At 35.3% G+C, this 115,660-nt stretch overlaps 2 protein-coding genes across 4 annotated transcripts; one reads left to right on the top strand and one right to left on the bottom strand.

Moving 5' to 3' along the window:
• The first annotated feature begins 31,661 nt into the window (after nucleotides 1-31,661).
• On the top strand, nucleotides 31,662-40,321 carry LOC126829738 (glutamate receptor). Its single transcript, XM_050559851.2, has 9 exons — nucleotides 31,662-31,930; nucleotides 32,816-32,962; nucleotides 35,072-35,317; nucleotides 35,931-36,124; nucleotides 36,349-36,399; nucleotides 36,734-36,877; nucleotides 38,340-38,531; nucleotides 39,028-39,135; nucleotides 40,183-40,321. Exons 1-9 carry the CDS (start codon nucleotides 31,861-31,863, stop codon nucleotides 40,309-40,311), a joined length of 1,281 nt encoding a protein of 426 aa, XP_050415808.1. The 5' UTR covers nucleotides 31,662-31,860; the 3' UTR covers nucleotides 40,312-40,321.
• A 3,569-nt stretch (nucleotides 40,322-43,890) lies between these two features.
• On the bottom strand, nucleotides 43,891-111,091 carry LOC126829737 (glutamate receptor). 3 transcript variants are annotated; one of them, XM_050559849.2, is made up of 18 exons: nucleotides 110,642-111,080; nucleotides 98,374-98,529; nucleotides 74,412-74,657; nucleotides 68,313-68,422; nucleotides 66,329-66,415; nucleotides 62,954-63,007; nucleotides 61,790-61,951; nucleotides 60,397-60,585; nucleotides 56,353-56,460; nucleotides 55,467-55,577; nucleotides 54,041-54,253; nucleotides 50,988-51,334; nucleotides 50,469-50,667; nucleotides 49,911-50,158; nucleotides 48,020-48,131; nucleotides 47,581-47,711; nucleotides 46,381-46,485; nucleotides 43,891-44,107 (listed from the first exon to the last, which is right to left on the bottom strand). In XM_050559849.2, the coding sequence occupies exons 1-17, from the start codon at nucleotides 110,727-110,729 to the stop codon at nucleotides 46,398-46,400; spliced, it is 2,649 nt and encodes an 882-aa protein (XP_050415806.1). In that variant the 5' UTR covers nucleotides 110,730-111,080; the 3' UTR covers nucleotides 43,891-44,107; nucleotides 46,381-46,397. The 3 variants fall into 3 exon arrangements, with proteins under 3 accessions (XP_050415806.1, XP_050415805.1, XP_050415807.1); XM_050559848.2 differs by having other exon boundaries at nucleotides 47,574-47,711; nucleotides 110,642-111,078; XM_050559850.2 differs by lacking the exons at nucleotides 43,891-44,107; nucleotides 46,381-46,485; nucleotides 47,581-47,711; nucleotides 48,020-48,131 and having other exon boundaries at nucleotides 49,907-50,158; nucleotides 110,642-111,091.
• Between the last annotated feature and the right edge of the window lie 4,569 nt (nucleotides 111,092-115,660).

The following is a 115,660-nucleotide window of genomic DNA, read 5'->3' on the forward strand; positions in this document are numbered from 1 at the left end:
ATTTCAGGTAATATTGAATTTATACCCTTGGTCAAAAAGAGGCGGTAACACTTAATGTGACACCGTTGTTAGATTTGTCAATGGAAATAAAACTGGGAAGGATTTCAAATTAGATTTACTAGGTATATATAGACAAATATGATTGATTAACCATTTCAGCATACCGAAAATTCCATTAGGCTATAAAGATCTGTTGGGAACCATTTCACAGACTATGTGCTTCCTTAAGATTGACCACTACCGTTAAAACCATTAGGGAATATATAGTATGCTCACAGAATTATACTACAAAGTTTTCCTTTGGTTATTAAACAGTATTAACCAGTTCGAAAAACTGCCTTGGGTTTAATTATTGCGTAAGTTTTGATTTGAGATCTGCCCTTTTTTCCTGAAAGATTCTTAAACCAGGAAGCACCAAATGTACGCCAACACTAATGGATCTATATATCTCACCGAGACTTTAATTAGTGTCTTAGCTATTTGACAAATTTACATCACCAACTCTTCATGAGAAAAACGAATCAACTATGTTGGTTTTTCTTCAGTTCAATAAGTTATTCCACCTACCGAATCGAAGCAATGTTTTTAACAATATTGTTTCTTTTTGCTTTCACTAATAAGTTGTATGTCACAATACCAACACTTATAGATGATTCACTTTGTAAAGTTATCTGTACTCTTACTCATTTAGACACGTTCATTTAATATAAGTGATGCTCTCGGTGCATAAAGCCACATAATGCTTTCATTTGTTGTCTTCGGTGTATAACAGACGTAAACTTTCTATTTCAATAGAACGCCAAATCAATTCACTCTTATTGATTGTTCAACTTTTCCCTCATATATTGTGTTTACTACTTTTTTTATTACACCAGTATTCCATATTGACATATCCACAATACCCCGCCAGCCTCTAGGGGATTTCAAAGGCCAACTCTGGGTACGATTCGTGAAAAACGATTAAAATACAATGTTGTTTTCAAATAAAATGTCTATTCACTTTGATCAATTCACCAATGTACATTAATAAAATAAAGGGTATCCACAGAGAATCGGAAGTTTACTGGACTGTTTCCTCATTCTCCAAAAGACAAAACACTGATCCAAACTCTCCAGTTATGATGTGTCTGATAAGAGTGATCAATCTTATATCCTCGGAAATCCGACACCTCCCAGTGTTCTTATATAAACTGTATCCTATAGAATTTCTCTAGATATGGCACATTCGTTTCCCTTGAGAGTTAATACTGCAGGACACGACACCACATTATTTTGTAAGTGTGAGTCTAAATGTAGTTATGTCCCGTCTTCAGTAGCCATTTCTAACAATTACACTCGACCACCTTCTACACTAATACGTTTCAATAACACATGCTCGTCTTACCCGAGGAAAAAAGACCGTTTGCCGAGAAATTACATTCAATATAAAATCAGGCGAATAGCTTTTACCCATAATTAAATCAAATACTCTCCAATAATTTGCCTTTTTTATCCCGCTTGATAGGTTAACTCTTCCGTGGTAAAATCTCAAGAACGCTGTTAGTACGCGCCAATTGAGGAAACCAGTAATATACATTAAATTAGTTCTTTCCCGTTAACAGGTAAGGACACGTTTCCTTTGGCATCCGATGCCTGCCCCCGTCATATCATAAAGTTGATTTGCAATACCCCTATGCTTCCATCGATTGCTGTGATTCCAAAAATATAGTGGCAACCACGTTTTGAGTATGGACATAGGGTTAAACGTTTTAATAGACGAGGAGAGATCGATTAGCTAACTAATCACTGTTGATCTACAATCGCATGCTTTGCCTTTTTAAGCCTCCCGAGATTAAGCATTCCTATCATTAGAGTTACTCAAGCAATGACCCCCATCACCCTCTTAACACGTGTTATGGCAGCTATTTTAAACTAACAGAGATAACGTGAAAAGTGTATTTGATTATACATAATAACTAACTCTGCGGACAAATGATTGATTTTTTCTTCGCGTCCACTTACGACATTTATCCAAATTGGCTATTTGATCTTACATTTGGTTTTACACCAATTCGTTAACTGATATTATTCCCTATGTGGTTTTATTAAGACTTGTGTAGAAATATTATTTCTTACTTATGTTTCCCCGAGATGAAAAAAAAAAGATTAACGTACATGATTTAGATACTGGTTCTGTCAAGCAGTAGAAATATTAAATGCTATGTATATATAATATAATGCCTATATTTCATGGTTTGTATATCTAGCATTGATGCAAATAGATTCTATCCATGATTTGGCTTCTGCCGGAAATCTGTTTTTCAAATCTGAAAGAAGCTGTCAATTCTATTCAAGGATTTCAAATCAAATATTCTCCCATGAAATCAGCTAGTGAACTAAACAATCGATTTTGTAATCAAAGTGATGGCATTTTATCCAATATTCTGTCCAGCTTAATACGTGTGTTATATTTTATGATATAAATGATAAACATAAATGCCATACCAAGATATGATATTAACGCTTGTTCACATATCGTGTTCGATTCCGACGACACAAAATTCCAATCATCACGAAGCTTACTGATTGTTAGTTTAGTCATTGATATGATTTGTTTGATCAATTGTGATGTTAGTTTTTTGTGTCATTAAGACTACAGGATGCTAGACTAGATGGCGTGTTATCAATAAAATCTCTACACTGTGTAACTCGATATTTTTCTTGTTTTCACTTTACGATTATACTATCGATAAACCTAGGTTTTGTCACTTTTACAAATTTATCAATGTGGTCTGGTGTTATTATTCTCTTCTAATATTAAATTCGACGGACGTGATTAATAATCCGAGAGATATGATATACTCTGATATAGACAGTCTAATCTAGCTTTATCTCCAAACTTTTGGCACTTTGATAATATAAAAGATGAACTACACCATACCACTTTACGGGAGAACAAAATAAATAAAATGACAATAGAACAGATGAACTACATCAGAACACCTCGAGAAAGGTAAATTAAATATATACACAATACAAAGGATGAAATTGAATGGAAGAGAATTACTAATTGCAAATTATTACCTTATAGAAAATATACATCAGTGTTCAGAATTATAGCACAGGAAGCAACAATCTAATCTTGAAATGCACCATTTAACATCCTATAAAAACTCCTACAGTCAAATTCCATTACGCTTATTTGAACAAAAAACCTCTTCGCTTGATATATTGACGCATCGGTTAACCCAGAAACTTTTAAATAATAGAGGGAAAACAATAGAATGATGAACGATACTAACCGCGACAAGTTTCTAATATACAGGTTAGTTACCAGATCGACGCCGACACATCCATCTTATTGTAAGCGCTTGGAGATGCTTAATCTATGTTACCATTTCCACTACTTCTATACATTTATTGTCGGCTAGCTTAGTTTATACTGTTCACCCACTGGTTTAATGGATGTTGAGAAGACCTTTCGATTTTTTACATCTCAATATCATCTTGTTGAATCAAGTTTGGGACTGTATATTAAAAGAGTTCTTCAATCAGTATTGTCAGCTCTACAATAACGTCTATTTTCGGTCTAGACCGATTTCGGTAAGTCCGCGTCAATATTATACAGTGAAGATCAGTTAGTCGCCCATAAGATTTATTAGGCTTATTTATACTATTGAAATTATAAAATCGCCAAAAAAATAACTGCGAAATTTTTAATCAATCTGGCCTTCCTCTTAAGACAAATAAAGTTTGGTTTGCAACTTTGATATATTGACAAAATAATTGACACCTTTTGTAAATAGTTGATAAACGTCTTTAATTTCTAAAGGCTTCCATGCTCTTAAATAAAACTTTCATTTTTCCCATATAGAAAGTCGATACATTTTCGTTAGCCATACTAATTAGACTGTATTTTAAAGGGGAGGAGAGGGGGTTAAAGCGACAGTTATAATTCTTTAAGTCCTGTGTTTAAAATATGTTAAAATAAAGCATTAAAACATTGTGGAATCCATACACATCCCGCTCTTGTTAAAGAATAATCCTATTATTTACGAAGGCCAGCTGAGAAATTGGAAAATATATCATTATCAAATTGAAACATCAACGTTGAGGTTTGCTAATTCCATGAGCAGTGTTATTTTTAGAACAGTATGACGTGTGCAGGAAATCCTTATCCTTATCTGTTTGACCATAGACAAAGACAATCGAGACAATTCACGTACTTAGTTTCCCAGTGAAAATAAATGATAAAATTTCGAAATGCCAGCAGAAAATATTTTACATTTTTATGTGAATGTTTTTTAAGGTATGAAATGATTGGTATTATTGCGTGATAGTGATTTGACAGCCTATTAAGCAATAGATATAGAAATAATTATGTTTCGACTTTCTTAGAAAATATGTAACTATAGCTTTAATACAACGAATTTGATCGAGTTGTGTACATTCTGAAAATTCACGACGATATTCTTAAATTTATCTGATTCTAGTCATAGAATTTTAAAGATTAATCCGATACATTATATTTTGCGTAAAATATTATATAAGCTAAATCAAGGTATTATTTTTAAAAGCTTTTCGGGTAATATAATAGCTTGGTGAAGAATTGTGAGTGTCGTGAGACGAGGATTAATTCGAACACGGTATTGTAAGAAAGAAATCACTGTATGGCGTATGCCCAGTAGTTGCAGAAAAGAAGGACGTTAAAGGAGCTAACTCTATATTCTTTGGCACCTAGAAATGGATACAAATGGGTCGCTTTGGAGGAAGATCACAAAGCGCTGAATATCGACTGGGTTTGCTCTCTCTTGGCCCTAAATCCTCCACACCCAGTATGAAATAAATCTGTTAAAAACTGTACCCTCTATCCCTCTCACATTTAGAATGTTTTCGGCAAAGGCAGTGGGGACGAAAGGTTAAGGAATGCTGAATATCGATAGGGTTCGTCCTCTTATGAACCCATTCTTCACACTAAATTTGAAGAAAAAAAATCGATTGAAAACTGTGGCCTATATCGCATTCACAAAGTTTAGACTATGGGGCTGTAACTCGCGAAACGTTGATTATCGATAGGGTTTGTCCTCTCATCACCCCAATGCTTCAAACCAAATTTGAAATAAATCGTCTTCACAAGTTTTTCCGAAATGGGAGCATAAGTCTTAGCCTTACTCGAGTTCACAACGTTTTAGGAAAAGGGTCAATAACTACGGAATGTACATTTCGATACGCTCCAAAATTCGAACTCGAAGATGTCTGAATGGATTTTTTAAAATCGGATACGACTTGTGACCTCTAGAGGGTCTACAAGCTAAACACACGATTTTCATACAATCCGGGGACATAATCCACGAAGTTAGGGTCCGATATGAGACAAAGTCCATTGGGATATATATTCAAAGTTTCGTTGAAATCGAATAAAAACTGTGACTTGTAGAGGCTTCACAACCAAATGTGAACTGACACACGGGCGGTCAGGGACCACTACATAATACATCCACATGATGTATTAAAAAGAAATCTAGGTGCTAACCCTCGGTTGTTATTAGACGATTGTGACATTTATGACATTTTATATTCAAATTATTAGAATCCACGGAGTGTTAAAAAAAATGTCATAAGCCAACGGGGGTATGTCTGAACGGTTTTTAAGATAAGAATTGTAACCCCTAGAGAGTCTACAAGCTAAAACCACGCATTTCGTACAACCAGGTGTCATAATCCACGAAGTTACGGTCCGCTACGAGACGTAGTCCGTTGGTATATATATTTAAAGTTTCGTCAAAATAGAATATAAATTGTGACCTGTAGAGGCTCCACAAACAAATGTGAAAGGACACATGAAAGGTATAAAATGTGGGCGTATAAAAATAGAATCTAGGTGTTACCCCCGGTTTTTACCAGACGAGTGTGACGTTTATTGCATTTTATGTTTAAATATATTACCGAGTGTTCAAAATATGTCATAGCCCAATAAATAGCCTAATTTAACATTGGAGTCCGACAGATTGCAGTAGAATATTTCTAAGTAATTAAATGCTAATTATCGTGTAATTGTACGCGAGATACCTAAACGAGAATAGGTCAGAGAATATTTTCCCAGTTGAGAATTATGCATTCTACACCTGCAATTGAATTGACCAGTGTCTGTCTGACATACAGCCATCAAATCCCAGCACCTGAAAAGAACAATTAATGTAAGGCTGCTTCTGAAGGGCAAGTATCGGCACATAAGCGACAAATTTATTAGACACGATTTTATCGAGTAGTTTTTCGTGAAGATTTGGATTCTAGTGTGTGTGCGTGTGTGTGTGGGGGACATCTCCCACAAATTGGGGAGAAATGTAACATTGTCGAAATTAATTAGTTTTTTTTACCTTTTATAAAAGTAATGATTCTAAGCTTGGTAATTATGGTTCTGAATTGAAGCTAATCCACTATTTAGTGGTAAGCGCCCATGTTCACCTCATCTTCTAGGTATGTAAGGTGGGCAGGAGAATAACTGCACAAAAGCAGATTAAAATCCCTTGATTAAATTCATATTATCAAGTGGAAGACAGCAAAGACGATTATTACTATTCGTAGTAAAGAAACCATAAATGAAATGAAAACAACGAGTTTAAAGATCTATTTGGACGTCAGTAATATCTTCAAACTGTTTTAAATGAAGTGATAACGTCCTCTTTGCTTCCAATATTTAGCACTATTTGCTTTCGTTTAACTGCTAAAATTACCTCATTAACACGTCTTTTGAGTGGTTCGCTTATTATTTTGGAAGCAAATATTCGATTTTGAGTGGGTAAACGAGAAGATATTTAGCTAACAGACTGTTGCTTCACATAACAATAACACCAAAGTAAAACTTCAGATTAACCAAAGTTTGTCATCACTTACACTAATGTTCGCTTGTTTGCTGTGGGAAATTACCGGTCAAATTGTGATGCAGGTTCAATCGATGGAAGTTCAGGGCCTTATCATATAACAATGAGAAAATGTAACTTACTGAAGAGAGTAATTTAACATCTATCAGTTGAATGTTTACAGAAATTGTTTGTATTTGAGATTTTAATACTGTTTTCGCCGAGGGTTTATCTTACCCATAATTTATTACCTTGCTTCCCTGTTTCACACATGCTCTGTCTTCAACCAGAGTAGAATTCACTTTCAAATTTCTACATAAAAGCATAATCAATAGCATTGAACATAGGTCAAACAGTTAAATAAACTTTCATTTGAACCCCGGAACTTTTGATATGGGACAGTGTTATAAATATATATACTATTCAAAAAAAGTAGGGGATATTTGATTTTGGGGGCATAATACTAAAATATGCAAATGACTACGAAAAAGGTCACTATAGAACCTAACAGAAGAAACATTTCCAGTTACATGTGACGCCCAAACGCACCAATAGCTACCGCATGGAATGCAGGTGATGCTTGGGATCATCATGGGGGTCCAACCCAAGATTTGCACGACTCTGACTTTGAATGTTACAGTCATTGTGGCATTGAATTCCAGGGTGGAAACATCAGTTTAATTGTTTTAGTGACCAGAAAACAAATTTTGATATGCGTCGGCTTACCCAAAATGAAAGGTTACGTGCCCTTGGCATGCTACAGATCGGCACAACACAGGCGGTTGTGGCGCGGACGATGAATGTTTCTCAGTCTGTCATAAGCAGGCTATGGTCCAGATACCGTGATACACAATCTGTACGGGACAGACCACGCTCAGGTCGACCAAGGGCGACAACTCAAGCCCAGGATCGATTTATCCGTACCTTGGCCTTGAGAAATCGTGTCATCACAGCAAATCAGATCAGCGCTCGTCTTCAAACAGACACTGGTGTGAGAGTGAGTGGCCAGACGATTCGGAATCGACTGCATAGGGGTCACCTTCGCGCCCGACGTCCTCGCGTGATCCCTTGTTTGAGAGATCATCACATTCAGGCAAGACGTCGTTGGTGTAGGGATCGTCAACACTGGGATAATCGACGCTGGAGCAATGTGATGTTTTCAGATGAGTCAAGGTTCACTGTTGATTTTTTGGACAGACGTAGGAGGGTGTGGCGTCGTCGAAACGAGCGCTTCCAAGACGTTAACGTCATCAGACATGATCGATTTGGGGGTGGTTCTGTTATGGTGTGGGGAGGCATCACTGTTGCTGGAAGAACGGCTTTACATGTTGTTGCAGGGCGTGTTACAGGCCAGCACTACCGGGACAACATCTTGGCAGTCCATGTTGTGCCGTTCGCACGACGTCATGGCCGCCGTTTCATCTTCCAGGATGACAACGCAAGATGTCACAGGGCCAGGATCGTTACAGGTTACCTCCAACAACAGAACATCACCACATTACCTTGGCCAGCACTGAGTCCCGACCTCTCCCACATCGAGCATGTCTGGGACATGCTTGGACAGAGGTTACGTCAACGTCAACAACGTCCTGCCAATGTCCAAGAACTTGCTGCTGCGTTGCAACAGGAATGGGACAATCTGGACCAAAATGACCTTAGACGTCTCATTAGGAGTATGCTTGTTTGGCAAACAGAGGAGGATTTACCCGTTACTGACTTGGTTGTGATGCTGTGGTAACTTTGCTGTTTGACCCCGGGTATCATTTTACCCTTATAATGGTCAGTCTGTGCCTTACTTAGTCTAACGATCATTTGGAATAAATCGATGAATGTGAACTTCATTTCATTTTGTCATTTGTTTCTTCGTCAGTTTCATTAGGTGACTTTAATAACACTTAAAAATCAAATATCCCCTACCTTTTTTGAATAGTATAGTAAGGCTTTCTCACTGTCAACATCAGTGTGGACTTGTTTAATTTGTCTGTAATGTCTTTAATTTGGAAGTTGGTGGTAAATAATGCTATTTCATACCATGTAAGACATAGTTTCGTATATTTTTAAGATTCAATCGACAGAATATTGTGTTAAATTATTGATAGGGTAGTGGTACACCTTTAATTTATATACGAGCGTATTTTAGATATCAGACCACAATTTGGTTCTTTGTATTAGTTTATGGCAAAGAAGAATTTAGTAATTAACGATTGCTAAATATTGTTTCTAAATAGCATTTAGCAGCTCAAATGTTCCTAGTTTAGCGAAATGAAATAGATTGTAGCCAAATAGAAAAAGTCTGTTGCTATATCACCTTATGACCCTTTATATAAGCTCTTGCAGTAATTATGGACTGATCAAAATTATAAGTAGTCCTACTGCCAGGAAAGTCGCTGAATGCTGAATATAGATAGGGTTCGTCCCCTGATGACTCCGTTAAAAATTGTAGCCCCTATAGCGTTCACAAGCTAATTGGTGACGACATAATAAAATGTGGGTGTCAGAGAGGAAGAAGACGAGCAGCAGCCACACCAGAAACAACCCCAAACACAAAGGATAAGGAGATCTGCAGTCAGGCAGTTCTGGGCGTGACCATGGCCCATAGAGGAGAGGAGTTGGACCAGTTCTCCACCACCCTTCTAGACACACATTCGTGTTATGTAGCGTAGTGGTACCAGACAGATCGTGGTAGATAGCAGTTCACGGCTGAACCCGATCACCACGATTCGGAAGCATGATTAGATGCAATTTGTCGCGCTTTGTTACGATCTGATGCGCCGATCACGACTGATAATTAATCGTGTTGATCGTAGAAAGATTTTGAACCATCCAAAACTTTTCTACGATTAACACGATTGCAACGAATGACTTCGTGTCGTGATAGGATCACCACGATTATTCTACGACCAAGATCACAATTTCAATCGTGTGTATTTTTCAACCGTTGTCCATTTAGGAAATGAATTCATTAATCGTACACAAATTATTGGATGTTTGTTCACTAATAACGGTCGACCCAAGTTAATAAACAACTTCTATCTTCAAAAATTCAAGGCGAATACTTTGTATCCCACATTCCGGTAATTCAAGTGCAAGTTATTTCATGTGGAAAATAGTATTTCTAGATCACTGAAATTATTATGACTTTATAAGAAATGGAAATTTGTGTTGTTATAGTATGGTAGTTCAAGATCATTCTAAGTCAGTATATGCCCACTGGTGTATAGAAATGGTAATTTTTCTATTCATGACAAGTGGCCAGTATGATAACATGGTTCCATGTTTTCGTTCTTTTAATAGCATGGGACAGTAAATATTAAACGAAGCATAGTAATGGGCTGTAATAAATGGATTTAATCATGAATCTGGAGTACTCTGTACATAGTGTAACGACCAGTAATAAGAAAGGAATCACTTTTAACTCCATACATTACTGTGAATATTGATAATCTGTTGAGGGTTCTCGAACCAAACGATTAGTGTCCACACGGAAGTAAAATAGTCATATGGTAAAATAGTTCGATTGCAGGTTCGAAGTAATAAGGCTATCTGCATAGTTTCGAGAGTTTCCACGGGCTTTGCCTCCTCTGTAACAGAGCCCTATAGGTTACCCCACATCCATGAAAGCCGCTAATTCAGTTTGCCAGCTTAACCTGGTTGGACGCCACTCTATCGTATCCTATTATATAGGATAGAAAACTATTTATTGCCAAGTAGTGACAAAACGAAATTAAACCAGTTATGTACTACTTTTTTGATTGCAGATCGAGATTTGAACTAATTATTTTTAATGTCTTTATCTCATTTTACAAAGCTTTAGGATACATCTATTGAACATGTAAAGTTCCTATCTTGTTTAATATTTAGCTATATAATTCAGCAGATGTACTTTTATGGGGTAAACGACACAGCGGAGAGCTTTCCTGATTGTCGAAGTGTCATTGTGTGGGTTGTTTGTTCTGGACATATCTTCGACACTGCTGCATCGATTTTGATCAAACTTGTGTTGTATGTCAGATCTGATATCCAGTTATGCACCTGGTATTTCGGACGCTTTAGCAATTACCGTTGCCAAATGGCAACCCACAAAGAAAAGTAATTTTTAGTTTTTGTTCCACTAGAGTTTCGAACAGGTCAGGGGTGAACTAGTGCATGTTGTTTATTGTATATCCTGTCTCGCGTAAATTGTAATGTATCCTACATTTTGACTCTATTGCTATCAAGTTCTAGAAGTGGTTTTACAATCGAAAGGATGCCGATTTTTAAATTCCGCTTTATTTCCAAATGACATTCCTTTAAACTTGATAATTTTTTGGATGTTGTAGCTGGCATATTTTCTAAGTGCTACAACATTTGCCCGAAAAGCGCCGAAGAATAAGGTCATGATAATATGTCGAATTATTGTGATTTTCGCGAAAAATCCGAAATTCCCTTTACAAAGGAGTAAGTTTTTGCGGCGGGTGATGGAAGCTGCAACCTTTTAACCGTTTGCGCCTGTTGGCTGTTATGAAATAAAGCTGTAAAGCCAATGTTGCAAAAGTTTACATTCACTGCTCTAGACATGAGAAAGGATAAATTATTGAATGTTTTCAATGAGCCATTACGATTAATCACTTTATTCTTGGCTTTTGAATAAAATAGTTTATAACAGCCATACAAAATTAATGGACCTTTGAATTAAAGCAATCAAAATAAAATTGTTGCTTGTTTACATTAGGTACTGTTACGATTTATAAACTAACAAAGTCATTATCCGAACAATGATGGCCATATATGTCTGGAAGTGACGTCACTCTACCAGAACCATAAAAAAATTCAATTTGAAGTCATCGAAAAAGATATAAATTACTTGGTGTCTGTTGGGGAAATAAAACAAATAAAATTTGCTTTCTAACATATTACGTCTGGATCAAAATATTGGGCTTGATGTACTGAAATCATAGATGACAAATAGATTTATTGTGATTGAAAAGTGCAATAATATGTATTCATTATCGCTTAATGTTTGAGGCGTTTACTGAAATTATAATTCGGTTGACTGTGGTAATCTGCTGGTACTGAGTTTTTTTATGTTTACGATAAAATACATGTACCAGAATTGAGACCGATACTAATCGCTTTTAGTAAAGAGACAGCCGTTTCTATTGGATAAGCACGATAGGATACCTTATATCTATTGGGAGATCGACTAAAAGCTTTTATTTTAAACAAACATCTGTAAGTCCACCTCACAACAATGGTTGAGTCCACCCCATACCAATGGTCTTTTTTTATTCTAATAATTCGTTAAAATGGAGACCCTAATCCGTGACGGGACTTTTGCATTGATGTCAAGACATAATGATTATGCATTGAACAGTGCACCCCGCTACTCTGCGACCCAACATCTTGATAAGAAACATTAATCTGATCATGCGTATTGTAGTTATTCTAAGTAGAATGTCAAGAAATAATTGAAGACATTTTTGAAGACACGTCATTATCGATTGGGTGGGCCATTAGGTCAAATAACATTTATAATGATCTCTTATCTTAATGATTAATTAAACATGTAGACTCATGGGGCTTGAACTGGTCAACTAATATGTATATATGATAATATATCTTAATCGTCATTAACCCCATTCCTACCAGGTTATCAGCAGTTTGTATTATAAAACAATTTAGTATATTAATCAGAAAGTAATAGTAGACCAACATGTAGATACCAAGAAAGGTTATACTAATATACCCCTTTCCGTTTCCAAAAGGATGCATAGATTCTATCGGTACTGTTTATATTATGGTGCATCACAAGCTTTAGAAATCAGGTCTAATGATTGATAGTTTGCGGTTTGTTATTTGTCACATTTCCTCAAATTACATCAACGATGCCAAGATGCTTGTATCGATGTAGATCAGACTATCATCTAATTTGTCATTCATAAAATTGTGCAGCATTTATTGGCGCTATAACATAATAAGATTACGAGTGCAACATCCCCTGCAAAATCTAAGTCTTCCCGCTTTTGAGTTAATGTGCATCGAATTTCAGCAAGAACTTCCGTTGTTCTTTTCAAATCCAAATCTATTATCTTTAAATAGATTAGCAGTGGTAAGAGATGCCCTTGTTCAACTATAATCTCTATGGCAAACGGATGGGATAACTCTGTGCTGTGGATCACATGACTGGTTGTGGTATCATTATTGTATCGATATTAAAGCGAGAATTTCATATTTTAAGCTATATTTTTAAAATGTATTAAAATAAAGCCTTAAAATAGATGGTATCTATAAACAGCCCTACCTTGTTAAAGAATAATCCTATTAATCCTATAATTCACTATTGCCAGTTGAGAAATTGGCAAATTTGTTATTTTCAACTTCAAATTCAAACGTTTGAAGATAGCTATTCCATCGGGGGAATAGAAAAACAAGAGAGGTAATTGTGTTATTATTTCCGGTGTGAATGATTTTATAAGTATGATGATCGTATAATAGTGAGTTGACAACCTATTGAGCAAAAGACATAGAAATAATTATGTTTTGACTTTCTTAGAAAAAATATATAATTCTCGCTTTAAGCAGTCTATACACAATATCTACCCATCATTGAATTCAGAGAAGTGAACCTTCTGTCTCCAGTTGCAATAGGATATTTACCACCCAATTTCTACCCTTCTGCATCCCAACGTCTTCACATGTATCAATAAGAGTAAATACTGTGTTGTTATTCTCTGCTATTAAGTCATCACTGAGATCTTAGAGAGACTGGGATTTGTTGAAGATTGTCAGAATAAACCCTTTCCTTGCTCTTTTCCAGTTCTAAACTTTGTCACAAGAAATCTTTGGTACGTGTGAAAACAGTTGCACGTTTGGTTTAGTTAGCTACCTCTATTGCATGGCCGGATCTCACATTTGCACGTACACCCACTTTAGTTCTCAGTCTATGCTAATATGGTATATTTAGTCAGAGGTGACCTGTCCGGGAAATCCTTGTCATCTAAATACAATCGGAAAATATTGTTAAGTAACCCAAGTCAGCAAACGTTTCATTCATCTAGCAGATACATAAAATGGCTGCTCGACCAAAATTCTCCCAATTTTTCTTGTAAAACACAACAGTGAGACTCACTGCATGATTGGATAAAGTTATGTTCTCAAGATATAGTAGCTTTCCCTGATGATATAAATGTTTGATCAATCAACTTTATTATTTTCAATTCGTACCTTTAGCTGACTATCGGTTTCGTATACTGTTGTCACATTCTACGATCCGATCTTGAAAAAGAGACGGTTCATCTGTAAATATTAAGACCATTTCATTAAATATACTTTGGTATATTTGCCAGCCCCATAAACCTGCCTACTTATCTTATCAGAGTCATGTTGTCCGCTTCATGCTCCCACCTCCTACGACGAGACCATATATTTGGACTTTGGGTGATAGTAACAGTGCTGTTACATTTTGTATAACATTAAAGAGACATAGAAACTCGATAACGCTGTCTGTGTCAAATACATGTTGTGGGAGTGGCGGTGTGCGAACCTAACCAACTTAAAGCGGAAATTTCAAATTTTAAGTTATATTTTTAAAATTTATTAAAATAAAGCCTTAAAATAGATGGTATCAATAAATCGTCATACCTTGTTAAAGAATAATCCTATTAATCCTATAATTCACTATTGCCAGCTGAGAAATTGGCAAAAATATCATTTTCAACTTCAAATTCCAACGTTGAGGAAATGGCTGACCATTGTTTTCAATAGGAAAACAAGGGAGGTAAGTGTGTTGTTATTTCCTGTGTAAATGAGTTTTAAGTGTGAGAATGACACCTATGATCGTATAATAGTGAGTTGATAACCCATTGAGCAAAAGACATAGGAATAATTATGTTTTGACTTTCTTAGAAAATATGAAATTCTCGCTTTAAATAGATATTGTTTTGGGGGAAGAGTGTAACGTCAAATGAACTATGTAAATCCGTACGACAACTGGTGTTGCCCCAACTTCTCTACAAGTTGTGTAAGCCTTCTGTTTACTTTTATGGAGCGAAGTCTTGCTACACCAGATAATGATCCATTATTTTCATTGGTTCATATATCACCTAATCAAAACCAAAATACACCTTTTTAGAAGATTTACCATCAGTGGGTGCACAACTATATGTTTATAAATCTACTTGAATGACACGCGATGGTATAAATACGTGTTAAAAGCTTCACAATTCTGTCTCGAAACCTTCAGAAGAAAACACCACTTATGCCAGCCTAAAACATCAATTTATCTTATGGTGTTTTATTCTGTAAGATAAATACTATCTATTATCTGTTAAACCTATAACCTATAGCTGTTAAACATCATTTAAATGGACACCAATTAATCTTCATAGTTCATTCATATTTGCACGGAATTTTGATAGAGGTCCCATGGTGACGGTACCAAGAGAAAATAATTTATCCGAAAACTACACCACTTTTCGTGTATATTTTACATAGTTCCTCCCAGTAGTATGTCGATACATAAGACTACTATTAAAGATAAAATCTGAATACAGAATGGCCACCAAAATATGTCAGTTGATAAGATAGAGAGAGAGAGAGAGAGAGAGAGAGAGAGAGAGAGAGAGAAATGGGGTTTAACGTCCACTCAACACAAACTAGGTCATTTCGGGACTAACATATGGTTTAATTTAGCAGTGGGAGGAAACCGGAGGACCCGGAGAGAACCCACGAGGTTGGACAGGCGACCCTACTCCTTGTCACGTACAACCGGGGATTCGAAACCATTCGGCCATCCAACCCCCCATGTCAGTTGATAGCTGTGGACGATACAATGTCACGTTAGTTTCCTTGTCCGATATCTCAAGTTGTGGATTTATTTTCATAACATTGCAATTAAGAAGAAAATATTTTAGTACCGTGTTACACGCGGGTAGCTAATCTTGGATTAAAACGTAAGAAACAAATGTTTATGCGAGAAAATGGGAACTATATTCCACAATCTTCACTCTAGAGCTGTAATTGATTCGATGAAAATGATTCTTAGTAATGATAAAATTACAAAATTACACCTTTCGTAAAATTATACAGATCCGAACTTGTAGAGTTTGATTTGTGTCCTGAAGGATTTGATGATATGATTGGTGTCCTAGAAGAGTAGTCATTTTAAAGTTATTATACCGGAATTAGACAGATAACTATATTATACCTTCAATACCCAAGAGAAAAATATAGGTAGCTCCTGGCTGGGTAGCAGTATTTAATGTGTTTTTGCCTAACATCTTGGAACTGAACAGAAGTTCGAAGTACTTTAGTTCGGTTTTTAAATTAGGTCTCTACAAAGATACAAGGATTTTATTGTCCAAAAAAACCCTTAAATTATTGAACAATTTGCTAAATTAGCCTCTGGTTTGTGATTAACCACTAACATAAAGGGGCATTAGGTAAGATTAGATAAAGAGCTAAAAACAAAATAGATAACGAAAGCAGAATATGCTGGAAATTTCATACAAATTGCTTCACTGTAAACCGAGATATCAGCGATTCGTTTTTAGGCCAGCCTCGATCGTCATTACTACCGTTGGTACGATAATAAACAATGTCTCGATTATCCGTTTTTACGTTAAATCATCCATCATAAAACGTATTCACCTCCACGAAATATCGCAGGCTAAGGATAGGATCGAGAGATGAATATGATCTGGATAAAATTAATTAAGGTCAAATTAATAATTTAGATAACATTTAAGGTCTAAGACAGACCTGCAATAGGCAGATTTAGCTGTTGCATAATGCATGTTTAAGTCAGGTATGGATAAGAAGATGTGTAGAATTCTTGCAGGTCACATTAACAGCTACATCTAAGTTAATTGGAAGAAGAAGGCCCATTCTTCCTGAAGACGAATCATAGAAATTCTCCACGGACATTAGGTACAAGCTTGTAAGTATTAAAGTATTCGTGGTTGTTGTAAAAGAAGCAAAATACTCCTAAGCCGATAATATGACTAAAAAGGCTGTGAAACCACGGTAAAATTGATAAATGGATCACATCCCAGCAAAATAAAGATCATCGCCAAGGCGAATTCAGACTGAGTTAGTTGTCTTCTAGGGTCTACTGATACTAGTAAAACGTATGTTTAAAGTTAAAATAGTCAACCGTTATACTCGCTCTTGTTCATCTTTACAATTGTTAATGTCCTATAGTGATATGACATATGCAGCCATAACTGCTATCATCGTGGATCCAAACATATGTTGTGGCCGTAGTTGAAAACACCGAATGTGTCGAAGACGGCGTATTGCTATACTTTGTGGTTGTCGTGTCGATGACTATGATGATATACCACCACCCTATGTCCATTTAAAGAAGCTCATTGATGATTAATATGCGTATCCGGAATTTCTGTCGCCTTTCAAACCGTTATTCTTGGAATTATGATAGGCGAGGTATTAAAGGAAAAAATGATTTACACCTCACCAAACTTTGTCGTGTACGTCACTCATCCAAAGTGTCAATTATGGATGTTTTAACGGACTAGTGAAGACCGTTTTAAATTATGTATTAAAGTGTTGACAGATTGTGTAACGGGCGTGAAGTGTAATTTCATTAATCTATGTCTGTTGTCTGTTCACAATAAATCAATCATAATAAATCATATTACATGTGTTGATTTCAATCCCTATTTCTTGCGCCCATTTGATTGAAAGTGAGTAGACTATGTAATTACTTTGAAGCTTAATAATAATGTTTGAATTCAAAGTGCGGCTACTAAAGTGTATTTTAGTTATATTCCAGATATCTTACTGGGTAATACAAATAAAAATAAAATGACATCAATTTCCGATAAGGGTTTCATTTCACAAGAAACACCAAAGTTAATGAGGCCTAACAGAGATTGGAAATACTAACTCTTTTTCATTGATTATAGACCAAAACGCCAACAAAAATAGCCTATGGCGGACACTATTCGTACACAATTGAAGTAATTGTGGTCCAGTGCCCTGTGGAGTAAGGCTACTAATTAATTTTCCATTCACTGCAGTACTAGTTTCGTGCCATATCTGCCTATAAGTAATTCCTTTTGTTGATATTCCGTGGTGTCCCGGTCCTAAATATCCTATCAAAAGCACCCAGAGTTTGAAATATACAACACATTTTGCATTCACAAAATAAATTAGTTTAGATTGGTTTTATCTCTCGCTTAAAATATAAAAACAGTTCATGATCCCTTATTTTAGATCTTTTAGTCTGTTCAGTTTTGGAAACAATAATTTGTTCTGTGATTTTAAAGTTTAAATTGATTCATAATGTGTAAGCGCCCTTTAAATATAATGATAGTGTCTGATTCTGAAAGAAGAACCTGATGTGGTGTGTTATTAGTAGCCAATATTGACTACATAAGGATGGTGTGACGTGGTCGTCTTTATATATACCAATGATGAGTCGAACTGCTGCATTTTGGAAACATTGCGGTTTTCCATGAGGGTAATATACACAATAATGCTTTGCGTCGGTCAAATAGAAGATCATCATGAAAGCCTCCTGTGCAAACTGTAATCTCCTCCCTGCACGCTTTAATAAATAACAGAACAACTGCCCCAGTCATGGGTCCGCATCGGGTCATCCTACACATCACCCATCGGGTATAACCAACCTAGCAGAATGTACATTTTCTAAAATTCGACGATAGGGATTCTTAAGATGGATAGACTTGAGATGTTATATATTGTCGCGGACAGTATAAAACAAAACTTTGTGTTTTACTTGTAAATTACATGTGAGTCGACACATTGCTAAAGTTGGAAAATCCACAACTTTGTAATAATAAGAAAGCAATTGGAAAATGGGAATTTTATTGAAATGAAACGGCGATTAATCCACCGCGTGTCTGCATCAGCCGGGATAATAAAAACCGGCATGCGTCATGCAGTGTGCTATTAGCGAAATGTTACCTGGACAGCGACGTTTCCGCTTACTCTTCGTCGATTTCCAAATGCCAATGGTTCTTTTACGTAGTTGGTGGCCTTAGTATACGTCGTTATTTATTGGCAATGTGTGTTATAACAAATGTAATAACGCCAATTGGCAGCACATTATGTTGAATTTCGGGCGCTTAATAAATTCAGTATAAGTGTTTAGTCGATCACAGAACCAATGTTCTTTGCCTGATTAAATGCCGAATTACTTCGTCTGCTATAGATAAGACTGCTTTGTCTAAATTTGGAAAACCTCAAAGAATATAAAGTACTACCAAGAGGCTTGGCATTAAATTTACACTGGTTGCCTATTGCAACTAGAAATGATTTAAATGTCTAAATAATCTGTCTTCTATGTACTTATACTAGTGTTCACGCATTAGTTTTTTCTGAAACGGAGTGTTTTTAAATGATCCTCATATAATATTTCGTTTGTCATATTGATGTATCGACGAGAATCGCGTGAAGTATGAATATTATCCAAGTGAATAGAAATAGAGCAGGAGCCCAGGGGGTTAACCTAGCTGAAAAGTGTACCAATTTTCTCCTATATGGTATCAATGTATGTATATCTGGTATCATCAGAATGTAAGTCTGCCGGGTTTCTGGTGGTGGGTGGGGTATTCCACGCCCAAAATGCCATGCCCCCCAACTAGTCTAGATTAGCTCAAAAGTGTACCACATGAAAATCGCACAGCAATGTACCGTACATCTTCAGGTATTACAAAAACACTCTGACAGACATTTGTAGTGATGGAGTATCCCTGACAAGAGTTATCTAATTTCCAGACCAAAGCTAGGCTAGATTAGCTCAAATCTGTACCACCTAAAACAGCTTTGGAGTTGTTCAGTACCACCACAGGAATCCTGAATGACCACTGCCAGACAGTTTGTACGGTGGGTTGCCCCTAACAGACACGCCCAAAATAACACGACCCCCAACTAGGATAGATTAGTCGGCACTGTTCCTGTGGTCCAAAAAATTAAAAATTGTGCCAGGATGCGTAGAATACTAATACCTAGCACATATGGAAGAGGCGATAAACTGCGGTTGTAGGAACAATTTTATTTCTGAAAAACGCATTTTTCGCCCCATAAAATGTTTTTTGCCCAAAAATCAATTTCCTGCAATCGCAGTTTATCGCCTCTTCCATACGTGCTAGGTATTAATATCCTAAGCATCCTGGCAAAAAAATCTATTTTTTTAGAACACGGGAACAGTGCCTGCGAAGCTAGCCTAGTTGTGGGCGTGGCATTTTGGGGCGTGTCTGTTAGGGGTAACCCACCGCACAAACTGTCTGGCAGTGGTCATTCATGACTGCTGTGGTGGTACTGAACAACTCCAAAGCTGTTTTAGGTGGTACAGATTTCAGCTAATCTAGCCTAGCTTTGGTCTAAATATTAGATAACTCTTGTCAGGGATACTCCACCACTACAAATGTCTGGCAATTACATAGCTCTGTCAGGGGTACCCCGACACTACAAATGTCTGTCAAGAGTGTTTTTGCAATACCTGAAGATGTACGGTACACTGCAGTAAGATTTACGTGTGGTACACTTTTGAGCTAATCTAGCCTAGTTGGGGATCATGGCATTTAGGGCGTGGAATACCCCACCCACCACCAGAGACCCGGCAGACTTCCATTCTGATGATACCAGATATACATACATTGATACCATATAGGATAAAATTGGTACACTTTTCAGCTAGGTTGACCCCCTGGGCTCCCGGTCTAAAATATTAGTCGACGAAAAATTAACGATATATGAATGAACAAAAATGAATATTATGATATATAGTATTATTTGCGTCGGTGACGTTATTTGTTTGATTATCCAGTACGAGGTGCTCCTCGCAAATAAATAGATATAGTACGTTATTTTCCATAAATACAAATTCGCCTGGTATTCATAATGTTTGACACTTGGCAAGTAAGATGTTTTCGTCAATATTTACACACGAATTCGTCCCTTCCAACCTGCAGCTGGATAAACGACTTGTCAGCGTGCATTGTTAATGTTATGGCTACATTATTATTTTGATACGCTCACATATTATGCGTCGTCTCTGTCTGTGTGTGCATGAATGTATGTGTTGTTTTTGGGTGCATGCCATACCCCCAGGAGTAGAGCCATGACCATTTTTTGTATTTATCATCTACAGGACGCATTTCTTAACGGATCATCTTCGAACTTTGCATACGTATTCCTTATACCGTAAGGATTACGCCCATTGTTATTGGTGCATGCCATGCCCATGTTCCCTTTGTGTGTCGCCTACAGGCCTCAATTCTTAATGGATTGTCTTGAAAACTTGTCATACTTATTCCTTATATTTCGAGGATGACCTCTATTATTTTGGGTACATGCCCGACCCCATAGGACAGGGCCACGCACAATTTTAGTGTGTATCTTGTGTCGCTTCCAGGCCGCAATTTTTAATGGATTGTCCTGGAACTTGGTGTAAGTATTCCTTATAGCCTAAGGACGACAGCTATTAATTTTGGTGCATGTCCCGACTCCTAGGGGCAGAGCCACGCTCAATTTTTGTGTTTATTTTATACTGGTGGCAATTCTGAATGGATTATCTTCAAACATGGCATATGTATTCGTTATAGTCTAACGGCGGCAGATCCACGCCACATCCAATTTTTTGTTAATCTTTTTGTCTTTAAATATCCTACAGGTTGCACTTATTAACAGATTTTGTTCAAATTCAGCATATCATTCATTTCAGTAACTGGGTTGTACCTATTTATACTGTTCCATATCCAACCCCCAGGGGCAGAGCCACGCCAACTTTTTTGTGTTAATCGTCTACATGCTGCAATTCTGAATGAATCTTCTTTGAACTTTGCATATTTATTCCTTATACCGCAAAGACAGCAATTATTTATTTTGGTGTATGCCCCGACCACCGTCTAGATGCTGCAATTCTGAATGAATCCTATTTGAACTTTGCATATTTATTCCCAATACCGCAAAGACAGCAACTATTTATTTTTGTGCATGCCCCAACAACTTGGGGCGGTGTTACACCCAATTTTTGTTAATATTTAGCCTTCTTTGCCTCTTGTCATATCATAGTCATTACAGCCATTTCATATTTCATGCTCTTCATTTAAAAAAGTACCATATCAATCAAAGCAGGAATGTGGACGTATATTGCAGCGGTAGTGATGCTCTTGTTAATCTTGGCACTAACGATGTGGTCGTACACAGTTGTGCTCCAAATTTAGTACAAGACTCTCATTGCTTTTTGCTACGAACTGTTCAGCTTTTAAGGGGGTTTAAATGTATGGTTATATATGGCAGTTGCTCATGAACAAGAGGAACCGCTCTCGACTTCCTTTCATTGCAGCACTTTGGGCTTGCCTGCTACGCTAGATGGCTTTGGTCGGCATTATCTCTAGATCGTTGCATATTGATTTTAAAAAAATAACTTGCCTACATTGTATTTCGGCTTGCCTGCCACTCTCTGCATGATCTATAGACTTATTGCATATGATTTTTTTTAAATTGCCTATATTGCAGCCATTTGGGCTTGCCTGCTTTGCTCTATTGTATTGGTCGGCATATAATGCATGTTATAGCCATAAAAAAATTACCAACAGAATACACCAACACAAAATTTCTATTGTATGGTTCTATGGATATTTCCGTTGAACAAAATAAATTAATATTTGCTGAGGTGCAAAACTTTTTAGAATTAAGTAATAGATTTTAAGTACTGTAATCGTCATTTATCATTACCATCACTAGATTCTGTTTACATATTTGTACACTTTCAGGCCTTAAACCAAATTTAGTCATTATGTATATCAAATAACCTTTTTTATTTGAAAAAAAAATATTATTGTATACTTTCAGAATTTTTATAATTAATAAGACAATATGAATAGTTTCGACTATATACATGTATTTAAATAAACTAATTGTAATTATATTGTTTTGTTGAAAGGAGAGGGGTGATATAGGCCTAGCCTGTTCCCCAATCCTATTCTTATTGAATAAAATATAGTTTTAAAAAAATGTTATAGCCAGAGCCATTTAACACCTGTTCAACTGATACACTGCATGGTTTGCCCATGAAAACAGCTTGGCAATGTTATACTGCAGCCACCTTGCTATGCCCTGGATAAGTTAGAATATCAGATGATGTCCCTATCACAACAGCGGAGGATCGTTTGAAAGACAGTCTGATCAACAAATTGCTGCATCGTGGGCTGGCCCCTGACCATTTTCAACCTCCACCCTTACACCTGCCAAGGTTAGTTCAACAGCCACCATATTGCTCAAGAATATCTGATTCGCAACCCGTGCTGCTCAACCGCCTCAAGCTGCACCTTTACTGGACCAACAATCAGAACAACCAACAACAGCGGTATCAGTGCCATCACAATCTGAACCTAGCCAACCACTACCCAGACATCACCCTTTAGAATTACCAACACCATCCATTTGTGTTCCGTTCAGGCTAATCAATTATTTAACAATGCTCCAGGTAATATTACAATCACCAGTTCCTTGTCCGGCCACGTGTAAGATAAGACCAAGCTGGAAATCTGGTCTGATAAATACATTAATAATAATAATAATAATCGTTTTCTATAGCGTTGAACATTCAGTCGGTATGACTGCTCTGGGGCGCTTTACAATGTAGATATGATGTATATTCCTTTAATCTACAGGATGTCAATGACATAAAAAGTCTAAAACTTTCCCTTGACCGCTGGTAAAAAGCATTCGCAATATTCATAGACATTTACACACAAAAATGCCCACAAGCCACAAGTCTTTTACTTATAAATGTACAATAGCTTGGTCACAGATCTGGCTAATGTTTATGATTTTGCGGCTTTTAACTTTGCGGCCCAATTTCGTCTTTTATCTCAACCCAGCTCTCTCCCGATTGCACCAAGACCAAATACATCAAAGATTTGCTAAAATTCAATAGCTCCCTTGACTGCCAGCTACCCCTGTGTAGCTATATTTGGATCCAAGCAGTATTGTTTACATTGTAGCTATTTTGATAGCCTCGTTTGTGTTTCTTGCAATATTCTAAGCACTGGTTAACTTGGTGTAATAAATTTCGTGCGTCATGACATAACGTTATGTAAACAAATGTAACACAGTTGGGTATTGGTTGTTAATCGAACTATTGACCAGTCATAATTTGGAACAGAAATTTGCTTTCGTTACAGCAGTGTTTGGCAGGGATTAGGTCTAATCAAACGAAACACTGCGAGGAGTATGTGGGAACGGTTTTGTAATCTTTTATCGGGATACCAAGAAATAAGCCCGTCTGAATGCCAGCTAACCCTACTCACACATGTTCCCTGTGCAACTATAGTCACCCAGCTTACAAATGGGTTCTTCTCTTGCTTCCACATTCCCAAATTTAACATGCTTCCCTCTTGGTATTGTTCCAAAACATGAACCAGGCTCCTTCCTCATGATTCATGACCTCTCCGTTCCACGCACCACTCCATAAATTCTGGTATTGGCCCTATTGTCACTGCTGTTTCCTTTGACAACGATGTTAGTTTAATCAAACATTTTGGGCCAGGGGTTCTCATGGCCAAGGTTGACATAGAAAGTGTTTTCCGGTTGATTCCCGTCTACACTACAGGCTATCAGTATCTAGGGTCTTCTGTTTACCTTGGTGAGCAACACTATTATTTTGCAGACATGTGCCTATCCTTGCAAAACATTCGATCGATTCAGTACAGCTCTTTACTGTTACGGCGAGTTTTTGGCGTGAGGTGCACGAAACTGTGGGTAACATCAATGTTGATTGGTTAATCAAATATCTGACGTCATAGATTCAAATGCTACATCCAGTCAGATCTCCATGTAGTAGAGGCCATCGAAAGTATAAAAAACGAAACGAAATATAGATCTGTATTTTAATCAGATTGACGCACAAGCGAATTATTGAAATAAAATTGAACCATGAGTGGACGTTAAACCCCATCTCTGTCTCTCCCAAATTGGCTATATGTCAAAATCACAACTACTTTGAAATTACGACCATTATTCTTAATACAAAGAGAGAGAAATGGGGTTTAAAGTCCACTCGACGGAATCTAAGTCATTTCGGGATTAACGTATGGTTTAATTTTATTTCAATAATTCGCTAGCGCGTTGGGGTCTTTAGCAGTGGGAGGAAACCGGGGACATGGAGAAAACTTACGAGGTTGGAAAGGCGACACTTGACTCAATGACAGACCTTATAATCAAACGCACACGCGTTAACCATTCGCCCCCCCCCCCCCATATACTATATACAAGTACTATACTAACGTTCAAAGTGGATATTTATGGTCTTAAAGGCTCGATCTGTTATTTGAATTTTTGCTAAAATATCAAATTTCTTAAGCTTAAAGATGTATTATGTAAGATCTAAATCTTCCTATTGACTGTCTTTTTTGGCCACAAATGTTATCTAAATTATTAAGTAGACATTTATTCACATGACAAGCCCAACATCAACTCCCTCGACGATCGAATGGTCCCGAGATTATTATCATAACAATGGTTACAACGAGAATCGCTATTCTTATTAAAACTTCCAACGTTCATAACTTAGATAATTTAGTTAAAGAGCTGACAGTTCTCGCTATAATAGTTTGCAAATAAATAACGAACTAGAGCATAGCTAACGCTGCAATATACGTCAACATTCCTGCTTTCATTGATATGATACTGTTTAAAACGAAGAAAATAAAATATTAAATAGCTGCAATGGCTGTAATATGACAAAAGGCAAAGAAGGCTGGGCGTTGGGTTTGTTTTGCCAAATTTAGAGACCAAATATAAACATGCCCCCCAAAAAATAGTTATTATCTTTATGGTATAAGGAATAAATATGCAACGTTTCAAGATGATCCATTCGGAATTGCAGCCTGTAGATGATAAATACAAAAATTGGGCGTTGCTCTCTGCCGTTAGGGTTTGGATTTGGAACAATATAAATAGGTATATGAACAAAAAAGTGGTTGTGGTACCACACTCCTGTGGTTCAGGACATGTACATAAATAGTTGCTATCCTTACAGGAATAAATATACCAAGTTCCAAGATGATCCATTCAGAATTTCAGCCTGTAGACAAAAAACACAAAACCTGGGATCTGCCCCTGGGGGTTGGACATAAACCATTATAAATAGGTACAACCCTATGATGGATCATTCAGAATTGGATCCAAATCTGTTATAAATTTCAGCCTATATATCATTTACAGACAAAATATTAACAAGAAGCGGGTCTAGCACCGCCCAAAGGGGGGGGGGGCATGCAACAAAATCTATGGTTGCCGTCCTTAGGGTATAAGGAATCATTATACCAAGTTCCAAGATAATCCATTCATAATAATTATTGTGGGCTTCGGGCGCTAAACACATAAAATGAGCGTAGCTCTGCCTCTGTTGGGACATGCAACAAAATCAATAGTTGCCGTCCTTAGGGCATAAGGTATAAGTATGAAAAGTTTTCAAGACAATCGAATAAGAATTGCGACCTGTAGGCGAAACACAAGATATGTATATACGGAATGAGTATGCAAAGTTCCAAGATGATACGTTAAGAACTGCGGCCTGTAGACGGCAAACAAATAAATACAAGAAATGGGCGAGTCTCTGTCCCTGTGGGTCACGCATGCACCAAAAACAATACGGGTCATCCTTAGGGTATAAGGAATAAGTATGTAAAGTTTGAAGACGATCAGTTAAGAATTGCGGCGTTTGAAGAGTGGCGTAGTCTCGATTTTCATTGTTACCGCTGTTATCATAACAAACGATGTCTCGATTATCCATTCTTAAATTAAACTTATTAAATGACGATCGTGTGTTATGTTAATGTTAAAAGTTAACGATCTTAATACAAGTAATATATTAATGTTAAATGTGGGTTCAAATGTATGTTCTTAATACAGGTCCTATATTAATGTTAAAATGAACTAGAATTGTATTTGATATTTTTGTTCCAAAGGACTGGAATTTCAATATAACAATCTCAGTCTGTAATAATCCATTAAGAATGCCACGTTTAAGTTCAACACTAGGGGCACCTGCGACTGAAATGGTAACCGAATATGGTTATTCATATGCTTCATAGCAGTTTACTTTGCTTTTGAGTAACAGCTTTTTCTAGGACCTTTTACTCGCAATCAAAGCAAATATTTATAAATTCGCCCCCTTATCTACCATACAATGTCAGTGAAAGATTGAAAGCTACAACATAAAATAGCTATTAGGAAAACGCTTCAGTTTATTAAACGGGGGGCTGTATGAAATCAGGCCGTTTGATTTAGCGGATTTGAATCACAATCAAAGAAAAACAGACTAAAACCCAGAAATCGATACACGTGACAGGCAATACATGTTTTCTGTATATGAAAGTGCATGTGACGCAAATGTTCTTAATCATTAGACACAGATCTCTAATGACTATAGTTGCAGACAAAACGACGAAATTACGATAGAACCTCATAGTAATTGTGCTTTTATGTTGATAGATTGTAGGAACATGTAAAGTCTATTAAACAAGTTTTATTGTATAAACCTTGTAACTGGTGTTCTACTCGACCAGATTAAAGATCTACCATCTTTTTCATGTCAAATTGAAGCAATATCTTGTTTGCATTCTCTAGCTCTGGGCTCAATATTTAATTAAAATATATAGTATAACGTTATTTGTTGTCTGATAACTACTATGTGCTAAGGATTATCCCCCTTCCTAAGACAACCAGAGAGATTTCTTCTTTTTTTTTCTTTGATCATTGAATTGCGTTCATCTGATATTTGGATTAGGTGACAAGCTCTATACGATTGTAATTTGTTTCAAAAGATTAAAGATACATTAGTTAAGAGTTTTATATAAAAAAAAAACAATTGTGTCTGCACAGTCTATGAGAATTGGCGATCGTTTGATTGACAGACGATATCTCCACCCACATATTCATTCTCGATTATCAAGTAAAATGCCCAATGGCTATGGTAGCCTCGCTTGACAGGCCTTTCATCTCCAGTTTCCGTTAGTGACATCAGTAACTAACGATATAAACGTGAGCTTGGTCCGCCATTTATTGATTTAATTTTAAATGAACGACTGTTTAAATCCAAACAGTATTCAAGCCATCCGTAGGTCTACGGAGTTGATTTTGAGCTTGTAAATAAAGGATCTAATTAATAATTTCTATAACATCTGAAGCCTAAATAAAGACTGGCAATAGCAAGATTTAGCTCTTGCATAATGTATGTTTAAGTCGAAGTCGGCTAGTTTACTAATTTTAGTTTAAACTGTGGTGGACAGTGGAGAACAAAATCCAGAGACGTCAACTTTTCAATATGACAATCATAATTTTGACCCGTGACACTTTAAAGAGCGTGTGGTTCTAATCTTTGGAACTAAAAGCACACATTATTGTTCTACATTCAAATTTTAAAAACAATCATTGTAATTTCTAATTAATTAAGTTCGGTTAAATACGTGAACAGTCCAAATTGAACGGCACACGTTTGCGCCTGCTTAGTCCATTCTAGACGTTTTTTATCATTATAATTTTGCCGTTTATGAATCAGTCATTTCTAATTGTTTTATGGGATATGTGTGGGTTTTTTGTTTGTTTCTTTTTTTTTGGGGGGGGGGGGTTGTTGTCGATTACAAATGGGGCTAGAAACTATAAGGTAGACAAGTGTTCTGATTTCAAAATGTTCATTGTGTATTAATTATTGGATATGATCTCATATTTTCACGATGAGGTAACAACATCAATATTGATTGAAATAAATCAATATTGAATTCTAATTCCAATTTGTAATTTCAAATATTATGGATATACTATTGAGTTAAAGGTTTAGCTATTGAAATTTCTTTGCTTCTGAAAACGTCATAACAAATTCATATTCTATATTACAATTTCGAATATTATGGATATACTATTGAGTTATAGGTTTAGCTCATTTAAATTCCTTTGCTTCTTAAAACCTTATAGTAAATTCATATTCTATATCACATCAAATACATTACTGGTAGCCATTACATCAAGTATAACTTGTACGATTAGTCATGAATTCAAAATGAAACAAGAAAATGTAGCATTCTGTAAATTCAAAATTAATTTAATCTCGAATAAGAAAAGGCAACAAAACAGCTAGGATATAATAGCTCGAAATTATGTATTCCAGAACTAAACGATTAGGAATGCTGGGCGCTGTCAAAAAACAGTACTTAGATATGCGACTGAGCTGCTATAGAATCTGACAGGAAAACAACTTTTTCCTAAAAGTATATAACAATCGCAAAAAAAGTTAAATTCCATCAAAAAACTTCAAATATATAATACAAGTAGAATATGACCATTTTTATTAAATTGTACGAGAAAAGAAATAGAGAGGCAAATGAAAAAGATGTTTCTAGCCTTAAATTAAATCAAATAATTGCTAGCGTTAAAACACTTTGTGATTATATATCCCATGAAAAGTCCTACAGGGCAATTCTGGGATTCTGTAAATATATTATGAATAAAACTACATGTATTGAAAATAAGCAGTTGTTTCGAACAATGCGAAAAGTCATGATTATACTATATTATAAAGAAAAAACAAAGATGAAAATCAGACTTAAAGGACTGTTGTTCGATATGTTATTAAATGTTTTCTAGGGCTTTGGCAGTAAGATTAAAAGTTGAGATTGAATCAATTATTTCAGTTAACCATTTGAATTCCGAGAATGGGGGGTATTGTGGATAACAGTGTGTCAACCCGAAACATCACTGACAATCCAAGAAGGTTCTTCTGCTTACAGATTCAGGAGATGAACGCGTTCGATCTGTTGGGTCGTGATTTTTTAAATCAAAATGTTGAACAGGTTTGACTTCGGAGAAAGGTTTACTAATTGTTCTATTAAAATACTTCATTTTGTTCTGTATAGTTGTATAAAGTGGAATGCTCATATTTACATTTTTATATATATTATAAGCTACCCCCCCACCCCCCCCCACACACACACATAAAAATAAACCCTGTGTTTAGAGTTACTTTGCCCATCCAAAGTATCGTCGGCAGGTCAGAAAATCTGTTCTTTTTTCGTGGAATTTGCCGGGTAGGATCGGATAAAACTCCTGTGTTTAGGGTTACTTTGCCCATCCAAAGTATCGTCGACCGGTCAGAAAATCTGTTCTTTTTTCGTGGAGTTTGCGGGGTAAGATCGGATAAAAGTAACTGAACTAGTAAATTAAACTATATGTACATGGATCCTTGAATTGCATAACATAGCCTTTGTACGATCATTCTCTAAAGTCTCAATTGTCTTGGTAGCTTTGCATAAAAGTCATGTTCTTTCCAAAATATGCTCCGCGGCGTTGGAGGCAAACTTGCATACGTCTCGAAAAATTGTCAACTACTCGAACACATTCCTCTTTCGGGGTATCACAAGGGTAATGTGCACTAGAACCAAAGCCCAGCATAACTCGGGCTGGGCCCTGGGCCCGACTAGAATCGCGGAGCCCCTAACCGTAACGCGCCGAAAAGATTATTTCATATCCTTTCGAATGGCACGCATGTGTAACACACAATTAAACGGTCTGTAATACAAGAATAATTTCATAATGTCTGATCACATACGAAATATATTCGGTTCCGATCACCGAGTGGTACTTCACGGAGAAGGTTGGGGGATAGCCATGAACTGCGGGTCCACCTAAACCGCGGGGCCCTGGGTCGGGGCCCCTCAGCCCCATGCCTAGGCTGGGCTTTGACTAGAACAATCCTCAAACGATTTATGAACCGAAGGCAGCAATCACAGCAAAAATCAGGGAAATCAACAAATAGGAATGTGTGCGAGTAATTTTTCACGAAGTGTGCGAGTTTGCCCCAACGCCTGCGGCATATTTTGGAAAGAACATAATCATGATAACTGAAACTTTGAGGAATGATCGTACACAGATTGATGTTTAAGTCCAATTTGCTGGATCTTTGAAGGATCTTTAAATGAGATTTTTGGGGGGTGGGGGGGGCAGTCATCCTACGCTTGTCATCCCTGTCGTGTTCTTATTGTTGCTATAGGACAGATAACACATATACGTTGTAAGCAAAAACAGTATTACCACATCAAGTCTATTCATAATTTGCTGAAAATGAAACAATCCACAACTGTAACGCTTTAAACAAGGGAAGTAATTCACCTGGATTAAACACAGTATAAGAGAGAGAGAGAGAGAAATGGGGTTTAACGTCCACTCGACACAAACTAGGTCATTTCGGGACTAACATATGGTTTAATTTTATTTACATAATTCGCTTGCGCGTAGGGGTCTTTAGCAGTGGGAGGAAACCGGAGGACCCGGAGAAAACCCACGAGGTTGGACAGGCGACCCTACTCCTTGCCACGTACAACCAGGGATTCGAAACCACGCCAGTCGACTCAATGACAGACTTTATGATACAGCGCGCGCACGCTAACCATTCAGCCATCCACACCCCCCCCCCCACAGTATAAGTGTTTGAAGTAATTAATGTAGGAATCAGTGTGATTTATTACAATGTTAGGACCCTTCGCCATATTATTTACCATTTTTTATTTATTTCTCTTTTTATAATATGCATATTATTTGTACTGGTAAATTCAAACTTTCCATTAATAACAAAAGCTTCAAACATTTGAAGATTTAAAAGGGTCGAATAAAACCTTCTGAAACAAGAAATTCAAATAGTAAGGAGATTCCCCTTCCTTCATTCATACTACCAGCTGTAGTCTATTAAACATAGAAGATGATACTCTACCTCCCAGACTGGTACGAGTGATGGCGATTGAACAAATCAATAAACGGATAACACAAGCAGACGTCTTATTCACTGCGCATGGCCGTTTCTTACGATATCTTTTCCGGTTGTTGATATTCTTTGAGAATTTTTGCCATCGTAAGATTATTAATGACAGTAAATATGGCCACCAAATGACATCCTAAGACAAGGTTTATGTGACTCGGAAATGCAAAGAGATCATACTGATGAGCAAGCCGGAAACAGATGTCTAGATGTCTTTAAAACTCTTTGTCAACTGAAAACATGTGGATCTTAGTCTTTTTAAATGTAATTTTCCACGTTATGGTTAATGCCAAGACGACAATTTCAATAGGTAAGATAATACATAAATAGCATCGAAATAACCCATAATATAGAGCAGCTTCCCTACTTATGTTCGTATATTTATGCTTCCATATCTTTAAGCAGTATCGTAACAAGATTGTTTCATTTTCGATGATAAAAAATACAATGGCTTGTAAACCAATCCATTCTCGGCTTGATATAAAGGTCTTTTTAATCAAACTAAATTGTTATATCATAGACACTGTTTTTAAATCTCTCTACCATCACTCTCTTTTATGACAATCCATTCTATGTTTCAAGAGTGCTCCCATCAACGCCTTGTAACCTCGAAATATCGATTTTCACTTGCAGGACATTCTAGCAAATTAGTTCCACGCATATATATGAGTTGTAATACCAGTCATTATTTTGATTAACGACCTTCATAAATACGTTTAGTCTTTAATACAATGTTAAACAGTAATCTATGAAAATAATAAGTGATTATATTTAATACAGAATATATGATGATACCCTCTAATAATCCTCTTAAATGAGTTTTAATTAATGGCGAAACAAATGAGACTTCGGTTTAGCTTCAAATAAATACTTCTATATTAGACTAACTATTCATTTATGATACTTTTTTAGAATTAGGGTATCTATAAGAGTGGATAATACCATCTTCAATAGAAGGCTTGAAATCGCTTTAACTCAGTGTGTCTTATATATTGGTCGTTGGTTCAGGAACATGGGATAATACGCATATCGTGTTAAACACGGCGCCAGTATATCAAGTCAAAAATAGAAACTTTATCCATCTCTCTTTGGAAACCGTGCATGTCCAATCTATTGTAACACCTCTAGGTATTTTATAGAATTGCGAGCCAGGGTTGAAATAAATCTGATTATTGATTTCTGTCGGTTATTTTAGGTGTTTTATTTGATGTGAAGTCGTTACGGCATCACGGTACATTATTTGCTAGTCTGGCCGAGGTCAACCATCGTGACCCCACCATAAACCTACGTCCTGTTATTGCTACTGTAGATATATCTGATAGTTTTGCAGTAAGTAATGCAAGTAAGTATGTCATATAATATTTCTGTATTTACAGATCATCTTTATAAAAATAGAAAGCCCCAGTCAAAATTTTAGTCATCATTTATGATTAAAACAGTTTGAACAATGCACATCCAAAATATTAATCCCGAAAACGGTTGTCCTGCTCGTGATTAATTGTTCCAGTACACCGGATAAACTTTTCTTATATCAGAAGTGGATACATAGCCAACAAGTTTTGTTTTGCAAGAAAATGATTGAATTTTTAATGACATACTTCCCCTCTAATCGTAGTGATTTCCATTACAATTGCAAATGCAAACTCCAGGTATATCGACATCCAAGGTTAGACGACTTTCTGTCGGCGGAAAGCAGCGACTCCGAACGTTGGTTATCGATCGTGTATATGGTACTTAATGTCCAGTGCCGAAAGTCTTGGCTTAAGTCAAACGGGTCTTTGTGAACGCTAATTAAACACAATAATGTCGGTAAGAAAATCTTGATCATTTGGGGAAATTAAAGCGGCGTCGTATGGTCTATCAGTGCATAAGTGGTGGGGTTATTAAAGATTTTCTAGTTGTTTAAGTCGTGTGTAAAGATGTGTTGATGAAGAGTTTGTGTAAAATAATTGGTGTAGTAGAAAGAGATGACCCGCGGGGGCTAGAACTATTACAGGCCCTTGTTTGTTCAACACTATGAGTAATGAAGTATAAAAGCTAAATATCGTCATGTTTAGAAAATATTACTCTGCGATTAAGTTTCTGATTAAAGACTGTCGATCACTATCAGTAAGTGATTGGGAACATTCTTTACAATGATAGCTCTTTATCTGTTAGCCAATGCCTGCTCAGCTTGGACACTCAAATTCCATGTACTTGAACAGTGGCGCTAATGTGAATATTTCCCATTCCATATTTGGAGCATCATTGAAAAAGCCAAGCGTGCTCTTATTAAGGTTTACCTAACCATCTCATGAAATTGAATGACAGGCTTTTAGTTAGAGTACTATTCTTATTCACCAATGTTGAAAAGATGTCATTGCGCAATGAGAAGAAAATGTACACAAAAAATTATCCCCAGCGATCATTTTGCTGAAGAAAAACTGATTAAGTTAGAAACTGCAATCGATGCACCATGCATGTTGTAACAAGGCCATTGTTGATTTTCTATTTTTGTATGGCCATACAATAAAACATCATTTAGGTTTGAAATTGGAGAAATCCGAGTAATTTAATTATTGAATAACAATAAAAGTGCCAAAAAAGTATGCATGGTGTGTCAACAAGGGATCTATATCTATACTAATAAGGCTATTAGTATGGTAATCACAAACATCACCCATTTCTCCATGGCTTCAAAAACAACAAAAGGCTTTGTATGGATAAATGAATATCATTTTCCTTAGCACTTCCAGCTTGTAAATATTGTCTAGCTTCTCAAACAATATATACAGAAATATTAAAGCCGCTTAATATATAGTCATTATATACTTAAATTTGATCTAATTGCATTGCCCAACAGATACCTTTTTATTTTTGGGAAATCTTTTCTCCTGGGATTACTTTAGCATCCTAAACAACTTCTTAACATCGTAATACTTTTAACAATGACGTTATTGATCAGAACAACAAATTTCCAAAACATCTTGTATATGTATTGAAGGGAATATCATTTAGAAGGAGAAAACAAAACAATGAAAACCACAGAATTCAGCTAAATTTAAACAATATCCGATTAACTATTACTCGTGATGTAAAACCATAAGCAAGGTTTTATTGTATGTGCTATCTGTAAATTAATATTGTTCCATCATGTCATTCTCCAGTCTGTCTGCCCATTGATGTTTCCTTATACAAAATCATGTAATTCCTGCACGTTTTACTTTTCGTAGTGGATTTTATAAAAACATAACATGTGCGTGGATGAACTATCGCTATCACATTATCCGGCCAATGCAGCTTTTTTTCGTGGCCTTGAAAGGATCTTTTCTTAGTGAATGTGCAGTTCACCTCATTTTCGTCACGTGATGGCTGTTAAAGTTGTTATACATGGGACAATTAATTATCACCAGGAATGCATACACAACTCTAACATTAGATGTTTTAAGAAAATAAATATTCTATATTTCAGTGTGTGATTTAATTTCTCAAGATGTGATCGTCATCTTGGGTATAACCAATGTGTCATCTTTATCAACTATACAATCATATAGTAATACATTCAACGTACCATTTATCAGTATAGGTTCAACTCATAACTATACATTATCTTCACCATTTCAAATGTTTATGAGACCAGCTTACATGGGAGCAGTATTTGATGTTATAGAACTTTACCAGTATAGAAAGGCTCTGTATGTTTATGATACGGACGAAGGTAAGAAATAAAGATGGGTAGTGAAATCTTGTTTTTGTGTATTTGCCTTTGCCTTTTACTACCTGGTCTTGTACTATTTATTTCCACTCTGTTCTAATAGTATGTATGCGTCTCTTAATGGGTGTATTATACCACTAAAAGTTATTTTATCTTATACTAACGCATAGTTACCGAAAGACAAAACAAGGGCCGTATTCAGGATCGGGTATAGCGGAACATGTCCCGAATATTTTAGGTTTTTCACTCCCAGTTTTCTAGTAACCTTGCAATCTTAAATACAGCCTTGAAGAGGCCAGTAATAAATACTATGGTGAACTCTTCAATGACTTCACGTGAAGAGCTGTCTTGTCACCGGATATTTGATCAATCACATAATCGATGGTTTTAAACGAGATTTTAAACTGTTCATTAGCACAAAATATCCCTCTATTTTTGGGACTATCTTATTATGTAACTATAAATAGAAAGTACACAATTGTTAGGCATCGTTGTCCGAAGTCACGAAATGTCTATTCGGTAAAGATAAGGTCATAGACACAATACGTGCTCTTTTTAAAATTCGAACCAGATTTCAAAGTATTAAAAACAACATTAGTGTTTTATTTTATTTTAGGGTTAATGAGACTGCAAGACGTGTTTCAATATATCAATACTCGGGAGTTACTGGTTGATCTGGATGTTAGACGAGTTACAGAACTTGGCCAACTATCAGACTTAATACAATTTTCGAAATACGACGACCAGTCAATACTTGTAATGATATTAGACATTAGTAAACTAGAAATTAAAGAAATCGTACAATATTTGGTAAGTTTCTGGAGTCTGTAAAATGTGTATTCACTCTACGATGAAAGTTATAATTAGTCTTGGGAAGCATACTTTATATACCTTTTGTCTATTGCAAATGACTTGACACATCATTTTATTTGTCCGTAAACTTGACAATAAGAAATGAAAAAAAAAGCATTTTTTCTTTACTAGACTATCAAGAACAGTTTCATACAAGTGGTGTTGTTGTTTTTTTACTTCAGAATAAACACATTGTACCTGGTGCCAGATTACATTTGGTAACAGTAACACTGGTTTGTATACTTTTATAAGCACAGGCTAATGCATTATAGCGACTTCTTTCGTTGTCGAAGTCTGTCTCTTGTCTAACTTTGGGATAACCTGAATAACAAAATGAAATAACCACAGGTTAGTCATCCGAATATATCTGAGATGGATATAAAGATACTTTAATTAAAAGATGAAAGAGACACCCAGTTTTAACCGTGATAGACTCGGCAATGGTAGAGCTTAACGACACAAGTGTACACTATGTACTTCTGTAGATCAGTTTTATGCCTATATGATTCAACATCAAGGAATTTATTCAAGTGATATTAATTTTGTCTTGTTCATTTAATTAACTAGGATCAACTATTAGTAAATAATATTCTACCAAATGAAGATATAGAATTAAATATAACAGGTTTCCAACTTGTACCACCTGACACCAAACAGGATACAGAAACTATGGCAATATTTCCTGATACCTTCCAAGAAGAACTTATGTCGGTAATTCATAATTATATTACTAATATCTTCTTAAAATCATTACATAGTTCCCATGGTTTACCTTACTAATATCATTCTTAAAATCATTACATAGTTACCATGGTTTACCTTACTCATATTATTCTTAAAATCAGTATCAGTACATAGTTACAGTGTTTACCTTACTAATGTCATTCTTAAAATTAGTACATAGCTACCAGTGTTTACCTTACTAATAATATTCTTAAAATAGGTACATAGTCACCAGTGTTTACATTTAATATCATTCTTAAAACCAGTTGCCATTGTTACCTTACTAATATCATTCTTAAAATCGGTACATGTTTTCCTTACTAATATCATTCTTAGAATCAGTACATAATTACCATTGTTTACCTTACTAATATCATTCTTAAGATCAGTACATAGTTATCAATATTTACGTTACTAATATCATTCTTAAGATCAGTACATAGTTACTATTGTTTACCATACTAATATCATTCTTAAAATCAGTACATAGTTACTATTGTTTACCATACTATTATCATACTTAAGATCTGTACATAGTTACCAGTTATTAGTATTACTCTTAAAATCAGTACATTGTTACCAGTGTTTACCTTACTAATATCATTCTTAAAATCAATACATAGTTTCCGCTGTTTACGTTACTAATACTATTCTTAAAATCATTACATGTTTGCTAACTGATGGCATTCTTAAAACATTACTACTTAGTTACCAGTATTCATTATACTGTACGTTCAATTTTAGTTTTGATTTACATGGTTTTGCTAGTTGTGTTAAATTTCTAATCATTTTTCCACTATAACTTTATTTGTTGAGAGACGTACTTTCTTTGAATTGCACATCCCACACTACTGAAAAACAACATTACTCGCGGTTATTTTCTACGCAGTAGACTTTGGCTTCTGAAACCTAGTTCCAAGTTATTGCCCCAGTTAGATGCAAGTTATGTCTTTGTCGTACACGTTGTAGGTTATGCTTATCCTGTATAGAACACCTACAAATTTGTTGTTGTACTTAGTACGTAACCTGTATTTCAGAAAACATGTTTGGCACGGCAGACAAATTGTCCGTTTTGTTCATCATATAAGGAATATTGATTGTCACTGATAATTACTGTATATACCATTGAACTCTGGTCTATTATAGAAAGAAAATTTGGGTTGTTTCCCTTTCACAATGTATACCAGAAAATCCTTTCCAATAGGTTTAACTGTTACCTATCCTCTGTGTTACAGTATTTAACAAAATATTTTTGCTCACCTGTATTTGTTGATTCAGATTTTTGTTTTATTATATGAAACACAATCTCGACAAATGATTTTTTAACTGGTGAAATTTTTGGTGTTGATTTATCGTGTGTTTTAATGCCTTCACTATCATATTTCATTACAATCTACCAGAACTGTATTATTAGTATTATAACATTAGTATTATAAATGATAAATTTCAGAGCTCCGATGCTTTAATATCAGACTGTATTAAGTTGATAAGAATGGCTGTAGAAATGAGCGAACAGCAAGAATGGTTTCCAAGATTATGGAGTTCTTTTCCGCCAACGTTTCAGAGAACTACCGCTAAATGTTCAAATTTTGTGGTTGACAAGAAGCCGTATGGTTCATTATTTATGGAATATTTAGCTAGGGTAAGTTCATGACGTCCGGTTTTCAAGGCTTGAGTCCATCTTTATCAGAGAGAACAGTTGTTTGTCCTAATATTGCCATTTTAAATGCTACTGTTTATTAAATTAGAATATTAATAGCAGTGAGTAAAATAAACGATCGGTTTATTAGCTATTACAAAGTGGTTTAATTCCTATGAATGAGCGGATGTGGGGGTGGACGAATGGTTAGCACGTGCGCGCCGTATCGTAAGGTCTGACATTGAGTCAACTGGCGTGGTTTCGATTCCCCGGTTGTACGTTACAAGGTGTAGGGTCGCCTGTCCAACCTCGTGGGTTTTCTCCGGGTCGGGCGGTTTCTTGATACTGCTCAAGACGCATACGCAATATTGAATTATTGAAAAGACTGAACTATTAATTTCTATCATGGTTACGGAAATTACAAGCTCTATAATTACATTACTGGGCTATGTTCGTATTAGATAACAATTAGCGTATGTTTTGTATATATTCAATTCAGGTTTATTTCTATGGTAAAACTGGAACAGTAGCTTTGGACGATTGGTTTAAAAGAAGAAATTTTCTGCTTGGTGTTTATCAATATCGTAACGGTAATAGAGCTCTTAAGGTAAACAATGCTATCTATCATTTTAATAGTTATATTCTATCTCACTAATATCATATTTTTATGTTTGTATTGTTCTCACCTGTGTAACTGACATTTAAACCACGGGGGTCGTTTGTGATTATACCCTGTCCCATTACTTGGAAGCTTTTATTGAAATTGTTTCTGAGATAGATTAATGACGAATATCTGAATGATGAGCGTGCATTTTTTATATTAAAATTAATGATAAATCTATGACAATTGATTATTTTTGCCATCTGCAGATTACCAAGTTAAACAATGGACCAAATGTTATAGAGGCGTGTATTGAATTTTTATAAAAGTTTTTTGATATATTAAATAATCCTAATGATCTAGGCATAAACTATATTGTTTTGTTGGGTTTTCTATTATCGATATGAAATCATGCTGTTCTATTGAATGGATTATTATTTGCTTAGTCTTATCGTACGACCGATGGAGAAACATTTTTGCTGTAATTTTGTATTTGAAGGTGGGAATCATTAAGGGTGACAGCTTAATGTGTTGGGGTAGTGTTCCATTTGATTTATATTATGTAATGTACATTGCATATAACTGTTACATCTGCATATTAGAGTCAATCTGTGGATATAAAATTAGCCGTAGTTGAAATAACGTCAGAAGCCAATAGTTTTAGAGAAATATAGCAAAGCGAAATACGTATTCAATCTCATTTCATAAATAATCCCTCGTTTGGATTAAAGGAACATCACGTTAATCAAGACAATAAAATGGCATTGTTAAAGGTGCTAGCATTGGCCTACTTAAATATCTCTGATAATCATGGCATTTGAGGTTTTATTTTAAGCTGAATCGTCCGTATCACAGCAATGCTCAAATACTACACAAGATCTCAATTGAACATGGTCAGTTGAATTGTACAATCAAATTAATTAAATTTGAAAACGAAACTAAATTTCACCAATTAATAACGATTGCGAAAGTGGGAGTGTCTCATTAAATATCAGATAAAATCCATTTAATTGTTTTGTACATGTGATTAATAATCTAAGTTGTTTCTTTCAGCTTGGAGTATGGAGTCCAGACTTAGGATTAAAGATAGCATCTCAAGTACAAGATAAAACTTATACTTTAATAGTGAATGCTTCACGTTATTCTAGTATCGTTCCACCATTATTGTTATATAAAAAATAAAATATTTTACACCGAATTGTATTGCATTTTTGTTTGAGATTTTCTTTCTATTGAAACACTAATTCCTGTACACTAGCAGAAATCGTCAACTTCCCATTTACGTAGTGTGTTTGTAGGGATGTTGAATTTATTAGTCAATAATTTCGATTTTAGCCATATATATAGAAAGTCTGACAAACTAGTGTCTAAATTGTGATTGGGTAACGAAATGGCTTTTTTGTGTCTAATCTTACTGCATGAAATTACAGATTCCTACTCAGTTCCTGCATTTGAACAATTATATCTTATACAGAAATAACATTATGTTAGTTTTCACTGACTCTCATTTTGTTGATCTATTAAGCTTACAAATTGTGTAATAAAATGGCGACCATGGCCGTCGTACTACTACTGTCTTGGTTCTTTAACGTCTGCTTTCACTAAAGTTTACGCAGACATGGCCGCCGTTGGCCAGACTTTCTTTATATTTAAAATACAGATGTGACGCCACCCTTTGATGTTGGCGTACCATTATTTCAAATAATCGCACGGCCGACTTGCCAATAGTACATTATTTATAGTAGTGAAATATTGGACTCGCGTGACGTATTTCACTGTAAAAGTGCGGAGTGTCTATACTTTAAGTAGTTTAATGGTCTCGAGCATAAGACATTGCGTAGTATACACTCCAAAAAAGTAGGGGATATTCAGAAACAATACAAAACTGCGGAAATGCACTGCTGTTTTTATTAGAGCTAACCAGTGTATGTTGATAACAGGCCAATTGCCTACACATGAACATAAACAGTTCATATGGGCGGCTTATCTGACGGCCCCATTTCACTCGCAAAGAGATACTGCACCGTCAAAAGTGAAAATGGACGTTTTTGATTTTTGTCTTAATAATGAGTAATTGCTACACCAATCTTCAGACATTCAGCAATTCGTCGTGGCATGCTCCTAATTAACCGTCCAATCACGATTTGGGGCAATCTGACCCACTCCTCTTGCACTGCCACCGCAAATTATTGCAATGTTGTCGGTTGACGTTGACGTCGACGAACACGTCTCCCGATCACATTAAACGTAACACACTAAAACAAAGATACGCTAAACAGTAAATCTTATGCAAGAACCGATAGGAAAGCAAACATGGATAGATAAACCAGCACGCGGCAGTTTTCATCAACCCTTCCTTGAAGCGTCAAATTTGACAATGAGCCCTCCCACGTGTATGGCGTTATTGCGTGTCGCATGTGCAGCTCAGTGGTTCTGTTGGGGCGATAAGTTCTCCATCTGTGAACATACTCTCAAAGCATGTGAAGTGACTATTTATCATATCATAACCTGCATAGGTATTTGCATTTCAATATCCCCTACTTTTTTTAAGAGTATATATTGTAAAAACACTCGGGCCTACTGCCCTCTTGTTGTTACCATATATTACTTAATGTCTCGCTCTCGACCATAAAACAATACATAGACCACAGGTCATCATTTATGCATACGCTGGTTACCCTGCCAAAGTTATTTTAAGTGTTTTTCTTCCTTTTATCCTTTCCCTCTTTTGCATGGCGATTTTTCTTGACTTTTTGGTGTAAAATCAGAGAAAAGGGGTTTGAATATACATTTTCTACCATGCTTTGGTGAATATACATGATTTTAAGTCGGAAGAATAAGAGAGTGAAGAGGCTGGTTTACGTTGAAATGTAGGACTGACAGTTGCATGTTTACTATGCTACTTCCAGTTTGTGTGTCTCAAGATTTCCATGGTGAATTTGTGAACAAGAGGTTGTCACATGTTGGCCCATCTGTAGGGTGACCCACCATAAATAAATATCTCCAGATATCTCGACAATTACGCCACAATATTTATATATATACCAAGCCTCAAATCAGTTTCACACAATTATAGTCACTAAATAAACGATCATGTTGTACTTAATAAGCTATGACCATTAATCATGTAGAAATAATAGACTGAAAACTGGTTCCAAGTGTCGTCCATAACATCCAGTCATTTTTGAGTACAAGATAGGTTACGTGCCCTTGTTTTGAAATTAGTCTCGCTTAACCAGTCTATCGATCATTCTACGTCTGATTGACAGGTCGGGATAATCAAGACTACTTTTTTACGAAACATAACAGAAAGCTAGAACAAGAAATTGAATTTAGAAAAAAGCACTTTAGACAACTCAACAATTGTTTTAAGAAACTTGTAAAAGTAAAATGAAACTACTGCTAGTATCACGTTCCTGTCTAACCCGAGTGTTTCAGAGATATTATTTGTACTAAACCAAAAGATGCCGCTCTTAACGGTACAGTTAATGATAAAGCAATTTAAAAAATAAAACAAACGTAATTTCTAAAGCTGTTGTAATAACCAAGAAGCTAAATTTTACTGCTATTCAAAATCGTCAACAATAGATTTTTTACGGCTGTAATAGTTGATATATTTGTAGAGAATTGCACGTGCATGGCTATTTATCGACTCAAAGAGAGTGCGGGGTAGTCAGAAATCAGTTCGAGACACGCAACTGAAGCGTGCACATTTAGCCGTGTCGAGACCAACTTTCTGTAGAGTGCACGGGTCATCCTACCATCTGTTGTAGAAAGCGTTCAACCCCTTCAATATTTGGTGCATCTATTTACATTGGGACCAATTTTGATCAACGAGTTAAACAAAGAAACGTAACTCTCACAAGTAACTGTAATGAAGTTAATGATGAATTTTATTAGAAACGAACTAGAAGAAGAAATATTTACATAGATATTATGACGAGATACACTATTAAAATACTCTAAAACAATAGTATTAATATAATAGAAAACACGAATAAAATACCCAGAATAATTAACATTCATGTTAAAATTGATTTTATTTATAATAAAATGTATGACGGAAACTGTAAACAACACGAGTAAACATTAGCAGTCATATACAAACGTCAAACAATTGTTACAATGAAGCCTGTTTATTGGACAGGATGTATTAATTTTATCAATTAAACAATTATAATATTACATATCATTGAATCATTAAAGTGATTTACATAGAAAATTATTCAGCATTGAATCGTGTAATTAAAACTAGATTTCGTTTCGTTTATTTTTTCTGATTTTTACTAAACGCTGTCAATGGAGTACAAAATCAAAAAAAATAAAACGAAACGAAATTTTAACCAGCACGGCATTGAATGAACGAATAACCCAAGCTGTGCATGTTGAGCCACGCATTGTGCAATTATCATAATCAGGGAAAACGGTCAGCTTGGCGTATATGTATTAGCTTTACCAGGTGTAATATATGAAGGTAAGATATATCTATATTACATTATCTATATTTATTTACATGACAAATGCGAAATATCCTGTTTACCTATCTTCTCGTGAAATCATATCAACTAATTTTTTTTTTGTGCTCCATTCTAAATAATATTTTTCTACGGGTCTACTTCATTAATCGTTTGACAGAAATTGTAATTATTTATACTACTTACACATTGAATTAATTTCGTATAAAATTGATTTCCAAATAAAACGAATGTTCTAGATTCAACATAAACTAGATCATCTTTGAATGAACTTTATTTCAATACTTCGAAATGGGAAGGGGGCGGGGGGAACCCCACAAGCGCCGCAACCCACTGCAATATGCAAGCTTGAGACCCCCACCCCCGACACTCAAAAATTGAAATACGACATTTTGAATTTGATAAAGAGATAAAATTAAGATGACGTATTATACTTGTGTGTGTGTATTAGCTTCGCTATATGCATCAACTCCTACCACTTGTGATGGACCTGTATACGTGTACTGAAACAAATAAGATCACAAAAACATTTAATGAAATAAATAAACCGATTGTTTTTTGTTCCTTAAGAATTTATAATTTAAATTAGGTCAAACATAAAGTTATCGTTTTCATTGGACATTGTTTGTTGATGTATTTCGTGAGTTGACAATCTGTTTTTGCTAACCAACGGTTGCCAGGCAAGATATCCTCACATTTTTCGTACACTCAGGAGCCATAAATCAGGAACTTATGGTCTGAAATTCGCGAATATCGAAAGGGACTGAGATATCTGGGATATAAAGATATATGTTAAGTTTCATCAAAATCGGATGAAAATTGTGACTTCTAGAGGGTCCGCAATCTTGGTATTACATACTTTTACACTATTTGCATGCAAGGAGCGGCCATTTAGTCCGGCAGTTTGGGTCAGATTTTTACGAAATTCGAACTCAACCGTCATTAGGGTGTAACAGTGATACATTTAAACGTTTTTTAAAAATGCAATACAAATTGTGACTTCTAGCGGGTCCACAAGCTAAAATTTCGATTTTTCGAACAATCAGGGGCCATAATCCAGGAAATTACGTTCGGATATGCGCGATTATCGAAAGGAACCAAGATCCTTGTGATATAAACATAAATTTAAAGTTTTATCTAAATCAGATGAAATTGGTGACCTCTAGATGTCCACAAGCTAAAAACGTGATTTTTCGAACAATCAAGGGCCATAATCCATGCCAATATCGAAAGGAGATAAACCTATATTTCAAGTTTCATCAAAATCGGATAAAAATTGTGACTTGTAGAGTGGCCACAAACAAATTGTGGACGGATGGACGGCATAATACGTCCCCGTGAAAATGTGGGAATATAAAAAAGTTACGTATATAGATCACGCTATGAAAACGTATTTGGGCCAAATAAATAAATAAAAAATTCTCCTAATTAGAACTGTCTATTCCTCAATTACCCCACCACCTTCCTTTGCCGAAAAGCTTGTGAACGCGATAGAGGCTAATCTTTAAGCATTCAGAGATACAGGCTACATTTATTAACGGAATATTTTTCAAATTTGGTGTGAAGCACTGAGGTCATTCAGCGTTCCGAGACCTATTTACGAGTGAATGCGATATAGGCTAGTTTTAGCCAGCCGATTTTCTTTTCAATTATCACTTACTGGAGTCGTGCGAGAACGAAGCCTATCGATTATATTCAGCATTACGTAACCTTTCGGTTTGGAGTTACCACGCCTAATCCACCCTCTTTGCCGAAAACATTTTGAACGCGATAGAGACCACAGTTTTTAATTGATTTTTTTTTTCAAATATGATTTGAAGCATGGAGGTCATGGAAGTGGAAACCTATCAATATTCACCGTTCTCGACCTTCCGTTCCGGGGTTAACCCCTTTTGCAAAGACCCGTGGACACGACAGAAGCTACATTTGGGGCCAAGAGCGGACGAACCACGTCGATATTTAGCGTTCCGCAACCTTCCTTCCCAAAGTCACAGTATATTTTCCGAAAACCTTACAGTTTTTAACGGATTTGTTTCAAATTGGTTTGAATCATGGGATCCTGTGAGGAAAACCGCAACTGATATTTAACGTTCCACAACCCTCCCCTACAGAGTTACACCCCTATAGAAGCTACAGTTTATAAGTGATATTTTTCCAATTTTGTATAAAGCATTGATAAGGAGACAAATCATATCAATATACAGCATTTCGCGACCTTTTATTGTGAGTTACCCCCACACCGATAGAGACTACAGTTTTAACGGATTTTCAAGCTAGTGAACAAGATAGAGATCAGATATCCAACATGTATACAGGGCCCTTTTCAAATTTGGTCTATATTCGAGTTTCTTTTCAGATAAGCGCTGTGGGCTTATTAAGAATTTTTCAATTATATATTTGGTCCCAATACGTTTCCTTATACAGCCAATGTTGCAATATAGAGCAGTTTGTGTTCAATTGTAGACACAATAAGTCAAATATGAAACTGAAAGTTATCAGACTTCCGCTTAATCTTTTGAAACAATTCTTTAACGAGATAAAGTCAAGTCAATTCAATACTTTATTTTTACCTAACTGCAGAAACATTTGACCGGGCTGACGTAATATATGAAAAAGAAAATATATGCACTACATTAATAAGACGCGATTAGCCTTTGAATAAAATGTAGGGAGTAATTCATATTTCTGATTATATTTCAAACTAATACGAAGAAAATAATCCATATGAAGCCAAGAATTAAATTAACTTTAATGTTTAATAAACTTATTTACTTACCGTGGACATAGATTTCCTCATACGAGTTGTACTCGGTTCACTGCCGTCGGCATGGCCTCGGAATGACAACCTAGCTTTCGAACGTATTGCTGAACCGAATGTTGTCTACAAGAAAAAAACCCAATTAATCAACTAATTTGAAGATTGCACTTTGAAAGTACTTTCTGTACAGAACCAAAACGCTAAATATTCGTTTGGCGTAATAGTATAATAAGGAATGCCAACAATTTTCATAAATTGTTGAGTGTAGGTGGTATTGTGGGTTATAGTCGAAGGTGGGTGAATGCAGGGATCGCCTATGCAATCGAAAGTATTTTTATAAAGTGTGCCCATTCTACTTTTAAAAAAATATCATTTTAAACTGCAATAAAGAGGCCATTTTTCTTTTAGTCTATGCACTAAACGATCTTTGAATATCGCCCTTCTGGTTATCTCGCTTTGGATGAACCATTTCGCTGTTGAATTACTATCTCACCACTGGGTAAGTGGAAATGGACTAGAATATGCCGGGTCTTCACTTGTCAGGGATGGCACCTGTGGAGCTGTCAAGGAAAGTTTGCCTAGTCATTCGGATGGGATGAGGCTTTCAACCACATTCGTTTAAACCGCGAATAAAATGCTGTTGAGCATGCCTTTACCAGAATAACATTTGTCATCAACTGATCATTTCTTTAACATAATGTTTACTATAAATGCAGTCAGTAATAACCATAAAATAACAATTTAAATAGCAAACTGTGAGCAATTTAAAATGCACATAGATACGCTATTTTAAAGTAATGAAACCCGTTAACCCTTTTTTTAAAAAAATAAATAAAACAAGATCCTTAATTATCAAAAGTATGCCTTTTCAGTCAACGGATTTTGTTTCAAAGATGTAGGTAAGTAAACTAATTATGTTTGCGAAGCTAAAATAGTTTGCTTTGGGTTTCTTTAAAAAAAATCATTGGGTAAAATAATTAAATCACATGCAAACCGTAAAAAAGCGAAATCATAATGTTTCTGAAAAAAGAAAGAATGTAACCATGTTGTTCATTCTTTTTTAAACATGTCTGCAAGCTAGCAGATGCAATCTGAAGGACTATAGTTAAGAATAGTAAATATTAAAAACAAATAAATAAAAAATAAAAGGACATTGGCCATTTAAGTATTTAAAAGAAAAAAAAAATAATAAAGCGTGAAACTTAATATACCTTATACCTCCTGGAATCCATCTTGGATTTATACAAAAATTCTAATCCCGCAGTAATTAAAGCTAGGACTAATCCACCAATCAGAATGAAGAATATACCAGCAACATTATCCAAGGAAAGAGCACTCTGTGCACCATCCTGTAACAGAGTTTATTAGTAAGTTATGCAAAGTATTCGCGAATTTAAATCGTGACATTGTGTAGGTGAGTCACGTATAGCCCAAAGCACGACTAACTTTGATCAATTGGGGTGTCCGCGCGGCCCTGTCTGTTCTATGTTGTGATAGACTGCACTGTATCTTTAATGGTTGTATATTAAGGTTTAATAAAATGAGCAGAGGTTTACAATCATAACGACACAAAATTAACCCGCACTGATGTAACTTAAAATAAAGCAACATGGTTCACCATGCTTAATGCTGATTGCTTTATATTAAACTTTTTTACCTTTGATGTTTTCTGAGGAGGACATGTACCAGCATCTAGCCACCATTTCTTCTGCCAGTGAGCCAACTGACCAGATTCTCTCAACTCTAACACAGCAAAATTTAATTTGTCTCTAAAATGTATATATGAAAGAAATAGTATTTATTTGGGGTTATGTAATTTTATTAATTTTTTTTTTCAAAAGTATCCATCAATCAAACTGATTATCAACTATACACTAAGTTTCATCACTATTTTCTATCAGACAGAATCACAGTTATCTTGTCCCAAAGCATCGACCAATAAAATTGCTTAGCTCTGCTTAGCTTTAGCTCGAAATGTTAATCATTAAACTCGTCAAGAGATTCACCTAATGAACATCTACATCAAGTTTAAACATTCTACATCAATTAAAAGCAGAGTTGTTAAGTTCCAAAGTCTTGAACAATCAAACTGCTTATCGCTCCTTAGCCTAAGCTGAAAATTCTCATCATCGAAATTAGTTAAGGTAATGATATAATGAATCTATACTCGGAGTTCCATCACTGTCACTTAATTAAAACCAAAGTTATCGTGCCCCAAAGCATTATCGTGCCCCAAAGCATCAAACAATCAGATTGCTTATCTCTGCTTACCGTAAGCAGACAATGTTTATCATCGAATTACATCAAGGCATTTACCTAATGAACGCCTACACCAAGTTTAAATATTCTACCTCAATTAGAAGGAGAGTTATTGTGTTCCAAAGTCTCGACCAATCAAATTGCTTATGGCTCTGCTTACCCTGAGCAGAAGATGCACTTTATCGAACTTCGTCAAGGTATTGATGTGATAAAACTATACCACAATTGTCCTCACTCTCACTTAAATAGAACTAAAGTTATCGTGTACCAAAGCATCAACCAATCAAATTGCTTATCTGCGAACTGCACCATCAAGGCATTCGCCTCATAAACACCTACGCCAAGTGTGGACATTCTAGCTCGATTAGAATGAGAGTTATTGTGTTCCAAAGTCCCGACCAATCAAACTGCTTACCGCCCTGCTTACCCTGAGCAGAAAATGCTCATTATCGAACTTAGTCAAGGTATTGATGTAATAAAACTATACACCAGATTTCATCACTCTCACTTAATTAGAACTAAATTTATCGTGCCCAAAGCATCAACCAATCAAATTGCTTATATCTGCTTACCCTAAGCATAAAATGTTCGTCTTCGAACTTCATCAAGACATTGACCTAATAAACACCTGCACGTAGTTTGAACGTGCTAGCACAATTAGGAGAGTTATTGTGTTCCAAAGTTTCGGCCAATCAAATTGCTTATCGCTCTGCTTACCCTGAGCAGAAAAAGCTCATTATCGAACTTAGTCAAGGTATTGGTGTCATGAAACTATACACCAGGTTTCATCACTCCCGCTTAATTAGAACTAAAGTTAGCGTGTCCCAAAGCATCAAACAATCATAATTGCTTATCTCTGCTTAACCTAAGCAGAAAATGCTCATCTTCGAACTCCATCAAGGCATTGACATAATAAACAATTACACCGAGATTGAACATTCTAGCTCAATTAGAAGGAGAGTTATTGTGTTCAAAAAAGTGTGACGGACAGACAGACAGACGGACAACAACGAGATAGACGGACAGACAGACGGACGAACCCATTTTAATAGTCCCCTGCTTTCTTCGAAAGGCGGGAGACAACAAAGTATATAATTATATTATGTATTACCGGAATTTTGGGCACTGTAATTCCCCATAATATTGACAACATGGTACTCTGAACAAAAAGCTAAAAGATATGGAAGGGAGATAGGTCTCTGTGATTACCAGCTGATACGTCCAAAAATAAATAGATCATACAATTATGCGTGTATATAGTTTTATTAAAAGGTCAAAGGGGTACTTACTTGAGATCAGACCCAATAGGCGTAGCAATACCAAAACCATTAGAGTTCAAATTATTACCAACTTTCATTGTATCACATGGTTCACGTTGATTATAATATTCGTTTGTAGTAGACTCAATTAGAAAAGCATATTTTCCATTAGCATCTCGCACTTTTCTAATACCGTCTTCTATTTTATCAACAAATACTGACGGTGTCGCTGATGTCATATACGACCACATTCTATGATACATATCGACTTTAGAATGCTGTAAATATAGAAATACACTGGGTAATTACCAACGATCATAGTCGGAAATCTAATTGTAGAGTATTATCAAAAACAGAACGGGGATGGGGAAGTTTTTTCGACGTACAAGGTTGGAAGGGGTACCAGATTGTAAAGATGTTTAGAGCATGTTTTGGGGCACTGGTAGCAAATTAATCGTCTCGTAGCCTAATTTTACCTTTAAGATAATAAGAAAACAAACGCTTGTTGCGAAGATATGGCCGTACACGTTTAGATCGCTATTGTATAATGAGATACGATATATTTCAGTAATGTTCATTTGATTATACCTTAAAGAACGCTTCTGTACTGCCCGATTTTGTTGTACCATATTGTATATCTGTTTGTTTAGCTAAATCTTCAGCTGATTCTATAGGTGTTAACATGCGTTCTACTGTTAAAAAGGCGGCAAGGTTAGCGGTGTATGACGATATGATAATTAGAGTAAAAAACCACCACACACTTCCAACGATTCGCCCAGACATCGATCTATAAATAAATTAAGCCGTGTACAAACTGAATAATTCCACAATAATTTATAATTCTTTTATCCAATATTCATATATTCTGTCTAATGTCGAGATATTATTTCATTAAATGTAATGTCATAGCGACACCGTAACTCATAATATCGGACGGTTAAGATTTCAAACATTGTTAGTTAATGTTTTGTTGTGTAAAACAGTACGAAATATACATATGGGGAGAGAGAGAGTACAATACAATCAATTGGCTCTATGGCATATCTTATGAACTAAAGCTACATTTTCACCTTAGAAATGAGTAAAATCTTTCAATAGAATACAAACCTTGGCGACACATCGCATCCTTGTTGCATAAAGGCTCCAAGAGAAAACCACAGACTGTTTGAGATTGTAAAATCATTTGTAATAGAGGAGTCCTCACTTAAATGCCATTCGTTGGGACTGAATCGACTAACTAAAAATAACACAACACTAACACCTATATATGCAAACACTATACACATCCATATCTCATATGACAATGGGTCCATGAATGAAAAAACGTGAGCTTTTTGGTTTTCGGGTTTTTTAATCATGATGCTGATACCGAGACTCATGAACGGTTTGGTGAAGTCGATGACTCTTTCTCTGGCAGCCGTGATAGTGAGAGGAGCAATGGCCATGTCTGCTTTCTGAAATGGACAATTCATAGATACATTATTCCCAGCCAATTACTAGCAATAGTTAAAGTATTTAGCTGCTGTGTACTAAATTATATAACAACAGTATTTAAATTAAAATAGTAAATATTTTGTACTTTTGGGATATATATGAATGATATGCATCTAAAGTTGATTGGGTGTCTTCATTAGCTCTATTTGAGCAGAAAAGTAGGACGTTAAACCCCATTTCATTCATTCATTAAAGCTGATTGAATGAAATATAACATTAATATCTATTTTATATTGGCTAGAGACAAAAATATCCTACAATTTAAAAATGTAAACCTTGTGATGCAATCTTTGATCAAAGACTGTATACAAGAAGGTATTTCTCCATGAATCCTGCAGTGAACCACAGATGATTTGTATTCACATTCAATCTGTCACGGTATATTCAAACTAATCATAGCCCATGGCTATTCTTTAAATGCACATGCAGATGGGTTTGAGCATTATTAATAAAAGATTTCATTGCACATTACGTTGATAATATTGTCCTTGTCGAGAAGTTATGTAAACCGAGAAAATTACAATTTTTCTATTTTTGGTCAAACCGGAAAGGGATATCTTTTTAAAGTAGATTAAATTCTGTGAATCAATTTCACACTTTCTACTGTGATGTGCATCTGAGAAACATAAACAGAGAAAACGCAATCGCAACGAAACATGCTAGAGACTATAGCTTGTTGGTAGACGCTGGCTTATAAATGGTACAATTCTGGTTGATTTCTTTATTTTAAAGAAAAGATTGGCTATTAAATGACATTATTGATCTGTCTAATACGATGGCCTAATTTGTTATAAAACCCTTTAAGTGCGGGGGAAAATAATTCTAAGGGGTTGAAAGTTACATTTGTAATTCCAAACCAGTGGCACTCACTCAATTTAAATCTCGATATATTAGCTGAATGTCATGGAGTTTCTCTCTGATTATTGTGGAACGGCGGGAGGTGAGGTGATCTGCTGGTGAATTGCAGACGAATTAGGAGTCTAATCTCTTCTCTAATTCCAATAACTATCGATCCACGCTGGTATATGTATATGTGATTACTTAACTTAGCCAGACAATCGTTATGCACGTAACCTTGTTTCAATTAGTACATCACTGGGATAACGTGTTTTGCATTAAGAAGGTAAACAAAGGTTCATGTTTGTAAAGTACTACTGTTGGCTTTTTATTAAATATTAAGCTAGAGATTTCCTTCGATATCGATTGGAAAGCAGTCAAACACGTAAAATAATTGGGTCTAGTAATTTTACAGAAATTGAACCACAAACAGGGTGAATCATTGGAATAGAAAATCCAAAGTAACATATAGGAGTCAAAGCAAAGGAAACTGCGGACGCAGTGGAATACCTTTTATACAAATTGCCTCGGTGGAAACTACCTTTAATCCAATTTTAGCATTTGTTTATAATAGAATAATTAGAGTTGTTATTCTGACCGAGAGTTACTTTATAACATTACGCGCCTCGTAAAGAGAGCAGAGAAAATGTTTAAGACCATCCAATTTGGTTTTGCTCTGAGGTCGCATGTTTTTATTACACAACTAATTAATGTGTGTGAATTGGCGATTAAACAAGCATTATGCAAGATCTAAATATGCCTATTGCAGGTCTTTCTTCAGGCCTTAAATGTTATTATTAATTAGACATTAATTAACTTACCAAGACCATAATCAACCCCGATGCCATCGGAAGCCTGCGATGTTTAGTGGATTTGAATACGTTTTGTGATCGATGAAATAACCGTAAAAATGCATAATTATGACTTTCTTTATTATCGTACCAGCGGTAGTAATGGCGATCGAGGCTAGCCTAAAATTAAATGGCTAATATCTTGGTTCAGACTGAAGCAATTTGACTAAAATTATTAGCATATTTTCTTTTTTTCATTATCTACCTTTTAACTATTATAGCGAAAACTGTCAGCTCTTTATCTAATCTTACACAATGCCCCTTTAATTAATAATTTTCAAACTGAAACTGTTCGTCCATCTGATGTAGTAATTAGATTTTTTATTTTGGTTTGGTGAGATAACGAATATGTGCACAAGATATAAATAAAATAGTCTTCTGTCTCATCCCCACAGTTAAAATCATTGTGTTCTATAATGATAAAATGGGTCTTGCAAACGTCATTACTTGACTTTAACTGACGTTACTCGTATTTTAATTTAACGTATGTGTTACTTTTATACAAGCTATACGAATCGAGTTCACCAATACAACTATAAAATATGATGGTGTTAAAGGAGACGTTTCAGATTTCACAGTGATTTTAATATGCACATGAATAAGATAAATTTCTTTAAAATTGGTTAATGTAGTTTGCATAACTTAAAGGACTATGAGGCGATGGGGTGCATGTACCCCAAGTCTTTAAATTCATAAAGAATCGGAAGATATATTATTTGCCTATATTGAGAAGATGAATCCTTTTTGGGTAATTTAATGTTAATTTAAAGATCGCAATTCCAAGTTATAATTTTGCAGCTTCCACTTATTTTCATAAAGTATTTAATTGAAGGGAATATTGTGTATAAGGAAGAAAACCTTTTGAGAGTATGTCTTCTGTTGTACTTTTATATTTGGTAATTTGCAAGGGTTTACTGGCGGATGAATACAGATCACGTGATGTTTACAAACAGAATATTTATTGATATAGATACTTACATGTTTAATGAGTTCACCGACCATACCATTCCAGGTTAAATTGTCTGTTTTAGCACCATATTTATTATCATCCACAAATTTAATGATGTAATCAAAGCCAACTTCCCTGGCGACAGCCTCAGCTAAATCAATACAATAACCTTCTAGGTTATTCTTTGATACCATAGGTTCTCCAAGCTCTGGTTCTTTCTTAAACATTACGTATGGTTTTACCTACACACAAATTTAAATTTCAAATTTTATATTTGAATATTGATTTTCTAATTTTTATTTATAAAAGGCACTGTTTATAAAAAGAATGATAAATTATGAAGTAGGGGCTATGAGGTGTTCTTGGTTGCGTCAAAAGTGCAGGATATTTGATTGATATTGTCTCGAGTGTTGTCATACAATAATTATTAACAAAAGGATTGTGTGTTCTCATACATGTTATTAACTTCAAGCACCCCATAGATATTTTACTTGTCATAAATATTTAATATTACACTCTTATGATAAATAATGACAAGAAAGAAAAATTGCTGAAGACCTTTTGAAAGTGTCGTATTTGATCACGTATAATCCCCAGCATCCATCTGTATTTTGTGATGGGTTTGAATTGGCTGGGACATTTGAATGTTATAGGCGGTTTTGATAAAATGTCAGTATTTAATGCTGTTCTAGACAAATGCGTTAAAATGTTTAGATGTAAAATGAAAAATGACAAGACACCAAAATAAAACATTAAAAAGAATGACGTCCTGAATTTAAAATCAATATTTTGTCATATAGTATCTCTAAGACAAATACCGAGAACATATCTATACTGGCGTCCAATAGAGACTATATAAAGACTTTGAAAGACTATTAAAATAAAAATTAAAATATCGTGAATGCTAATAAGATATATATGTTGAAATTCAAAACTGGAACATGCATTAAGTAATCGGATGCGCTGTTTATATGTAGTCGACAAAATTAACCACTGTTACAAATCTTCTTGGTACAGTTTCTATTGGATGCCAGAAGGTCTATATATTTATTCCAGCGATCGATTAGAAGTAAGTTAGAAGATTATCTTTAGAAAGGGTAATCTAGTATGCCTAAAATACTACATTTTACATGGAATGAACACTTTTTTAAAATATGGATCCTATTTCTTTTCATAGTTATCTGTAGTCTACGAATTCAATTTGATCCAAGACAGTAACCAATGACATTGTCTGTTGAGTTGACCTCCATTCAAGTGAAACTGATTGTTTACATTACTCGTCGATGTCAGAGTGCCCACGTCCACCAAAAAATGTCATATTACGTCACTCCTACCAAAGCACGGCTACATCTACTTGCTAGAGAGGCTGGCTAAATTTCAATAATAATAATATTTTCATCAGATTTGGTTGGAATGTAAATTGGAATGGAATTTAAGATGGAGTTGCTATGGTACCTGTATTGTTGTCACGATTCTGGTTCTGTTCTGATTTGGCGAATGAACAAATTCTCGCCACAACCTGGCTTGTTGTATCATGAATCCTTCGTTTTTGTTCCAGTATCCAATCTGGGACATAGAAATGAAAATATTATTACAGTGGATTATGTATTCTCACAAATAGATAAAAATGAAACTTGGATAAAATAGATATTTACATTACGAGAAATATTCCTTTTCTTTTCATTTTACTTGAAAAGCTTTGAAAAATATAAAAACAACTAGACAATACTGCAAAATGGCTACAGCTCTATATTTTGGACCAAAAATGAAATAGTATATTGTGTCTCGATACGTTTTCTGGAATGGCAATCTGTTTGGGTTGAAAAGTTACGTGAAAAATAACCGATTCTGTGTCGGCTTGGTAAGGTGAGGATTAAATTAAACTAAACAGACTGGCTTTTAGTTGAATCGTCCACTAATGGAATAACACATCAACCCAATTTATTTTGACCTAAATCTAAAAGATCTGAAATGGAATTGGGTTTAGTTTCCTACCTTTCTGCAAAGTGGAATGAAATGAAACGGGTTTAACGTTATAATTTGCTGCATCAACCGGGATAATGTAGACGGGCATATTTCCCCTCTTTCACCGGAACTCGGTGTTTGGACCCACCGAAGGACTAGACGCTGCAACTTGACAGATCCTCCGTCCTACAAATCACACTGAAACATCCCGAGGAGTTTTCTCAGCCAACACCTCGATCTAACACACAATGTCCTGGTTAGAGAGCCAGTCCCTTACTTAGTGAGTCACAGTGGCTCCACTTTTCTTAACCAAGTTGGATAATGATAACCGTCAAAGAGATTTAGCCTCCTTTAAATTAAATATTACATTGTTTACCTTTGCTGTACCTCTATTCATTCCCACATCATAAACACCCAATGTAAAATCTTTCCTGTGACCATTTTCATCAAATGCCACTCTACCCGTTACACCTTCAAAATTAACCTGTTGAAAGACAGAGTCATTGTTAAAATGTAATCATCAAATTTTTCAACCGTCAACATTTTAGATCTAAACCAGAATTGAAATCGGTAAACAGAGCGATTTCCGCTTTACGTGCATTTTATTTTGGGGTAATTCAACAATGATCTGTTTCTTGAAATAATTTATTTCTAAACTCTCCTCAAAACAAAAACATGAGCATCGCTACCGCTGCAATATACGTCCACATTCCTGCTTTGATTTTGATTGATATGATAGAGAATGAAATATGAAATGGATGCAACGACTGTGATATGACAAGAGGCAAAGAAGGCTAGGTGCTGGGTTTGATTTGCCAAAAGTTACAGACTAATTAACAAAAAACGAGAGTGACACCGCCCCAGTGGGTCGGGGCATGCACCAAAATAATAAATAGTTGCTGTCTTTACGGTATAAGGAATAAATATGTCAAGTTCCAAGATGATCCATTCAGAGTTGCAGTCTGTAGACGATAAACACAAAATTTGGGCGTGGCTCTGCCCCTGGGGGTTGGAGATAGAACAATATAAATAGATACAGCCCTGTTATTGGAATGATTGATATGCCGAATTTGAACAAAAGCTGTTCATAATTGCAATCTGTAGAGTATTTAAAGACAAAACATTAAGAAAAAAGTGTGCGTGACACCACCCCTGGGGGGGGGGGGGGCGAGGCATGCACCAAAATAAATAGTTGCTATCCTTCTGGTATAAGGAATAAATATGCCAAGTTCAAAGATGATCCCTTCAGAATTCCAGAATATGGACAAAAAACACAAAAAATTTGGCGTGGCTCTGCCCCTAGGGGATTGGAAATGGACCAATCCAATATAAATAGGTACAACCCTATGATGAATCATGCCAAATTGGATCCAAATTTATTAATAATTGCAACTTGTAGATTATGTACAGACTAAATATTCACAAACGGTGGGGGGGGGGGAGGCATGCACCAAAATCAATAGGGTATAAGTAATCAGTATCAAAAGTTTTCAAGACTATCGATTATGTAGACGACAGAGACTCACAAAAAGAAAATGGGCCTGGCCCTTCTCCGGGGGGGGGGGGGGGCAGGCACCAAAAACAATAATTGTGTTGTATTCCTTAGTGTATAAGAAATAAATAAGCATGCAAAGTTTCAAGTGGATCTGTTAAGAAATGCGACCTGTAGACGACAAACAAACAAATACACAAAATGGGCGTGGCTCTGCCTCTGGGGGTCGAGCATGCCCCAAAAACAATAGGGATCCTCCTTGGGGTATAATGAATAAGTATGTAAAGTTTCACGACACACATACGGAGGGACACACACACACACACACCATCACACACGCATATGAATGTGGACGTATAAGAAAAAAAATTTATATATTTAATCATCCTCAATAGAAGGCTTGATCTCGCTTTAACTACGTACATCTTATCAAGCCCTTCACGTAATACCCTGCATATTTCGGCACTTATCTCAATTGGTTACAAGTACAGCTTGCGAGCCTATCAGATTCCACGATCGTCGCGATAATCGAGTTACAAAGTTCAAGGACGCTACTGTTCATGCGTCTCTAGATAACGTAGCTATAAGTTTGGGAATTGTGAAGTTATCTAGCAACATCCAGATGTTGTAAAACTCACAGTCGTTGCTTTAGGAACATGATATTTAATAAGAGTGACATATGGAAACACAACAATAAATTTAAACTCATTAAACAAAATAGAAAAATACCATATTACGTCATTATTATCTAAATTCGGAAGAATAGATGACATACATTTATAGACTAACATATATAAATATAGATACCATTAATATTAGATTATTTGAGGATGAGATTAGAGTTTATGTAACAATTGTGAAACACATGAGATTCATTTTACCTACAATAAATTTAGACACATAAGAAAGAGAAACACAAGAAGGAAACGCTTTGTGATCAGTGAAAACTCCCCTTACAACGACGATTGCTTCCTTTATACCCCGTCAGGCTAGCATTTATGTTACAATTGTTAAACACATGAGATTCTTTTTACCCACAATAAATTTGGACACACAAGAAAGAGAAACACAAGAAGGAAACGCTCTTGGGACCAGAGAAAACTCCACTTACAACGACGATTGCTTCCTTTATACCCCGTCAAACGCCGTGCTTATGTCACAGAACTATTCCGAGCCTGGTCAATTAGTTGATAAGAAGTTGTATCAAAATGCAAACAAAACGCTGTGTAGGTTAGTTAGGAGTGCTTTATCTCAAGACATTTTGTTGATACATTTTCGTAAGATCTGTCAATGAATGATTTTATTTTTCAGTATTAAAATGACCGTAGCTGATGTTTGGATTATCCGTACATTTTTATTTGCAGAAATGGTCAGATTCTGATGAAATAGGTTTCAACAATTTACCATATTATATGATCGGACCCAAGTTTACAAGTTGTAGTGTTAGGATCCCGTCTTTAACTTCGCCATGACCCTACTGACCGGCCAACTGGGTTTAGCGCCCGCTTTAGTATAGTATGACAATCGCTGATAACTATCTCTGTTTGATAAGTATTGTTTTCTAATCTTACAACATTTGTATCAATAGGACTGGTGACAAAAATTTGATTTACACCGACAAGAGTCACAAAACCCCAAAATTTCATATTATTTGGTTTTAACAAGTTAAGCGAAAGAGTATTTATGGGCAAGGGCTGCATACAGAATAAATGAATCACAATAGCTATATATATCTATTTGATTAATATGAAGGTATCATTATGATCGGTCACCGGAAATCAGTTGTATATGCCATTGTTACAACTTTTAGCTTCAAAATTTTAGTAGCCTAATGTTTTTTACTTCCAAAATGATCTTGTTACCACGGATATTTTGACCAATGATCAATCTACAGAAATTTGAGTTCCGATTTGAGACGACTTCAGATTAGTTATTAATGAAATCTGAGTTGGTGCATTTCTGAAATATTACTTTCCACGAACGGTTACTTTTCAGATCAGATGATTGTTGCTTGTGCCACGCAGTCAAAATTTGAACTATTAATGGAGGAACTTACTTCCGCGAATGTTCAAGCTCAAATGACAATTGCTCAAGTGAGACGGAGTACGTACAAAATCTAGTGTTAACAATTCTGAATTACAGTAATATGTAGCTAGTTGGTTGTTACAAAAGATTTAGAAAATTACGTTCATTTTCATTTTTTTTATCAATTCGGTTTATTAACAGTGCTGTTAGGAGCGGCATATTTTGGTTTAGTAGTAATCCAATGTCCGAAACAAGCGTCTTAGTCAAGAATAGAATACTAGTAGAAGTAACAATCGTTGAGTTGCCTAACTCATGTGTTATTAAATTAGATTTCTTATTCCAGCTTTCTGTAATGTTTCGTATGATTATCCAGGCATGTCTATAAGCAGGAGAACGGTCAGTAGACTGGATTAACGCGACTAATGGCAAACCATGGACACATGACCAATTTTGCACTTAAAAATACCCGGATGTAATATCCGCTTGTATTTTACCTTTCCAGCTTTTTTGCACATTATATGGCTACGACTTGCTAAATACAACATGATCGTTTAATAGTGACTATAAATGTGGTAAACTAAATGAAGGCTTATTATATATATATGATTATTGTTGTATGATTATCGATATATCAAGAGATATTTATTTACGGTGGGGAATTCTAGCTTTTGTTGATTATTTGTTAATTATTTGAGACATGTCTATTTCATTCTAGATATTAGTACACCATATTATGTCTTATTATAAACCAGTACACAGCTTGAATGTGTAACCATGATCTACGGGGGACAAAAGCTAATGGGATTTCTGGTGAGTTGTCTAATTAAATAGAGAGAAAAAATCAGATGTCACTATGGAGATGTTTTTACTTCAAAACTCTAGCTATGGGGATGGTTTACTTACTGATTTCATGGCTTTAATTATTTTATCTCCCTGGCGACTCGTCACCAACGAATCATCGGTACATTTAATACCTTTATTTTCGTTCGCTGAGCCGGTTTGACGATGAATGAAATTTGGATCTATACCGAGAATACCACTGAAAGACCTGGTAAAAAGACGAACGGCATCAACAGCTAATGCAGCTTCATACTGAAAAACAAGACGCACAATAATCATTGCACAAAATGTATGTTTAGTTTTTCAAAACGAACTCTCATCCTTCACTGAAAATTAATCATTTAATAACGGATGACAAAACATAATTAGAAAAGAACTCGAGAATACAATGAATAAACAAGCGGTTGCCATGCAAGATACGCCCACATTTTGCAGAGATGGACATACAACAAGCTAAGAGATAGGTTACGAGGCAACGAAACATACGCCCACGGCAGCTAAATCGTCCGAGTGGTCGACATGGGTTGTCACATATTTATTCTTTTGTAGGTAATGGGGTGGGGGGGGGGGCATTTACAAGACCATTTCGAACAGATCAGATTATAATTTTCGTCGTTTGAGCAAAAGGCTCTACAAACTAAAACAAGGGCCTAACTCGGGAAGTAATTTACAGAGATCTTTCAAATTTAACAGGCTTTTTCGTCTTACTAATTTAAATAATACATATAAACTGTTTACAAATTGGATGATAACTTATGTCGTTAGAGCGCCCACAAGGTTCAACAAAGTAAAATAAGGACCATAACTCTAGAAGTAATAAACCGAAATTGCTGGAATTCAATAGGTTTCTTCGATTCACTAATTAAATTGATGATCATAAATTCTATCACTTTTATCGATAAAGAGTTCAAAAGGGCCATAACTCTAGAAGAAATTGACTGAAATTTCTGAAATTCAATAGGCTTCTTCATTTCACTAATTTAAATGATGCAAATTGCTTTATGGGACTTCAAGGCGGTTTTTATACAGATAGTCTAGCGAAGATATCAAAACATATACGTTCTCTACGCAGCTATTGGAATTTGATATTAAACTATTTAAAATATGTACGTCTTCTTTTAAAACGATTGATGTTTTAAACAAACAAACATTACAGGGTTGTATATTTGGTTTTGCTCAGTCACTTTTGTAAAAAATCCTAACACAGCCAGTGGTTTTCCTATGTAACTTTCTTTAAAACCCCACACAGTTAATGAGGTATACTCGTGTGGCAACGAACGGTGTTAGAATCTGTTTTTGTATAGCTGCGTCGCCAGAATAGCCAGGTCTACTGACATTATAATGCATCTTCACTGCAACAACATGAATAAATCCGCCTTCACTGGTATCTTACTTAGAAAATGGCTTTAATTTAAAAGTTATTCGGAAGATACATTAGTTTACAAAAATGTCGTACCTTAATAGATTTCTTGCCTGCTCCAGGCCATTCCTTGGGGTCTAAATTACTCCAGGAATTTAAAAACATTTCAGCAGTCTGATTTTTTGGATCCATCAGCTGGAAACCCGTTATGTTAATTCCACCAATTTCAAAATTAGACAAATTCATCTCTAACATCCCCTAGAGAAATAAAAACACACATTGATTACGGAAGTTATCAGGGTATTTCCTGGCGAGTTTGATGTATTTATTTCTCCAAGTTCGTGGTGAGGTCTTCATTTAAGATTCTCAGTAGAAAAACAAATAAATGTTGTGTTGGTAATAACGGAATAAATGTTGCTGTATAACATTACAACACCAATATCCTTCATTGATCTATTTTAATATACATAACTGGGATAAACGTAAATTTCTTAAATAAATGAAAGGTGGTGTTAGGATCCGCTATTATATTTAAATACAAAACGTTGGTAAACCATGTGAAATCCTGAAATCGGAGGAGAGGTGGCGCAGATTTTCTAGAAAGGGTGAGCATAACTTATAGTCAATACTTGGATCCGGTTAGCGGTTTCGTTAGGAACCCAGTTTGGCTCGATACCTGACTGTTAGTTATGTGAACTTATCAAATAAGATGGCTTTTTTATGGGGTTGGTATAAACTAGGATTTCAGAGTTGAGACTTCATCTTGCTTCGTCTTTTTGCTGTCAATTTTTGCCACCGGAAGTTTTGTAGTCGATTATGAATACTTTAATCGGTATATTATTATTCTATAAATACAGGCATTGTGGTCATAACCTATTTCTTTTTCGCGAGACAAGAAGATGTTCATCATATTTTATTATTCTTCATATATCACAAAAACTTGGAATATCGATTTCCTATAATGAATTAAATCTTCTTTTATCACAAGTTTTCCCCTCGAATTCTGTATTTTGAGAAAGAAAGGATCAATTTTTGATTATGGCTATCGACTTTTGAACACCATTGCGTTACAAATGGATGTAAAAAATAAGAAGCTGACGAACCATTTTATATCTTTTGTGGGTCGTTTTGTGAAATTTTGTTTTAAAAAGGAATGCAACCACTTGGTTTTTATGATGATGAAAAGCAATTTAATATCCAAACGAGCGTAAAAGAGAGGAGACGGTATCGATCAGCTAAAACACGGTCTTTAAAACTTACCAACTCTCCCAGAAGAAAATGAAACCTTGCATTACAAATATCATGGAACAGCATCTAAAAGAGAATTATAACGATTTAATTACCTCACTAAAATATAAATTTATGATCAGTGAAAAGAGATTTATTAAGCCATTTTAATGCTTACATGATACACCCAAATCGTGTTTACAAGATACTTCTGTTAACCTACAATCTTATCTTTATCGTTTCATTTTATTTAATACGGAATATTATAAAATGAAACACCGAATCAAAAAACATAGGTTATTTTTGGCATGTATTGTTAATATTGTGTTGTTTATTTAGAGATTTAGATGGTTTATTTAATGTAGTAATACCGGACTTCTTTGTTGTGTTTTCTTCGTGATCGTAAATATAACTACAGGTTAGATGGTTTATAAACTTTATTATTAAAACGGCTTAGCATCAATGTTCCTCGTTCTCTATAAAGTATATATATAGCTTTTGATGATTGTTCTGACAAACCGGGTGAGCTCTCATGAATTTCGCCGAGCACCCTCTTTTAAAACCCCCAAATTTCTTTACGTCATAGACTGACCTTGGCGTTAATTTCCTTCCCAAATATGTAATAAACATCCCCATACACCAAAGACCGAGAGAAGAACATTGCCTTTTTTGCTCTACCAAACACATGTCATAAACAAGATAGTATTTAATGGATATTTTGACAATGGAAAGAACAAAACCAGTGTTTTTACCAAATTATCACTGTTTTTATATACAAACACATCAGTCAATTTCATTTGAGTGCGTGAGAAATGACTCTATATAAAAAGTGTGAATCTAATAATTTAGTTAAAGATACAATATGGTCGCAAAGATCATATTATTACAGTAAGACAATATGGTTTAATCTCACTGTGCCCCCCAATCAACTGGTGTTATAGGGTAGTGGTGTGAAAATTTAAGTAAACAAAGGATTATAGACTGTATCCTTATTAGTACTGTTCACCTAGTTAAAATTTAATTATTTTAATGATTAAAATATATAAGTTAAGTTCACGTGTCATCGGTTAACGAGTATCTTAAATATTATTCACCTACCTTTCATTCAGACAGTACTCATAAATCAATCAAATATATGATTAGAAACTCACTATCATTATATAACTATAAGGATAGTTGTCACCCCAATTACATTATATCTTTTAAAATGGCTCAAGTTCGCATAGGGGTTATTCCTAATTCTCAAGGAGGTCAAAATTTAGTTAATTTGGGGTATAAGTACAGAGTAAAATATACGAAACCCAATAGCACCTGCAGACTTTTACTGAAAATACAATAGTTCAATTGGATAACGGGGGACGATTGCCCCCTAAAAGACGAAAATATAAAAGAGTAGAAGAATCTATTAACGATCTAAAAATCAAACTGTTAAATGTAGTAAAAAGTGCAATTGAATATGCTGACGCCATATCACATTTAGTAGGGTTATGATTTATGTTTGATACATGTATTTGTTGTTACTTTTATGAAATTTATTGTGAATAAAGTTGTTAATTAGTTTAAACCTAGTAGTTTAAAAAAACAGACTATACTTTTAACACCATTGTATTCGATAATCCCCTTGCTTGATTAATCCCCCCATGAGAACAATAGCAGGGGGCACAGTGAGATGTCCCCGACAATATATATATATACTGTATATGTCATTAAAATACTATGTTTTTGTATTTATTTAAATAGTAAGCGTGTTATTCATCAAATTAGATCTGGGCGACTCCTTTAAGTTTCCGGTTTCCTATTTGCATTGAGACTAAATGCTTTCTTTTTTAAAAAAAATAACATAAAATATTTCTGGTAAGAGAAATAAAACCTTAGGATTTCAAGTATGATGGATAAAAATAAAATACAGTGTCTAGGGACCTCAATTACCATACAATTAAACATAACACGAAAACATTCGGAATATAGAACTTAGTAGAGTTAGGCTTAATAAGTGAGTAGAGTTATAGCCCAGATAAACAAATTTAGTTCTATATTGGAGACAAGATATTATGTTTAATTTCGGGATCACTCCTCTGATTAATGTTTTACACGTATTTACAAACTGTATTTTCGTAAACTCCAACATTCTTACCAGCTTTGTATGTTAGAGACATTAACTCTAATACATTCTCTAATAAATAACCTGAACAATAACCCCGCGAAAAATACATGTGCTAAATAACCAATCTCTGCGCAATTCAGCTTACTTTAAACTCTGAGCTGCATAATATTTAGGAATACTTATCCTTTATAAATCAAAGTAGGTTCGATAAATGAATGATCATAATATGCCAATAATAGCTAATTGTTCATTTTCAGGACACACATCAGTAAACGAAAGGGCATAAAAGGGGCGTAATGTCTCCAAAAATACGTAAACATTTTATAAAATATAAGGATACAATATGTAAGAGATATGTAGAGATTGACTGGTGCTATCCCCCAGCATGCTCATTTTAGCACCTTTCTTTAAAATAAGCAACATTAGCAGTTACTGATGTGTTTAAATGCACCCGTTCAAATATTACTACTGCCTAGAAGGGGGTTATAATAACGAAATAAGTCGGCCCATAAGGAGGTAAACCGTAAACGGCAACCTGTTTTTACCGTTTGGTACATTTATGGGCATATAAAGGCCAACGCGGGGCTTTTGATACAGAGTGTCAGTTTACAAGACCCGAATCCTAACCCTAGTGAAACATAGGTCCATCACGCACACGGGGGCTTTAAACCCAGGGACCGTCGAGCTAATTCAACAAAAAAAGAAAAAAATATTTCAAGATATTATGAATAACCGAGCCTAAAACATACGCATCATACAAAAAGATACGCATATTCTGGAAAGTGGGCCATTAAGTCCATGAAAGTTATACATTTACCAATTGGTATAAACGGATTGTCGTTTACCGCCTCATAGGCCGATTTATTTCGTTATTATTATCCTCTTCTAGGCGGTAATAATGTTGGAACGGGTGTTTAATGATGTGCCATTTACACAACTTTCAGTCATGATTTCTAGAATAAATTATGAAATTAGACTTTATTTTCCCTGTATAAATCTTGATAGAAAACTTTATATTTCCTGTATAATCATCATGAAATAAGAGTTTGTATTTGTTGTATAAATTATGATATAAGACTTTATATACCCTGTATAAATCATGTTTAGAATGTTATATTTTGACGCTGTTTTACTCTAAAAGTTCTTTTTCCCTCTGGTCTAATTTTTCCATGTCACGAATTCCGTTTCATACGGGGTGTTTGGCTTATTACTACATCGACTGTAGAATTCTCGTTAAAGGGAAGGGATTATGATGGTCTAATCCCCACTGGACCAAGATCCCGTCACAAGATTAAACGACTTACAATTTTCATTATAACTTCTTCCGATTTATCCATTTGTAAATCTAAAATAATTCGTTGATCTTCTTCTTCGTCTTTTTTATGCAATTCCTTGAAAACACAGAAACTGGTTTATAGGTTATGCTATATAATATATATGAAAACAATATGTTACCCAGATAACACATACATTATTGTATTTATAGAATGGATTTATCAACATTGATCTTTTATGCTAGAGGTTGTTTGATATACAATTATATCATATCAAGACAATATTATGGTATTTCATTAAACGGGCCTCTTTAGCATTAGGTGGGAAAGGTGGTATAAGAAAATCCAAAAGGTATATAAATGTATATATGCTCGTGGGGTCGAATTCGTGGCTTGTATACTTGATAGAGTTCGCGCTAAAACGCCTAGGATCTGTCAATTCCTATTTCCTCTATTCATTCAATTGATTAAGTAGTTTGAAATATATGTTACGTTCCATATATCACTCAGTCAGAAAGTATCGGGTAGGAAGGTATCAGGTGTTTCTGGCAGAGTAAACATATTTTGCCCCGTGGGCGTTACCCGTCACTAATAATAGCTTTCTGGAGCAACGGTTTCGACCTGGATTTCAGAAGGCTACATTTAGGTAGAATGAAACCTTGGCACCCAAATCCATCGGTAGAGTCACCAATCCAGTGGTTTAAATACAATGGTACCAACTTTTTCAAATATATGATTTGCTAATTTCGACAAGGGGTAAAGTAACCAGTTCATGATAAATAAACACAGGAAAGGATAACGAAATAGAGGGTTTATATTTGTATGCCAATATGTATCTATCAAAGGTTATTCTTAACGAAATACAACGTAGATGTCATTGTCTTCAACATGTCTGTCTAAATGCAAGGAAATAATCGAGGTCTGCCTTGTGTACTCAAGTATAATCTGGCCTATCCTGTAGTCCAAAATACAAAGATGAATAACAGCAATGTATGAATGGGTGTTCGAACGAGTAACACGTGCAGTGGCTGATCCATGTGGGGAGCCTGGGTCCCTTACCTCCTAAAATAGTGTAAAACTTCACTCATTACTATGTTTCCGTGAAACGTGTAAATATTTGCTTTTTGTTGGTTGATGAAATGGACTGTTATATTCGGGTTCAGATATGTACCACAAATCGCTATTGACACAAGGTTCTCGGGCGAGGATAGCCGCCACAGCCCCCATCCAATTAACCTGCGTCAGCCACCCAATCTGATTAAAATACAGATCTATATATATTTCGTTTCGTTTTTTATACTTTCGATGGCCTACACTACATGAAGATCTGACAAGTTATAGCGATAGGTCACGTCAGGGGTCAATTTAAAGACCGACTTTTGACCTATGACGTCAGACATTTGATTAACCAATCAGCATTAATGTTACTAGTGGATTACCCACAATTCCGGGCAAAAAAGGTCAAAAACTCGATTAGACAGACCATTTGATTGGCTGACCCCTCATTTCAAGCAGAACACGAGTTAAATAACAAGTCTTCCGGATCCAAGTGTAGTAAAGACAAGTAAAACGAAATTTTGAACTATAAAATAGGATCCGTGTTTTAACCAGATTGTCCGCCATCGAAAGCGTGTCCTTCCTCGTGCTCGACACCAGCTTTTGCCGTCGCGTTAAATGAAACCGAATATAATAACAATACAAAAACAGTTTTAGGGAGCAGATCTGTAATATGTCGAGATGGCCTTTCGACTACAGATAGAAGTTAAGATGGCAATTTTCATGTTAATATATTATAGTTTTCCACGGGCTATTAAATCATTATAAAGAGAGCATGCCCTGGCATATCACATAACGTAATTGTTTTGTTGCTTTAGGCATTAAATGAAATGAAATGAAATGGGGTTAAACATCCTTCTGTCCTGCTCCGATTGGTGTTTTGGGGAATTACTAATGTGTTCCGTACAGCGTGACAGTGCGGTTTAATAAAAAAAATAATATATACCATTTTACTTACATATAAAACAGTAAAACAATTCTCTACAGAAGTGACACGTTTAGCATCTATATGTAAATCATATTCATAAGAGTTGGTAGATTGAAATAATTGCTGAAGTCTTATTAATCCTGAGGAGATAAAAAATAAGAATAATTGGTTTTATTTTCCAAAGGGAAACGCTATTTCAGTTTCTGGTCAAAAGCAGCTGCCGATCAATAATTCACAAAACACATAATTATATTTTGAGCTTGATTGAACAATTATAGATAATTACGCTAAGGTACAAGTGCACAAAGGAGCGAGCTCCAGGCTTCAAAAATGGTAGGGGAATGATATTAAGACTTTCAGTTTGAACATCCTATTCTCGATGGAAATTCCATCAAATGCAACCAGGTCATATTGGAATCATTTAAGTTGAATGACTAGATAATGGTAATAAAAGGCAACAGTGATATTTAATGCAGGTATCACAGACTGAAGTAGCATTTATAAAGATAACAACATATATGGCATGAATGGATGTAGATAATATCATATAGGGTAGAAATAGAGGTAACTAACATATCATACTAGCATATAAGTAAGGGTTGTGGTAGACAATAACATACAGGTGTCGGGTTAGATGTATATAATAACAAATAGAAATTGATGCAGAAAACATTAATGTATATAATAACAATAAGAAGTAAGGTGATTATAGAGAGAGAGAGAAATGGGGTTTAACGTCCACTCGACACAAACTAGGTCATTTCGGGACTAACATAAGGTTTAATTTTATTTACATAATTCGCTTGCGCGTAGGGGTCTTTAGCAGTGGGAGGAAACCGGAGGACCCGGAGAAAACCCACGAGGTTGGACAGGCGACCCTACTCCTTGCCACGTACAACCGGGGATTCGAAACCACGCCAGTCGACTCAATGACAGACTTTATGATACAGCGCGCGCACGCTAACCATTCAGCCATCCAACCCCCCAGGTGATTATAGATTATGACAGATAGAAGTAGGGGTGAGTGTAGATTATAACAGATAGCAACAGACCTAAGTAGGGGTGGGTGTAGATAATAACAGATAGAAGTAGGAGTGGATGTAGATTACAACAGATAGAAGTAGGGGTGATTGTAGATAATAACAGATAGAAGTAGGGATGGATGTAGATTATAACAAACAGAAGTAGGGGTGAGTGTAGATAATAACAGATAGAAGTAGGGATGAGTGTAGATAATAACAGATAGAAGTAGGGGTAAATGTAGATTATAATAGATATAAGTAGCGGTGAATGTAGATAATAAGAGATAGAAGTAGGGGTGAGTGTAGATAACAACAGATAGAAGTAGTGGTGAATGTAGATTATAACAAATAGAAGTAGGGGTGAATGTAGATAATATCAGATAGAAGTAGGGGTGAATGTAGATTATAACAGATATAAGTAGGGGTGAGTGTAGATAATAACAGATAGAAGTTGGGGTGGATGTAGATTATAACAGATAGAAGTAGGGGTGGATGTAGATTATAACAGATAGAAGTAGGGATGAGTGTAGATAATAACAGATAGAAGTAGGGGTGAATGTAGATAATAACAGATAGAAATGGGAATGAGTGTAGATAATAACAGATAGAAGTAGGGTGGATGTAGATTATAACAGATAGAAGTAGGGATGAGTGTAGATAATAACAGATAGAAATAGGGTACATGTAGATTATAAAAGATAGAAGTAGGGGTGATTGTAGATACCAACAGATAGAAGTAGGGATGAATGTAGATTATAACAGATAACAACAGATTTAAGTAGGGGTGGGTGTAGATAATAAGAGACGGGTGAGTGTAGATAACAAAAGATAGAAGTAGGGGTGGATGTAGATTATAACATATAGAAGTAGGGGTGGATGTAGATTATAACAGATAGAAGTAGGGATGAGTGTAGATAATAACTAATAGAAGTAGGATGGGTCTAGATTATAACAGATAGAAGTATCGGTGTATGTAGATTATAACAGATAGAATTAGGGGTGAATGTAGATAATAACAGATAAGTAATGATGAGTGTAGATAATAACTAATAGATAGAAGTAGGGTGTATGTAGATTATAACAGATAGAAGTAGGGGTGGGTATAGATAGTAACAGACCTAAATACGGGTGAGTGTAGATTATAACAGATAGAGGTAGAGGTAACAGATAGACGTGTGTGTGGGGGGGGGGTAGATAATACGCGATAGAAATAGGGGATAGTGTGTAGATTATAACAGATAGAAGTAGGAGTGAGTGTAGATAGTGGGGGAGGGTGTAGATTATAACAGACAGGAGCAGGGGAGGGGGGAGCTGTAGATTATAACAGATAGAAGTGGGGTGTACATAATAACAGATAGAAGTGAGGTGTACATAATAACCTAAATAGGTGTGAATGTATATAATAACAGATAGAAGTAAGGTGACTGCAGATTGCAACAGATAGACGTGGTGGTGGATTCCGACAATAATAGATAGACGTGGGAGATTATGTTCATAATAAAAGATGTAAGTAGGATATAAACTCTTATTGTACAGCGGTAACCGATATGTAAACTCCATTTCTTTACCTTTCACACGATCTGACTATACAATTCAATCGATCATGCTTAAATGAGAAAGTGTGCACAATGTGAGATGAAAAAGTTTTCTTGTTTCAGAGCGAGCGCCAGGGCAAAATATTTCGTTGTTAATAGTATACTGCTTGGATTTAGGATAATAGGGAATCATAGGATTATTTTAAATATATAAAATTAATTACATCTGTTTATATTTTTAATGGTTTACTGCCAGTTAAAAAGCATATACTGAACACAAACATAATTATCGCAAACGTTGATTATGATTAATGCAAATATAATAACAACAAAAGAGTTAATAACAAACTTAGGAATTAAAATAGACGATAACAATATAAGGGGTTTTAATTTAATGCAGATAATAACAGATTTAATTTTAATGTAAATAATAGCAGACATGCAGATAATAACACAAAATAAATGCAATGAAATGGGGTTTAACGTCCTACTTTTCTGCACCGAATGAGCGAATGAAAACGGGCGAATACACCATATAGTGTGCTGTGAGGGAAGGTTTGCTCTACTCTTATTTCAAAATCCAAGAGTTTATTTACGTGCACGCCAATGTGTACGCGGACCTTGGTGTTTCGTGACATCTGAATGACTAGTCAGCTGCCCTTGCCAGCCCGTCGTCCTACACCACTGACACGGGGAAACCACGCCGGAAAGTCCCGGAAGCGAAACCGAGATCTCCAGCCTAGGAGTCAAAGTCTTACTCACTGAGCCACCGCGGCTTCCATGGATAATAAGAGACAGAAGTAGGATTAGATAACATAGATACTAAGAGACAGAAGTAGGATTTGGTAAATAGATGATAACAGACAAAAGTAGGATTAGATTACATAGATAATAACATAGATAACAAGTCAACAGTGAGGCTGGTGTCCTCCGCCAAAATCCTAAAATAAATAGATGACACATATTTATTTATCGCAAATTTATTTTTTTCAAAAGTATCAAGCAATCAAACAGATTATCAACTATACACTAAGTTTCATCACTTTCTATCAGATAGAATCAAAGTTATCTTGTCCTAAATCATCGACCAATGACATTACTTAGCTCCTTAGCTTTAGCTCGAAATAATAATCATTGAACTCAGTCGAGACATTCACCTAATGAACACCAACATCAAGTTTAAACATTCTACCTCAATTAAGCATAGTTCTTATGTTCCGAAGTCTTGACCAATCAAATCGCTTATCGTTAATTAGCCAAGGCAGAAAATTCTAATCATCGAACTTAGTCAAGGTATACTCGGAGTTTCATCGCTAACACCCAATTTGAACCAAAGTTATCATGTTCCTAAATCTCAACCAATCAAATTGCTTATCTCTGCTTAGCCTTAGTGGAAAATGCGCACGATCGAACTCTGTCAACGCATTCGCCTAATAGACATCTACACCAAGGTTGGACATTCTACCTCAATGAGAAGGGGAGTTATTGTGTTCCAAAGTCTCGACCAATCAGATTGAAGTCTCTACTTTGCCTAAGCAGAAAATTCTCAACATCGAACTTTGTTAATGTATTGATATAACGAAACTATACACGAAGATTCACAACTATCACTCAATTAGAATCAAAGCTGTCGAGCTCAAAAGTCTCGACCAATCAAATTGCTTATCGCTCTGCTTACCCTGAGTAGAAAATGTTCATTATCGAACTTAGTCAGGGTATTGATGTTATGAAACTATACACCAAGTTTCATAACTATCGCGTAACTAGAAATAAAGTTATCGTGTCCAAGAGCATCAGCTAATCAAATTGCTTATCTGCTTAGCCTAAGCAGAAAATGCTCACCTTCAAACTCCATGGCGGCATTCTCCTAATAAACACCTACACCAAGTTTAAACATTCTAGCTCAATTAGAAGGAAAGTTATTGTGCCCCAAAAAGTTTGACGGACAGACAGACAGACAGACGGGCGCACAATTCGAAAGGTGGGGACAATTAGTGTTATTTAAAACAACGAGGTGTAGGTAAAATATATACAGGTATCGGTAATAATGGCGATTAAATGATAATAATAACAGAACATGGTGCAGATGATAAACTTTTAAAGTAATAAACGTAAAAAATAGATATAGAGAAAATATTGATATAATGAAAGATAACAGTTAATAAAAAACCTTTATGCTTGTACACTCATGCTGTAGAGATAATGTTGATAATAACAAATCGCAGTTTAAAAGCCAAATATAGATATAAATATCACTTGTGTGTGGAGTAAATGTAGATAATAACATTATATATAGATTAGCTGTAATAACATGTGGAATTAATGTAGATAATAACATTATTATGTTAACTCTAATAACAAATATATGTAGAGTTACTGAAGATAATAACAAGGAAGATGTATGCAGATAATAACATTATATATAGCCAAGCTATAATAAAGCGTGGATTTTGAGTTAATGTAGATGTTAGCTGTAATAACGTATGTATGTAGAGTTAATAGAGGTAATAACGTAAATATGTTATTTGTAATATAACATGTATGTAGAGTTTATATAGGTAGCAACGTATATATGTTAGCTGTAATAACACATGTTTGTAGAGTTAATGTAGGTAATAAGGTATATATTTTAGCTAATAACACGTATTGAGTTAATGTAGGTAATAACATATATGTTTACTGTAATAACCCATGCATGTAGAATTAGTGTAGCTAATAAAATTGTATATAATCATATTAGCTGTAATAACAAATGTGTGTTATGTAGATAATAACAAGCAAGATGTTATAATGATAGCCAAATACTAACCGAATTAAAAGTTATTGTTATGTAGAGAATGGTTGTGTTTCTTCAGTGAAATAACAAGGCTTAATATTCCAATAGTTGTGCTATTCTCGGGCCAATCATGTATAGTGCTTCAAACATGATAATAGAGTTGTTTGCGACACACTTGTTATAGTAGTGATGATATAGTTGAGTGTCTGTAAGGACATTCTATGATTGCTTAAAAGAGTATTGGGGGGTCTAATAGAATCATTGTGAATGTTACAGCAAAGACTATAGTATTATCTTATAAAACAACATCTTTAACAACGTGTCCTTGATGACTTGCTTCTCGAGAATGACACAGTCTGTATTTTCATCCCGAATTGGCAATTATAATCGACTTGCTCGCTGATTAGCAGTTGTCCATAAATCTACATTACAAGTTTTAAACCGTGAATATAACAAATGATTTACAAAAATGTATGATTCCATAATTCCTAAATAGGCAATGTCTTCAAAACCGTCAGAATTATGCCGTTCAGATGATTAAGTTAAGTTGGATTAACAACGCCAGTTCAAACGCGAAGATGGGACAAATAAACTTGTCACAATACATTTTAGAATATTCAAACTGGTTTGGCTTATAGTATCCGCCAACGCTATGCTCTCTTGTCTTTAAAACTCCGTTTTTAACCTAGCTTAAATATACGCATCTAAAGGGTATATCTGTAAGTTTTAATATAACAGAAATTAAACAACACAAATAAACACATTTGTAAGATGACAAAAAAAACCCTAAGCTTACCTTCATCAGAATCATATATATACGACACTTTCATCCATTCAAAATGTTCAATAACTTTTATAATGGCATTAATATACAATGGACGCATGTAGATTTGGTAGGAGTCGATGGAAGAAGTATTTTGGGCCATACTTATGGTAATAAATGGCACTTTAAATGTGTTACTATATGACTGGATTGTTGCTAATGATGAGGCGTTCGATACTCCAAATATAGCCAATACTCCTTTGGATAAATGAGAACATACTGCAATGAAAGAAAGGAAAATCAAATGTATTACACTATATTGGAACATCTGAGCATGATACTAAATCAAATACACAGGTCACAATTCTATGGAATACAATTACTGCTTATTACTGAGCGACGTTTCGACTAGGCTTCTCTAGTCATTATCAAATTTATAACTAAAAAATTCAGAACCTTTTTTTTTGTTGTTGTTGACAGTACCGTAATTACCATAACAGTACCTAGATTACAACTTTTTTACGTTATTGTTTTGTGACCTGAATTTTTGGCTGATTTGCCTAATGTTTAATGCCACACTGCGTTCTGCAATTAGGCGGAGTGACATCGTACATAAAACAAGATGGGCGTACTATGAACGGAAATGTCGTACTTCGATCCTAATCCTACTAGGGACGTGTTTCATTGTGACATGGTCGAGCATCAATTATAGAGGACTTCATTCCACCATGCACTCTTCTTTCTCAGGGGTAAGATGGGTGGGAGTCTGGTTTTCTTAAGGGTCTTCTGCTACTCTCCGTCATCTGCTGAGGCAGACTGTGGAGATCTATAGAGTCAAGGGACAGGTTCAGGAGACTCAGCAACTTGGGCCTGATCTGGCTGGCTTGGGATCTTCGGGCATTACCAGTGGCTGCCTTCCCACTGGCAGTCCTTTTGGCACTTCTCTTTGAGGGCATGATAAACACAGGAGACAACCGTAGTACTATATTTGAATGGCTTGATAAGCACAGCATGAGGCGTTTAACGCGATTGAAGAATGACAATGGGTGAAATAGCTACCGGTGGGCCTGGGCTGCTTGGAAATGAACTGATATGAACTGACAGTGGGCAGGGTACAGACGAGATGCATGTATTGACATTATTTACAAATTCTACCCCGACCACAACCCGTTTTACAATTTTCTAGGGCGGGGTAGGCCGTTTTTGAGAACTTGTTTGGTGTGATGGGGGCTTTAGAAAATAAACTGAGAAGCATGCCATAAATAGTATATTTTTTATCAGGAATGCGGCTCAGATTTAATCTGCCCAAAGGAAAGGGAACAATTGAAGAACAATTTCACGGTTCTTTGGTTTTAAAGTCACAGTGGCTTTCGGGATAAATTCCTTGCTTCTTATTGGGAGTTAATTGCGAGGAAAATAATTTGCATATATTTAAATGTAGCTTCGTTTTACTGGCTTTATTACAGCCACATCATTTAAGCTTGTCTGTGTGAATGGAAATTGACGTGTTCACATAACCAACAAATCTTTTGTATTGTACATCATACTATACTGATATGGTGCTATTGTAGTGTTCTATTATACATCATACTATATAGATATACTCATATTGTTGTACTGTACATCATAATATACCTCAATTGTAGATTATGAATATGTATTACATGTTTACTTGGATAGTTTAAGAAAGATTACATGTTTACTTGGATAGTTTAAGAAAGACACATGGGTATAACTAATTCTAATATATGTATTTGTACAACTCTATGAATAATAAAGCATGTTTATCACTTTTCTACTGTATTGTCGGGGGTGTAATTGTAGTTTCTGGAATTGGTAGATAAACCGATCCCATATGAACTATAATAATTATGGTCTGCACCATTACTTTAAGGTGAGTTGAGGGAATATTGAAAACCTATTGGGATAGCAGCTAGCAATAAACCGAGAATATTACTGGTGATAAATAACAATTGCCGATTAAACCCTTGTTTATAGATTACATGAATCAAAAAGTGTGCACATGTACATTACGTTCATTTTTCTACGAATCGTCTACACTAGACTTGCTGACTTTATGTGCTTCAAATTACGATTGATTTTTTCGGGATTAACTAGAGTTACTATCGCGACTACAGCACGCCATTTCTGTGATATATTCCAGCGCGGATCTTGAATGGTTTAAACTTGGGGGGAGGGTGTGGTTCCTTGATCCGAATCCCGGCATTTGCAGAGAAGAACTTTCGTGATTTTGGCCTTCATTTGTCAGGGGTAACAAGGAAAGTGTGCCTCATCGTTCGAGTGGGACGAAAGAAAAACATGTCTACTCATGTATACACTGGCGTGTACGAACAAGAGCCATTGATAGTTGGAAATCATACAAGAGTAAGTGGAAACGCAGCTGTTCATGCAAATTCACCTACTTTGCAATGTACACAAACGGAAAATATACCCGTTTTTGTGTTCAAATAAACGAAGCATTACGTTGTCGAGAAATGAAGCCCCGTTGCCAAATACAGGAGGCCAGGGCCTACACAAAGTCAATAGGTAGTAGTGGAGCAAAACCTAGCGCTGTTAACAACTTACCATAAATAAACAACACATTCCCTTTCAGAGTATTCCAGTTGTGTTAAAAAGATGTTTCAAGAGAACATAAAATATATGCTTCACTTGGCCATTAACAATAAATTGGACATATAAATTATGAAAATGGCGTATTTGCTCATGTTTACAAATATGATGAACTCGTAGGATGTGACTAGACAATGAAAGACGTTATTTACACTCTTAGTGTACAGAAGTCCCGACTGCCAACATAAGCATCCCAAATTACCAAATAAAATGGAAAATCAATGCTAATCTTTTTGTCAATTACGTTCAAGAGAAACACTAAAACCAATAACGATCCATTGATTACCATTAGACAGTTTACGTATTTCAATTTGTAGTCTATGTAACTAAATTTGTGTTACTTAGTTCAGCTACCACTTTAGTTAGTAATAAAGTCACACTCGCTAATGTACCCGTATACAGAAGACCAGTAATAACCAAAATACAAAGACCATTTTATCGAGATATATTTTTTTTTTAATAGTTGTAGTCTGTCCGTCAGATTTTATTGATGTGTGCGTGTTTGTATTCTTAATCTTAAATCGAAATTAACAATTTTGTCAGAAAATTTCTATTAGAACAACATTTGCGGTCTAAAAGAAACCCATTAATTTAGATTAGGATAATATGGTGAAAATATTTGTCTTTGAGGTCATATCCGTTTATAGGAAAAAATCTCGTTTTCAATTTGGCAGTGTAACCTGTCAAATTAATCCATTTGTGTTTTATTTCAGTTTTGGGTTTTTTTTATCAAATACTGTTAACTGTTTCGAAATAGTATTAGAATAAATTAACGCTTCAAATCTTATGAAATATCAACACTTTTATTGTTTATCAAAATCAAATACGATAACCGACACTCTCGAAAATCTCTACCCATGCCATTTCCTGTCCAACAACATTTTTTAACATTCTGACGACCATAACCAGAAAGAATCCAATATTATTTGGAAGGGAGTTGACCACATGACTGTTTTTATTTATAAGTGAGATCAAAGGACTATATTATATCCGCTCTAATAGACAAAGTATAAGTCTATCATGAATTTCGACAAGTAGTAGTAGAATCAGTAGTGTGTCAGTACTATAGACTTGGTTGTGCTGCACAGGTCAAAGCAATAAATTGGCACAGATTTGTCTTAAATCCCTTTTAAATTAACAGACTGGACATAGTATCAAGGAAGACACAAATTAACCCACTTTAAGGTCCCTTTAAATTTACGTCTAACACAAATCAACTTTTTAATTAAATTCTAGAACACTGAATCATAATCACATCGCCACCTCTTCTAGACACTCAACTCTGTGTCAGCTACGATAATTAGACAGGTGGGTGGGGAAATTGGAATGAAAAACATATAATAGAAACCAAAAATTGATAATCTTTTTGGATTTTCAAAGTTAGGAATGGTAGACCATTCGAAAGGAAAGAAAATGGGGCAGAGTGTTTAATGTTTGAGACCAACATACGATAATTTGTATTTTATATTGTTTTGCGTCTGAAGTTTTATGTGGATAAGTTTGCCCAACTGTCTTTGATTTTATAGCCACTGGAACTTTTCGTCACACTCGAACGTCTCGGCACACTATCTAAGTTAGCTCCACGGGTGTTGCCCTGGCAACAAGGCTATATGTCTTAGCCTTCGTGTTTGTTAGAAATATAGCTTGTAATCTCAATTTTCTACGAAATATTACCTCGTCTATACGTAAAAAAAAAAATCTAACAATTTATCTCTTTTCCTGAGTATTGATTACCGTTATGTTAAAATATTAACTTGTATGAAAAAAATATATAAATAACAATATATCTTTTTTCATGTGTTTGATTAAAGTTTTGCTAAAATATTAACTTACATAAAAAATATAAATAACAATTTATCTAGTTTCGTGGGTTTTCATTACTGCTTGCTAAACTCTTAAATCCTTTGTTATTTATTTTAAATTTTCTTTATGAGTTGCTACGAGGCGCTTATTACCAATTAGTCTAGAAAATGGTACTGTAACCGAATCGATAAATCCAATAAGATATGAAGACAGAGTTCACAGCCAATAGTTTCTTTCCTCAGTTAAAAAACTCATTTCTTTCAAATTTGTAATAAAGTCAGTGATTGGCGCAGAGTTCATGACGTCTCCTGGGAGATGTTCCTTCGATCTTCGACTAATAAGACAAGTAAATCAACACCTCACACGTTCATAACTTTTAACATGACTTGAAAAAATCTAAACCGCATGTATGACATGCCACCTCTTTTACAATAAAATAAGAAATAAATGTGTTTTAACTTTGCTTATTTTGACGCAATATGACCGAAGAAATCAAATATGTGAATTTGAGACTTGGTCTTATCTGAGATTCAGTCTTTCTCCCAATTAAGTATTAGCATGCAAATACGACATTAAGGCATCACAAGGGACACGAATGTGAGTATTAACCTTACACCATGATTGAAGGAGCTAAACGAAGTGTTTGCTGTATATCAATATAACCATTTATATCAATCTTTTTCCAACCTTTCCAACTCGATAACAGCATTACCAGGATAACGAAATAACCCCATGTTTGGTAACACATACGACCCATTAGTATATTAGCATTATGTAATGCAATATCAAAAATATCAAATTTGGTTATGGAATCATCCGACGATATTTAAGGGAACTAACAAGTTAGAAATACAAGTTCGTCTTCACTGAGCACTACTTTGGATATTTCCCTTGTGACATTTTGTCTGGCAAACCATGGTGACATGTAAAATAACATGATGTGTTTTTATCATTTTAATATACAGTCATAATATTTTATGTAAGCGAATAATGTGGATTTGAAAAACAGACAGCCTTTTCAGAAAATGGCCATACTTAGTCGTATTGTTTATATTGTCTGTAACCGAACCCGGGGGAGATCGGGGAATATCTATTGGGGTTCTCACTCCTCCTGGGAAATGCCTACTGGGTGGACAAGGAAAGTGTGATAGTTGTTACAAAATAGCCGAACCTGGGTGTGGCGGGATTGTCCGCGATATCACCCTTGGGGCAAGGAATCGGGCCAAACCGCGACACTGTTGTATAAACTAGGAGTACACGTAAGCGATCCCTTGACAATGTGAAACGCCACTGGATGCGCAAAAGTCTCTTTCTCACAATGCACACGTAATTATGAAAGAAATTACCAAATGTGCGTCTTAAAATAATCGAATTATTATGCCGACGAGGCTTTAAACCCCTGTCGTTTTGCCTGTAAAGAATCTCTGACAACATGCATTTCTCTTATCAGTGGGATTCTTATTTCCTTGTAATATGAGAGGAAGGATAATGGCGTTATTCATGTAATAATCAATTCACGTGTTTAAAAGACAACACACAAACTAAACGATATTAAATAGACGAAAAGATACCAGGAGGCCATTTTGGAAAACTAACAGAACGTAAAGGAAGGATCAATACGCCTGATAGCTTAAGAAAATTCAATTTTAGCGACGACTCCCGCTGGCCAAGATATCAGCGAGCATCACTGAGTAACCAATTACAAATAGATTTCGGAATTGGATTAGCATGCGGAAATGTTCACCTATCGTCTTCACGTGGCCAAATGATCAAACAAATTGTAAGAAATCTTTTGTTCGTTAACCACATCTAACGCCCGGCTAGCAGTTGACTGGTTTACTCCAGCAATCTAGCTACTGTACCGCTCTTGATTTTTATCAGCAAGATAATGATGGTAATTTTGTATTTAACCGAACCCCTAGAGCAGTAATTTTCTATTCTATTCATGGTGTGTATAAATTGTAGTGAATTATCTCCGTTAGGAACCAAAACGATAAATTGGCAGGAACGTGTCTGGTCATGACTGTAGGGATAATCAAGTGGGTTTCTTGAACACAATATTGGCTGCTACCCTACTATTCCATATGAGTGCATAATTACACCATTCTCACAGAACAAAGCCCATAATGTTGTGTTTACTTTCAGGCACGGTGAACATAACATTTACTGGAAACAATTACCGACATTCAGAGATTGAAATAAAAAAGCAGGGGGTAACTTAAATTGATGATCCCCGAAAAAACAGAAAACAAACTGTGTTGAAGATATCTCTCGTATAAAATTTCATGAACACCACTTAACTGCTTTATTGGTAAACACCTGCCTCACCGTCTTCTACACCCCAAAAAGCCCTTCGCTTTCTCCAAACAAATAGAAATCGAACGAAAGTAGTACAGTTTCCTCATGGTCAGTAACGGTGGTGCGCGGGTGAGGTAGGCGCTTGTTTGAGGTTTATCAAAAATAAAATAAACGAAAGTGGTTCGACATGCATACTTTCCTTATGGTTAGCATGTATACAAATTTCAGAATGTCTGCGTACGCAAGGTTAAGGTGGCTTATTGGGGTTTATCGACGCATATTCACACATTTATCAAATTATGTCGAGGTATTTGACATGGAATTCCATATAATTCAGTTTGTTGGCAGCTGTGCTTAAATTTTTAATGAGTTCCGCTAAAATCTTTAACTCCTTTTTATATGTTGAATGAGATAAACAACCCTGGTTGATCTGTTCATTAAAGGCCCGGTCCCAATGTCCGATGAACACAAAACGTATGCAAAAAGGACACAGCGGACGAGCAAACTTTCGGGGGTGGCTCCATCCGTTTTCATCCGCTCTAGAAATGGATAAAATTGACGAAAATTTGCAAAAACAGAACGAAAAAAGAATTAACGTGGGAAGTATGTAGCGGGGACGTTAAATGGATGGTCATCGGAAGCCTAGCGGATGAAGGCGAATGGAAGTGGATGGCAGCTCCGAAGGGGTTAGGCAAACTCCAGACATCCTTCAATATACCAGATACATCCCAGATACAAACGCGTTGTCCGTTTTGAAAACTTTACATACGAGATGCATACGCTTACATGCTTTCTATTTCCGTGCTACTAATGATGTATAGACGTTCCATGTACCTTATCTTTCCTCCCTCTTTCCGTTTTCAGCTGGAGCGGATGTGAGTTGCGAGGATGCAGAGAGGACACAGTGGACGTTTAACGGATGATAACGGACATGGAACGTTTGGTGCTCGTATATGTCGCGCATTTACGTCGTACACGGCAGAAAGTTCATCCGTTATAAAAGTTTTGTGCAGCTCAAAACTTTTTGCGCAGATGAAATCAAAGTGAACGGATGCTCGATGGATAGAGCGTATGAAACACGTATGCAATGAGTACACAACGGATGCATGGCGTTTTCAAAAGGAGGGCTCGTTTTTTCCCCGTTTTACATCCTCTTTGCATCCGTAAGTGCAGTGGAACCGGGCCTTTAGGTTCTTCTATCAATAAACTAAAGGCTGTTTTACACTGACTAGCGTAAATTATTATAAAATATACCTGATACTGTGATTGAATTAGTCAACATTATCGGAGACAGTCGTGAAATGTTTTTTTGAAAGACGTTATGACATAAAACGGTTTCGTCAGAGTTAGAACTTCCCAGACCTTCTTACTGCTGCTGTGATTGGTGACATATGCATCTCGTTGATAAGCTACTTCCGTGGTACAATAAAGTAACTTAACGCCCAGAAGATAGTGTACCCAATATTAAAGGTACCGACAGAATCACAGATTTAACACAGGCCCATCAAACGTTTTTCGTATAAGTAAAAGTAGACATTGGATATCTAATATGAACTAACGTCAGGTCTATAGAAGTATATATGTGTACGTATAATATGTAATTGGAATTTGATGTGAAGAGTAGGCCGAAACGCCGCTATCCTGGCAATTTTTTACCTCATAACACACTGCTTGGTGTGTGCCCCTCTTCATACCAGCGGGGATGTAACCGTGAAAACTACCCAGGATACCGTCATTAGGTGAGAAATTCCCTGGCTTGATTCTTTCATAATGTACCCATTTCCCAAGGAATCGCACAAGAAACTACTAAACTTGTGTCATGCAAAATGTCAACATGGAATCACTATTACTTGTATTCGATAATTGTGGTCTATTGTGTGTTACAAACAAATGCTTAATGTTCGCCTCTTCCATACAACAGTACACTTAAAGCATCAATTCCTAGATCTCAGGAGTCTTTTTTTTTAAAAAAAAAGGTCACTTACTCACTTGCTTAGAGGGGAAACCATAGATTCCTATTATCTATGTCACATGAATATATTGTCCCAACTTTATTGCTTATTCTATTCTTCCTTTTGATCTATATCATTGGATATCGTTGGTCTGAATAAATCACTTGAAATATATCCACGTCTGATCTATTGGAACTAGTAATGACATTTAGGTGGTTTAGAAGATCATTGTAATATACATATGTAAGAAATTCTTTGTAGAAAATATATTCTTCTATAATTGTGAAAGACGATAATTCCCATGTCTGGCCTTAATGGTATTTAACGATGGTAACAATTGTATATAAGAAGTAGGATAGGGACACACAATACTGACGGATAGATATTGCCCGAATCTGCATAAGTCTTCTATGTGGGAGACCATCAGAACTAACATTGTTAAGGATTATACATTGTGAATATAAGTCGGTTGGTGGAATGACGTCATTTGTCTGGCTTTTGATAATAAAAAAAAATATATTCTACCTTATATTCACCATAAACTAAATCATTAACTAATCAAATAATTAATTTAAGTCATTAATCATTGACTCGCCCCAAATGCGTACGTTTACTTTTTCATTAAAGTCTCATAATTGCTTACTACCATATTGTGAAAGATGGATCTCTAATAGGAGTTATCGGTCCAAAAAGGTTCAGTTGCGTTCAGTATTTACAAAGTGTGCCGCCATTTTGTTGTGGGCGAGCATAATCGATAGGCCTGTTTCAAATCCGATTGAATCCAAGCCGGGAGGTTGTCTAGTGTTGCTTTTTTTATTTTGTTTTTAATTAAATGTTAAATTAAATAATCAATTTGAGTTAAAATTAGCATGGATTAAACTGTGAGAAACTTGGTTTTTTAGCATAAATGCAAATGAGGCATCGTTACTTTACGTTAGAAGTTAGAAATTAGACGATAGCACGACATTCACAAAGTTAGAATTTTGAATCTAATATACCGCCATAAGAAATGTCATATTTTTAAATATGTTCGATGTTCATGTTAAATATGTCAAACGCCAATGAAGAAGACATGTTTTGTCTTAACAATAGAAATAAGATAAATGGAATTGGATTATACATTGTCTTAATTTAGAAATTACATGAACAATCGAGTGTTGGGTCATAGTACGAGTAATCTCTAAATCCCTAAATATCTTGCGACCAATCGTGCTATTAGCCTGCTATAGGTTGCAGACTGATAATTAAAAGCGCCAGATAAAAAAAAATCATTGTGGAAACATTCATGCGCAATCTAACGGTATAACAAACGTAGTTCAGCAGACTTGACTGGCATTGATGTTGCTGTGGTACAGTAAGTGCCATTAGACTGTGAATTCTTCAAACAAATATCCATTATAAATTGAATTTTATAAGTTGTGGTTATTTGACTATGTAGAAAAATTAACTCAACATCAAGAACTATTCGATGCATGTTAATAGTATCTCATGGTTAATGAGATCAGTATTAACAAATTTTACCAATCTTCAAGAAAGTGCATTATAATCAAACACTACGTATGATGTCTTACGCTTACTCAGAAGAAAGGGTCTGTGCCAAATACATGAAATGAAATGGGGTTTAACATCCTACTGCTTTGCTCCGTATGTGATTGATTTTTTTAAAATGTGAGTGATGTTTGAAGGTGGTCAGAAATTTGAAACTATATTGATACTTATATGATTGTGCTATCGTGTGCCTCTCAATCGTTGACGCCATTTGATTTCTATTTTTGAGAGTAATAATATCGAAACGTAACCGAAAACTAAAAGATGTGGTGCAAAGCTCTTATCCTTTGTAAGGCGGGATATGTGGACTTTCTTTTAAGCAAAAGAGTGCTAATGTTTGTATTCGGTTTTTTAGAACGGGTCGATTAAATACTACTTTGATTCTTCGTCCACTCGCTTTTGTTTTGTAAAAACAACTTTAGTCGACCTTCCCCTGCCTTCATCAAAGTGGAACGCGTTCTAATCTGTAGACATTATTATGTCTTGGTCGTTTCTTCGCTTTTCATGTTTGGTGATTAGCAAGAAACTAATCAGAGTTAAAGATAGCAAACTTGAGTGTAACGACAAGATGTAAGAAGGGATAAGACACATTATAATCAAATAAAATCAAATTAAAGTATAAGGGCTATCAAATACTTGAGCGATTTCTTTACGATAGGCGAGCTGCCCGAAAACGATGTAAAGATTGGGTATTTGTTCAGATTAGGATAGTATTTATGACAGTGATTGGTCTATTATAACATCTCTAGGATACCAGGGTTTGTAAACAACAGCGTTTAATATTTGTTTACCGAACAGCCCCACGCCAATCAATATAAAATTGCGCTATGAATAATTTGGAACTCTCTTAAGAACAACAGAACCCATTGTGAAGATTAATCGTTTGTCCGTTCTGGCATGAGATTGGACGTATGATCATTTCGTTTGACATACCATATAATGAATATTTGACATTTGAATGAACAGCAAAACACTTAATAAAGGTGAACGAAGCCTGGTATTTTTTCTTCATAAAAAAGGCAAATGTATTTGATCACTAGATGCACTGTAAAGCAATGTAGAAGGAACATTAATCTTTTCATTTAATGATATGTGCAGAAGAAATCACCATACAAACTAATCGACTAGAAAAACAGGAGGCAAACACGAGGAAAAGGGAAACAATATAAGTCTTTAAAGTATTAGCAAATTTAGTAAATATTTTGGCAGTAAGAGCCTACTGCTGTACAGTGCTAGGGTGGCAATGTCACCGCCTTTGGTTACATTGACAGTGAAAAACAAAGTTATAAGCAGGGAAAATATTCAAAACATGATAAAGGGAAACATTTCCCAAACATGTAGTATTGTAATATATATCACTATTAGTTGTATGCTTGTAAGATATATCAATCTTAGTTATGCTGCAGATTCTTTTACACGTATCATAAAGAAAACGGCACAGTATCGAGAATGACTTGATATATATTCAGCCTACAGATCCTCTTTGAAAAACAACCGTAACCTACTATTATATTTCCAACATAGATGGTATGACGTTTTACTATTTAATAAAATATGGAGTAAACACTTCCTGTTAGTCGGCAACATGGTTGTTTCGTAAAGCAACAATTATTTATAATTAATCTCTTAGAGATGCATTATGCAAGAGATAAATCTGCATATTGCAGATCTTTCGTTTTATTATATAAATCATTAATTAGACATTTATTTAAATGGGGTGGTTTGGATTTGCAAAGGATTTAAACACGATCCGCGGTGGATAATCAAGACTTTGTTTATTATAGTAACAACGATAGCAATGACAATCGACACTACGATATTCTTCAAACGGCCATAACTTCACTGTGAATAAAGTAATTTGACTGAAATTTTCAATATATTCCCTTTTCATTATCTACTATAGTAAAAAAAACTGTCAGCTGACATAATGCATTTTTAAATGTATTTCATTCATTCATACAATTTACCGTTGGTATAGTCAAGTTGCTTGGTTTCTGGAATCGCTGCAACGAGTAACGAAATATATCGTACACGAGGTAAAGTGTGCTTACGTATTGTGTAGCATATGATGCCACTTCATTTGATATGGAAGTTCACATATCTAGTAACTGCCGAGGTACTTTTGCATTCTAACCCTAAACGAATTCTAACTACATCTTTTTATGAGAAATTCTTAAAGTTGTCCATTATCTGAGAGGTCCAACAACAGAGAAATCATTGAACCATTGGTTTGAGTAGCGACTACATCATTAACTGTGTTAGTGTTTGATGTTTGATCAGTATTAAATTGTCAATATTCCAATTATCATAAGTTAATACATCGGTAACAATAGTAAAACCTTTACATTAAACTCTTACTTACTTAGTTAACTAACATACAAGATCCATGTATTAAATTTGTCTTTGTTGAACCCTTATCATAGAGTACATATATCTTTGATTCTGGTACCCAATAGATAAATGATATAATCGACCATCAAAGCTCTGTTATGTATCATCAATTTTGCAGGATTTGTTTTCTCTCACGATTCAAATTAAAATTATATGAATCTGCGGTAGAGAGCTTCCGGTACCATTTTCCATTAATGGGGCTTTTATCATGAAACAAATGTTCAATGTATTTTGCCCTAGGATCAATATTCTTGTCTTTTTATATGTGAGGCAAGTGTACTTCTAGTCTCTTGAAATGAACTATGGGGGTCTATTCCAACTCTTCGTGGATGGATAACAGTCATATTGGCCTCCACATTCAGCTAAAGTTGTCAATGGTTATGCTGTATTTATCACTAACCAAGACATTTGATTGGCTTCTGACCGGAAGTACGATATGATATTGACTTTATAAATTTAACCATTTACCAAATGAAGATAGCTCTAGCTGTCCGGCTGCAAGATCAAAATACGTAACATTGATGGGGAGAGGGAGAGAGAGAAATGGGGTTTAACGTCCACTCGACACTAACTAGGTCATTTCGGGACTAACATATTGTTTAATTTTATTTCAATAATTCGATTGCGCATAGGTGTCTTTAGTAGTGAAAGGAAACCGGAGAAAACCCACGAGGTTTGACAGGCGACCCTACTCCTTGTCACGTACAACCGGGGATTCGAAACCACGCCTGTTGCCTCAATGACGGGCTTTACGATAAAGCGCGCACGTGCTAACCATTCGGCCATCCAAACCCCCATCATTGATGGGGACTAAAAGTAGAAGGGACAGGCAAAAATCCTAAAATAGTATTTAATTTGGTTCGAGTTCTACAGTTAGATTAGCTTTTATCAATTCACATTAAATGTTCAATATCCCACAGTATGGAAATAACTCAAAGCAACGCATTAATTAAATATGACAAAAATAATACCGAGATTAATGCTTAGCGATGCTTTCATTTATGACCAGAAATATCAAATATCTTTACGTCTGAAAACAAGTCGTAAATTAAAATTAATTTGTTTTAAGCGAAGCATCACTCAACTGTTATTCGTTTTCTTACTTTTCATGTAAATATATTTTGGGAATTTCAATTTTCATTTAGAGTGGCTGGCAAATAATCTAATTGAAATATTCAATAATCAATGTTTTCTTTCATCCGAGAATAATCCCTCGTCTATTTCCAATGACGGCATCCAAATAAAATAACTTAATCTTATTAGTTCCAATGTACTTGAAATAATTCCTAATAAAAACGACTATACAATAATATTAACTGTTCAAGTAGAAATTACATTTGAATCATTACAGATTGATTACTTGAGAAATCTTCTCAATTATATTTCCAATTCCTTTGCTCGTTTTCCTTGCTGAATGTTAAAAGGGCACAAAATCGAGAAACTTTTATTTTAGCTATTAAAATAACTGGGCCCTGTTTCTCGAAATCTTAACTAAAGATAAAATCCAAATTTTAGTAGATACTTCGATTTTGATTGGCTAAGAACTAAAATCAATCTAATATTATCTAATCAAATTACTAGAATTTGGATTTTATCCTAGTTAAAATTTCGTGAAACGTGCCCCAGAGTAATAGTTATGGAGTTATAAACAAGAGCATCGGTACCGCTACAATATACGTCCACATTCCTGTGGGTCGGGGCATGCACCAAAATAAATAATTACCGCCTTTAAGGTATAAGAAATAGGTATGTAATGTCCCAAGATTATCCATTCAGAATTGCAGCCTGCGGGCTATAAACAAATAAATTGGGCGTGGCTCTGCCCCTGAGGGTTGGATATGGAACAATATAAATAGGTACAATCCTACGGTGGATCATATCGAATTTGATCCAAATCTGTTAATAATTGCAACCTGTAGATAATAATTGCAATAATTGTAGATTATTTACAGACAAAATATTAACAATATGTGAGCGTGGCACCACCCAAGCGGGGTGGATCATTAAGGTATATGGATTAAGTTACAAGTTTCAAGATAATCCATCCAGAATTGTGACCTTCAAACGCTAAACATAAGGCAAATGGGCGTGGCTCCGCCGGGGGGGGGGGGGGGGGGGGCATGCACCAAAATCAATAGCTGTCGCCCTTAGGCTATAAGGAATATATATATATGCTAAGGTTCAAGATGATCCATTCAGAATTGTGGTCTGTATACGATAAAAACAAAAATGGGGAGTGGCTCTGCACCGGGGGGTCGGAACATGCACCAAAATTAATAGTTGCCATCATTAGGCTATATAGAACATATATATGCCAAGTTCCAAGACAATCCATTAGGAATTGTGGCATGTAGGCAACACACAACAAAGTAAAATGGGTGTGGCTCTGCCCCTGGGGGTCGAGCATTCACCAAAAACAATAGGTATCATCCTTAGCGCATACAGAAGAGGTATGCAAAGTTCCAAAATGATCTGTCAAGAATGGCAGTCTGTATGCACCAAAATATAATAGTTAAGAGATCATCCTTTGGGTATAAGGAATGTGTATGAAAAGTTAATGGGCATGGATCTGTCCCTGTGGGCTGGGCATGCACCAACAATAATAGGGATCATCCTTGGGGTATATGGAATAAGTATGCAAAGTTTCAAGACAATCCGGGGGGTTGGATGGCTGAATGGTTAGCGTGCGCGCGCTGTATCATAAAGTCTGTCATTGAGTCGACTGGCGTGGTTTCGAATCCCCTGTTGTACGTGACAAGAAGTAAGGTCGCCTTTCCAACCTCGTGGGTTTTCTCCGGGTCCTCCGGTTTCCTCCCACTGCTAAAGACCCCTACGCGCAAGCGAATTATTGAAATGAAATTAGACCATATGTTAGTCCCGAGTGGACGTTAAACCCCATTTCTCTCTCTCTCTCTCTCTTTCAAGACAATACATAAAGAATTGCGCGCTGTAGGCCACCCTCAGACACACACCTAAATACACAGGGGTGATGGCAATATAGTCCACGTTATGAATGTGGATGTATAAAAATTCCATAAGCATTATTATTGTGAGGAAAGCGCTTTACTTACGAACTGGTGTAATAATAATTCTTTTTAAAAAATATAATTGCATAAAGTGCCAAATTTCAATCCAAATCAAGAAGGTAACATCATCCTAGGTGGTATCAGCTGTTGCTAAATGGTATGCATTAAGTGTATTTTTTGTATATAAGTAAAAATATCTAGCAAGTATACCTAGTGTGTTTAAAGTATTCTTTAAAGGTTCGATGCGTCATTTGCATTTTCGCTAAAAATTTTCACGGCTAAATCCACGCTAAATTTGATTATTTAAATTTAATTAAGAAAAAAAATCAAAATACCAAGGCAAGATCTCCCAGCTTCGGTTCAATCGGATTTAAACTAGGCCCACCAGGTTTTCCCCCGGTACCAGTAAAAGAAGGTGGTGTGATGTTACACAATCAAGAGCAACAGTTCGATGAAATTTTGATTTCTCATAACTTTGTAAATACTGAGCGGAATTGAACCATTTTTGAGCTGATCTTCTTATTAGAGATTACAATTTCACAACAGGAGATTCCTATAGCACTAAAGCACAGATTTCACTTCTCATTTATTCGGGAAATCCACATAGCCAATAATTTCTGTTTATTAGACGGTCTTAGTTGACAAACACATTACCAGTAACAATTGAAATATTTCACTACTGATTTTAGAATACCACGAAAACAATTATATTATTATTATTTGGTGTTTCTCATTATTACGAAAATTAGTTTTACACAAAAAAAAACAAATATACGGACAAGACACAATATGCAGAAATCACAAACAAACGAACAATTCCACTTAAGTGAATGGATCCGGGGGCTAGCGGTAAGCGTCCACTGCGCTGTATAGTCCCGGGCCTGTAAGCATATTGAAGTAAAAATTAACTATACAAGTAACCACATCGGTGAAATGCATAAAAAAAAAACAAGTAGTCTAAAACTAAATGTTCTAAGTCAATAGAGAAACGTTTCAGTATTAATATAATCAAGGCATATTGAATACAGTTAGGGCACATTTTCCACCCATCACAAAAACAGAGCAAAAAACAAACAATACTGAATACAAAGAAGCAAAGCAATTTAATTAGTACGAAAAAGAACCTTTACATTAATCCCAACAGACACTTTTGAAATTAAATACTATTTGGATAATCGGGGCTATATATTTCTGCTAGCAAATGCGATATTATCAGTAAAGTGACGCCGAATATCCAGACACAATAGACACAAAAGATCAAAACCTACAAATGCGACGTTTTGATGTACGATTAGTGAGGAGATGACAGCAAGATCTTGTCCCAGTGTTAAATTGCACCCTTAGGCACAGCTGTAACGCTTTGTCTATACGATGGGTTTTTAACTTTTCTATAATACCCTGTAGACACTCAGCAAACCTCGGCTGTATGACGGTATGTGATCTGTACCTTCGCCTATACAATTGCGATGCAGCGCCGATTTACTTGTTAGGAACAATAGCTGCTTTTAAAAATAAGTTATCAAAATTACGTCGTTCGAAGGGTGTGTAGAATTTTCAGTACAAAGTTATTTCTTGTTCGAAGAAAATCGGATAAACTTGAAAGAAAAATAGCTATTTGTATGATAAACCATTCTTCAAAGGAGTCATCATGGGCAAGGCCGTTGGTAATCCGGGAACTTGAAAGTAGTTCCAATGGCGGACTTCGTCATACAGCCGGGGCTAGATGTAGGGTACTGGAATCTGCTAAGGTTTGCTGAGTTTTCCTCCCACTGTTAAATACCCTTACGCGCAAGCGAATTGTTGAAATGAAATGGAATCATATGTTAGTCCCGAAATGACCTAGATTGTGTCGAGTGGACGTTAACCCCCCTCCCCACACACACACACACACACACACACTCTCTCTCTCTCTCTCTCTTGTAGAACTACATGTAGACTATCTATCTTACACGTTCTTAGGTTGACGTGGGTCTTTATGTACTTCATGACAGAGTTTTCAGTACGAACAATAAGGACTTAGCAAATTTTAAACATCATGTCAAATGGCTTTTGCTCCATTAAAAATTCATTAAGATTTCTTTGATAATTGACAAAGTATTTAAACGCCATCTTTCACATGTACCAACAGCAAATTACAATAAATGCAATTCCCATGAAGCATGTTCTCTGTAGCAGTAATATGTCTTATAAATGTGTTTTAAATGAAGACGTATTCAGCCCGGGAATTCAGCTCACTTATTTCTTTTTACCTTCTACTTTGACATTTGCAATTATGTTACAAATGTAAAATACCAATGATGAATGCCGGCTTCGTCATTCTGTTAGATGGCGCGGAAAAAACATCTGACAAAAACCCAAGTCTCGCATTAACACCTGAGCCGTGGAATAATCAAGTTATGTCAGGACAATTCTCAACTTAATATTTGTTTCTAGGAAGCCCTTTCTTACTGTCACAGAGTTCAAAGATAATCCATCATTTATTGACTCAATAAATATCATATTATAAAAGATGACATGAAGCATATGAATAACTGAATGATAAATTTCCCCACAAAATGGACCTTGGATGACTTGTGTAGAGGATGTTTTATGTCTCAATTAATTTTATTTTTATGTTCTGGTTAGAATTCCAAGTAGTATACTATTAATACAAATTAAGAAAATGATAATATTGGCATTGTTAGAAAGATAATCGAACAGTGTAATACTAACCACACTTTGTCCACCTTTTAGTAAAATGATGTATTTTCGCAACATGGAAGAACTGAGACAGGAAACACGTTAATATATTTTTTAAAAACTACCATTTATATCACCGCAAATATAGCAACAACAGTGTTTAAAGAATAATCTGAAGGATATTGCAAAGGCTTCTGCGCCTCATTTTCTACCTACCAGGTCATAGGATACAATTTTGATCTATTAGTGTTTTGGGCGTTGTTACCCCTTCTTCTATTTTCTTAAAGTCTGCTGTTTCTCAAAGACTATTATTTGAAGATCGCAACAGCAATTAGTAGGTATAATGAGTATATGACATTGTAAGTCGGTCGTCGATACCTTTAAATTTAATTAACAAAATTCAAATTACCGGCACTGGCACCAGGTCTAAATTATAAACATACTCAGTTGCATGTCTATGTTTGTTCCCTGTATAAATTTTATATAAATAACTAAACACTTGATTTCTAACGTTTCGGGCTGCTTTATTTAAAAAGTCTTCAACAGGGAATATATATCACAATCACAAGATATTTGATGTCACTTTTCTGTAACAAAAAATCCGCGAAACTGAATATATCTTAGATGGTAAAGCTGGCTATTTATGTATGAACTAATTATCTCTAGCTTAGTGGTGATTTGGCAAATAACGGTTATATTTTTTATATGGTTGACGATCACTACATCCGTTTCTAAATATTTAGTGTGTTTATTACGTTACATAATTAACTTCCTTGGGGTCCGAAAGAAATTTGTGGCAATCCTTTTCCAAATGGATAAGTACTTTTAGATACAATTTTCAGATCGAAAAGAATCTCCAGGCTCTGTATCCTGGCAAACTATGACTAACCGGAATTTTTTATTTTTGCTGATAATTCAGCCTGGGTTTCTAATTGGCTATTATCTGTACGTTGTGGGCAACAGGGCATTGTGGAAGCTATTCCAATATATTTTTCTGTACAAGATGGCTAAGTCTGTCAGTTAAAATTCTCTTTTGATAAATCACTTGTCTTGTCTGATCTGGTAATTGTTGACACGATGTTGCACAAAATGATAATGTGGCTAATCTATTTTAAAAATGTTGATTACTGTAGCATTAGCATTGATTGATCGCCTGCAGAACTGTATTGAGCAATGGAATATGTATTGTGAACTCCATGGACATTTTCTGCCTTAGTGCTAGTTATTTCACCTCCAGCAACTGTGCGCTAATAAAATATCCACATTGTAACTTTAATAATTAATCAGCATTTAATAAGATATTATATTTGTATTATATTGGTTTTAAAGGATTAAATTTTGATATTGTGGCTGGTTCATTGGATGGTGATCAGACAAGGGCCGAGAATAAATTTCGCGTCTTTCGGTTAATCTAACCATGGGTCACTGACGACCATATGATCAACACATTTAATTTTAAATTAAACAATTCGACTTAATTGTATGCGCATCACTAATTCACTACCCCCCCCCCCCACCTCGCCATTCCGTGCTTCAAGGGTGGTACTTTACTGTTTCCCCAGCTCGATTTCAGCACTATGAGTGGAGACCTTGACCAATGCTATGGCTGTCTAACTTCATTTTACGCCGTTGCCCTTCTTCCAATTCCAACCAAAGCAAATGTTCAACTTGCGTATGACTAATACAGAGTTGAAACAAACGTCTGAGAAATTCCGAATAGCAATCTTCAAGCAATATTCAATCTTACGTGAAATTTTTACACGCATTAAAAATAACATTAGTAGAAAAAAAAAGCAGTTACTGTCACTGTGAACACCAAATCAGCTATTAACAAGCACATTTATCTTCTATAAATATAATTTCTTCGTGAGTACTTCGTGTTTTCTCAGCAAAATGTCTAAAACGGATAGCAAAAAGCTGATGATCTCGTGAAAAATTATATTTCTCCTTTCAAACGTGCTCACATTGTTTGTGCTAGCTCCCAGGCGGAAGAAACACACCGAAGGAACTATGAGATAATGAGAGTGGATGAACCAACATTCTGCATAATTAACTTTTTGAAAACATGGCGGTGTGATAAGCGTCTGTGTGGTGTGTTATCAAGAAAAACAGTTTGTCACCCAAATGGCTTTTTGAACTCTACTTGATACAGGTTACTTTAACAATTACTACACTATTGCGAGGTTACAGTAACAATAAATGTTTTCACTCGACCTTTATATTTCAACTAGACTTCATTTCTGATAGGAGTTAAATTCGAGAAAAATTAAGAGTTCAAATTTCGTATCTTACAAAATATTAGTTATGAGTCGGAATACATATTAAGGTCCTTTATTATGAAATATTGTCATTACTTATAAAATTAAATATCTGTTTCATTTTGAATATTGAAATCGGACATGTTCGATTAAAACAAGTTTACGTCAAATTTATAACGTTTGTGCATAATATAAATGAGTTGGACATTCGTTTCTAATCCTTTGTAAAGACAAAATGAACATAACCTTCCGGGTTATTGAAAACAGACATACGCCATGCAGTGTGCTTTAAGGATTTCGCTCTGATGTTGGCGCGACACCCTTCCCTGCTTTCGATTTCCCATTTTTATCGGATCTTCAACGTGCTGCAATTGGTATACACGGGACTTGCTTGTGTTTTAGTCCCATCCGATTGATTATATGCATTCCTTGTCAGGTCCCCGCCCTGCACCATGGGCATGGAGAAATCAGACTTGAAAATCCCGAAAAACATCCTCGGTCGACATTGGGATAGAAAGGGGGAGGGGTCTTTTGGTTCGTGACCAGAGCCACTTCCACATATTTAGTGCAAAGTGGTCCAGGTGTGCCGGAAACCATATCCAGCGTGGCAGTGAAACAATTACACTCACTTAGCTATCCAGCAATGTTACGTTAAAGGTCATTGCAAATACATCCGATATATCACGGCGCTTCGAAATTTTGTCTACCTGCCCGTAATCTATGCTTGTATTGTTCATTCAGCCGTTAAACCTTTTCAAAATATAAATCTAATCTTCAGCATGAGAGGATGTTTGCTTTGAATGTATAACATGGGCAACAGAGAAGAGCATGTGTTTAACAGATACATGTATTATTGATTCGGGCTTTGAAATAAATTCTCATTACATTGCATATTTGCTTCCATATTAAACATGACATTATATCTCACGTAATACGTGGTCTCTTGGGGTTTATCTCTCAGTTTGGGATGAAATTTTATATTTTTGCATGGTAACATTTGCAATACTACTGACAAATTGCTTCCTCCTGCTCTTCTAACATTCGTAAGGGATTTTTCTAGCGTTAACTAGCATCGACATAAATTCTGAACAAGACACCCGTGGCAGTCCTTTCTGTCCATTCCGGTTTTAAAAATGTACTACTGCCGTGACCCTATATTGTCCTAAATAGCTGAGAAGAGTATGATGTTTTTTCCGTGAAACCTTATGTTAACTGCACTTGGGGAAGCGGCGATTAATCAGTGTATTAGGTTTAGTAGGCGTTTTAATTTTGTGCCAGGATTCAGCATACTCCTCGCAGTGTTTCGTTTGATTAGACCTAATCCCACTCAAACACTGTCATACTCAACGCAAATTTCTGTCTCAAATTATGACTGGTTAACAACAGTCTGATCAACAACCAGTACATAACGACGTAACAAAATCAATCGGGATTAACCAAAGCTCTAAATATGTTACTGTGAAGTGTCTGGTGACAAACTCAGCTTCATGCACATTACGTCAGAACCCGCGAAATGTATAACAGAATATATTGCAGAGAAACTAATTGTGTGATAAACGAGGCTATCGAAAATTGCTACAATGTAAACATTTGGTAATCACCGTGCACGTGGTGATTTTTTATCATCTCTTGGACCACACAGCAGATCAAGATAGAGGGAGGGAGAAATGGGGTTAAACGTCCACTCGACACAAACTAGGTCATTTCGGGACTGACATATGGTTCAATTTTATGTCAATAATTCGCTTGCGCGTAGGGGTCTTTAGCAGTGGTAGGAAACTGGATGACCCGAAGAAACCCCACGAGGTTGGACAGGCGACCCTACTCCTTGACACGTACAACCGGGGAATCGAAACTACACCAGTTGACTCAATGACAAATCTAATGATAGAGCACGCACGCGCTAACCATTCGGCCGCCCAACCCTCCACAGCAGATCGACGAGAAGGGCTGTCATATTACGTATTGTGTTTTAACAAACTAGAAAGAAATACATGTGCTTTTTGATAAAATAAATAATTTCATGGATTTTCTTCTCAGAAATGGATAAATATTATCGAATATTTAAAGGTAAGCAGTAATAATAGGTAAACCTTTATAAAATTTATATCGAGATTTGAGTCAAAGAATTTTCGTTCCAATAACGAGTTTCAGCCAAATTTACCTATGCGAGCGGGTATCGATGTTTGTTCCCGATGCATCCAAGGGTAAAATTATTCTTGCAATCAGCACTAACAAACACTAGGATTTTTTTTTAAAGAGGTCACCCCGGTTAGATCATGAAAATTCCCTATATTTTACTCAGGAGAGATTTGATTGGGCGGTGAGAATGGACACGCTCAGTCAAAGACTCGAGTTTTTAGTCTCAATCCAACAATGGCTAGAGAGGGATTTCTCGAGCCATTGCTTCAGAAATAATGGATTCAGTGAATGTTCATGATTGTGAAGTGGAAGGATCAGGAAGCAACAAGACATGAACTGGGAAAACCATCCTTTGATTCTTTGATCAAGCCCAAAAAATTAGAAACAGTGAACTGCCTTCAATCAGATGATTGTGACATGTCTGTGACGGTAAACTCGACTTGGGGTTGTTTAAACTAAGGCCGGAATATTGAAAGGGTTATAGTTAAGGGTAAAAAAAAATATTGAGGCTCTGTAATTCACGAATTTATATATATGGTTGGTTCAAATTCAAGCAACTTTAACAAATGGTAATCTTTTTTTTCTCTCTTGTTTCTTTTTTGAATAAAAGGTCAAATGGTACGCGTTTTGCCCAAGGCAGTGTATATCTACCTTTCCGGAACGCCTGGCAGTACTATCTTTACTTGAAATTTACCTGTTAGAATCGATTATACTTTTATTCTCTACTACAGTTCAACAGAGTGGTGATAGATTTCATAAGAATTGTGTATTTTTTGTTAAAAGCGTCAAATTTGTCACAGTAATGGGTTATGGTATATGGAACAATACTGAATGTGAGTCCCATCAAACTATATCTCACAATGCAAAGGCATTTTTAAGATAAAGTAAGAAAAAGATAATTAAAGTGAAATTACGTTCAAACAATGCTAGGAAAAAGTGTAATTTTACTTGATGTTTTCATCACAAAATGCACAAATATTTTACCATTCTGACGGGCTATCATGTATCCCTGTATTTGATCGTATTATGCCTTCGTTAGCGCTTTTTCTGTTATCGGATTACGGTTATAACGTGCAAATCGTGTATGAGTCTTGGACCATTGTTTAATTCGGTTGGTTTGGTTTCTTTATAAGGAGAGAAGTCATCATTTAATTGAATTTATTTAGGTTGCGTGTAACTTAGTTTGTGTAGATCAACGGTGTATTTCTAACTGGTGAATTGTGGGCATACCCAATCAATAAAATGGTATTTGATTTTAAGTACTTACGTGCATTGCTGACTGCGAAGCTATCAGTTACATCAAGTTCTTTTGTGATATTTTCGAGCCTATAGCGATGAACCCCGGAATAAGCTCTGTTGAAGCTCTGCACTTCATGACGGAACGCCGTGTGCACCTGCCCAGAATTCCGGTCAAATATGGCGCCTGAAACAAAATTGAATTTACTCATTTAACATCGGTGACGGTCTGTAACAGAGATGGCTTCCTTAGCAGGATTTTTCTTGCCTTTTGGCACTTTTAGAGACACCAATTAGGAAACCTAGCTGCGAGTTAATTAATTTCTACCCGGACTATCGACACGGCATATAAACCAATTTGATTAGTCGAGCGAGTATAATATCTCGATACAAGACAACCTGTGGTTCTGTCATGTTCTTAACATATTACAGTGCTATTGTTAAATGGTCCAGATTAGATATAGTACATGGTCTATTATATCAGACTATAACAAAACAATATAAGGATATATTAAGGATACATTTCCTAGACAGTCGATCGAGATCCTAAATACACAAACTTCGATAAAAAAAAAACCCACATATCCAATTCAGTGGGTAAACGTATTTGTTATTTCATGAGAAGTTTTTTAATAATCTCTAAATTTTTACATAGCTGCTATAATGTAGTACACATGTAAGAAGCTGAAAATACGAGCGTTATCGTTAGTAGTAGATACTGGTGCATCCAGTTATTGGCGCCTGTAACGATAAACGTTATGGAAGGTTAATTTGGCGATAAATATCTGTAAATTTATTTTTCTTATGCATTCAGATAAAAATATGTCTGTATAGGGTCCAATAGATGACCTAAGTATTCTTAGGAGACATTATTGAATCGATAGTTATTAGTGAAAAAACTATAACAAGAGCAACAACTCTTAAATAATGTATGCAACCCTTATGAAAAAGCATGCTATATTTCAAAATGACACATGGCAAATTCCAGTTATAAAGTAAATACAATAATTTTGAATTGAAAACCTGGACTACATCCTTAACATAAAATGTTCAGACACATTTTTTCTCGTAAAATGTTAATTGACAAAATTTAAATACATTATCATATACATGTTTATATACATCACGATACATTCATATATAACAGCACAGGTTTCTTCAATAGGTTTAAAAGGTGCATATTAATGACATACTTATGTGGAATGAAACTGAATAGATACTATTTTCCAGATACATTAACCCCTTAAGACCCATAAGGAGGCAGACCACCATTATTTTCCTAATTGACGTTAATGTTAATTCTTGTAGCTTTACCCGACTTACTGTTCCCCAAGTTTTCGTTGGGTTAAACGCTCTCCACAACAGATGGAGCAAAAATCCAAATTGTGTTGACCATTGACATTTTGAGACTACAAATGTGAAGTTACATACAATATGATTATTCAGCAAAACGTGGCAAAAGAATCTCCTTTCGGATACTTTTCTTCGATTATAGACCAATGGTCATGCAAGAGAATAACAAGGACAGTCAGACAAAGGGGAGAGAGGGAGAAATAAAAGGAATATTCGTGGGTAAATGGTGGTCTGCTTCCATAATACTTTCACTTACAAAACATCTGTACTAAACTGGCATATGATTATGTTTTTACATACGCCAACAAACATAATATATACAGAGATCTTTGGTCCGAAACGTCCAATGCTTTGTATACCCTGCTGTTTGGTTGGCAGACCGAGGATGGAAGGAGGGTAGAAAAAAACTGTCTTTTTCATGATTTTTCCAAGCACGTCAATGATTGGGAGTTTCTGTATGAATTCCCACGGTACAGTATTCCTTATGTTAGTGCTCAGCTACTGAATCATTTATCTTTCCAACGATACAGATCCGAAACTCCTCCATATTATTTATCCAAAATTGTCATAAAAGTCATCTATGCAATGTTTGGCAATAAATCTTATGATCAGATCACAGTGTCTCATGGCGAAATTCACAAAACCTTTACCGATCATCACGTCAGTCATAAAAAAAGTCCAGCGAAAAGCAGAAGACTTGGGACTAGACAGCCTTGTGCTAAACCAAAATGCAAAATGGTATAGTTTATGTTGTTAATGTCAGCATGGGTAAAAGTTCATCAAAATATTAAAAATGGTGATGTGTTATAAATCATCACTAGAGCAACAAACAGACTGAAAGGATCGTTATATGAACCACACCATGAACGAGATAATCTATGTGTTCAGAAATCCTGCTCGATCAAGGAAAATCATTTTCTTTTACTAAAGATTGCCTTGTTTGTCGCCGCGGTGTTATACATGCCTTGTTCTGACGATTCCCTTACTTCCTGGTCTTATTTGGAATGGTTGAGTTTACATCCTATATTTATTCATGGAAGTGTTAAAACTATATTTGTCATGTGTCATTCTTATTTTCTTATTTGATACTTGTGACATTTTCTGGTAGAGTATTTAGCATATATATATATATCTCAAATCGGACCTTGAAGATGGGTTCATAAAAGAGCATCTTGTGTTTAAATCGCTGTATCTATTTTACTATTTAGAGTGAAAATTATTTTTTATAAAATATTATTATCGATGTGGGGTTTCAAAAAATGTTCGTACATCTGTTATTCACATGTCAAATCATAACGACTATAATTGATGTTTAAAAATATACCTTTAATGAAGTAGGTCTCCAAAAATAATCGTAGATTTTAAAGCAACTGAAAAATAACGTTCGAATTCAATTTGCCTGACATAACAATTCAGAAATGAAGTATGTCTCTTTAAATGTAAATATGATCATACCAAATCAGAACTCAAATAGATTAAAAGCCATAGTAATATGATAGCGATATTCGTCACGTGAAGGTGAAAGTATAAGACATCCTCAACACTTCTGTGTCTCATGAGGATATTATTAATAGTCTTAATTTCACATTTATGACAGAGGAAGTAATTTATAAGCGACAACAGATCAATTATCTTTTATTCTTCCCACGTTTCCTGTCCTTAATTCTGGTATTTCTTGGTGCATGAATATATATATATACTTTCATAAGAATGTTCCAACTTCTTAGCTCCATTATTATCAGATTCATTTTTTTTGCTTAATACAAAGTAAAAATGGGTTTAGCACCGGTCTAAGCCTTATTTATTTTGTATATTGATCTATTTTTACAGCGGGGGATATTTGGTGAATGCTTTTCTTTGTACCATTTTTAAAATAACTTTTCATCATATTTGATTCTTCGTTGCTAGATCCAATATGCATCGACCTAACAGAAACGGCTATGTTCGATTCTGGCAAAATTAGTCGAACTGCCAGAATGGTTAGTACACATAACCCCTAACACGCACTCCTACTAATATATCTTGGCTGAAGAATAACTCACATATCATATAACTTATTAACATGACAAAACAATTTACTTTCATATACTAGAAACCTGGAATAAGAGACGGACGTATTTCATTGTTAAGGTTGTGTTTTGAAATATAGCTCTTTACATGTAATGGACGTTTCACATCCCATTATGATCCTAGTGGAATTTTCTATATCTCAGTTTTGTTTAATCGGGGGAAACATCGCTGTCTACAATTTGAAGAGAAGCAGAATTCCCCATGGATAGTCGAACACGATCTGTTGAATACAAAGTTCGGAATCTCAATCCCTTTCCCCTATGGACTCACAACTATTGATTGCCAGCTAAGACCGAGACTCGTTTGTCTTATTCGCAGAAGTCATTCGTATCGTCTGCCTGTTTTCGTACTCCAGAAAGCAGACAATAAAAGCGGGAACGTTAAGTGAGCGGATGAATTTATTATTCAAGAAATAAAAATCGAAAATAATGTCTTGATTACGCAAACGTGTTGCAACAGATGCGTAAATATCAATTAGGGTATACTTACAATAAAATAAACATAAATCTGTCTAATAAATAGACTGTTAGTTTTGTACATATCAATCTTACGTTTTCATTTGTATTGTATATGGGGGGTTAGGTGGCCGAATGGTTAGCGTGCTGTATCATAAAGCCTGTCATTGAGTCAACTGGCGTGGTTTCGAATTCCCGGTTTTACGTGACAAGGAGTAGGGTCGCCTGTCCAACCTCGTGGGTTTTCTACGGGTCCTCCGGTTTCCTCTCACTGCTAAAGACCCCTACGCGCAAGCGAATTATTGAAATAAAATTCTCTCTCTCTCTCTCTCTCTCTCTCTCTCTCTCTTTGTATTGTATATATTCTGACCGGATATAATACTATAAATATTTACTTAATTGAAATTTGTAAGTTTTGTTTTGTATTCCGGATTATTCCATTATTTTTGTATCTACATCTATCTTTCAGAAAACCTAATGGGTGATTTGGAAAAAATTCCCAGCATTTATCAACATGTACCATGTGGAACAAACATAATCAACTATAAATTCACACAGTACTGGACATACCCTATTACATCGAATAGTTTATTGAATTACATTATATAAATATTTGGGAGATGTTGGGATTTTTATTGGGGTTTTCAGCGTTTCTTGGATGATCTTCCAGCAAATGAAAGTATTTGGCTATAAAACAACTGGATTGTTGTTTCGCACGTTGTAATATTTCTATTCAGTTCAATATCAAATTTGAGGAAGCCCATATCTACTGTCATACAGGACAATAGTGTGTAACCTTGGTATCTTCTAACTAGTAAGTCGTCACTCAGTAGCCCGTCTAAGCTTAGCTTAATGTGATTCAACTTGAATTACAATTGCCTTGTGCATCCATTAACAGGCTTGGGTCAGAATTAACAAGCTGTCTGCCCTAGGTATCGTCTGTTAACTAACAAATGTACTTCATTCTCTAAATTAGAATATAATGAGGAAGCTGGCTGAAGTCAAAATGTAGTGAATATAGAATGATTCAAGAATTACACCACAGCTTAATATTAAAAATGATGTACAACTGCGTATTTGATTTTGTTCCCCAATGATTGTAGTTTATTTAGCAGTTTAATACAACGCTTCAAGCAAAATTTCATTTTCAGGTAATAAAAAACCCAACAACAACCTACACTGATAGTCACAGTACAATGTGGGTTTTTTTTCTTTCAGCTGAAAAATGCATTTGCCCCGAAACGTTGTATTGAATCTGTAGTTATCACTATTACATATTTCCATTATCCTAATCTAATACATTAAGTATACATTAAGTCGTTTTTGTGCGCTTTATAAAACTAAAACAACATGCTAAATCAACTTTCGCATACAGTAATGGTTCTAGTCAGTAGTGCAAAGTATATATTTAATCGGATATGCCATACTTTAATTTATAATAAAGTGATTTCACTTCGGCATCCGGTTTACATTTGTCATGCGCAGTTTCATGGAATGTTCAAGCTTGAACATCTGGAGAGCGCATGGCAGAAACGGATCGGAAGGTAACAACATCAATATTAGCTTGATAACATTTAGAGAACATTCTTCGAAACGTCAACTTAAATACATCAGTACCTGTTTTCAATAAGTATGTGTTTTGTTATTTTTTGTTTTGTTTTTACTCTATCCAGTTACTATATGCCATTTAAAGATGATTAACATCAATATTGATTAAATAGACCAATATTAAATCCTAATTTTTTTAATGTGAAAGATTATAGATGAGATAATATTGAGTAATAAATTCAGTTCCTTTAAAATATTAATGTCTCAGCCCGTTAAAGGAAATAGTGTTATGTTATATTTAATGAGAATACTGGAATATTTTTTGATTACAATGTCCTACGTTTTGTACCATTCTGTATCTCATTAGAAGTCGCTAAAGGTGGACTGTTTTGTTTAAAAGAGTTTAATTTGCATCCACACTACTGAAGAATAGTTTGAGCTTTCGACTGTGTTCGTGTACAGAAAGCAAATAAGTTAGGTTTTAATACTTGCACGGATTCCTTCATTTCAAGGTTACCGATTAATAAAACGATCTAATCTAATAATAATAGTTGTGGTATCTGCTTGTATGCATTATTTATAGTCATTACGTAGACCGCCTACAGCAATACATACATGTCTATTACATATTTAATGGTTGATATTTTAAACGTCTACACTTCCAACTTAAATATTAGATTGAACACACTCTATGACGTTCGTCTTCATCAAAAATCTAATTAAAGTACTTAGTTAATTAGTTAATCTGGAATATAGAACGCATAATCAAATAATACCTAATTATTATAAGTCGTTCATTATTCTCTCATTTCCATGATTTTAAACAGTTTGGTTCCTGGAAATGTAGTTCTTCAAACGAATATAAAAGGGCTGCAGGGCAGAACAAGACAAAAGACATAACCAAAATATATGACACAAGAAAATCACACAAATAGATAGATATTTCCGGAGAAAATATGAATTTAACTAGAAAAAAAAGTATCTAAGGAAAACATCTGTGGTTAGAGATGGTAGGAGTGGGCGTGTGACCAATTATTCAATGTTTTTCAAAATATTATATTTTTAAAGAAACACTTGTTTTGCTCTACCCAGATGGCCATTAATTGTATTCAAATTAATGCTGAAAAGTATTAGAATTTTCCTGAGATTAATGTCATTCAGAGTTTATAATTTCAAAATTAAACGAAGGCGTGTCCGAACCGAATCCCAATGTTCAGTAGAATTCTGTCATAAGAAAGCATCCCTATGATAGATGTAGGTGTGGTTCAAGATCCAAGTAGTCGATTCCAATCTACAGGTTTTCTTTAGAGAATATGTATCACGACTTTGAAATTTGTGAACATTAAGGCATAATAACATTTCAATAAAGTTAAGATTCTCGTGATTAAAGGAAGTATACGTGTAATTATTGTTTTGGGATACTACAGTACATTTGGGGATAATGAAACAGTTAAAACTCTCAATATATTAAAACGTAAAGCTCTTCTCGAAATAACACTGTAAAGAAGGTTTATCTTTGAAGCTAAAATAATGTCTGATTGCGTGCTCGAGTTTGACCTGTTTTGAGACCCATACTGCCAAGACGATCGTTTATTTTACCCGCGATAATTCACCGTAAAGGAATGTCGGTCATCTTTTTAATTCTTTATACGACACGGAAGTCAGCGGTTTTTCAGAGAGTTGGTTGTTGTGTCAAGTCGATAGGTCACGACAAACTACAGAAATGACAGTAGTTTAATTTCACCATGACAGAGCTAGAAGTTTATCACTTTCAACAAGTTAATAACAGCTCTAATGGGAAAATTCACATTCTCTTTTCCATTATTGTTGTTTTCCGGGATACTTTGATCGAAAGATAATAATTCACACACTTTTTTATGAACGTTAATGTTGTTTTTAGAAGTATCATGTCCTGAAGTTAATAAGATTTTCAATGAAAACTCTATTTCTCTTTTTTAAATGTTCAGGTTGTATATGGGGTGTCTTGATCGGAGGTCACATGTAGTTGTGCATCCATTATTAATTATTACATTAATAGGGTCAGTTCATTTCATCTCTCCATCAATTTATTCGAACAAAAAAGCAAAGAGTATAATATCGAGTGAAAGTTCTAAACCTGAACCAGATAGATCAATTGGGTTGAAACAAACTTTTGTCACCAACAAGTACAATCATGGAATAAATCATAGACATAAGATGTAGTGTTATTATTGTCTTCGTACCAGACCATATCGTGAATCTAGCCATTGAAATCACCAGAAATGGACAAACTGGTTATAGGGCAGTCATCAAGTACCTGTAACTGACAATACTAACCCCAACACAGATACATACCGACATGGTCTCCACTTTAGGGGTTAATGCCATTTCCTTTTCCACGGTAAAGAGGTGTGTTGCGGAATTTAAGCGTGGCAGAAAGCCTTAACGAAGACCCGCGTCCTGGAAGGCCATCAACAGCAACCATTCAAGAAAACACTTTCCGGGTGAATGACATGGTGATGTCTGATCGACCACTCTACATATTGCCAGTGCTGTGGTTATCTCTCATGAGAGGGTTGAGCACATTATCGCCAACGAGTTAGAAATGACAACATTTTCTTCAAGATGGGTGCCAAAGCGTTTGACTTTGGATCAGAAACGTCACGTGACAATCTGCGCAGTCTTGAAGCAGATCCTGATAACCTTTTGGCCAGGTGTGTAACCATGGATGAGACCTGTTTGCAAAAATGAAAAAGGAACTAGCCAGTCGCCATTTTCCTATTAATGATTACGTCATGTAAGCTGCTAACGACTTTTTTATTAGGGGGGCTGAAGAAAATTTCTTCCTGACCGGCATCCAGGCCTTGCAACATCGTTGGTAAAGTGAAGCACGCACACCTCGAAGGAGACTATAAAGAAGAATTAATCGAAACCATTGACTTTGTATAGGTCTTTCACAGATAGGCTTGTCCAATCAGTCCTACCTATATTACTATTTACGTTTTTAATGTATACAGCTTATTAGTAATATCATTTGTAAACACCATAGGTTAGTATTGATATTAATGATATCGGAAATGACATTAGTTCAAGATATACAATATCACTGGCGAATTCTAACCTTATACTTTATAATTAATCTGATGGTTTAGTGTTCCATTGTAAACCACCATAGTTTACAATTATAATATTTTTGTAAACCACTGTGATTTACAAAATAGTTATATACAGTATCATGAACCATAATCCATAGTCCATAAATTCCAACAAGTAATTGAATTTCACTACATAAGAGGAAACGAGTAAAAAAGAAATAGTCCGGACTTTTTCTATGACAGTCATAGGGAGAAACTTGCACATTGAGCCTACTATATAACTGACAGAAGTGACGCGTGATAACAGATACACGGACGAATTTCTGCTCACAAATAATTCCTTCGAAGACTAAAAGTTGTTATATGAGGGTGTGAGGGTATTTCTGACAATTCCGAAAAGTAATTGAATTTCACTAGATAAGAGGAAACGAGTAAAATAGAAATAGTCCGGACTTTTTCTATTACTGTCAATTTTTTTTATTTATTTTATTTTATTTTTTTATTTATTTTTTTTTTGTATTCTTAGATATCCTCCCAGTCTCATATAACAACTTTTGGTCTTAGAAGGAATTATTAGTGAGCAGAAATTCGCCCGTGTATCTGTTATCAGTTATATAGAAGGATATCTCGTGTTTTCCTTTTGCTTTCGTCACTTCCGTTTCTAAAAATCTTCATTAGGCATATATCGTAGCGATGATCTCTGTGTTAAAATTATAATCGGGACGTGTTCTATATCATATACCCAGTTCTATCACATATATGTGATAATGATTGACACCAATATTGTCCTTTAAGCCTATTTCATTTTTAAATGCCGTTTTCAGATCCGATATTAAATTAATATGCTTGTCTCAGTCGTTTTATTGTAAAACTCTAAGATTTAAAATGGCAATATTATTGTTAACATGCATTATGTAGGTCTTTCTGTAAGCTTGGAATATTATGTAAATTATTAATTAGACATTAATTAACCTATCCAGACCATACTCAACTCATGATGCTATCGTTAGCCTGCTATATTTAGTGGATTTGAATACATTTTGTGATGGATAATTTAATGTAAAAATGGATAGTTGAGACTTTGTTTATTATCGTACCAAGGTTAGTAATGACGATCGAGGCTACTTAAAATTTAATCGCTAATATATCTGGGTTCAGAGTGAAGCAATTTGACAGAAATGTTCTAACTGTAATAGCGAGAACTGTCAGCTCTTTATCTAATCTTACCTAATGCCACTTTAAACTGCCAAGCACTATGATTTAGATTACAAAACACTACGATTAGAATTACAACAGCAGTTGCTAGTCTCTCTACCAAATATTGTGATTTACTATTGCAATATTAGTTGCCATTGTTACACCATGGTTACATTTCACAACACTGTGATTTATAATTATAATAGTTGTTTGATTACAAACCATTAACATACAATATTTTGTAGCAGTTGTTAATTAAATATTATTTACTGATTATTTTCTATCACTTTTATAATAATTTCACCTAAAATAAAATTATCACTTCTAGTCATTCAGATGATTACTAAAATGAAGCTAGTTAAACTGTATTAGAATTATTAAAATAATGTATTTATAAATTATACGTATTTTAACTTCTATTGGGTTGCTGTTGTTTTACGCTGAACTTAAGTCTACAAATTCGATTTAAAAAAGATGACAATTATGTTATCTTTTATTCTCCTACATAGACATTTCACATACTTTCTTCAAGGCCAGTGCCAAGATCACGTGAACTTACCGACCAATTAAACTGCCTGTATCTGTGTGCAGGACTGGGGATTTTGTAACTTCAACGTATACATAGGAATGACTCTGAATGATTGATATCAATGGAACTTTCGCTAGTAGAAAATGGTTTGGGCAAAAATATGTAAAAATACAATGTAATGTAAAAAAAATAAATGTGGTTGTTTTGGGGTTTTTTTTTAATGAGACCGTCTTTTAAAAGCATTTGGAAGTATAAATAATACATTTCGTATGTTCTTACTGGGTCTTTCGGGAGACTTTATCAGTAGCCTCTATAGTAATATAACGTTTGTGACAATGTCTAACTCTCGTGCCGATAGTCATTTTAGTGAGTAGTGTCACTAGTTAGATTATTCCAAATCATTGATTTCTGTACCCAGGCTTCTACCGTGTTCAATTTAGCAGGTTATGGAGAAAACGTGTTTTAGGAGTTATTAGCTATATTTCATATAAAAGGTTATTGGGTAACGACTGGTGGGGTGGGAGTGGGGGGGGGTCAGTCTGATTTTGTTAGTGTTAAGATTTGATTATTGATGTGCTATATCATCCATGGAATAAACACTCATACACTGTTACTCTCTTGTATGTCAAACAAACATTTTGGATATAATAATTTCTTGGTGGTGCAATCTCGTTAAAACACAAGTCCAAATTTCGTTTTGTGACGGTCAACGAAAGTGTAAAGAAAAGAAATGAAATTCAGATCTTTGTTTTTATCAGATTGTTGTTTAACATTGCTCTCGTCGGCAAAGTTAACGCACGCCTTTAATGTTAATTAGATGATTTTATGCGCCCTCAATACAGATTTAATGTATCTGATATCATGGAAAAATAATATCATAGGCTGAAATTGATTCTGAGGCTTACAATAAATGGATAATTATGTGGAAGAAAGGCATAATATCCTGCAACCAGTAGGTTCAAAAAAAACTTACTGTAGTACTAGATATCATAGGTCAAGGCAAGTAATTAGCAGGTGAACATGTATAATGTAGATGTTGTTCTTAGACGTGAAATCCAAAAGACTTTCCCACACAAGAAACCTATGATGCATAATTAGATCTACAAAAACACGTATCGTTGTTATCAAGAATTATTTAGACATATTCTCCATGGTTACATGCGATAAAATTCAAGATCATTGATTAAATACGTGAATAAGATTTTTTTTCTATTTAATTGATATCCAACGTTGTTCAGATGTTGTGTTCTTTTAAATATGTCATATTTTCTCCGTAAAGTCGATGAATTGCGCCAATTCAATATATCAAGATATAAATATTGTAATATACGTCTACGTATGTAGGCTAAGTATATCTAATCACGTTTGTAATCTAGAAATATCCTAACTCCGAAATACATCCAAATTTTCAAAAGAACACTGCGCAGATTAAAACGAAGAAGACACTGAAACTATTGATTTATCAAACCAAGCGTGCTCATGTAGGTCTATAAGAATACAAATTAACTAGACATAGCTGGAGGAGATAGGACACCTAATAAATATTCCTCATATAGTCTTACTAAATATTCAAATTCTACCAACAAAATTGCACTAATTGTTCAAAAATCAGACAATCAGGTTTGAATTGATTATAATATGTTTGTAGAAAATTAAAATTAGCATCACAGACCGACCACTATTCCAAGAAAAGGAAATGAAAAACGAATACCGAAATACATTCATCAAATATTCATTTGAAGATATATATTATCTGTCATTTTCTTTTCGTTACATTTAAGATTATTATTTCTGAAAAAAAAACTAAGATAGAATAGCAAACAAATCTGGATTTTATTTGATTGCATGTCTCTTTTTTGACTCGTGGAAACATTTCGTTTCCCTTAGAATTTCTTACAAAATTCATTAAAATAGTCGAAGAATTCTTTTGAAAAGCTATGAATGTTGTTATGGATACGAAGTTATGGATCAAAAATCACATTTAAAAATATATACGCATACAATGGTAAAAAAAAAGTTCATTGTATTCTATATGTAATATTATATAGTTTATGCTTTTGGAAAATTACCTACCGATGGGTACTCCGTCTGATAATCCATTAATTACACCTATCTGTATCCAGTTCAAGACCAAAAGTCCGTAGACGAGTATTTTTGTCATGTCCGTCCTGGTTTTTCCACAATATCCCACATTTCTCGGCCATAACAATATGTATGTTTAGTGAACGCTCGCTCTCGCCATTGCACTTAACTAATAATTTCAGATGGAAGCAGAAGCCATCTCAGCGCATGTGCAGTCACAATCTAATTTTTAGGCGAAGCAATGGCGTGCTGATTGTCCCCAAAGCACGGTTGAAAACTCTCTCGTCAGAGAACTCGATTACTCTGTCTGGTCAGCCGAAAATCATCAATGACTGAAACCCATCATAAATTGGCTACTAAATTTCTCCAGTAAATTCACTTATCATCAACGGATCTACATGTACATATACATATATTGCGGTAGCGACTGGATTAGAAGAGTCGCGTGTTTGAATGTTTTAGTTTTCTAATTCTAGAGGAAATAATGATAAAAGTGACAGCTGTGTATGGAAGGTCGAGGGAAGCAATTGAGATAATTAGGATGAGAAGTTTAGGCTATTTGCTAATATTGATTACAAGTGGAACAAGCATACCAGGGGAATCAAACACAAGAGTACTGTGGCATTTGTAAATGTAATATTATAAACAATCAGAATTTGTCATGGTTACCATTATTTCAAGTTTCTCTGGTTAAACACGACTATTTAACTATATCATATCCCAGCAAGCCAACTCATTATTATCCCTTATAATTAACAGATAGGATTCTACTGGTCACTATAGTGTCAATTAACACTGTTCTGTTGAATTTCATAGTGAAGACTAAGCTTATTATATCTTAAGACGTCATTTAGAAGAATATTTTTCTTAATATTATACGCGCTTCTGTTTTTCTTTCTGGTCTTTTGGGATATTTTGTTATGCGTCTCTGTAGACTCGTATAATTGGATTTTACGGTCACGAATATTCTAGACCAAAGCAAATGTGTGATCATTTTGTTGATAAAATAATATAAGAGAAAACATGAAAAGGATAAAAGCTTAATATAGCGACGTGGCACTTTGTACCCGAATATATACACTATCTTTCTAATCCGCTTAAAATAAATTGATTTTGATCGTAAAACAGGACTCAGACGTATATTAATGTAATCTATCTTCACTCTATCTAAGATATTAGCTCTATATTTTGATAAATAGCCCATAAACTTAAGGTAATCATAAAACACAGGAAAAAAAGAGATTGAAAGACGGCATTGAGCCAACTTTATGGCATAAATTGGGTCGACTACAAGCAATCAATGAGTGTTTCTACTATAATTTACCATTGCCAGTGAGGAGCTAAAATATCATTTATCATATTCCATCGATCCAGAGTGGAGAATGAGTTTAGATACAAAGCGGCAAAACAAGACAAGACCAATTTGGCAGTAAAGGGCACGTGCAACTGTCATTTCTGTGTCTGGTCCAGATTTTCTATATCTGATAATAAAGCGGTCAAGTTTGTAAACGTGCTTTAAGGTATTTAAGATAGAAAGATGTGCTATCAACACGCAATGTCTCCCATTTTAATTATTTTACGTGACCAAACACTTGTTTTCCTTCATTTGGCTATAAAAACGAACGGGTAAGCTTCTATTCACTGGTACTATTAGTATTTCATAGTTCAGATCGGAAATCTGACTAAAACAACCACACAGTGTTTTTTCTTTCATAATTTATTTTCTAAAAATGTACGTTACCAAGAAATATGAGATTATCCAAATTCACAATAAAAGATATTAGAAAAAGGTTTCTATATCCATAGCAGCTGTCGTGTGCTTTTAAAAATAAGAATTAGAATATTCCACTAATACATATTTCATTTGTATGTTTCGTGTTATATTTATGGGTTAATCCAGATTCTGCAAAACACTGCTATACAAATATATATGAGTGTGTTGATTTTTCTGTACACAATCTCAGCTGTACAATAATATCAACCACAAATATATACCCTAATCCACGATTAATTTATCGTGGATATCTGATAAGTCTTGAGATAGTGTAGTCAGATATAACTAATTGGGTTCAATCAGTCGGTGAAGAACTATTGGCGTGGGCGCTCGAGTCCAGAGGACCACAAATTGATGTAGTGTGACACGTAGATAAGTATATTTGTATAAGAAGAGAAACGTACAAGATAAAACCATTCCACCTTTAACACGACACCAAAACATGACATCGTTTTACCACAGTGTCATGGCTGTCCTAAATCTTGATATACAAATACGTAGATGAAAACATAAATCCCTTGCTGTGATAATTAGGTCATCTATTCCCATCCATAAACCTAATTTTGTATAGTTCTTCAAATGAATCTGAACAATAAACACCACAAAGCAATTAAACATCATTATAAATGTATGGAATAGGGTGTTACCTACAAGATATATGTAGCAGAAAGGAATCACTTTGCCTTACTATAATTCGTGAGATGAAAGAGACTAACCTCCACTCAACAAAAATAGGGAACCTGGAATAAGGTCAAAGATCTGCAGTGCAATGGTTGGATCCGGAGAAAGGCAAAGACTTGCAGCGCAATGCGTGATCCCTATCCCTCCCTCTTACTTTGTCTCTCTGTTTCTTCCTTTTGAAACACAATACTATGTATAAAGTCCGAGAAAAAACATATTGTTGAATACATAAGCTTGTTAAACTTGCTAAACACAAGGTTTCCCCGGCTTTTACTGAAGGAAATTCATGTCTGTCTTTCATCAGAACAAATTTATTTCCTCACTACGTCATGGGTCGACCATAATACACAAATTTTCTGTATTCTATTTTGAATCAGTTTAATTTCTTTTGAATATTTTATACACAGACGGCTTATTGCGCTGTTGATGAGCGAGTTTTAACAAGAGTTTTATTTTATTGTCTATAGGTGTGTTTATTTTGTTGTTGATTAAAATCGCGGATCGTGTGATCATGAACTATGAAAACAAACACTTTTCAACCATGGATTTTCCGCCTTGACAGATAAACTACAGAAGGTGATGAAATTATTCTATTCCAAGATTGCATATAGTAACAAATTGCTTTTGAAGATCGTTGGTTTTCTACGGGTATTTTGGTTTTCCCCCAGTGTTTAGAAAACAGATACACCATTTAGTCCTGAAAACAAAACCAATAACGACATGTGTTGCAGAGAAGGTGTCAATGAATCCCCATGGATAACATTCAAGATTGCTATTGGGTTTGACAAAACACGGGGATACTCAATTGTACGTTCAGGTATTGAATTATCTCAATAGCTCAAACGATATCAATCGAATAAATACGAGCATTTCTGGCAATAAAGCATGCGCAAAGTCAATATGATAATATCTCCATCACCAAAACAGAAACGTTTGATTACATCACGACTCTGTTCACACCATCTCCGTTTTTGGGACTCGCAGAACTGTGATAAGACCCCAATTCCATGTAGATGGATTATAATTCGGCCCTTGACTGACAATCGACCCCCCCCCCCACACACACACACACACACTTATATTCCCAGACCCTAACCCATTCTACTCCAAAAACAAACACGCAGAATTATCACCCGTAATTTAATTTGGAAAGTTTTCGCCAATATTTTGTAATCTATGATTGGGTATTGGGAACTGTTATGCTATTTAGAGTTATGAAAGTTTATGTTATGTAATTGAGTAAATTGATAAATGCGACTATTCGATATACCGTTTCTAAACGTAATTAAACACAGTAACAAGTAGTTCATATTACTCGCTGGAAAACAAACAAAAACCAATATATATCTGGGATGTTTCTTTTAAATTCTGTATCACTATTTTTTTCCCCCATTCTGGTTTATGTATTTTTATAGACTTCATTTTGAATACTTATGATTAAATTTCTAAACATGCAGACAATACGAACACTTTTAATTGATTGTAAAATTATAACTTTTTAAATTATACTTAGACCGCAATGGTTTTGATAATTTACACAAGGTTGAATTATAACCAAATTTGTATTATTCTATCAGTATATGTCTATCCTGGGAGAATATTAATTCATTTTTGTTCTTCGAGTGAATTTAGATTCAAATATCACCCACTTTGTCAGTGGTCAAATTAAAAGCATATAATTTAAAATAGTATCCTTCGACAAGTAGCTTTGTTGAACCAGTGCAAAATCTGTATTGATGATCTTGCATTTCAAGGTATTTTTCTGAGACCAGGCCTCCCTAGTCAGTGGTCGACAAAATTTTACAATATTGACTCGGTGAATCGCATGATAATTGCTATGCAATTTTGACGTCCAGAGAAAAGCCCGTATGTGCCATCTTTAAACGTATTGTTCATTTAGTTGATTACAGTATTAAAACCGGAAATCAACCGGGGAAGGTTTGTCCTCCATTGTCCTTTTGTAACGGTTAAATTTTAAATCTTTCTATAGCAGTCATGGGTTCGATTGTCACTTGAGTGGGTATGGTGCTTGCTTAATCTCAAGGGTTTTCGCCAGATACTTTGGTTCTTTCTGCGCATAAGTATAATAGTCATAATCAAAATAGACGTTCAGTTTGCAAGGATGTGGTCATCATTAAATGTGTGACATTTCCTAGTTTGTTCGGTGCATTTTGAAAATATTATTTATAAATTGCTAGAAAGCCTACCAGTACAGTGTAATTGTGGTTAATAAGGTTTCTATAAAATGATAACACACAAGATGTCTGAACTGTATTTCAAGTAACAGGTTTCAAGATGGAGAACTCGCTGTAAGAATTTGTCATATTATGAAGCGTTGCAACCGGATATTGAAATTGTTACATGTCAAGATTTTTGAATTCCTATCAGTTAAATACAGATGCTACTAAAATCTGACATTGTATAGGGAATTATGAAAGTTTCAAGTTGTTGTAAGTTCGGTACTTGTAGTTTAAACTCACGATTTATATGTTAATTCAAGTAGTAGGTATAACGATTGATTTTTTCTTTACCCTTTGAGAGATGATTGTGAGGTG

This window comes from Patella vulgata, chromosome 8 (genome assembly GCF_932274485.2).
Source record: "Patella vulgata chromosome 8, xgPatVulg1.2, whole genome shotgun sequence".
NCBI classification, from domain to species: domain Eukaryota; kingdom Metazoa; phylum Mollusca; class Gastropoda; family Patellidae; genus Patella; species Patella vulgata.

What these genes read in the sequence shown, in the direction of transcription:
- LOC126829738 (XM_050559851.2), top strand. Translation starts at nt 31,861, where the DNA reads ATGTGGATCTTAGTCTTTTTAAATGTAATTTTCCACGTTATGGTTAAT. An exon ending in TTTTGCAGTAAGTAATGCAA is followed by an intron (nt 32,963 to 35,071) that starts GTAAGTATGTCA and finishes TCTATATTTCAG; the next exon opens with TGTGTGATTTAATTTCTCAA. An exon ending in TTATGGAATATTTAGCTAGG is followed by an intron (nt 38,532 to 39,027) that starts GTAAGTTCATGA and finishes TATTCAATTCAG; the next exon opens with GTTTATTTCTATGGTAAAAC.
- LOC126829737 (XM_050559848.2), bottom strand. Translation starts at nt 110,729, where the DNA reads ATGACAAAAATACTCGTCTACGGACTTTTGGTCTTGAACTGGATACAG. An exon ending in CTTCGCAGTCAGCAATGCAC is followed by an intron (nt 74,658 to 98,373) that starts GTAAGTACTTAA and finishes CTTTCATTGCAG; the next exon opens with TATGTTCTCATTTATCCAAA. An exon ending in TCGGTGAACTCATTAAACAT is followed by an intron (nt 51,335 to 54,040) that starts GTAAGTATCTAT and finishes TGTCCATTTCAG; the next exon opens with AAAGCAGACATGGCCATTGC.